This window comes from Bubalus bubalis, chromosome 2 (assembly GCF_019923935.1).
Source record: "Bubalus bubalis isolate 160015118507 breed Murrah chromosome 2, NDDB_SH_1, whole genome shotgun sequence".
Classification (NCBI taxonomy): Eukaryota; Metazoa; Chordata; class Mammalia; order Artiodactyla; family Bovidae; genus Bubalus; species Bubalus bubalis.
In genome coordinates, this window is record NC_059158.1 from 74,929,304 (window position 1) to 75,073,482 (window position 144,179).

At 40.6% G+C, this 144,179-nt stretch overlaps 1 protein-coding gene across 2 annotated transcripts; it reads left to right on the top strand.

Annotated features, from left to right (window-relative positions):
* Nucleotides 1-12,073: 12,073 nt before the first annotated feature.
* Nucleotides 12,074-70,265, top strand: SP3 (Sp3 transcription factor). 2 transcript variants are annotated; one of them, XM_025274735.3, is made up of 7 exons: nt 12,106-12,739; nt 13,367-13,506; nt 14,008-14,139; nt 21,688-23,047; nt 60,515-60,707; nt 65,946-66,142; nt 68,518-70,265. In XM_025274735.3, exons 1-7 carry the CDS (start codon nt 12,733-12,735, stop codon nt 68,832-68,834), a joined length of 2,346 nt encoding a protein of 781 aa, XP_025130520.2. In that variant the 5' UTR covers nt 12,106-12,732; the 3' UTR covers nt 68,835-70,265. The 2 variants fall into 2 exon arrangements, 1 of the variants encoding a protein (XP_025130520.2); XR_006547282.2 differs by lacking the exons at nt 21,688-23,047; nt 68,518-70,265 and having other exon boundaries at nt 12,074-12,739; nt 65,946-66,144.
* Nucleotides 70,266-144,179: the final 73,914 nt, after the last annotated feature.

The following is a 144,179-nucleotide window of genomic DNA, read 5'->3' on the forward strand; positions in this document are numbered from 1 at the left end:
TGGAAACAAGGTTAAGGCTTGAACTGAGGCTTAAAGGCTTTTTAGAATTTTCAAGAACACAGGGGAGAGGGCACGACAAGCCTGGTGATAAAGGTTCAGGCTTCCCTGATGGCTCAGATGGTAAAGAATCTGCCTGCAACGTAGGAGACCCAGGTTTGATCCCTGTGTCAGGAAGATCCCCTGGAGAATGGAATGGCTAACCACTCCAGTATTCTTGTCTGGAGAATTCCATGGACAGAGAAGCCTGGTGGGCTACAGTCCATGGAGTCACAAAGAATTGGACATGACAGCGTGACTAATATAGGAAAGGAAACAGAAGGTTGATATTCTCCATATACTCTCTCTCTTGGTCTCTTCTTCTGTCTCAGACTTGGCTTGAAGTGCTACAATGCATGAAATATCCCATGCAAACTACTCCATACAGTATTTTTGGGCTTCCCAGGTGGTGCTAGTGGTAAAGAACCTGCCTGCCAATGCAGAAGACATACGAGATGTGGGTTCAATCCCCACATTGGGAAGATCTCCTAGAGGAGGGCATTGCAATCACTCCAGTTTCTGGCCTGGAGAATCCCATGGATGGAGAAGCCTGGTGGGCAACAGTTCATGGGGTCACACAGAATTGGACACGACTGAGCAACTTAACACACAGCACAGAGTGATTACATATAGGGCAGTGAAGGGTTTTGAGAGAGACCCTTGTATATGTTAGATAATGGGAATCACTAACATTTTTGAGGCAATGTAAGGTTAATTTGGGGGCGGGAGCAGGAAAGTCTGGAATACTATCTAGAGCTACAGAAGTCCAGACAGGGAAAAAAAAGCACGCTCTGATTTCTTTCAGAAGGAGCCAACTAACACTCAGTGATTTCTGAATTTGGAAGATACTCCCCTATCAATGCATATAGCCAACTTTAGATTTTGTTATTTCTCTTCTGTTTTATCTGAATGTGTGTATGTTTATCTTTCTTCTCATAAATGGATAATCTGTGGCTTGGAGGTAGGGGCTATGCACTGTCTCACGGAATTTGTTGCTGTTCAGTCGCTATGTTGTGTCTGACTCTTCGCGACCCCATGGACTGCAGCACGCCAGGCCTCCCTCGTCATCTCCTGGAGTTCGACCAAGTTCATGTCCATTGAATTGGTTGGATTGATGCTATCCAATCATCTCATCCTCTGCCACCCTCTTCTCCTTTTGCCTTCAATCTTTCCCAGCATCAGGGTCTTTTCCAATGAGTCAGCTCCTTGCATCAGGTAGCCAAAGTATTGGAGCTTCAGCTTCAGCATCAGTCCTTCCCAGTAAATAGTCAGGATTGATTTCCAATAGGATTGGTTGGTTTGATCTCCTTGCTGTCCAAGGGACTCTCAAGAATCTTCTCCAGCACCACAGTTCGAAAGCATCAATTCTTCGGCACTCAGCCTTCTTTATGGAATAGAGCTCAATAAATTGTGTGGTTTCAGTGGGTAGCTGAAGGAGATTCTGCAGGAAAATTTGTTAGCACCTTGGAACTGGCTGCCAGGGAAAAAGAAAAGAGAGAAATGTGTCCAAGGCAATTTCATGTATGAGCATCTGAGAAAAGGATGAGGAAATTGCTGCCAGAGACAGGAATGTCACAGGGAGAAGGGATCTGGTTCTGTAGAAAGTTATGGGTTTAGCTTTGAACGTTCTGAGTTTGAGGTTAAAGGGAGACGTTCCAGAGGAATTGACAGTGCTTGATGTAATGGAACTGGAACTCAGGGGACAGGAGATGATACAGAGCTTGGGATTGAATTTAGAGATGGCTGAAGTTGCAGGAATGGTGGTGCTTCCTGGGGATGAGTTTGTAAAGAAAAGCTCAGGGAATCCAAACCCAAGTCTGGAGTAACGTTCATCACTTAGGGGCTGGAAGAAGGAAAAGAAACCCTAAATGTACACTGACCAGTATGGTAGTTAGTAGTCACATGTGGCCATCTAAATTTAAATTATGTGTGCTCCTGCTCACTTGTGTCTGACTCTTTGGAGCCTCATGGACTGCAGACCTCCAGACTCCTCTGTTCATGGAATTTTCCAGGGAAGAATACTGGAGTGGATTGCCATTTCTTACTCCAGGGGATCTTCCTAATCCAGGGATCGAACCCTCACCTCTTTTGTCTCTTGCATTGGCAGGTGGGTGCTTTACTACTAACACCACCTGAGAAGCCCATAAATTTAAATTAATTAAAAACAATAAAAAACTCATTTCTTGGGTCACCATGGCCACATTTCAAGTGCTCGCTAGTCACGTGCGATTAGTGGTTACTATAATGGATGGTGTCAACAAAATACTATCTTAAAGATTCCAATGACTTCCTTATTGCCAAATCCATGGATTGCCCCTACCCTGATTCTCATTCTTTTTCAGCATTTGACACTGTTAACATTTCCTCCTTAAATTTTCTCCTCCCTTGAAAAGTCACCTGCCCTTCGACTTTCTCTTAAATGAGTATTTATCTATATCTTTGTAATGCTGTCCAATAAAACAATCTATGATGCTCAGCCCCATCCAGGAGCCCCACTCAAAGTCCACTCATTAGAACAAAAGATACTCCTATCATCCAGGAAATTCCAAGGGATTTAGGAGCTCTGTGTCAAGATACAGGGTAAAAGACCAAATATTTGAACAAAAGATGCTCCTAGTGCCCTTATCACTCAGGGAATCACAAGATGTTAGGAGCGCTGTGCCAGGAAGGAGGGGTGGATGGGGGGACAGAGAGCAATATGTCTATTTTCTGTTATTTTATAGGCTCCCAACTCCCTGACCTGCATTTGCGTCTCTTTTTAGCTATGGGTTCAAGTCCGTAATAGGCTGTTGGATATCTCATGGATATCCTGCTAGCACCTCCAACTCAAAACATCTAAAATCAAACTCATGATTGTTCATCCCATACTCATTCAGTTTTTCATGTTCTTTATTCCAGCTCATCTTTCCAGTAACTAAAGCTGGAAAACTTAGTCATATGTGAATCATTCTCTCCCTCCTCTCTACCCCTTCAGTCAATCAGCTGCCTGGCCATGCTGATTTACTACCTCTGCCATACACTCGTGTATTAATTTATTCTTTTTTGTTTAAAATAATGATTATGAAATATTTAGGCAAACAGGGTAGTAATAAATAACACTATCATAAAATAGTATACTCAGCTTAGCTTAAGTAAAACTTGCAAATGCAAACAAAGCCCTTGGCAAATCCATTCAGATCCCATCCTCCTCTCCATGCCAAGGGGGATCACTATTTAAAATTTAGTATTCATCATTCCCATGCAAGATTTATCGTTCTTCTCCACATGTATCCACATATGGCATAGATATATAATTGTGTTTTTAAACTTTGGGTAGTTGTGGTATTCTGTTTATCCTATTATAACTTTTTTCACTTATTATTATTTTTGAGATTTATCTTTGATGAATCATCTTTTTATTAAATTGTTATTTAATGAATATACCATAATTTATTAACCACTATGAATTATAATGTATATATATGCATATATATACACACACACATTTGTATATATAATAAATATGTGTGTGTGTGTGTGTGTATAGTTGCTTTTATTTTCTTACTTTACCTCTAGAGTTGAAATGGAGTAATGACATGGTGCAGCATTTCAGCCATTTTTGGTTAATTGGAAAAATTCTATTCCTTGTGGAAGGTATTATAAAATAAAAACTTTTCAATATTTTCTAAATATTTTCAATATTTTCTAAAATTCTATCCAACTTGCTCTCTGCCATTTCATTCTTTACTTTTTCCCCTTTCTTTTATCTCCTCTAACTAGGCCTTAGGTATGGTTGCCTATTTTGAGAATAGTTGGTAGGTATGTCTGGTTTATAGGATTAAAGGATAGAAAAAGGGAATTCCTCGGCAGTCTAGTGGTTAGGACTCAGTGCTTTCACTGTCATGGCCCAGAAGATTCCACAAGCCATGAGGTGTGTGTGTGTGTGGGGGGGGATCCATTATAAGATAGAGATTTAATCATGAAATAAAGTATGTTACACTTCATGTTGAAAGTGACTGTTCATCATTGAGGGACAACTCACCTTAATGGCATCAGGTTTATTTAGTTTTAAGTAAGTTATTATTAAAGTCTATTTTTAAGTAAAGCTACCCCATAAGTTTCCTAAGTACAACCAAGAGAATTTCTAGCATTTTATATTACTCTAAGAAAGATAACTGACAAGATACTTCCCTGTACTTTATATTCTTCTAACACAGATTATTAAAAATGTTGAAATACATAATTCATCTTTTCTTAGAAAACTGCAACAACTTAGAAATATGTCAGTGGACTAAGCTTCCTGGACTGACATGAAGATGACTTTAGAAGTATTGCAAATAATTTAGAAAATTTAGAATAACCAGGGATGTCAATAGCCTGGATAAAGAGAATGGGATTTCATGAATTATAAAAATATCTGTCCTTTTGCACCACACTGATATCATTGGTATGGAGCTTGAATGAAAATGAGGGTCTAACTCAGTTGGAAAATGTGATCTTGAAAGAGGTGAGCTATCATTAGGTCAAAGAAATTTTATCATATAGTATTTATTGGTTAATTGTAATTTTTTACTTCATCATTCATTTTTCCATAATAGTCTTGACAGTTTTTTGGTTTAGTATTAATTAAACATCCACAGCATGTTCAGTATTGGTTAGAGCATTCAAAATATATGACCCCTGATGGGAATACCAGACCACCTGATCTGCCTCTTGAGAAATTTGTATGCAGGTCAGGAAGCAACAGTTAGAACTGGACATGGAACAACAGACTGGTTCCCAATAGGAAAAGGAGTTCGTCAAGGCTGTATATTGTCACCCTGTTTATTTAACTTATATGCAGAGTACATCATGAGAAACGTTCGACTGGAAGAAACACAAACTGGAATCAAGATTGCCGGGAGAAATACCAATAACCTCAGATATGCAGATGACACCACCCTTATGGCAGAAAGTGAAGAGGAACTCAAAAGCCTCTTAATGAAAGTGAAAGTGGAGAGTGAAAAAGTTGGCTTAAAGCTCAACATTCAGAAAACGAAGATCATGGCATCCGGTCCCACCACTTCATGGCAAATAGATGGGGAAACAGTGGAAACAGTGTCAGACTTTATTTTTCTGGGCTCCAAAATCACTGCAGATGGTGACTGCAGCCATGAAATTAAAAGATACTTCCTCCTTGGAAGGAAAGTTATGACCAACCTAGATAGCATATTGAAAAGCAGAGACATTACTTTGCCAACAAAGGTCTGTCTAGTCAAGGCTATGGTTTTTTCCTGTGGTCATGTATGGATGTGAGAGTTGGACTGTGAAGAAGGCTGAGCGCTGAAGAATTGATGCTTTTGAACTGTGGTGTTGGAGAAGACTCTTGAGAGTCCCTTGGACTGCAAGGAGATCCAACCAGTCCATTCTGAAGGAGATCAGCCCTGGGATTTCTTTGGAAGGAATGATGCTAAAGCTGAAACTCCAGTACTTTGGCCACCTCATGCGAAGAGTTGACTCACTGGAAAAGACTCTGCTGCTGGGAGGGATTGGGGGCAGGAGGAGAAGGGGACGACAGAGGATGAAATGGCTGGATGGCATCACTGACTCGATGGACGTGAGGCTCAGTGAACTCCAGGCGTTGGTGATGGACAGGGAGGCCTGGCGTGCTGCGATTCATGGGGTCTCGAAGAGTCGGACACGACTGAGCGACTGATCTGATCTGATCTGAATACAAGTAGTTCACATTCTAAGATTTGCTTTAAAAATGATCTCCATTATAAATATGTATTGTTTTTATCTACTTTATTTTCTTTATTTTTTCTCATCTCTTTATTTTTTACATAATGGGCAAGTCTCTTAAGCTTATCATTTAAGACTTGATATGTTGATTTGTGAGACTGACATGTGGATTAAAAGCGTGACTCCGCTATTTATTTGAAAATGACAGAGTCTCAAAACCTTGCTAGCCTCTGTTTCCTCATCTATAAAATGATGAACCCATGATACTTATGATACTCATGATTCTTAGGGTTGTGATGGTTAAGGATGCAAAGGAGTTGGCACATAGCAAAAGCTCAAAAGTGTTAGTTCCAAGGGATATGGCTTTTGAGGTGTATTTTTGAGAAAGCAGGGAAGATGTGAAATATGAAAGAGGTTAAGTACACCTAGTCAATCGCAACTAGAATACTCCTGAAATATGTTAGTGATTACCTAAGGTGAACAAGTTGAAGATTCTTGAAATCCAGTGTGCACAGGTTAAAGAGATTCAGAGGTAGGTAAAAGGTGGATCACCAGTCACATCCACAGCTGGGTATTCTTTTTCCCTTCATTCTTTCTGGAGTTATTTCTCCACTGATCTCCAGTAGCATATTGGGCACCTACTGACCTGGGGAGTTTCTCTTTCAGTATCCTATCATTTTGCCTTTTCATACTGTTCATGGGGTTCTCAAGGCAAGAATACTGAAGTGGTTTGCCATTCCCTTCTCCAATGGACCACATTCTGACTGGTGATAGAAGCAAGGTCCAATGATGTAAAGAGCAATATTGCATAGGAACCTGGAATGTCAGGTCCATGAATCAAGGCAAATTGAAAGTGGTCAAACGGGAGATGGCAAGAGTGAATGTCGACATTCTAGGAATCAGCGAATTGAAATGGACTGGAATGGGTGACTTTAACTCAGATGACCATTATATCTACTACTGCGGGCAGGAATCCCTCAGAAGAAATGGAGTAGCCATCATGGTCAACAAAAGAGTCTGAAATGCAGTACTTGGATGCAATCTCAAAAACGTCAGAATGATCTCTGTTCGTTTCCAAGGCAAACCATTCAATATCACAGTAATCCAAGTCTATGCCCCAACCAGTAACGCTGAAGAAGCTGAAGTTGAACGGTTCCATGAAGACTTACAAGATCTTTTAGAACTAACACCCAAAAAAGATGTCCTTTTCATTATAGGGGACTGGAATGCAAAAGTAGGAAGCCAAGAAACACCTGGAGTAACAGGCAAATTTGGCCTTGGAATACAGAATGAATCAGGGCAAAGACTAATAGAGTTTTGCCAAGAAAATGCACTGGTCATAACAAACACTCTCTTCCAACAACACAAGAGAAGACTCTATACATGGACATCACCAGATGGTCAACACCGAAATCAGATTGATTATATTCTTTGCAGCCAAAGATGGAGAAGCTCTATACAGTCAGCAAAAACAAGACCAGGAGCTGACTGAGGCTCAGACCATGAACTCCTTATTGCCAAATTCAGACCTAAATTGAAGAAAGTAGGGAAAACCACTAGACCATTCAGGTATGACCTAAATCAAATCCCTTATGATTATATAGTGGAAGTGAGAAATAGATTTAAGGGCCTAGATCTGATAGATAGAGTGCCTGAAGAACTATGGAATGAGGTTCGTGACATTGTACAGGAGACAGGGATCAAGACCATCCCCATGGAAAAGAAATCCAAAAAAGCAAAATGGCTGTCTGGGGAGGCCTTACAAATAGCTGTGAAAAGAAGAGAAGCGAAAAGCAAAGGAGAAAAGGAAAGATATAAACATCTGAATGCAGAGTTCCAAAGAATAGCAAGAAGAGATAAGAAAGCCTTCTTCAGCGATCAATGCAAAGAAATAGAGGAAAACAACAGAATGGGAAAGACTAGATATCTCTTCAAGAAAATCAGAGATAACAAGGGAACATTTCATGCAAAGATGGGCCCAATAAAGGACATAAATGGTATGGACCTAACAGAAGCACAAGATATTAAGAAGAGGTGGCAAGAATACACAGAAGAACTGTACAAAAAAGATCTTCATGACCCAGATAATCACGATGGTGTGATCACTGACCTAGAGCCAGACATCCTGGAATGTGAAGTCAAGTGGGCCTTAGAAAGCATCACTACGAACAAAGCTAGTGGAGGTGATAGAATTCCAGTTGAGCTCTTCCAAATCCTGGAAGATGATGCTGTGAAAGTGCTGAACTCAATATGCCAGCACATTTGGAAAACTCAGCAGTGGCCACAGGACTGGAAAAGGTCAGTTTTCATTCCAATCCCGAAGAAAGGCAATGCCAAAGAATGCTCAAACTACTGCACAATTGCACTCATCTCACATGCTAGTAAAGTAATGCTCAAAATTCTCCAAGCCAGGCTTCAGCAATGGAGAATTGAACTTGAACTTCCAGATGTTCAAGCTGGTTTTAGAAAAGGCAGAGGAACCAGAGCTCAAATTGCCAACATCTGCTGGATCATGGAAAAAGCAAGAGAGTTCCAGAAAAACATCTATTTCTGCTTTATTGACTATGCCAAAGCCTTTGACTGTATGGATCACAATAACTGTGGAAAATTCTGAAAGAGATGGGAATACCAGACCACCTGACCTGCCTCTTGAGAAATTTGTATGCAGGTCAGGAAGCAACAGTTAGAACTGGACATGGAACAACAGACTGGTTCCCAATAGGAAAAGGAGTTCGTCAAGGCTGTATACTGTCACCCTGTTTATTTAACTTATATGCAGAGTACATCATGAGAAATGCTCGACTGGAAGAAACACAAGCTGGAATCAAGATTGCCAGGAAAAATATCAATAACCTCAGATATGCAGATGACACCACCCTTATGGCAGAAAGTGAAGAGGAACTCAAAAGCCTCTTAATGAAAGTGAAAGTGGAGAGTGAAAAAGTTGGCTTAAAGCTCAACATTCAGAAAACGAAGATCATGGCATCTGGTCCCACCACTTCATGGCAAATAGATGGGGAAACAGTGGAAACAGTGTCAGACTTTATTTTTCTGGGCTCCAAAATCACTGCAGATGGTGACTGCAGCCATGAAATTAAAAGATGCTTCCTCCTTGGAAGGAACGTTATGACCAACCTAGATAGCATATTGAAAAGCAGAGACATTACTTTGCCAACAAAGGTCTGTCTAGTCAAGGCTATGGTTTTTCCTGTGGTCATGTATGGATGTGAGAGTTGGACTGTGAAGAAGGCTGAGTGCTGAAGAATTGATGCTTTTGAACTGTGGTGTTGGAGAAGACTCTTGAGAGTCCCTTGGACTGCAAGGAGATCCAACCAGTCCATTCTGAAGGAGATCAGGCCCGGGATTTCTTTGGAAGGAATGATGCTAAAGCTGAAACTCCAGTACTTTGGCCACCTCATGCGAAGAGTTGACTCACTGGAAAAGACTCTGCTGCTGGGAGGGATTGGGGGCAGGAGGAGAAGGGGACGACAGAGGATGAAATGGCTGGATGGCATCACTGACTCGATGGACGTGAGGCTCAGTGAACTCCAGGCGTTGGTGATGGACAGGGAGGCCTGGCGTGCTGCGATTCATGGGGTCACAAAGAGTTGGACATGACTGAGCGACTGAACTGAACTGAAAAGGTGGATCAGGATCATAGGAACAAAGGTTATATTAAGTAGACATGGATTTAAGTGCAACTATACAAAATTTCTGGAGAAGGCAATGCCAACCCACTCTAGTACTCTTGCCTGGAGAATCCCAACGACGGAGGAGCCTGGTAGGCTACAGTCCATGGGGTTGCTAAGAGTTGGACACGACTGAGTGACTCCACTTTCACTTTTCACTTTCATGCATTGGAGAAGGAAATGGCAACCCACTCCAGTATCTTTGCCTGCAGAATCCCAGGGACAGAGGAGCCTGTTGGGCTGCCGTCTATGGGGTCGCAGAGAGTCAGACACAACTGACATGACTTAGCAGCAGAAGCAGCAGCACACAAAATTGCCACCTTTTTAGACAACAGTGGGTGAATACTGGTAATTGTATATTTTTCACTTAATAGATGTTAAGAAGGGAAGAAAGGTAGTAGGGACTGTGAAGGAAAGGGGAATCCTTTAGGTGTGGTGCAGTTGACCAGGGCTGTCGCTGCTTTTAATACAGAATGGGTAGGCTCTTGTAGATGTGAATCAAGTATTATTTAGTGGCTTCTCTTTGGAAAGAAAAAGGGTACTGAAAATGGGTGAAAGGGTTCATGCCAGTGGGTCTTTGAGGCCCTCTGACATTCACCACAGTTTCCAAAAGATTTAACTTATAAAAACACATGTAAGATTAAAAAAAAAAATAAGTGAGGAAATTGAGAAAAAGTGACATCCAGATCTCCTGCTGTGATATAAACAGTGGCCAGCAAGGGTTTCCTCAAATCATCTTTGGAAAGAAGACAGTATAAATAATACCTAGCATAAGCAAGTGCAATTTCTGAGTTCCTATGTAATGTAACAGTGGGTGCCATTGAAAGGCTATCTTCCACAGAGAAAATACCTTTTAATTAACACAAACTGCATTTCAAGATTTGGCTACAGTACTGAAATAGCTAAGAGAACATGTTCTTTTCAGAGACTACCTTCATTTCCAGCTTTAAGATATTCCATGAGGGACTCTTTTCAGTGTGGTCTGAGCAGGTCCTCTGAATCTGATTAAGCAGTAGTGATACTTTTGGTAGTTGTGTCTCTTAAAAGCACTGCAGTTATAAAAGTAGAATAGTTAGCTCTGGTAGGTTATTACTGTTTTTTTCAATTAGATTACATGAAGTGTTTCTGCATCTTGTCAGAATGGTCTATGGACCAAAAATGTTTGAAAATAATTTTTTTTTAAATTTCCATTTGTCAATTTGTATCACTGAGGAAACGAACTGAGTTTCTGTGGCCAAGTACTTTGCTTCCTATTGGTGGCTAGACTAAGGCTTTGTGAAAGGGGCATGGAAGTCTTATGCTTAGACTCATAAACCACATCCCCATTCCTAGAAAAGCACCTGAAAATGTCTGAAAGATCTCTACTAGGCAAAGAACTATTCTCTATCCAATACATCCATGGAAGTAGAAAAAGTGACAATGTTGACTTCCCTCCCTCTCCCACTCCAGTGGTTTTCATTTGTCCTCCCTCAAGCTTTCCATCCCTTTTTCTTTTTCAATTATCAGCTTATTCTATAACACTTTTCCTTCAGAATTTAAGTGTAAAATGGTACAGGGTTTATACAATTTGCTTTTAAAAAGTCATTCTTCTACTTATATATGAGACCCAAAATTGTGTTAGATCAACTTCATTCGTGGATTCAGAACTTGTTTTGTTTTTGCCTGTTTGTGGTTTTTAAGTCATTTCCTTGGGAATTCTATCTTTTGCACAATTAAGTGCCCATTAATCATACAATGTTTCTGATTCAGTGAGCTGAAGACGGAAATAGAAGAAATGAGATGCAAACTCCGTCTTTCATATAAGGATTCTTAAATTCTTGTCAGTGCACACAAAACCTTATTGAAGTCTTTGGACTTTACAACTCCAGCCCCCAGTACAACTTTATTTACTAAACAATCACAATTGGAACACTAATTTTTGGAGCCAGAGTTCTAATAAAGTGTATTGTGGGCAGCATATCCACCTCTTTTGAGTTTAACCTCTTTCTTGGCAATTAGATCCAGTGTGTAATAGGCAGAGATGTCTCTTGGCAAAACATACACAGATAAAATTCAGGATTTCTCCTACCCAGGATGACATCAAGGTATCATGGATGCCAAAGAGCAAAGGTGTGTTAACCTAGCCAGTAAGTGAAACGAGATTTCAAATGAATGGTCCAAGAAAAAAAAGATACTTCATTGAGATTCACTATTTTTAAAATGTTGGCAATTATTGCTGGGCTTTTTCAGATATTTCACTTGCTACCAAGACGATTAAATAATGTTTGTGCAACAAAATGATTATGTGACTGAATTTTTTTTTTAAGGATTCTGTCCTTTTGAATATATACACTATATGTTAAATGAAATATACTTGTCTGTTTCAGTGCCACTGGCCAGAATGAAAGTTCTATCTGTGAGGTGAATTTCCAAGATTCCTGTTTAAAATGCCTGCTTCCAGGGTACGTGAAAGTGGAAGGCAGTTTGGAAACCAGGGGCAAAGGGCGATGAGAACGAGGTGGCTCAGACTGAATCTAAGAGCTGAATGTGTGTGAGAGAAAATCCTCCTCCAGCCTCGGAGGGGGTGTCTCCCCCAATACCAGCTCCCTCCCCCCGGGCTCGCGGGGCGGGCCTGGTTTGCTCAGTAGCAGCAGCGGCCGCAGCAGCAGCCCGGGGGCTGAGCGACAGCGGCCTCCAGGCAGCGAAGGGAAGCGGCGGCTCGGAGAGCCTGAGGCCCTGGGGAGATCCGGCTACTGCCAGGATGGAGGAAGCAGCGAGTGGAGCCCGAGCCTTCGGGGACGGGATCTCCTCCCCAGCTCAGCTCCCCCACGGCTTGCCGGGGCGTGCTCCGAGCGCCTACAAGGTGGAAGAGGCCTGCGTTTTGCCCTGGCAGCGGCAGCCGACGAACGAGGCGGGCACAGCGGGGTAACAAGCTAGCTTTGGCCGCTCTCGGGAACCTACGCTGCCACGGCCGCTCATTGTCTCTCCCCTTCCACCCGAGGGGCAAACAGGAAGCGTGCCGCCAGGCAGAGTGACGGACGGGCGTCTGGGCCAATGAGAGCTGGCGACGAAGAGCGTGATGGCAAATGAGCGCGGAGAAGAGGGGCGGAACTTCCGGGCGGGCTGTCACCCTCTTCCCCCCTTTTGGGCTGGAGGCTCCACCTTTTGTGTTTCCCGCACAGTCAATCAAAATAGGAAAAAAAAATCCCCGGACCGCTCCGGCCGTGTCCGCCGCCGCTTCCCGCATCCTCTCCCGCCGCCGCCGCCTTCGCTCCTCACCATGTGTAAGGCGGCGGGGAGCCCCGCCTGAGGTGCCCTATAACACACTATGACCGGTACGTAAAACCGAGAGAGAGCAACCCTTGCTGCTGCCGTCGCCGCCGCTGCCGCCGACAACAGCCAGCCGGGGGCTGCCGCCGCCGGCTCCCGGCTCCCTGTGTGCGACCGAGTGTCTGTGAGAGGCAGAAAGCCGCAATCCCCTCCGCCTCCCTCCCCTCCCCGCCAGCTACCGTCCACCCTTCAAGCCCCAGCAGCGCAGTGTCCCCGCCGGGCCCGGGGCGGGCGGCCCGGTCCGCCGGGAGCGCATCCCCCTGTGTCCGGGCGCGGGCGGCGGTCGGGCGGGCGTGTGAGTGACTGACGGTGCGAGAGGAGCGAGCGCGAGTGAGAGCGAGCGGCGCGAAGGGAAAGGGGAGGAGAGGAGAGGAGAGGGGGCAGGGGCAGCGCGGGGAGGAGGAGGAGGAGGGAAAGAGGAGGAGGAGGAGGGTTACAGGCAGCGGCGGGCGGGGGCAGCAGCAGGAGGGGAGGAGGGAGCCGCCGCCGCCGCCGCCGCCGGGGGGCGGGTGGGGGAGGGGAAGGGGACTCGGTCCGGGCTTTCGGAGTAATTTCGCCTCGGCCCGCGGGCCCCCTCCCTCTCCTCCACCCGCCTTCCTCCCCACCCCCCCCCCCCCGCGCTGTGCCTGCAGCTCCCGAAAAGCCCGTGAAACAAGAGGAAATGGCTGCCTTGGACGTGGACAGCGGCGGCGGCGGCGGCGGCCACGGCGAGTATCTGCAGCAGCAGCAGCAGCACGGAAACGGCGCGGTGGCGGCGGCGGCGGCGGCCCAGGTGAGGAGCGGCTTAGCCCCGGCCCGGCTCCCCCCTCGCGCCGCTTTCTCCTCCCCTCTCCTCTCCCCTCCCTCCGCGCCTCTCTCCTCCCCTCCCCCCGCCCCGGGAGCTGCCCGCCCGAGGCGCCAACGCTCCGACCCCGCCCGCGCTCCCCCGCCCGCCGCCTTTTTGTGTGAGAGAGTGAGTGTGTGTGTGTGTGTGTGTGTGTGTGCGCGCTTGTGAGAGAGTGTGCGCCCTCCCGGGGGTGGGTTCCGGGCGGAAGGTGGAGGGCCGGCGCGCAGTCCGCCGCCCGCCTTCCCGCGGACGGTGGGGCCGGTGTGCGTGCGAGCGGGCGGGCGCGAGCCGGAGTCGAGGAGGAGGAGGAGGAGGAGAGCGCGGGCTGGCGCTCGCCCGGGCGCTGCCTGCGAGGCCAGAGTCGCACTTCCTGTGCGAGCGGCGGCCCGGCCCTAACCGCCACCCCCTCCCCCTGTCTCCCTCTCTGAACCCGCCCATCGGGGGTAGGACACTCAGCCGTCACCGCTCGCTCTGCTGGCCGCTACCTGCAGCAAGATAGGGCCGCCATCGCCGGGCGACGACGAGGAGGAGGCGGCCGCCGCAGCCGGGGCCCCCGCCGCCGCCGCCGCCGCCGGAGCGGTAAGTCTCGCGCGCGCGGCCCGCCCCCGCCGAGGCCCAGCGCCCGCCATCCGGGCCCGCGGCGGCCCGCCCGCCCTCCAGGCCTCCCCGGCGCCCGCGCCTGCCGCGAGACGGGCGGCCGCGCGGCCGGGCACCTTTCCTGCTCTTTGGCGTGCTTGGTTTGGATCAGAAGCCAGCCCAGGCTTTCTCTAAATTGTCACTGCAGCACCTCCATCCACATTCACTACAAAATGAAGTCTTGAGAGGGTGGGGGTAGAGGCCTCCAAAATGGATGTTTGAGCAATTCATATCAGTGCTGAAAACTCCTTCGCCGAACGCTACAAAAATTTCAAGCACAGCCTATCGGCCATAGATAGTATCAACTGCAGAGCCAGTGTCTTTAGCTTTTAGTGTTTTTTGGACTCGGAGCTTTTTCTGCTGGGAGTTACTAGATCTTACTGACTTAAATGTTAATTTTTTTTTTTTTTTTTTAAGGAAAGTGTACTCTTTTGTATACAGGAATGAACACCTTTTGAGTCCTTTTTAAATGGCCATTCCAAATGATCGAATTTTAGTTTTTGCAGGCTACTTAAATTTGCAGTAATTGTTCTTAAATGGAGTTTAAGTGATCGTTGGAATCGGTGAAGTTATTTAGATAATATTTTGGCTTTTTAAGTTGAATAAGAAGAAACAAGTACGTGTAAGGAATTATATTTACATGAATGCTAATGCAACCACACTTGCAGTTGAATTTGGTTGGCAAAGCTATATTTTCATTTATTGTGGTTGCTAGTCTGATGGAATGTGGTGGGGTTCTTTTTGGGTTTTTAGTTCGTCTGGGGCAGGGGGAGGAGCTGGTCAGAGTTGGAGGAGGGCTTAATACAAATTAGCTAGAAACAGTTTTTTAAGATTATTGTGAAGTTTACATTCGTTTGAATTTTTGTTGTTGCATTAGTTTAACATGTAGATGTGTTCACTTATTAAAATAATTGAAACTTTACATTATTGTTTGTGTGGTTTTTTTTTAATGTGAATTATAGGAATTGGTTTGTGCTGTAATATTTTGAATTGTCACTGTAGACGAAAAAGTTTTAGTCTGCAGGAAATTCTTAGTATTCCAAGACATTAAACGTGAAGCTGTTGTTAAGCTGAATAATTATTGTTAAATATTGTATTTGTAATTTTAATGCTTGAAATTATACTGTAGAGGGATGTGAATAGATTTACTGACTTAAAAGTATGATTTTAGGTTTTGTTCTTTTGTAATCAGGTTGAAATGTAAAGGCATAAAATTGTGTAAATGAGATGCATTGTTACTTTTAAACAAATTTATGAAGTGGTAAACCTCTTTTATGAACTATGTCCCTTTAGGCCCACAGTGCCAAAAAAAAAAGTTAAAAAACACTACATGAGTAAAATTGCAAGGCAGGTTGCTTCTACTTATCTTTTTAAGTATTTCAAATAGAACAAAAAACTTTTTGTAACTGCACCTTAACCAAGTTTAGGCATCAGCTCAGTGATTGGGGGAGGAGAGAAGTGAAGGAGGAAGTTAGGAGTAGAATATATGTATATGTAAGTCTAACCGGAGGAATAGGATACTGTCTCCAGCCTTAGCCTACTGTGGCCATAGAGTTGTAGGGAAGTTGTTTCCCTGCCTCTTCAGCTCCTCCTCTGAACTACCAAATCTCTACTGACATCACATTTCCCGCCAGATGAACATGAACCACAGTCACTCTAAGCACTTTTTCTTTGTATGTTTGGTATCTGTGCATAAAATTTTTCACTGAGTAAAAATTAGTATGACTGTCTTGAGTGTGTTTGCCTTAACAAACTGGAAAATTATTTTTCCAGTTCAAAAATGAGTTTTAGATATGGACATCTCAGTAGATAAGAGAAATTTTAAGTGGTTTCATAGAAGTTTTCTGCACTTTAAAAATGTGCTTGGATATTGTGACTTCCCTCAAATTACTAGGAATTATGAGAGGTTTACAGAGAGCTTTTGTAGGTGTGCTCTCTAAAAATTTTATTTTGGGTTTATTTTGTATTTATAGAAAAGTTGCAAAGAGAACTGGAAGTTACCTTTTATCCTTCACCCAGTTTCCTCTAATAACTGATGTAACCAATCATGGAGAAGGAAATGGCAACCCACTCCAGTGTTCTTGCCTGGAGAATCCCAGGGATGGGGGAGCCTGGTGGGCTGCCGTCTATGGGGTCACACAGAGTCGGACACGACTGAAGCGACTTAGCAACAACCATGGTTCATTTGTCAAAACTAGAAAATTAACATTGGTAGTGTTATTAATTATAGACTTTTTTCTGATACCACTCCATTTTCTGTTCTAGGATCCAATTCAGGATACCACATTGCATATAGTATTATTGTGTTTAAGGTCAAGTTGAAATACACAACTTTCTACTTAAAACTTTTTTAAATGCAACTTTATACTAGTTTGATATTTTAGGATTAAAGGGGCATTGAAAAGCCAATAACTGAACTACAGACTTGCTTTACATATTTTCAGTTTAGAATTTGTTATGATTTGTGTTCATCCTGGATCCTGGCCAAGAATTTTTGGCACCCTCAGTATAGTGCTGAATAGGTCTAATCACAGAGCAGTCTCACCTGTAATGTCCCACAGCACAGACTCTCAAAATTGATTTCATGGCAAGATTTTTATGTTTTATTATTTAAAGTTGTGTAGTGAGTTTTAGTAGTTAATCAAGAAATAGAAAAGGATGAACTTTATGAGGTATTAACTCATCCAGTTTACATTTGTGTGAACCTGTGAATTACTCATTTGTATTTTAGTATTAATAAGCTGTATAAGTAAGTGTTATGAAAGACATTGCCTAAATTTTAGTTTAACTTGTAATGTTTCATTTATTACATAAATGTTCGTGAATTACAAAGTGAATAATAACTTATTATATAAAAAAGATTATTTTGACTGTTACTTCAGATAAGACTTAACACTATCATTGTAAGGAATTCATTGGGTAATCGATTTTATATTTGTAGTCTATGTTCTTCACTGTTCCCTTTGAAGATTTTAAGAAACTTCAGTACTTGCCCTGGAATGGTTCTTGTTTATTTCCACCTCAGCTTCACACTTGTTTCCAGTTACTCTTTTCTTGCCTATTTCTGGCTTCTGTAAAGCCATTTGTGGGAACTGAGGGGTTATTAATCCTTTCCAAATGAGATGTAAGAAGTTAGTATGAATTTTTTTCATTTTCCTTTACACAGTTATTACCTGAAAAGATAAATTCTTGGATTTCCCCCTTCTCCACCGTCCCCCCATTTTATGCCTGGTTGCAGTGGAGAATGCCCTTGTAATGAATTTGCTGTAGTAATGTCCCAGGGCTGCTCTTGGTTTTGGTCTTTTTTTTTTTTAACCATGTGATTATGTGTTTGTATACAGAGGGAAACTTGGACTACCTTCAATTACAACGTTTTAAATAATGCCAGTGTCCATGTTAATTGGTGTTTTGTCAGTAAGAGTATTAGAATTACTGAGAGAAACACGAGTTTTCTCTTAGTATGTAAGCTTAATGTGGAGGGTTATCTTGACCCCAAAATTCTTGCCTGGGTTATGTGTATTTTATGTCTCTCTGTCTATACTGTTTCTAGTAGTCTAACATCAAACATTCTTACAACTTTTTTTTTTTTGGTCTCAGATGTTCTAGTTTGTTTATTTTGCTGGTATACTACTGATGAAATTTCTGTTAAAGATGAATCATCTTTGTAGGCTTTGTGGTTTTGAAACATTTGGGGCATATTCTTTGTGGAGTTGATTTAAAACTGGTATAGTTTTTCATTGAAGGCACTAATATCTCAAGATGAGTTTTATTGATCCATTTTTTCCTATCATTTTCTTTGCAATTATTTTTAAGTAAAATATTTTTATTTACTTAAAAAATTTACTTATTGATCTTTCTGCTAGGCACAGTTGGATGTTTTTCAAATCTGTCCCGTAATCGTAGTCATCGTAAGGATACTTTAGGATTATATAGTGCTTTACAGTTTAAAGCTTAACACTGTCTTTAGGCTCTTATGACCCTGCAAGGTAGTATTTTTCCCATAAGGAAATTGAGTCCTGATCTAAATCACCTATAATTCTGAGTGATTATAGAATAGCTAGGGCTAGAACCCAGTTTTGAATTTTTTCTTTCCTAGTGCAATATACTCCTTTCCTCTAAGTATTTGATGTCTTAGCTTAAATCATGAAAGTCTAGTATTTTTCTGTTTCTGTGTTCATAAATATTTTTTACATATGTTTTAACCTTCAGTTCAGTTCAGTCTCTCAGTCATGTCCGACTCTTTGCCACCCCATGAATCGCAGCGTGCCAGGCCTCCCTGTCCATCACCAACTCCTGGAGTTCACTCAGACTCACGTTAGATTTACTCAAAAGTTCAAATACATCATTTTAGCCTAGGTTTGGGGACTTACCTTTAATTAATGGCCTGCATTGTTGGGAAAAGTACTGTAGTTTACTTAGCTTCTGGAGAAGGGGGTGATTTCGTAGTATGTTATCTGAATAGTTGTATTTATTTTCAAGGAATTACTTGAACTAGAAAGCTGTTCACTGATGGTTTAATACCTGTTCTTGTAAAGATTTTGTTAAAAGAAATACTGGGATGCCATAAATTTTAAAGATGAAAAGGGACAACATGTCAGCACAGTTGTCCCTCTTATTTGTGGGTTTTGAATCCTTGGAGGTCTGCCTGTTGTATCTCACTGTATGTAAGGGAATTGAGCATGGGGGAGTTTGGTATCCACAGGGTCCTGGAACCAATCCCCTGTGAATATCTAGGGTTAGCAGTATTGTAAAATTAACTTGTATGTGAGGTATCTTCTTTGATGTAAGTTGAAAAATGGTATATATAATGCGGGTCAGAAAAAATTCAAGTTCGATTCCCCAAAGAATAACCTTAAGAAAATAACAGTTGGATTTGAAACACCATACTTTAGATTTTGGTATGAATGTCTTTAGTTTAAAATGCCAAGAGACTGAAATGAAATGTAAATTGTTACTCTAATCCTGGGAAAGATGACTCAAAGCTTTTAATTTCTATACCAGGTAAAATTTGAAGAATCATACATGACTTTAATGTCCACTGCTTCTTTTTAACTATGTGACTTTAATGTCCACTGTTTCATTTCAACAATTTAAGTTTGAGAAGTTTAAATGTTTGTGTTTAAAAGATAGATAATTATTTTAGTTCAAGCCTGGACATTTGTACTTGGTCCCACAGTTTCTGTGACTTTTTTGTCTTCAGCCTTTCAGTCGCCTTCACTAGGTCTTAGTTTACGTTTATAAAACACAGATCTGATTGCACCACTCACTCTCCTTAAAACCTTTTATAGCTTTCATTCACTATCTGTAGGATAAAGTCCAAACTCCTAAGTATGGATCTATGGAGCCATTTACTACAGGACCTGATAAAAATGTCTAGTCCTGTTCCCCATTATTTTGTTCTATGAATATGAGTCTTTTCTGAATTCTCTCTTCAACTCCATACTATACATTTTTTTTTTTGAAGTTTCTTTTTGTCTGTGAGTTAATTATTTCTATACCTTAATGCCTATATCTCTGCTTCCTAACTGCCTACAGTGAAATCTTAAATTTTATTCACGATAACCTAAAAAATCTCTTCTGTGAAGTCTTGTCTTTTTTCATTTTTCTGTTTCCCCAAAGTGTTTTGATCCTATGCATAGTGTACACCACTGTTCACATAGTAGTATCATGTATGTGTATGTCTGGTTGGACAGATAGTGAATCACTTGAAGATAAAGATTGTATCTCATGGGCTTACTCATGGTTATTTCATCTTGGCAGATATGCTCAAATATTTTGAATTGAGTCATTAAACTGTGGTTCCTCCATTGAAATACACATTTCAGCTGTGTGTACACATGAAAATTAGGTAGTGAGTCTCTATAAAAAATGGAAAGTTCTTCTGGTTCTATAATATTTGTATTAAATTTTGTGGAATGGTTTATTTTGAGAGAATACTATTTGTCTTCACCTGTTTTTAATGGTCACAGACCCCCTCCGCCCCGCCAGCCCCTTTGAGAATATGAAGAAACTCTAGATACTCTCTCTCCACTCCCAGCCCCGTCCTTCCAATTGAACTTTCTCAAAAAGTTGATATGCTGTTTTAGAGGATTCAGAGATCCTTTGAACCCCAGGCATGGATTGTACATTGAGAATTCTGGTTTAGGTATGTTCATGTTCTCATTGTCTAGTGATGTGTGGAGTTACAGGAAATCACTTACAGATCTAGAAGGAAATGGGGTAGGGATGGCATTATTTTGATGGTGATTAATTCATATAGGTCTCATTCCCTGTGTGTTTACCTTTGGTCTTAGTGAGAGATAAGTATGGTATAGAATTTAAGGGCATGGATTCTGCAGTTAGACTGACTTAGTTTTAAATCCTCTTTTGGACATTTGATAGCTGTCTGATTTTGTCTCAATTTTGTCATCTGTGATATGGGGATAATCATACTACCTCATAGGATAGTTGTAAGCAATAGATTATATAATCTTACAAATCCCTATCATGGTACTTGGCGTATAAAAGAACAGCTCAAATGTTAGATGCTACTGTTACTATTCCCTTAAAAAATTTACCCTTTGACGTTGATATGTTGGGTTTTATTGCTTTGTACTTTCCTACATTGATATTTTTCTAGTCTTGTCTAATCCACAATAGAAATGATACTTCAAATTCTAGCAGATAACAGAATTGCAGAATATAATGGCTAGTATTCTACGGCAAACTTAAAGAGAAATAGTAGGCAAAGTATCAATCCTCCAGCTTTTAGATTCTAAAAAAACCTTTTAGATGGACTGACTTTCCAATGTGGTCACAAGGCAATGACCTTTCCTCATTAAAAATTTTTAAGGTCTCATATATTTTTTTTAGTAGTTCATGCAAAAGTAAAGAATTTGATGGCTCACTGAAGGAATCACCCACATCCTGTGTTTACTCTGGAGTACCTTACTACATGCCATGAAAGAGTAGCTTTAATTGTTTGATTTAAAGTTGATAGCAGTAATATACAAATCTTATTTCTGATTCTAGAAACTGATGACACGGCTCTAATAATGTTTCTTTTTTGTACACAAATATGATGCACCTGGTTTAGTGATACGTTTTTAGTGGGTTTTATACTTTTTGAACTCTCTTCCGTGTTTGAGGTATATTTGGTTTGAGCCGTTCATAATCTTTTCTACCTATTTCTACTTTTATTTTTAACTGTGTAGCATCAGAGAGATCATAGATGAGGGATTGGAAAATCAGTTTGTAGTCATAAAATAAAAAATATTCTAATTGAATTTTTTTCCTGCTCAAATAGCCTGGGTTATCTTAGCAATAACTAGCAAAATTGAAAATGATAATTATCGTAGTTTATATAGTACTTCTGTATTTGAGCTCTGTTGTGTTACTAAGAGAACTTTTCAGGTGATAAGTGTTTTTTATCAGTTTTTAAAGTTTTTTGAGAATTGGATTAAATATACCATAAATACATATCACATAACATTTTCTGTTTTCTTCATCCAGACAGGTGATTTGGCTTCTGCACAGTTAGGAGGAGCACCAAACCGATGGGAGGTTTTGTCAGCCACACCTACAACTATAAAAGATGAAGCTGGCAATCTAGTACAGATTCCAAGTGCTGCTACTTCCAGTGGGCAGTATGTCCTTCCCCTTCAGAATTTGCAGAATCAGCAAATATTTTCAGTTGCACCAGGATCAGATTCATCAAATGGTACAGTGTCCAATGTTCAATATCAAGTAATACCACAGATTCAGTCATCAGATGGTCAGCAGGTTCAGATTGGTTTCACAGGCTCTTCAGATAATGGGGGTATAAATCAAGAAAGTGGTCAAATTCAGATCATTCCTGGCTCTAATCAAACCTTGCTTGCCTCTGGAACACCTCCTGCTAATATCCAGAATCTCATACCACAGACTGGTCAAGTCCAGGTTCAGGGAGTTGCAATTGGTGGTTCATCTTTTCCTGGCCAAACCCAAGTAGTTGCTAATGTGCCTCTTGGTCTTCCAGGAAATATTACCTTTGTACCAATCAATAGTGTCGATCTAGATTCTTTGGGACTCTCGGGCAGTTCTCAGACAATGACTGCAGGCATTAATGCTGATGGACATTTGATAAACACAGGACAAGCTATGGATAGTTCAGACAATTCAGAAAGGACTGGTGAGCGGGTTTCTCCTGATATTAATGAGACTAATACTGATACAGATTTATTTGTGCCAACATCCTCTTCATCACAGTTGCCTGTTACTATAGATAGTACAGGTATATTACAACAAAATACCAATAGCTTGACTACTACTAGTGGGCAAGTCCATTCTTCAGATCTTCAGGGAAATTATATCCAGTCGCCTGTTTCTGAAGAGACACAGGCTCAGAATATTCAGGTTTCTACAGCACAGCCTGTTGTACAACATCTACAACTTCAAGAGTCTCAGCAGCCAACCAGTCAAGCCCAAATTGTGCAAGGTATTACACCACAGACAATCCATGGTGTGCAAGCCAGTGGTCAGAATATAACACAACAGGCTTTGCAAAATCTTCAGTTGCAGCTGAATCCTGGAACCTTTTTAATTCAGGCACAGACAGTGACCCCTTCTGGACAGATAACTTGGCAAACATTTCAAGTACAAGGGGTTCAGAACTTGCAGAATTTGCAAATACAGAATACTGCTGCCCAACAGATAACTTTGACGCCTGTTCAGACACTCACGCTTGGTCAAGTTGCAGCAGGTGGAGCCTTGTCTTCAACTCCAGTTAGTCTAAGCACTGGTCAGTTGCCAAATCTACAGACAGTTACAGTAAACTCTATAGATTCTACTGGTATACAGCTACACCCAGGAGAGAATGCTGACAGTCCTGCAGGTGAGTCCTCTAAGTCATGTCATGCCATAGATAAGTTCACCAATGTGTTAATATGTAGGGAAATTTTTTCCTCTTAAGTGTTTATCAGAATCTGGCTGTCTTTAAAGATGATGATACATTTCCCTGTGTCTGTATAAAAAATCAACATCAAAATGTGTTCTGAATTGTTCTTCATTGAACGATGATAGTTTCTGTAAGTCAAGGATTTATTTCTCTGTTATGCCAGTTACATGTGTTTCTTGTCACTCCGTTTTATGTATTTTCTTAACATCTGATTGGCACTCTCAAGCATCACAGAATTTTTATTTGGCAGGTAAGGTGTCTTGGTTGTCTTTGGTGTGATGTAAATTATATGTTTTATGCATTTTATTTGGTTGGGCAATCAGACTGGCATAGTGAAACTATGGTACTGGGAGTAGGTAGTGTTCATGCTGTCTCACTCACTAGCTAGCTGGGTGGTTGTGGCTAGGTTACTTTTGCTCGTACAAACTCAGTTTTCTCAGCATGTAAAATGTGCTTGTTGGACCATGTAACTATGTCTAGGGTACCTTGTAGACCTAAAATTCTTCGATTCTGTGATAATTTATTCTTACAGGTGTGAAGTAGTTCCTAAACGTAGGTGTGCTAGATATGTTATAATTGATAGTAGGGGTAGAAATTTCAGAAGTGTCCTCTTTGTTTTGTAAGAATGAAATAATACAGTTTGAAAAGATAGTATAATCATTACTTTAGTAATGTTATTTACTTTGTATTTTATTGAATGTTTTGTTGTACACTAAACTCTTACTTTCACTCTTATTTTGTTGTTTTGAGCCTTTCAAACTCAAGCTGGGAACTTGGATTTAATTTACTGAATTAATGGTATTACCCTCTTTCTTTAGAGAAATTTGTGATATGTACACAGAAAATTGGGTTTCCCAGGTGACTCAGTGGTAAAGAATCCACCTGCCAATGCAGGAGACCTGGGTTTGATCCCTGGGTTGGGAAGATCCCCTGGAGGAGGAAATGGCACCCCACTCCAGTATTCTTGCCTGGAGAATCCCACGGACAGAGGATCCTGACAGGCATAGGGTCACAAAGAGTTGGACACAACTGAGCAACTGAGCACACACATGCACACAAAAAACTGGCATTGTCCTGAAGTCTTGATGTGTTCTTAGGAAGTTTTTAATTGCATTTGAGCCTTCTGAAGCTGTGGTTTAAAGCTGCATTCTCAAAGTGTGGTCTGTGGACCACTGAGGATTCCTGAGACCCTCTCAGACGTCCTTGATGTCAAACTGCTTTTCATAATAATAGTAAAATTACTTGCCTTTTTTGTTGTGTTGACATTTTCACTGATAGTTGCTAAAACTGTTGTGTCTTAGCACAAATCAAAGCTGTGATGATAAACTGTAATAGTAGCAGTATTCTTTATGACCGTCCACTTGGAGTTAACGAAAAATGCTAGTTTCACTGAACAATAACCTTGATGAACACATCAAAAGAGTTATTTTCACTAAATCTTGACCCTTGAATGCTGCATGTCCTTTTTAAAATAATAGCTTTATTGAAATATAATTCACATATTATTAAAGTCACTGTTTAAAGTATGCAATTTAGTGGTTTCTAATACAGGGACAGACTTGCCCAACCATCACCAGTATATAATTTTAGAGCATTTTCACCACCACCCCCAAACCCCATTCCCATTAGTAGTCCCTCCACATTCCCCCATTCCCTTATCCCCCAGCAACCACTAATCTACTTTCTGTCTCTTTGGATTTGGCTGTTATATCTTACCAGTCGAATCATACAATACGTAGCTTTCTGTTTCTGATTTTCTGCATATTTTTAGGCTTCATCTGTGTTGTAGTCTTTACCAATACTTTGTTCCTTTTTGTGGTTGAATAATATTCCATTGTAGGGATATACCACATTTTGTTCACTTATCCATTGATTGACAGCATTTCCATTTTTTAGCTATCAAGAGAATGCTGCTATGAACATTTGTGTACAGTTGTTTGATGTGGACATATGTTTGTTTCTTTTGGGCATATACTTAGGAGTGGAATTGCTAGATTGTATGTTTAACATTTTGAAGAACTGCCAAAATGCTTTTCCAAAGTGACTGTATCATTTTACATTCTCACCAACAAAAGGTTCCAGTTTTTCTACATCCCCACCAACATATCATTGTCCTCCTCTTTTATTTTAGACAATGGGTGTGAAGTGGTATCTCATTGTGTTTCTGGTTTGTAGTTCCTGCTGCATGTTTTTGTAATATTCTTTGTGATAAAATGGGAACTGTACTTTAATAAAGTGCATACCAAAATAAGATGATTATATTTTAAAAAACATATATATTGTTTTTACTTGAGCAGTCATGTGAGTTGCAAGCTGAACTAGATGCTGTTTTCAGGAAACACAATACTTGAAAGACTGACAAACTGATTATTGAATGACTCATGTATTTAAGTGACAGATATTTTCTAAAAAATAAGTGAGCCTGTCCTTCAAAGGAAAAAAAAACCTATTTGCTTCCAATGATAAAATTTGGACTTTCCAGTGAAAATAAGAATTTAGGAGAACTTGAATCTACTACTATGAACTTGATAATGTATTAATAATTGCATTCTTTTCTGATGAGATGGACAGTGTTATATTAATAAATAGGATTTTTTTGAATACTGTATTGTAATGAAATATGCCAGCATTTGCAAGATCTTTATGATAGTTCAGTGAACCAGTGGTTTTCAAATGACCAACTTATGTTGCAAATCATGCATGGGTGAAAGATAGACTAAAAATAAGTATATGGAAAGTTTATCAATATGTTTTCAAATTCTGCACTGCAACTGATGTTTAAGGAGCTATCACTAGTCAGATTTGGTATAGTATCAAAGAAGAATACGCACATTTGGCTGAAAGACTGTTAGATTACTTCTTCCTTTTCCAGCCATGTATCTTGATATTCTTCATATGCTTCAGCCCAAACCACATACTGCTGCAGACTGCAGAAGAAAATATGAAACTCCAGTTGTCTTCTTTTAGCCTAGACATTAAGGAGATTTGCAAAAATATAAAACATGGCCTTTCATTAACTTCTATATATATTTTGAGAAAATAGTTGTTTTTCACAAAATAGTAATTTGTGTTAATATGTAATGGATTTATTGTTTTCAAATGAATTGAAACATTAAAATTTTCTCTTTTAATTTCTACTACAGTAAATATCAAAAAATGTATCATACATGAATAAAAGCTTTTTAGGGACCTCAGTAATATTTAAGAGTTTAGAAGGAGTCCTGAGACCAAAAAGTTTGAAAATACTGGTAGAATGACAGACTTCTGAAGACATAGTTTTTAAAACCAGTTTTTAAAGCTTCCACAAAGTTAAAATTATGGAGATCTGTACATGTTAGAAAAACATCTCTAGAGAATTTATTTGTGATTTTGTGAATTTATATTGGTCATGAAATTAGATTGATATAAAGCAATAAGTGCTCAGTAATTTATTTCCAAAATAGTATCAGAATAGCAACACTGTTTGAATTAAATGCAAAATTGAATTTTTAAGATGATGATTTAGTTTATTGAATGTTGGGCAAGGAAGAGTAAAATAAGCACTCCAGAAGGCCATTAAATTAGAATTTTCTCCCAATTTTAAAGGAATGAGAAAACAAAGAGAATGATAATGAAAGTGCTGCATAGTACCTTGTAGCATATTTAAAAATAAAAATCAAAAAATTGGAATTTGGGGATAATCTAGTAATAAAACTATTCCTTGGTATACTGTCTTTTTAATTGACAGAAAACTTATAAGACGTGTTTTCTTATGTGAATAATCAGTTAAAAAAAAAACTGTTAGAACATAGTATGGCCAGATGAACTGCTTAAATCTTTGATACCATTGGTTTGCATTTTATTTTTGTTTAGTATGGACACCATGAAACACATTTCCCAAATAAAGGAAACCACACAGTTTTTGTTTTTTTTTTTTAAAAACCAGGGTTCTGGAATTTAATCATCATCTTTTTTTTAAAGATCCCCTTTAACAGAAATGACCTCTATTCTGATTTGTTTTCAGATGTGAATCTGATTCAGGGCCCCTCCTCATGAGGGGTATGTTTAGTGCTCTTTACCCCTTAGAAACCAAACCCATTTTCCTTGCAACATAGAACTCACTGGGCCCCAAGCTGCAACCCCAGTCATTCCTTTATTTCTATTCCTTGCCCACTGGGAAGTGCATGATGTTTTTGAAATCTAATTTTTACTCCACCATTTGCTATGTATATGAAACTGAATGAGAAGAGACAAAGTATGAATTTACTTTTGGAAATTACCTTTCCAACATCTTTTCTAGTCAGAAAATGTCTCCCAAATTAAGCCAAGGCTTAATCCAGTTTCTCAGATTTGAGTCCTGTCAGGTTTTGACTTACCTTTAAGACTGAGTATTACGTACATTTAAAAATATTGTCATAACTACACTGCTTGTGCAGTTTCTTTATCTTTAATTTTTGTTATTATTTTTTTTTTTTGGTAGAGTGAACATGTCCATTAAGTATTTGTGTCAGGAATTATGTCCTATTTAATTATTTTTTGTTGTTTAGTTGCTCAGTCATGTCTGACTCTTTGTGACCCCATGAACGGCAGCACACCAGACTTCCCTGTCCTTTACCATCTCCCAGAGTTTGCTCAAACTCATGTCCATTGAGTTGGTGATGCCATCCAACCATTTTGTCCTCTCCTGCCCCCTTCTCTGACTCTCTCATCTTTCCCAGCATCAGGGTCTTTTCTAATGAGTCGGCTCTTCACGTCAGGTGGCTGAAGTATTGATGCTTCGGCATCAGTCCGTCCAATGAATCCTCAGAGTTGATTTCCTTTAGGATTAACTGGTTTGGTCTCCTTGCTGTCCACGGAACTCTCAAGAGTCTTCTCCAGCACCACAGTTCAAAGGCATCGATTTTTGGGTGCTCAGCCTTCTTTATGGTCCACGTCTCACATGTGTACATGACTACTGAGAAAACCATGGATTGACTATCTGGACATTTTTTGGCAAAGTGGTATTTCTGCTTGCTAATATGTTGTCTAGGTTTGTCATAGCTTTTATTCCAAGGATCAAGTGTCTTTGAATTTCATGGCTGCAGTCACCATCTACAGTGATTTAGGAGCCCAAGAAAATAAAATCTGTTACTGTTTCTACTTTTTCCCCATCTGTTTGCCATTAAGTGATGGGACTGGATGCCATGATCTTAGTTTTTTGAATGTTGAGTTTCAAGCCAGTTTTTTCACTCTCCTCTTTAACCCTCATCAAGAGGCTCTTTCGTTCCTCTTTACTTTCTGCCTTTAGAGTGGTATCTGCATATCTGAGGTTGTTGGTATTTTCCCCAGCAATCTTGATTCTAGCTTTTGATTCATCCAGTTGGACTTTTCACATGGTGTATTCTCCATATAAGTTAAATAAGCAGGGTGTCAGTATACAGCCTTGATGTACTACTTTGCCAATTTTGAACCAGTCCATTGTTCCATGTCTGGTTCTAACTTGCTTCTTGGCTTGCATACAGATTTCTCAGGAGACAGGTAAGGTGGTCTGGTACTCCTCTAAGAATTTTCCACAATTTGTTGTGATCCACACCATCAAAGGCTTTGGCATAGTCAGTGAAGCAGATGTAGATGTTTTTCTGGAATTCTCTTGCTTTCTCTATGGTCCAGTGAATGTTTTCAATTTGATCTCTGGTTCTTCTGCATTTTCTAAACCCACTTGTACATCTGGAAGTTTCGATTCACATACTGCTGAAGCCTAACTTGAAGGATTTTGAGCATAACCTTACTAGTATATGAAATGAGTGCAATTGTATGATAGTTTGAACATTCTTTGATGTTGACCTTCTTTGGAATTGGAATGAAAACTGACCTTTTCCAGTCCTGTGGCTGCTACTGAGTTTTCCAAATTTGCTGGCATATTGAGTGCAGCACTTTCACAGCATCATCTTTTAAGATTTGAAATAGCTCAGCTGGAATCCCATCACCTGCACCAGCTTTGTTTGTAGTGATGCTTCCTAAGGCACTTGACACTCCAGGATGTCTGACTCTAGGTGAGTGACCACACCATCGTGGTTATACGGATCATTAAGACCCTTCTTGTACAATTCTTCTGTGTATTCTTGCCACCTCTTTTTAATCTCTTCTTTTAGGTCCTTGCCGTTTCTGTCCTTTATTGTGCCCATCCTTGTGTGAAATTTCCCCTTCATATCCCCAATTTTCTTGAGATTTCTAGTCTTTCCCATTCTATTATTTTCCTCTATTTCTTTGCATTGATCACTGAGGAAGGCTTTCTTCTTGCTATTCTCTGGAATTCTGTATTCAATTGAGTATATCTTTCCCTTTCTCCTTTGTGTTTCACTTCTTTTCTTAACTACTTGTGAGGCCACCTCAGAAGATCATTTTGCTTTCTTTCATTTCTTTTTATTTGGGATAGTTTTGATCACCATCTCCTGTACAGCTACCATCCTCCATCCATAGTTCTTCAGGCACTCTGTCTACCAGATCTAATTCCTAGAATCTATTCATCACCTCTACTGTATAATCATAAGGGATTTGGTTTAGGTCATACCTGAATGGCCTAGTGGTTTTCCCAACTTTCTTCAGTTTAAGCCTGAATTTTGCAATAAAGAGCTCATGATATGAACCACAGCTCTAGGTCTTGTTTTTACTGACCGTATAAAGCTTCTTCATCTTCGGCTGCAGAAAATGGAATCAGTCTGATTTCGGTATTGACCATCTGTGTCAGTGGGATGTCCATGTGTAGAGTTGTGTCTTGTGTTGTTCCAGGAGGGATATTTGCCATTCATTTTGTACTCCAAGGACAGACTTGCCTGTTATTCCAGGTATGTCTCGACTTGTACTTTTGCATTACAGTCACCTATGATGAATAGGACATCTTTTTTTTGGTGTTAGTTTTAGAAGGTCTTGTAGGTCATCACAGAAACATTCAGTTTCAGCTTTCTTTGACATTAATGGTTGGGGCATAGACTTGGATTACTGTGATGTTGACTTGGAGAGGAACTGAGATCATTCTGTTGTTTTTGAGATTGCACCCAACCATGGATTTTGGACTCTTCACTGTGAGGGCTACTTCGTTTCTTCTATGGAATTCTTGCCTGCAGTAGTTGATACAATGGTCATCTGAATTAAATTCACCTATTCCCATCCATTTCAGTTAACTGATTCCTAAAATATTGATGTTTATTCTTGCCATCTCCTGCTTGACCATGTCCAGTTTACTTTGATTCATGGATGTAATATTGCAGGTTCCTATGCAATATTGTTCTTTACAGCTTTAGACTTTACTTTCACCACTAGACTCACATCCACTACTAAGTGTCATTCCATTTTGGCCCGGCATCTTCATTCTTTCTGGAGCCATTTCTCCACTCTTGCCCAGTAGCATATTGGATACCTGCCAACCTGGGGGGCTCATCTTCTGGTGTCATATATCATTTTGCCACCTTTTCATACTATTGAGTACAGTTAAAAAGACCCCACATGAGAAAAAGCTGAGAGTCAAATTCATTACTTAAAACCAGTGGCTGGAGTAGGCTTCCTTTTTGTAGCGGTGAGCTAAAAACAAAGTTGCAGGCTGTTACTCTAAAAGTCAAAGCAGCTCAGTCGGATCTGACCCTGTGGACTATAGCCTGCCAGCCTTCTCCGTCCATGGGATTTTCCAGGCAAGAATACTGGAGTTGGTTGCCATGCCCTCCTCCAGGAATCTTCCCAACTCAGGGACTGAACCTGCATTCCTCATGTCTCCTGGATTGCAGGTGGATTCTTTACCCGCTGAGCCATCAGGGAAGGTCTGTTAGTCTAAGGTTCAGCTTAAATGAGGCTGTACAAATTAGAGATGAGAAGAGCACATGAGAAATAGAAGGACCCTAGCATAGTCTTGTGATCGGTTTCTGAACCAATCTGAACCATCCAGCTATAAACTGGGTGTCTAGGTTTATGATATCCTATACTATCTCTGAAGCCAATAAAAGACCTAAGTCTGCACTAGAGCTAGAAGGACTTGATGGAGACACTTGGAAGAATGGAGTTCTAATGCATAGAGAAAAATTTTACTTAATATAAGTCTGAAACCAAAATTCCAAAGTAAGTGATGAAGGCAGAATCTATGACAGCCTGTAAAATCAACAATTAAGAGATGAATTCATGTCCAGCTGAAGAAAGGTAATGTAAAAATCTGAAAAGCTAAGATGTCAGTGAGAAAAAGGAAGCTGTAGCATCTTAGGAAAAAAGTTGTGAAACGGACAGGGTAGATATGGAAAAGAAAAAGCCAGTAATCCTAGAAAGGAGAAACATATTTCATTGCTTCTAAGACACATGATGTTTAACATTTTAACATTTCTGAGATCTTGAGTTTATCTTGCAGACCGTGACACGTCAGCGTTTTAATTTATAGTACTTTTTATTTTTTCCTGGTAGTAGAATGTGTTCTTTGTTGTTCAGTTGCTCAGTCATGTCTGACTCTTTGCAACCCCGTGGACTGCAGCACACTAGGCTTCCCTGTCCTTCACCATCTCCCAGAGCTTGCTCAGATTCATGTCCATTGAGTAGGTGATGCCATCCAACCATCTTGTCCTTTGTCATCCCGTTCTCCTGCCTTCAATCTTTCCCAGCATCAGGGTCTTTTCTAATGAATTGGCTCTTCACATTAGGTGGCCAAAGTATTGGAGCTTCAGCATCAGTCCTTCCAATGAATATTGAGGCTTGATTTCCTTTAGGATTGACTGGTTTGATTTCCTTGCAGTCCAAGAGACTCTCAAAGAGTCTTCTCCAACACCACAGTTCAAAGCTTCAATTCTTCAGCACGCAGCCTTCTTTTTATGGTCCAGCTCTCACTTCCATACATGATTATTGGAAAAACCATAGCTTTGACTAGATGGATCTTTGTTTGCAAAGTAATGTCTCTGCTATTTAATATGCTGTCTAGGTTGGTCATAACTTTTCTTCAAAGGAGCAAATGTCTTTTAATTTCATGGCTGTAGTCACCATCTGCAGTGATTTTGGAGCCCAAAAAATAAAGTCTGTCACTGTTTCCCTCATCTATTTGCCATGAAGTGATGGGACCGCATGCCATGATCTTAGTTTTCTGAATGTTGAGTTTTAAGCCAGCTTTTTCACTCGCCTCTTTCACTTCCATCAAGAGGCTCTTAGTTCTTCGTTTTCTGCTGTAAGGGTGGTGTCATCTGTGTATCTGAGGTTATTGATAGTTCTCCCAGCAGTCTTGATTCCAGCTTGTTCTCTGTCCAGAACAGCATTTCTCATGATGTACTCTGCACATAAGTTAAATAAGCAGGGTGATAATATACAGCCTTGATGTACTCCTTTCCCAATTTGGAACCAATCCGTTCCACGTCCAGTTCTAACTGTTGCTTCTTGGCCTACATACAGGTTTCTTAGGAGGCAGATCAGGTGGTCTGGTATTATCATCTCTTGAAGAATTTTCTGCAGATTGTTGTGATCCACAGTTAAGGTTTTAACATAGTCAACGCTTGTTAGTGTTGTCTTAATGAAATAGAAAAATTTGGGGAGACAAACAGGAGAAACATGAGGCTGGACATAGGAAAAAATGAGTGAATAGTAGTGTACTAAGACATTTACCCAGAATATAGCTTAGAGATAATGAACAGGTAGTTAAGAGAATTGAAAGATTGAGAGTCATCAACTTAAGAATTTCAGAAAAATGGAATAAAGTGAATGACAAGAGAAGCCATATTTGATAAGACAGTAGCTGAGAATCTTCTTGTGTTGGAGATAGTTTACAGATGAAAATTTTTCAAATATTAAGGAAGGTAAAAATAAGTCCACTCATGTCTTGAAATTATGGGGAGAGATAATCTTAAATTTTAACAGAAGTCAGATTGCTATCAAAGAAGTTACAGACGTACAATCTTCTCATTAGCCACACACATACCAGAAGATCGTGTAGTAATATGGTATGAGAAAAAAGAACTGGCAGCCAAGTATTCTACATGCAGTTAAAATCCTGCTCAAGAGTTAGAATATAATGATGTTTAAAATAATCAAGGACTGAGAGTTTATTATTCAAAGACCCTCATAAAACTAACTGTTGAAGGATTAAGTAGAAAAATGGATCCAGAGAAAATGAGGACATAATAGTGATTAAAGTGGGTAAAAAATTAATAATAACTAAAATACTAGTAACTTTAAAAGTTACAGAAAACTTCAAAGATGCATAAAAGCAGAGAAATGTATTATGAACCTTAATGTAACTACCTCCCAGCTTCAACACTTACCAACATTCTGCCATTCTTTCCTCTGTTGTCACTATGTAAACTTTTACTCTTGCTCGAGTAATTTAAAGTAAACTCCAGTGTATAACTTTACCCAAAATTACTAATAAAATGATTGACAGTGTGTGGTCTCGGAGTCCCCACGACCCTTTCCATAGGTATCTGTGAGGTCAAGTTATTTTATTAATAATAGCAGTATGCTATTTGCTTATTTCACTTTCATCTCACAGGTGATACACAGTGGAGTATTTCAAAGGCTGTATGATATGTGATAACACAGCAGATTCAGCACAGAAGCAGATATAAATATCTAGCTGTTTGTTTTTTTTAATTGAAGTGTAGTTGATTTACAATATTAGTTTCAGGTGTACAGCAAAGCAATTCAGTTACGTATATATAACAGTGCATACACACACATGCTGCCCACCAGGCTCCTCTGTCCATGGGATTTTCCAGGCAAGAATACTGGAGTGGGGTACCATTGCCTTCTCCGACACACACATGAATATATCTTTTTTCAGATTCTTTTCCCTTATAGGTTATTACAGGATATTAAATACAGTTTTCTGTGCTATGCAGTAGGTCCTTGTTTATTATGTATATAGTAGTGTGTATCTATTAATCCCAAACTCCTAATTTATCCCTTCCCTCTCATTTCCCATTAAGTAGTAAGCATAAATTTGTTTTCTATGTGAGTCTATTTCTGTTTTGTAAATACATTAATTTGTATCAGTGATATATATTTGTCTTTCTGTGACTTATTATACTTAGTATTATCTAGCTATTTTCTAAAAGCCAGATATTAAAGATATTTGCAAGAAAGGCAAATCAGCCTAATTTTTAAAATTATTTATTGATTTATTTTTGGCTGTTCTGGGTCTTCATTGCTGCCCGAGTGGTGAGCGAGGGCTACTCTTCATTGCGGTGCATGGGCTTCTCATTGCGGTGGCTTGTCTTGTTTCGGAGCATGTGCTCTAGCGCTTCAGGCTAGAGTGAACCACAGGCTTCAGTGGTGGTGGCTCCCAGCCTCTACAGCAGAGGCTCAGAAGTTGTAGCACACAAATTTAGTTGCTCTGGGGCATTTAGGATCTTCCTGGACAATGTCTCTTGGATTGGCAGTCGGATTCTTTACCACTGAGCCACCAGGGAAACCCTATTCTGATTTTTTTTTTTTTTTAATATATTTCCCATAAGAAGATGTTACTTATGCTAACACCAATGAATTTGTTAACTTTAAAATTAATAAAAAAATTAAAATTAATTAATAAACCTTTTAAATGTTCCTAGTTCTGATTTCTAATATGGTAAATATTGATATATAAACAAAGACCCTTTGAAATCTTCAAATTTTTAATAAATGAATCTTTCCCAATTTTATAAAGATATAATTTACATACAGTAAAATTCACTGTAAAATTTTAGTGCACAGTTACGCAGTGTCAGTAACTGTACTGCTGCTGCTGCTGCTGCTGCTAAGTCACTTCAGTCGTGTCCGACTCTGTGCGACCGCATAGACGGCAGTCCACCAGGCTCCCCTGTCCCTGGGATTCTCCAGGCAAGAACACTGGAGTGGGTTGCCATTTCCTTCTCCAATGCATGAAAGTGAAAAGTGAAAGTGAAGTCGCTCAGTTGTGTCTGACTCTTAGCTACCCCATGGACTGTAGCCCGCCAGGCTCCTCCATCCATGGGATTTTCCAGGCAAGAGTACTGGAGTGGGGTGCCATTGCCTTCTCTGCAGTAACTATACACGGTTGTATAAACACCACCATAATCAAGGTATAGTATCATTTTGTCTCTCCTCCCCGTTCCAATATGCCACTTCATAGTCAGTCATTCTCTTTCACCCTCTGGTAAATAGGTGTAACTTACATAAACTCCTTAAAGTTTTCAGTAATTTTTAAGACTTAAAGTTTGGAAACTGCTGTGCTAATGAATAAGAATTTTAAGAAACATAACCATAGTACCATTAAATACAGTACCCTAATTGATAGTAACCCTTTAAATATTTAAGTAAATAAAAAATAATATTTGGGCAATATCTTTGCAATGTTTAGTTTTCCCCAAATGATTAAAAATATCTTTCTAGAATTGATCAAATTAGGATTCAAATAAGGACTGTGTCTTTGTTTTATGTGCCTCCCAGTCTCAGCTTTTCCTCTTTGTCATTTGGATTCATTATTTCATTAAGAGTTGCAAAACAGTGATTTTTCTAATTTTCTCAGTACATTTGTGTTAAGCTATGATTCTTTTTTCTGAACACAGTCTTCTCTTGTTAGCTGTTTGGTTACCCCCAAAGCAGTTTGTATAAGAAAGGCAGGATAAGCTGTTAAATCCATTCCTTTTATTTGTCTGTTTTCAGAATGAGTTGGTGTCTTAGCAGCCATCAGAGGTTCTCTTTTTTTTTTTTTAGTATATCATTATGAACTCATTTTTTTAATCAGTTGTATTTTAATACATGGTATTCATTATTCTTGGTAGTTCATGCTTGTTTATATTGTTAAGAAATGGAGTGCTAATCCTAAAGCAAAATAGGGGTGTGGGACTGGTAGGGGTTGGTTCCTGGTGAAAGATTCTTGTCATTTTTAGGAGGATCATCTTTATAGAGAATAATTTTAGTCTTTTTACATCTATTATAATTTGGATATAAGTATCAAGAGAACAGAAATGCAATTATATATGTATATTTCTGAATTAAGACTTTGTTTTTTTAGAGTAGTTTCAGATTCATAGCCACACTGAAGAGAAGGTACAGAGACTTTCCATGTACCTTCTGATTTACACGTGCATAGCCTCCTCCATCACTGACATCTTTCACCGTAGCGGTACGTTTGTTAAAACTTACGATCCTACATTGATTCATCATAATCACACAAAGGTGACAGTTTACATAGTGGTTCACGCTTGTTGTTGTACAGCCTTGGAGTTGGACAAACGTGTAATAATATCCATCATTATGGTACTGTAAGAGTGTTTTCACTGCCTTGAAAATCCTCTGTGCTCTGTTGCAAGATGCAGTTTTTAACTTCTGTACTGGGGCAGGAGTGAGTAAATGATCAATCCAACAGAAAATAGAAAAGGAGAAGTGAATCAAAGACAAAGAGTAATAGCAGATACAGAAATTCAGGACCGTTCTGAAAAGAAAACAGGAAAAAAAATTAATCCTACAGCTAGTAAAGTTGGTAAATTACCGGCTAGTATTCTGCCATATAATCTTTGAATCTTTTCTCTGTGCATATTGTGTACTTTAAATGTCTTTATAAAATTGGGGTCATGTGCACAGCAACTTTATAATTTTTTTTTCAAATAATACATTGTATACATGTCCCCATATCATGAGTTTTCTACATGATTAGTTGATTTCATTGCTAAGTGTTTTTGTGCAAATGTTTCATGATTTAAGGGATCCTTTTATTAGGTGTTTAGGTTATTTTTCATTTTTTTCCTGTTACATAGAAATAATTTGCTCACACTTCTGATTATTTCCTTATGCAGAAGTATTTAAAGCTTTTATATATACCACAGAAGTGCTTTTTCACCAGCATTGTATGCAAGTATAGGGTTTTTGTTTTTTTGTATTGGGATATCATTTTATCAAATGGCAGAGGTGGAGTTTTGAGGTGGTATAAATAGAGTCTAATACATTCATTTATTATTGGGGAATCGGATCAGTTTTGAATGTTTATTGGCTATTTGTGTTTGGTCAGTTCCCTTTCTTTTATGTTTTTTTGCTGCTTTTTCCCCACTACTGATTTGTAAGACACTTTTAAAAAGACATCTTTATATGTTAAGGACTTTAGTCTTGTCACATACCAGAGATATTTTCTCCCATTTTTTTGCCACTGTTTGGTCAGTGGTGAGTTTTAGTACATGTAAGTTTTTCTTTTCTTTTTTTAAAAATGTACTTATCTTTTAAATGTAAGTTCTTAACTAGACTTTTTTTTTTTTTAGTAAAATAATTGAGAAACTCTGATCATAATTTTTTAGTTTAGTTTGTATTGTTTACAAGTCATCTGATGCAATTCAACAATCTGTGCAAGAAATTGGAAATTTCAAATTATAATTCCTATGCCAAGAAAAATACCTAGACTATACTATGTGACTTTTAAAGTAAGTTATTTTAATGTAAGTTTTTGGTTACCCTTATTATTTTCTTAGTATTCTATGAAAAATTAATGTTTACAGATCCATGAGTAATCCCTTGACAGTGATACTTAAGTCTCACGTCTATTTAACATTGGTAAGCATAATAGCAGTATCATTATATGGTATATATAACAGTACTATGTATCTGTATGATATAAACCATGGCATCTTAGAGAGAGCAGCTAGTTTAACTCATTAGATGCGTCTTAACAAATGGCTGCTCATGTCTGTAAATACTTTTCTCTTTACTTTCTGAAATAGTATATTTGTTTATGATTAACCAAATTTACCACATAATATAATGATAATGTAAGTTAAAGTTCTTAATGGACACAACAGAATGGAAATCACTAATAAATGTATGATTTTCATTGTATAGTTTCTTTGATGCATTGCTCTGTAGTTCAGTATTATTTTTAATTAAGAGAATAACTTTATTAAAGCTTGTCTTTAAACTCCTTGGTCATTTTAGTGGTTTGGGGGGACAAATTTTATATCTAACTTTATTTTATGTGAGGGTACATAATGTATAACACTTAATAAATTCATAAATTCTCCTTTGATGAGTAGTACCATCATCTTGCCAGCAACTTGAGAAGTCAGTACTTTGCAGCAGTGTAATAGACAAAGTCCCTACTCTCATAAATTTTGTGTTTTAGTGGGTGAAGACAAATGAGCATGCACAGTAATTTTACATAATTAGTGTTTGAAGAAAATAAAGGTAGGGTTATGGAATAGTAGGGAGTATGGAAAAACCGTGGAGAATGGTTGTTATTTTAGCTAGGATGATTAGGAAATATCTCCCTATGTGTAGGCGAAATAGAAGTTCAAGTTTTTTTGTTTTTTTTTAAATAGAAGTTCAGGTTTGAACGTTGAAAAACCTGTCTTAATGACATCTGGAAGAAAAGCAATGAGTAAATATACTGGAGTTTAGTGAATGAGAAGAGTCAAAAGATGAGATTGGAAGTAGGCAGGGGCAAGATAATAAAGACCATGGTAAGGAACTTAGATTCTTTCTTAAAATATGAAAACATTGGATGGCATTATGTTTTAAAACGATCACTGGCAGATCCTGTGGCCATTGGGGATGCTGGTTTGAGGTTGGAATGGCTACAGTAGGACAAGGCTGCTGCTGCTGCTGCTGCTGCGTCGCTTCAGTCGTGTCTGACTCTGTGCGACTGCATAGACAGCAGCCCACCACGCTCCCCATCCCTGGGATTCTCCAGGCAAGAACACTGGAGTGGGTTGCCATTTCCTTCTCCAATGCATGATAGTGAAAAGTGAAAGGGAAGTCGCTCAGTCGTGTCCGACTCTTAGCAACCCCATGGACTGTAGCCCGCCAGGCTCCTCCATCCATGGGATTCTCCAGGCAAGAGTACTGGAGTGGGGTGCCATTGCCTTCTCCTAAGGACAAGACTACTGCTGTTGCTGCTGCTGCTGCTGCTAAGTCGCTTCAGTCATGTCCGACTCAGTGCGACCCCATAGATGGCAGCCCACCAGGCTCTCCTGTCTCTGGGATTCTCCAGGCACAAGAACACTGGAGTGGGTTGCCATTTCCTTCTCCAGTGCATGAAAGTGAAAAGTGAAAGTGCAGTCGCTCAGTCATGTCCGACTCTTAGCGACCCCATGGACTGGAGCCTACCAGGCTCCTCTGCCCGTGGGATTTTCCAAGCAAGAGTACTGGAGTGGGTTGCCATTGCCTTCTCCAAAGGACAAGGCTAGTGCAGTAATATAGGCAAAAGGAGATAATGAATTTGGCTAGGCTAGTAATAAGAAAAGTCTGGAGAAGGGTGGGGTGAAGGGAGAATGAAGAGTTCTGTTGTGGCTTTGTTAAATTTGAAATACCTATCAGATTTCCAAGTGATTGGTTCAAGTAAGCAGTTGTTTTATCAGAATCTGGAGCTCAGATTGGGCCGGAGATAAGTTTGGGGAGCCATTAACGTAGATAGAAGTGACTGGATGAAAAAATTTGGGTCATAGATTTTTAACATTTGGCGGCACAGTAGACTGTCACAGGGAATTAAAAATGCAGTCAACTTGTGTTCACCCTCCTCCCAATTCTTTATTACTCTACGTTAGGTTTAGGAAAGATATATTAAAAGCCTCCAAGAGATTTGGAAGTGGGACTAGGGAAAGAATACAGGTAAAGAAGAGATTGGAAAATGGTGTCATTTTGAGCCTCAGATGATTTTCTTAACTTTTCAAATGCAGTGTCTAGCATAGAATCATAGGTAATCAGGCATGTGAGATGACATGTCATGAGTGAGAATCAGCAGAAACATCACCCAACAGAAATGAGACTTCCTGGACCTTCAGATAACAGACTAAAACAGTTGTTTTTACTGTGGTCTAGAAGGTAAATCAAGATTCCCGGGAGAAATATCAATAACCTCAGATATGCAGATGACACCACTCTTAAGGCAGAAAGTGAAGAGGAACTAAAAAGCCTCTTGATGAAAGTGAAAGAGGAGAGTGAAAAAGTTGGCTTAAAGCTCAACAGTCAGAAAACGAAGATCATGGCATCTGGTCCCATCACTTCATGGCAAATAGATGGGGAAACAGTGGAAACAGTGTCAGACTTTATTTTTTGGGGCTCCAAAATCACTACAGATGGTGATTGCAGCCATGAAATGAAAAGACGCTTACTCCTTGGAAGGAGAGTTATGAGCAACCTAGATAGCATATTGAAAAGCAGAGACATTACTTTGCCAACAAAGGTCTGTCTAGTCAAGGCTATGGTTTTCCCAGTAGTCATGTATGGATGTGAGAACTGGACTGTGGAAGAAAGCTGAGTGCCAAAGAATTGATGCTTTTGAACTGTGGTGTTGGAGAAGACTCTTGAGAGTCCCTTGGACTGCAAGGAGATCCAACTAAGTCCATTCTAAAGGAGATCAGTCCTGGGATTTCTTTGGAAGGACTGATGCTAAAGCTGAAACTCCAGTACTTTGGCCACGTCATGCGAAGAGTTGACTCACTGGAAAATACTCTGAAGCTGGGAGGGATTGAGGGCAGGAGGAGAAGGGGACGACAGAAGACGAGATGGCTGGATGGCGTCACGAACTCAATGGACATGAGTTTGGGTGAACTCCAGGAGTTGGTGATGAACAGGGAGGCCTGGCGTGCTGCGATTCATGGGGTCACAAAGAGTCGGAGACGACTGAGCAACTGAACTGAACTGAACTGAGAAGGTAAAAGCCAAGCTTAAAAAGTTTTAGCACAGATCTGGAAATTGTAATGAAAATGACATGGCAGATTTGTAAAAGAACCAAACATAAATTTAGGAACTGAAACTTGAAATGACCAAAATTGAGGGAAGTCCTTGGCTGAATCCGGGGACATTTTCAACATTTAGAGAATTAGAAGTAGAGGAGGAACCAGTAAGGCAAACAGAAGGCAGAAGGCACTTCGAGCAGAGTGCAGTATCCTGGAAGCCAAGTGAATGAACCACTTAAAGGAGCAGTTCTTAACTTTTCAGATATTGTGGAGATAAGATAAAAGAATTGGAGTCTGGTTGTTGGTAACAGGTGGTTTCAGTGGAACGTTAGGAAGAAAGGCCTAGATAGAGTGATTTAATTAAAAGGAAGTAAAGGGAAGAGGGTAATTACAAACAGTAGTTACAACAAATATTTTAAAAGTTTTTTTTTTTTTCCCCTGTAAAGATAAATGTTGAAATAGGACACAATAGTTGGAGGTAGGTTTGAGTTCAGGGTGGGTTTTTTTGGTAATGTCTCAGTAAAGAGTAAGAAATTGATGACTCAGGAAGAAGGTATAATAGAGGAAAGTTATTTAAGAAGGCAAGCAAGATAAAATACAGGACACAGGTATAGAGATTGGCCACATGTAAGATTGGGAATAATCATACGGGACAGTTGTTTGGAAGATAAGATAATTCTTGTTGGATTGCTTCTAATTTCCTTTTGAAATGAGATGAGATGGATGAGGACAGGTGTTAGAAATTTAAGAAGGAGAAAGGCATGAAATGTTCATCTGCGAGATCTGGGGAGCTAGGGGTTCCTGGGTGCTCTCTTGAGTAATTAGTACCATTGTTTTCTTTCTCCTGTTACCTTTAGCTGCTTGCATGCAGATGCAGGGTTAACTCTTTATCTGTTTCCTGGTAGAAAGTTCCATGTCCTTTTGGTTTTATCTCTGCCATGTTTTTGTGATTTTTTTTTTCTTCTGTCCGTTTTCATTTTACTATCTGGCTTTTACTGTTCTCCTGGGCTGTTAAAATAGTTCATTTGTTTTTCATTCCTCTAATCTTTCCTCTCTCTAGTGCATTCAAAATTCTTTTTGGAAAATTTATTTCTTGGATAATAAGTAATACCTGCACAAGACATACATTCAGAAAATATATTAAAGGGTGATTTCAAGATCTTTCCCTCCTTATCTTAACCCTCCGGTCTTCTCCCTAGAGATAGCCATTGTTACCAGGTTTGTTTGTTTGTTTAAGTGTATGGAATATCTCTGTTGGAAGGATACATTTACAAACACTACCATACCTATATATTCTCTGCCGTTCCCTAAAGTTGTACTCATATTTCTGCATTAAAAATTTTTATGTTGCCTCTCTTAATTTTACAAGAATAGAGCTATCTTATTCTTGGCAATTGCAGTAACAGTATTCTGCTGAACAGGTATCTTGTCATTTAATAATATCCTTACTGATGTGTCTTCATTTTCTATCTTACTTCAAATTATACTGCAGTGATTATCCTTATACACATATTTTTCCCCATTAGGGGAATAGATACATATCTGGTGATTATATGTATTTTTAATTTTGGAAGATACTGGAAATCATTTCAGCATATCCTTTACATCAGTTATCTTCCCTAAACATGGGTCATGTTGTTGCCTTCTCTAAAATCTTCACCGACTCTTCCCTTGCCTTTGTTTATTTTTTATTTCATCTGTATTTAGGTATAATTGATACGTAAATTGTATTCCATTGCCTTTAAAATGAGGCTTATTGAGCCTGTGAGTGAGTGAAAGTTGCTCAGTTGTGTCCGACTCTGCGACACCATGAACTATATACAGTCCATGCAATTCTCCAGGCCAGAAATAACTGGAGTGGGTAGCCTTTCCCTTCTCCAGGGGTCGAACCCGGGTTGAACCCAGGTCTCTCGCATTGCAGGCGGATTCTTTACCAGCTGAGCCACCAGGGAAGCCCACGAATACTGGAATGGGTAGCCTGTCCCTTCTCCAGTGGGTCTTCCTGACCCAGGAATTGACCAAGGTCCCCTGCATTGCAGGTTGATTATTTACCAGCTGAGCTGTCAGGGAAGCTCGTATTGAGTCTACCACCATGTACAGACTTCCTGCTGTGTCCATTGGTGGGCATACAAGGATGAATAAGATACTTCTTACACCAGAATTGTTCACACTCTAAAGATTAGCCTGGGTATTCTCAAATCTCCACATTATTGATATTTTAGACCTAATAATTCTTTGTTGTGGGGGTTGTCCTCTCCATTGTTTGGCAGTTTCTCACTGGACGCCAGTTGCACCCCTAACCCTTCATTTGTGATGATAAAAATGACTTCAGACATTGCCAAATGTCTTCCAAAGGACAAAATTCCCTCTTTTCTTTGAGAACCATTGGGTTAGGCAGTCAGGTAGAAGAGTCTAATGTAATGTGGTAAATGGTATACTAATGTTGAACCACATTTAGGAACAGAATAGAGGAGTAACCTTTGAGTTGACATCTTCTGAGGCTTAGCTCAGATACTACCTCATCCCATAGCCTTTCCTGACTCCTTTAAATTACTACTTTTTTTAATAGCCTGTATTTCTTTTGTTGTGTTTTGTAGTTAACATTTGTCTTCTTTTGGACTTCAATTATTTCTTATTCATCTTTCAATCTCAGTGCTTTTTTTTGGAGAATAGATTATATATAAGTAATAGGTACAGAATAAACATAGGTTTGTGTGGTAACATGATGTGAATTTTACCTGTTTCTGAAATAATTAACTTTGTTCAGTTGTGTCAAATATTTGGTACTTGTTTATTGTATGTTACTTCCAGTTGTGTAATTGTGTTAAATGTGTAGCTTTTTAAAGACTTGTGACATTGAGAATTATGTTTCAGAAATGAATCTATAAATCTCTGGGGGAAAAAAAGAAGCAAAAGGAATTTTGATTTAGTCTTGTCTGCATATGAGGAAATTTAGAAGAATTAAAGTTCAGAGGAGTCTAATATCAAAGAGGGTTTTGACAGGGAAGATTTTATGGAAAAGGGAGAACTTCAGTAGATGAATATAGATTTGTATAGGTAGAAAAATGAGGGGAAGATGTGTTTTACAGGGCAGAAAGTCATGTAAGTGAGAATAGAGGCAGCTTATCCAGAAGACAATTTAATAATCCAGCATTTTCCCCCAAAAAATGACTTGTAAAGATATTAATGGGGACTTCCCTGGTGGCTGAATGGTAAAGAATCTGCCTGCCAATGCAGGAGATGTGGGTTCAATCCCTGGGTCAGAAAGATCCCCTGGAGAGGAAAATGGCAACCCACTCCTGTATTCTTGCCTGGAAAATCCCGCGGACAGAGTAGCCTGCCAGGGCTTCAGTCTATGGGGTCACAAAAGAGTCAGACATGAACTTAGTGACTAAACAACAAAAGATACCAAATGGGTATTATTAAATAGGTTATGAAAATTCTCATTAGCATAGTGGAAAATAAACCTGTCTAAGGAAAGGAAGCAGAGCTTCCCTGGTGGCTCAGATGGTAAAGTGTCTGCCTACCATGCGGGAGACCCGGGTTCGATTCTTGGGTCGGGAAGATCCCCTGGAGAAAGAAATGGCAATCCACTCCAGCACTCTTGCCTGGAAAATCCCATGGATGGAGGAGCCTGATAGGCTGCAGTCCATGGGGTCGCAAAGAGTCAGACACGACTGAGCGACTTCACTTTCACTTTTCAAGGGAAGGAAGCAGCATCCTTTTTTGATTATACATATCTGGAGTTGAGTATTTCATTGGGTGCATTGTGAGAAGCACTTTGGGAAATGCTGTAATAGTGTCGATAGAAGGCTTCAATGGTGCTGGGGACTGGAAACTGATAGGGCTCATTCGGGTAAGAGTAGAAGCTCTGAGTACTGTTGGTGAGGATTTGAATATTTTTAACTTAAGCCCTTGAAGGTTTTAAAACAAATAACATGAATAAGTGCAACCCTTGGAAAATATACTTCAGGAATAGATTGGAATGGGAAGAAACTGGCGCTGAAGAGGATAGGAATAGTAGGAAGCTATTTCAGTTATATGAGAATAAAGAAATGTAAAAAATGCTAGACATTTCAAAAGACGAATCTACAGGATTTAATGATAAGCTAGTGGGAATAAAAGCTGAGTCTTTTATTTTAAAAATATGTCATTGGCAGAGTTGGGAAGGGAAACTGATGTGGGGGAAGAAAAGGATACCAGTTTTAATAGAATTTGTGGTGCTAGGTTGAGAAGACTGTTGGTAGTAGAGAGAGAGGATTGAGCTCGGGACAGAGGACTGGAATTCTGTAGATCAGAGGTGAAGACATGAAGTCATGAGTAGGTAAACGAAGGAGAAAGTTACAAAAGAAGATTTAGGGGAGACTTTTGGGGATGGGGACTACAAATTAATAAAGTACTCTGTTAGCATCAATAAAAAATGCAGAAAAATGTGTATAATTTGTACCATTCTAAGATATTCTTGTAGGGTAATAGTTTTAGTGCAGAAGTAGAGTTCTTTGAGTAACATGAAAGCAGATATTTCTGTCTTCTGATGGCTGGCATCAGAAAGTTTAATTTGGAATCAGTGTAGTTTTGGGTTGGTTTGGTTGGTTATGACTTGGCTTTGTCTTATTGTTTTCTCTTAAAAAATCATCTATATTGATTACCAGTTTGAGATATTATCACTTGTGCTTTATTTAAATGCTTATTTTATCCTGAATCACAATAAGAACACCCAACTTCAAAGATTTTATAGGGAGCTATTAATGGTTATATGAAACCAATCCACATACATACCAGCACACATTTATTCCCTAACCAAAATTTCCTATGTTACTTACAGTAGTCCCTCCTTGTGATGTTCTGTTGCTTACCATTTTTATCTCATTGGGATACCCTTTAGTTCCTAAAACTTCATGTAATCCAGCCAGTACATTGGGCCCTCTGATAGGCTAAAATTCTTTCTTTGGATGCTTAAGTGAAGATAAAATAGAGTGTAAGCATTTATTTTTAGAAGAAAGGGGTTTTAGCCTTAGACCTGTGAAAGTAAAGCTTTAAGCTTTGAAATAATGCCTTTGTTTTGGATGAATAAATAGGCAATTGATTGTTCTGTTATAGTGTTAAATGACAGAAGGTTAACTTCTAAAGGTGATAAGGAAGTCTTTTTGAAAAAAGTAGTAAAACTGTCTTTAGTCTTGATTAATGTTATATTCCTTTTATCCACTTTAGAGGAATAAATGTGGCATTTTCTCTTCCATTTAATTTTTCTTCAGCCTTCAATGGCAGTAGTCACTTGAAAATAATTGATAAGAGAAGTTAAAGAGGATTTGAAGTACTTTTTAACCAAAATGAAGTAAAAGAAATAGTATTTGAGCTCTAGTCATATCTTTTTGATTGCTTTAACCAAATCTCCAGAAACTCGATCGAGAAAGTTATGTTTAATGGCCAATAAACTGCATTTGTCCTAGAGCTCTATTTTAACTAGCTAGCTAGCTAGCTAGTAGTTGTAGTTTACTACTTTATTTGCTTTTTGAAGTAGGTGTCTATTGGGAAAAAAGGAAAATTTTAAAGATATAATTCCTTGATGATATAATTTGAAAGTTTTAAATAGTGACTTAAAAACTGGATATGATAGTCATTAGAGCTATATCTACCTGATATTTCTGGTTTTCTTTCTGGGCACAACCAAGTTGGGTGCAGCTATGTAGCTTGCTTTGGTCAATGAAATATGCCACACCGACTGTTCTCCCAGTCTTGATCCGTAAGTGAGGAAAGCATGCACTACACTCTTGGCTAAATTATGGTGGACATGAATAAAAAATAAGCCTTTGTGTTAAGCCACTGTTTCAGGGGCTGCTTGCTACTGCAGTTTTATTTTGCCCCGCATGGTCTAATATTGGTAGCCACCAGCTCCATGATACTGTTAAGCTCTTGAAATGTGGCTAGACTGGTTTGAGATGTGATTAAATGTAAAAATACAACTGGATTTTAAAGATTTGGTATGAAAAGGATGTAAAATATCTCAATAATTTCTATATTGTTTGCAGATTAAAATGTAATTATTTTGTATATATTGTGTTAAATGAAATACATAAAAATTAATTTCACTGTTTCATTTTGCCTTTTAAATGTGGCTACTGAAAACTTTAAAATTTTATATGTGACTTGAGAGCTATTTCTATTGAACAAAATTCATGTAACCTATCTTGACTTAAAAGCAGAGTTGATATAAGCAGTAGGGCACTCTAACAAAGCCCCTCAAATGTGGCATTGGTCAAGGACCAGGGCAGCAAGGAATCGGATACTAGAGGCTGGGAAGATGCAGCGTAGGGAAGAAGCATTTGGAAAACTTGCCTGCAATAACTTGGAAGGCTAGTAAAGTATCTAATGCATTTATAGGGTTAGGAGATGAGGTTGGAAAACAAACTGTATTTTTGCTGCTGTTAGCTCCATCTGAAAAGATATAAGAAAGAAATGAGCTGTAACATACAATTAGCTACTTTGTAAGTAGGAAGGAAGAGCGGTAAAGAGACTCCAGAAATTCGGGGAATTGTAGGATTGGAAAAAGCAATTGTTTTTCACTGTCAGTAAGAGATGAAACTGAGACATCTTTTGAGCAGATAATTAAAACTTTTATGGCAATCAAGGTTATGACCATTACTTACTGTTAAAAAGTCTGAATGAATTAAGGTGTTTCAGAGTAGAGGTCTATCTGCTTAAGGGGGTGATGCCTTTCAGTTGGGCTAGGGAAAAGAGACTTTTTAAAAAAGTATGTTTTTTCCCTACTAAAGCCAAGTAGTTCCAAGGCACCCAGAATTAAATAGAAATAGACTCCACATTCGTGTCTTATGGGACACGAAAGAAAAATGTAGAATGTCTAAAAGACATGTCTAGAGAAAAAGTTGTGGTTCTAGACATCAGCACTTGAAAATGGCTAGAATCAAACAGGTAAGGAAGCCTCTAAGTTTTTTTGGAGAGTTGTACAGCCCAAGAAACAAGAGTGGAAAGTATGAAAGAAAGTGTAATTGCACAAGCTGATTGCCGTCCACTAATCTTCTGCCAGCAGACTTAGCTAAAGATGCTCACTCCCTTTGTCCGCTTCACTTGTGGAGGAGGATAGCAGGCAAGGAAAAAAATCTCCTGGAAGGTAGAGCCGAAAGCTGAGAGAACACTGGACAGAGAAGCTTCTTCCAGTGATCAGAGAATCCTCTGCCCCAGAGCGGAGGACACTTAAACTACCTGTTCAGCAGGGTTTATGAATTGCTCCGAACTATTGACTATTTTATCTTCTGGACAAGAATACACATATATATATATATATATATATTTTTTTTTTTTTTTTAATGGTTATGCTTGCCTTTCTCTGTCATTGTATATTGTGTCTGTGAAAGCAGCTAGATAACTTGTTTTAGAAAATAGGTCTCTGTAAAGAAGGGCCATACTTGGACCCAGGAGCTTTGAGTTTGATACTGTTAACTACGTGGGATTTAACTAAAGGGACAAATGTATCCAAATGTGGGAGGGAAAGTAAATTGAATATTTGACCAGCATGGGGACTCGGGAGTCATGATTCTTCAGTAAATCTATCACTTCTTTCTAAGCACATGATAGGATTGCCGTTTCATGTCATTTTTAAAATCAGCATGGCCATCCAACTTACTGTGGCCGTAAAATGTGAGCAGGATGATTTACCACATTACCTTCTACCTTCTTGGAAGACAAGTCTTGGAAGCATGTGTCAAGTAGAGTCCTGAGGGACTGTGATAAGCAGATTTTTTTCCCCTGCCAGCCAGAGTTGGACATGTAAAATTAATGGGAACACACAAACTTTTGTTGTGTCAAGCCACTGAGATTTTTGGATTGTTTGTTAACTGTAGCACCACCTCACTAATTCTTATTGATGTGTTATGTTATAATTTTAGTCATAGTAGGTGCTCAGTAAATGGTGAATACACTAAACTTTGAGGGCATAAGAAAATGAACCAATTTTAAAACTGCCAAGATACAGCTTTTTGGCTTGTATTTCTTATAAAGCCAAGCCCACCCATGGACTCTTTCATGGGTAACATGGCAAAGAGATTATATTGTGTATTGTAGAAGACACAGGAAAAATTAAGAGAACAGTGAAACTTGTAACATTTTAACTAGAAATAATTGTTAAAACTAGAAACAATTGTTGAACTATATATGGTTTACTGGGTCTATGGTCCCCAACCTTTTTGACACCAGGGACCAGTTTTGTGGAAGACAATTTTTGCATGGACTTGGAATGAGGTGTTGGTTTCAAGATTATTCAAACGCATTACATTTATTGTGCACTGTATTTCTATTATTACATTGTGGTAATTTGGTAATGCCAGCAGTGGGGAGTGGCCATAAATGCAAATGAGGCTTTGCTCCTGCTGTGCGGCCTGGTTGCTTGCGAGCAGGCCACGGACTAGTTGCTGGTCCGTGACCCGGGGCTGGGCCCCCGATTTAAAGCACTGTTTCCTGTTTCTGGTGGCAGCAACTAAAGTTAAGATTGTTGAATCTGTAGAAAGTATAGTGAATAAACCTTAGGAAGAAAGTAATACGCATTTTAAACACAGGATTGAGGAAATCAATTGAAGGCATCTTTTTGTTTAAAGGCAATATTTTTTTTAAATGAGGTGGTAGGGAAAAAACCCCAAACAACTGTTTTTTTCTAACGCTAATGTCAGTGGCAGCAACATCAGTTTTAGTTCAGTGCTAGAGTAGAACCTTTCTTCATGAAGCCTTAGGTAGAACTCCAGTGTATAAAACTGACCTTATGGGGTTGCTCTGATTTATATAAGGGCCTGAGGCTTACACATGGTCATCTTTCTGCTGACATTTATAGTATCCTTTAAGGAACTATAATTAGAAAATCCCTATTCTGGAGCATGTATCGCTGCTGTGGCCATCTTCATTTTGGAGGGTTTGGGTTTCTTAGGAAAAGCCCTTAAGTTCTTTCCTTAGGCATAATATATTTTATATATAGTTTTAACAATTCTGAAAAATTTCCCAGTTTAAAACTAAAACTGGCTTGGAAAATACACATTAGAATGGGCAATGCATGTGTGGCCTGGGAGATAGAGGATTGGAAGAGTTGGGAAGAAGGCAAAAAACCAAACCAAAACAAAACCCACAAGTAGATAGAATAAATAATAATAGTAAAAACAGAATTCTGTATGTCTTTAATACAAAGTTAATACCATAAATTATTTTTAATAATGAATTTGAGTCATCAACTTCCTGCTAAAGAAAGTAGGTAAATGTATAATTAAGTCTGGAGAGATTTCCATTCAAAATATGGTGACCTGTAGTTTATCTGGTAAATTACCATCCTAAACAACTCATGCTCTGCACATTTTGAATTTTAGAAGTTTTCTATGTGTTTTTTGTGATAAATAATTAAAACATTGAAGTAGATCACACTCTTCCAATGTTTACTTTTTTAAAGGACTTTTTGATAATTAAAACTTAGGAGAGACCCCCCCCCAGTTGTTTAAATTTGAGAAAATGAGCATATAGTAATATGCTATATGCCATTGCCTTTGTTATTTCAACAAATTATGATAAAAATATATAGTATCTATCTTGTCAGTTATTTTTTGAAAGAATATTTTAAAAGATGACTGCAAACACTTGTGTGTGTGTGTGTGTGTGAGGTGGCCATGTTTCATGGCTTGCAGGCTCTTAGTTCCCTAGTCAGGGAGTGAACCCAGCCCCACTCCCGCTCCGGCAGTGAAAGGGCCAAGTCCTAACCACTGGACCACCAGGGAATTCTGAGTGCAAACCAATTTGGAAGAGAATTTACTTGCTGTGTGAAATTAGAATGGATTAGTGGTAGAATTAATGTAGTGCTATCTTTTACACCCTTGGTGAGGAACATAAAGAATATATATGTGATCATGGGAGAAGATATGTTTAATATTTACTGGAAGGATGATATGAAAACTGAAGAGTCTTAAGATTGTGAGAGGTGAGGTAACAAAAAATCATATGTAACTTACTGCTGTTTTTGTATATTTTCCTTCTTAGTCTTACTAAAGAAGACTTAAAAAAAAGACAAAAAAACCCCAGTGTATTTAGTCCTGAATTGCTTAGACTAAGAAGATGTTTTGCTTATTCCGGTGATTGGGAGGTAAACTACTATAGAGATCCAGTTTATATTATGATCATGGTTAGTTTTGAATGAAGAACAAAAATTACATCTTACAGTTTAAGTACTAATATTACTCATAACATGTAACTTCTGATCATCATCTTGTCTCTAAAAATTGAATCTCCTTTTAGGATGAATGTTTGGTACTATAAGGATTTGAATAGTGACAGTTGTAAGACCTCTTGTAACAGATTACTTACCGTTTTTTAGATGGCAGTCAGGGCTTTATTGGGAGCTCTCTTTTGGGTATTACTTTAACCTAGGGGAGTGGTGGAGGAAAACACCTTTTTCTTTTTTTAAGAAACTTTGGAATAGCTTTAAAGTAGTCTTTTTCATTCTGAAATTAAAGAGGAAAACTAGTCTCTTCAGCTTAATGGAGGAAGGGATAAGCCTTAGCAAAGAATACTGCCTGCAATAACATTGATGTGTGTCCTTCATAGTTAACTTGAACTTATTTGTGACATTGAAAATTTTATCTGTAAGATTCCTAAAATAGGTAATCTGTGGGACTGGGACTCAACAAGGGAAATTTCCCCAGATTTTAAAAATTGTTAGTAAAAACCACATAACATTAAATTTCTTATTTTCACTGTTTTAGGTTTACAGTTCAGTAGTGTTAACTATATTCACACTAGTGTACAGCAGGCTGTAGACCTTTCCACCTTGTGAAACTGAAGCAGTACCCATTCCCCGTCTTTCTCTCGCCTTTGCTGTTGAGTCGCTCAGTCGTATCTGACTCTTTTGCAACCACATGGACTGTAACCTGCCATGGACTGTAATTCTAGCCTTTGGCAACCACTGTTCTGTATTCTCTTTCTGAGATTTTGTATATTTCTGATACTTCATATTAGTAGACTCATACAGCATTCAATCCTTTGGTGACTGGCTTGTTTCACTTAGGATAATGTTCTCAAGATTCATCCATGTTGTAGCACATGACAAGATTTCCTTTTTTAAGGCTGCACAATATTTCTTTGTATGTATATACAACATTTTCTTTATCAATAGCCTTTTTAAAGTCACTAATTTAATTTGAACAAGCTAAATTAAAACTACATATTCAAATGTAAAGAGGCTAGACTACTGTTCCTGGACATTAGCCCTGGGAGGGAACTGATTTTTAGCGATACTTGCAGTATGTTTTCCTTAAATTTATTTTTGGCCGTGCTGCATCTTCATTGCTGTGTGTGGGTTTTCTCTAGTTGCGGCGAGTGGGGTTTCCTCTAGTGGTGCACAGCCTTTTCATTGCAATGGCTTTTCTTGTATATCACCAGCTTCAGTAGTTGTGCAAGGGTTTAGTTGCCCCTCAGTGAGTAGCATCTTCCTGGACCAGGGATCAAACTCGTGTCCCCTGCATTGGCGAGTGGATTCTTAAACACAACCACTAGGGAAGTCCCTGCAATGTGGTTTTGCATAATTCTTTGTCTTTTATCCCGGCTTCAGCTGTGTGACTTAATGGAAACTAGTAAACTCTTTGTTTTCTCATAGATAGGAGGGAAAAAGTACAGCTAAAACCTTAGGGTAGTTGGGAGTATAAAGTAAGTTAATGTGTATTAAGTATTTGTAGTAGTGTTCAACAAATAGTAAACCTTACATTTTATCACTTGGTAGAGTAGAACACTGTTTCTTTAACAGTAACATATATTTAGTTCAGTTCAGTTCAGTTCAGTTCAGTAGCTCCGTCGTGTCCGACTCTTTGGAACCCCGTGAATCGCAGCATGCCAGGCCTCCCTGTCCATCACCAACTCCCGTTCACGAAGACTCACGTCCATCGAGTCATTGATGCCATCCAGCCATCTCATCCTCTGTCGTCCCCTTCTCCTCCTGCCCCCAGTTCCTCCCAGCATCAGAGTCTTTTCCAGTGAGTCAACTCTTCACATGAGGTGGCCAAAGTACTGGAGTTTCAGCTTTAGCATCATTCCTTCCAAAGAAATCCCAGGGCTGATCTCTTTCAGGATGGACTGGTTGGATAGTACTGCAGATTATATAAATATTTCACTGTTCACAGTGTATTAATTGCAGGTCATAGGTTTTCTTCTCATTATTTGTGGTATGTCTATAACATGAGGTCTTCTATAAGGCATATTTGAAAATCAGTCATTTCTAGTTATATCTATGTGTGTGTATCTTATAAAAGCTTTTGTTTAGATTTACTAAGAAGAATAATTTATTAATGAATAATCTTTAATTGGGTAGAAAAGCTTTGAAAATAATTTGGGAAAAGACTATAAATAATAGAGGGTTGGATTTGAAAAAGATTAATAGAGATTAAAGATTAAATTTGAGGGGAAGGGAGCAGTCATAGAAGAGTAATGATCCAAAGCTAAGAATATAGGGTTTATGGGAAAGAGATTGTTCCATGTTAAAGCAGAGATTTCATATACATACATATATATATATATAGTTTATATTTAGTAAAGAAATAAAATTTGGTTTTAAAACTTTCCACTAAAGTGTTCTTTTGATCAGATTAGATCAGTTATATTTTCATGAATCCATGTCTATAGTTTAGAACTATCCCCTTGAAAGAAAAACTAGAAAAAGACATGGTAGCCCTGAAATGTTCATAGGAATTTAAATAATTATGAATGTGAAAATCTAATTAAATAATATATGAGATCTTATAGGATTATCCTGTAATTCTGTTTAGGTGATTTTTATAGCAGGTGAAACTGATTAAAGAGAAAACATAAATAAATTTTTAGAATCAAATGAAGTAATTTCATCAGTACTTTAAAAATTGAAGGCAGAGAACATGAAAGCCTTTGATAAGAACAACAAAGTCCTAATGATAGCCTATTGATAAAGGAGAATGTCTCATTTTATCAACAGTACTGTAATTCATATTTATCTAGTGTTAGTTATTTAAATTAAATATGCATGTTTCAGACTTGATAAACCAGCAAAGAACTTACTGTAAATATTCTGTTAGCTCTGTTGACAAATAATTAGCAAAGAGTCTTCAGAAGAAGCATTTAGTATTTCTTCTGGTAGTATTTTTATTAGAAATCTAGACATGCCCTGAGTTATTAATGCTTAACTAATATTGATTATACAGCCTGTATTTTTTCTTTATTTAAAAGTGTACTAATGACATGTTAAAATACATCTTCCTATAATTTTGTGTTTGTCCATTGACTATACAAGAAAATTGGTCCTTTCTTTGTAACCATACTGTGTGTATGTGTGTGTGTGTGTTTTTCATCATTTGATGTCCCTGTTTCTTTTTCTTTTCCTTCAGCTCTTTCTGAGGAGTGCAGGAAATTGGAAAAAATATTTTTGTCAATGTTTTTTATTTCTGGCTGCAGTTGGTCTTCGTTGCTGCTTGTGGGCTTTCTCTAGTTCTGTGTAGAGAGTGGGGGCTACTCTGTTTTCAGTGTTGCTGTCCGCAGCAGCTCTTCTTGCGGAGCACGGGCCCTAGAGAGTGTGGGCTTCAGTAGTTGCATCTTGTGGGCTCAGGGCGCAGGCTCAGAAGTTGGTGGCACAAGGGGTTACTTGTCCCTTGTGTGGGATCTTGCCAAACTAGAGATCGAACCAGTGTCCTTTGCATTGCAAGATGGATTCTTAACCACTGGACCACTGGGGACACCCTGGAAATTTTTTTTCATTTATATATTTCTTGTACAAACTTGTTTTATTTGGGTAGACTTTGAAAACAGCTGTATCTATGGGACAGAGCTATAGTTGAAACTATAAACTTATAGTAGTCTGTCATATATCAGGCCAGATGAAGAGGAAATTTTGAGGTAGAAAATATTAATAGGCACAGTAAAAAACCAGTGCTGTTAAGTTTATAAAGTTCTTAAATGTATACACAAATGTCCTTGAGAACTTACGATTATGTTGTTCTTGAAAAGATTTCTTCACATGGCTTTTGGTCATCAGTTTCCTCCTGTCTCACTGTTCTTTTTTTTTTTTTTTTTTTTTTTTGTTTTTAATCTCCTCTGTACACTTTAGTGCCCCAGGGTTTCTTAACTGTGTACACTGCATTCCAGGTGACTCTAAGTAACCCGCTATTTATGTTGATGATACCCAAATTTTTGTGGACCATAGTTCTGTTTGAACTCCAGGTCTGTTAGCTGCCTAATCAACATCATTTGAGTATTTCATAGGTACCCCAAAACTTTCATATCCAAAAACAGACCCCCGAGGGGCACCTCTTTGCCATAGTTTCTCTACCTCTGCTGCTGCTGTTGAGTTCCTTCAGTCTGTCTGACTCTCTGGGGCCCTGTGGACTGTAGCCCGCCAGGCTCCTCTGTTCATGGGGATTCTTTAGACAAGAATACTGGAGTGAGTGGGTTTCCATGCCCTCCTCCAGGGGAGCTTCCCAACCCAGGGGTCGAACCCACATCTTGTGTGTCTCCTGCATTGGCAGGCAGGCTCTTTACCACTGGTGCCACCTGGGAAGCCCTTTTTCTACCTCTATTCTATTTCAGTTAATGGCAACTCCATCTTTCTAGTTGCACAGGGCTAAAACCTTGGAGTTGGACTTAACTCCTTCTTCTCACACCTCACATAAAATTGTTACCAAATCTGTTCACAAATATCTTTGACTCGCCCTACGAAGTATTTCCTGACTCTGACCAATCCTTACTACTTCCTCGTTAACTAGTCTTAGGCCACTCTATCACCCCTCTTACTCAGTGGCTTTACTCACTGAATAAAATGTAAGCTTTTAGTGCCCTACAAGGTAATACACAATGTAGAACATCATATATAATGGTATCCCACATTTATCTCAGCTATCTTATCACTTACTACTCTTCCTTCGTATTCATTTCATATCTAGACACACAGGCCTCCTTGTATTTCTCTGAACACGACAAACATACATCCATCTTGCTCTTCCTTTTACCTGGAATTCTTGCCCCCACCTTCTTGCTCTTTGTCTTCCTTCAGGGTCGGGTGTTATTGTATTAGCAAAGCCTTTTCTGGCCAGTCTATTTGAAACAGGTACTTCATTCCTTTGGCTTTTTGTCTGTCCCTACTCTACTTTTTTACCATAACAATTCACCACCACACAAAGCACTGTGTATATTGGATCCTTGGACATGGGTTTGAACTGCTCAAATCCATTTATACACAGTTTTTTTCAGTAGTAAATACAACAATACTACACGATCTGCGTTCGTTGAATCCTCGGACGTGTGTAGCGGGAGAGTGAGTTACACCCGTGCGTTGTTCAGGAGTCAGCCATACTAACTTGTTTATTTGTCCTCTTGTCTCCCACTAAAAAGTAAACTTGATAGAGGCATGAGCTTAACTCTTGTTAACTTTTATCCTTGAAACCTAGAACAGTGACTGGCATATTGTAATCACTCACATATTTGTAGAGTGAATAACTTTATATTCTAAACTTCAAATTAAGGACTTAATTTTTGGAGCACAGTCATCTTAAGGTTTTTTTGTTTATAAATCCCAGTGGTAGGAGAAGGGATCATTGGTTATTTAGGAACTAGAGTTGAAACCACAACAAACATTGATTGACTGTCTTTAAGACTCCCTAAGTAATCTCCTGTAGGTTACTTTAAGTTTTTGTATTTAGAATCTTTCAAAGTATAGTATACATTCAGAAAAATGTACAAATCATATGTGTATAACTTGATGAATTTTTATAAAACAAATACATAGGAGAAATTACCACCTGGATCAAGAAATAAGATACTGCCAGCAGTTCAGCAGTCTCCCTGTGCCCAGTCATTACTCGTTGTAAAGGTAGGCAGTCACTGTGCAGTAGTGTTTCCTGTTGCTTTGAGCTTTGTGAGCTTTATTTAAATGGCATATCTGTCTATAGATACAGGCATTGTATGTAAGAGTGTGTGTGTGTGTCTTCTTCTATTTAAAATTACATGTTGGTGATGTTCCTGTTGCATGTAAGTTCATTTTCATTGTTTTAACATATTCACTGTATGAATGAATATATCATGATTTTTTTTTCCCCCTATTCCAACACTAACATGTATGAGTTACTTCCAGTTAAGGGTGAATTTCTGTACTTTTAGTGTCACGTGTATATACATTGCTGTTGGAGTAAAATTGCGCGGGTTGTAGGGTATACGTAGGTTCAGCTTTAAGAGATATGGTCAGAAGATTTCCAGAGTCGTCTTACGGATTTACACATCCACCTGCAGTGTGGGAGTTGCTGTTGCTGTACTACGTTGCTAACAGTTGGCCTGGTCTGTTTTAAAAGGTTTTAGCCATCTTGGTGGATGTGTGTTTCACTGTGATTTAAATTTTTCAGGTGTCTAATAATGATGAATACCCTTTCATACTTCTGTGGCCCATTTTGATGGGTATTACTTACCCTTCTCTTGAGCTCTATAAACAGTAGATTTCTAAGAGTAACTGGATACCATGTGGGGCTCTAATAACAGCATGGTAAAAAATATTTTCCTATTATCTATACTAGGATACTGAGGAAGATACAAACTTGACTGCCAAGTACTAAAGATTTAGTTGGAAGGTTTGTCTGTCTTAAATTGATAATGCAGGTTGGCAAAGGGGTTATTTAGAATTAGTTAAATTTATGATTAATATTCTAAAATATCCCAGTGTGTGTATGATCAAGTAAAATGAAAAAATTGGGTATAACACCTGTTAGGCAGTTTAACTTACTGTCTTTAGTGAGCACTAAGTGGTCCTGTCCATATGAAGTGACTTTTCTTTTTTTCACTAAGTGATGCTAGAAAATTAAGTATCCATTTGGGATAAAATGAACAATTTAAAATCTTATCTATATGTGTTATTTATTGGTAGAAAGAGCATAGTGAAGCCAAGGACAGTCTTTCCAGGTAGATTATTAGCTATATTGGAAATTCCTCCTTAAGGAAGGGTTTGTTTTTTTAGTCAGATTGCATTTTCTGAGCACTTGTGAGTGAAGCATTATCTAAAGGGATGTGTGAACCAGTAAATAGAATTAATTCTAACATAAGCATGTGTAAAGGAGATGGCATCTGAACTAATCTTGAAGGATAAGTAATGGTCAGTGTTAGTTGCTCAGTCGTTTTTTTTTATAGGTTCCATTAAGAGAATTAGCAATAGGAGTAGGAATGCCCTCTTAATATTGTTATCCTCTCAGTCGGGTTGTATTTCATTCTTGCCCTATCTCACCAGTTGCTTTATTTGTTCTGTGTATTTTCTTTAAATCTTTCTTCTGTCTTTCTAGACTCCTTTATCTATATTTAGCATTCTGTCCTCCTTTTTCCTTGCTATCTTGTTACAAATAATGTAAAATGAGTAGCTTTAAAACCATCTGAGAGAGAAAAGCAAATGCTGTATATTAACACACACATGTGAAATCTAGAAAGATGGTCCTGATGAACCTCTTTGCAGGGCGTGGAGGCACAGACATGGAGAACAGACTTGTGGGCACAGTGGGGGAAGGAGGGGTGGGGTGAAGTGAGAGAGCAGCACGGAGACGCATGCTACCCTATGGGTGCGACGGAACGTGTATTCCTTGAGCTGATTCATGTTGATGCATGGCAGAAACCCACACAATATTGTAAAGCAATTATCATCCAATGAAAAATATTAAAAATTCCTCATTTTATGGACTTAAAATTTATCCATCATGGGATACGTGCTATTTGTGTGCTGAGACTTTAAATTAACTTGTAAAAAAGCTAATACTATGAAGTGTTTGTGCAAGTATTTCAGTGTTTGTCATAATGGTGCAGGTGGACACCTGATTATAGAGTGATCAGTACTCATTTATGTTGTGTGTTTGGATGAATTTTATATGTATCTAATTCTTTTATCTTTTCACTAGGGAAATAGAAACCAGTTTCCCCTTAACTTCCAACCATCAAATTCTCTCTGCCTCTGAGGTCTAACACAGTTCATGGCACATAGTAGCTAATTATTTATTGAAAGAAAGAATGTGCTTATGTCTTTTCTTCTCTCATGTAATAGAAAAAGAGGTGGCTGTGCTCCCTCAGTTAAACCTGTAAGTGCTATGGATCATCATCCCCTCCTGATTTCTTAGAGACTTCATTTCTGTGTTTTCAGTCTCTCCCTCTGTAGTGGATCTTTCTCATAAACATTTACACATGTTCAAGTCTTTACTGTCTTCATAAACTGAACAAAACACTTCCCTCCCCAGACTCTCTTCTCTGGTCCCTTCAGCCTATACTGTCATGTTTCTGTCTTCCTCTCAACCCAGATGTTTTGAAAAACTTACCTATACGTGTTATTAAACACTTTTTCGCTTCTTGCCCGTGTTCTTGGTCTTGATGTCTTGATTTTTCTACAGTATCTGATGTTGACCATTTCCTCTTTCCTTTCTTGTAATACAGCACATTTTCCTGGGCAGATTCCTCCTCTTCTATCTGTTTAAATACCTGCATTCTTCACAGGCTAATTCTGTTCTCATTCTACTCATAGCCTTTGAATTTTCTAACCTACTTCTTTGGATGGACTCCATCTGTGCAGGTCCAGCTTTTTTTTTTTACTGGTTTGTCTGACAACAATTCAGACTCCATGACCAGCAACACTGAACTCATTAACTGTCCTTCTTTACCTCCACTTGAACCTTTGCTAGTGTTTACTATCGCAGTGAACAGCACACCATCTACCTGGTTGCCCAGGCCAGAGTGCTCTCTCTTCCCATTTCCCTCCTTGATTTTTAGTTGTAGTTATTCTGATAAATTTAAACTATGTGAGGCATTTTTCTTGGTTGTACATTCTAGTTTTCATTAGTATAAATTGGAGATATTAGATAAAGCATATTTTATTCTTCATGCTACTTTTGGCTCCAATTATTAATGACTAATACAGATCTAAAATAATTTTCTATTGAGATTTTTAGTTTACATAAATCAAAATGAAAATTGGCAGAAATTTATGTTTTACCAAAGATGATTCTATTCAGTATTCTAAATCATGTATTGTTTTTTAAAAGAATTTGTTTTTTTCTGAATTGAAAAAACCTCTTAGCTCACTTAGAAAATGATGTCATTTCATTATTGATATAAAGATGTTTGACTATGCTGAGAAAATGATGTAGCCTCCTGCCATATCCACTCTTCTTCACCATTGCATGCTCATTTTGTTTCTCAGTCTGGTTTATAATAAAATTCCTTGAAAATAAAAACTGTCTCATACATAGGTACCTCCTTCCACAGTGATACTGTGGTTGTGGCCATTGTGGATGTTTTTGCAAGCGTTGACTTTGAAGGTTAGGTTTATGAGTAATAATTTCATAGTACCTACAGGTAGGCATAATTGCATTCCCATAATACATACTTTTTGAATTCCCATAGTTTCTACAAATGGGTATAATTGATACAGACTGTACGAGAGAGGTTTAAGGCATTAGAATTTGTTCCAATCTGAGTTGACTGTTAGATATATTGACTATTTGAACAGTTATAATTAAGTTTCAGATTGTTTTATGACTTAGCTTGCTCAAAAAAAAAAATTGGCTTTCTTACTGAATTTTAAAAAAACAAGCTCTCATGCTCTCTTTTTGGCTTAATCTCTGATATTTAGAATAAAACAAATTGTTTTTTAAAAGAATAATCCACAACAGGGAGCAATGATTATGCTCCACCAACAGATGATTTTTTTACGTATACATAGTATTTACTCATTTTATCTTAGAGAGGCTCAGATCTCTTGCTATCTTTTTGGGCCAGTGGGCTGCTTCTCATCTGTATTTGTTTTTTTCTTTAGATATTAGGATCAAGGAAGAAGAACCTGATCCTGAAGAGTGGCAGCTCAGTGGTGATTCTACATTGAATACCAATGATCTAACACACTTGAGAGTACAGGTGGTAGATGAAGAAGGGGACCAACAGCATCAAGAAGGAAAAAGACTTCGAAGGGTAGCTTGCACCTGTCCCAACTGTAAAGAAGGTGGTGGGAGGTATGCACACGTGCAACATACGTTTTTTTTTTAGGCTGCTGATATCATCATCCTAATTTTTGAAATGCTGCATGCCCTGTCACCTAATTAAGGGAAATTATTCACTACATGATCATCTTGTGTGTTTGTCTGTATGAATGTGGCAGAAAAAGTTAGTGAACAAAATATGTGAAATCACATTTTTAGTTCTGAATGCCTTTTTTTAAAAAACTAAAATTAGTTTACTTTAAAAAGAAGTATAGTAAGATGGCATTTAACAGGCCCATATCAGATAATTTGCAAACCAGCAATGAGATTTGCCTAAATACTGATTAGAAAGTTGCTTCTTAACTTGAGAATAACTTATATAATATAAAAATAAGTTTAGAAATTGGTGATAAAGTGTATTTTCCATTTTCAACAGAAATGAATAATAAGCATTAATGGTGGAATTTTTTAAAAAGTGAAACTGTAATATTTCTGTTCTGTGTTTTTAAAAATAAACATTAAGCAAAAAATTACAAACTCAAAACCTATCAGTAACTGTATTAAATGTGGATGGATTAAGCTTAATAATTAAGAGATTGAGTCTCCGATTATCCTTAAAAAACAAACTCCAGCCTTACATTGATTATAAAGAACATCTTAAATTGGCACAGAACTATTGAAAATAAAGGAATGAAAGAGATTTATTAGGCAAATGTTAACAAAAAGGAAATATGCATAGCAGACATGGTATCATTTGATATCTATTTGATATTTTCACCTAATCAAATGGATAGATAGGGATATATTTCTTAATAACATGAAGTTTTCATCAAGAAGTTTACTAGCCATGGTACCTTTTCCCCACAACTTTGAAGTGTATAGAGAAAAAACTGATAGCACTCTAAAGACATACCAACCAAATTCTCCAGTCATGGTGAAATATCTTAATATACCTCTGTCAGAAATGAGCTATTTAAATAGACCAGGGGTGGGGGGATCTATTAATAGAGTTAATGAACTTGATCTAATAAAGCCTACCTGCCTTTGAAAAGTTGATCTGTACACTGGCCAGCCCATTCCCATTAATAATAATGACTAATTGTTAATACTGAGAGCTTACTATGTTCTAGATAGTCTTATATGTGAGGCATGGAGAGGATGAATGGTTTTTAAGAGCATGTACAACTGGGATTTGGACCCAGTTTCTTACTCTTGGACCTGTCTTAACCACTGCCTCCTGAGTAAATTTGCTTCTGTATCTGATCCTTAGGCATTTGTATTTACTAATGGTAATTATTCACTTGTTTGATTTATTCTTTGAAATGTTTTGGTCAATTTAAATAAATTAGTGTGGAATTTGGTTAGACAACAACTTTTCTGAAGTTTACTCTCATTTTTAGAAGAATTTTCAAGATAAATTGTTCATGAAAGTCAAATCTGAGGGTCATGGCTTTGCCTGTGTTTTGTTTATTCTTTTTCTTTAAATTGAACGTTTCAAATTTACGTTTATTAAACTAAAACATGCTCAAAAAATTCAGAACTATAGAAGAGTATTAAAATAATACCTAATTTCTACCCCACTTGAAGATGACTATTGTAACATATTTGTATTTATCTTTCCAGACTTTAAATATATTTTAAAGTAGAATCACCTTCTCTGTTTTACATGTCTGTTCTTATTTTGAAAATTTTTGTGATCATACTTCCAAGTCTACAAAAAGCTTGCATCAATTTTTTATGACTATAGTATTCTAGTGTGTGGATGTATAAGAATTTAAAAACTTTTTGGGAGTTTATTGTCAATTAATTCTTACACATATGTCTTTGCACATTTGTCTGATTATTTCATCAGTATAAGTTGTCAGTGGTGGAATTGTTGGATCAAAGGGAAATGTCTCCTAGAAAGTTGCATTAATTTATATTCCATCGGTGGTGTATGCGAGCGTCTTTTTGCCCACACCCTTGCCAACAATGAATTTTATCATTTTTTAAAACCTTTAAAGTCTGAGAGATGAAAAGTAATGCCTCACTATTGTTTTACTTAGTATATTTTTGTTACTTTGTGAGATTGAACATTTTTTGTTGCTATTTTACCATTTAAAAATTTTGTAAATTATTTCTGTCTTCTGTGCATCTGTTAATTTGTCTGTCATATGTGCAGATTTTTTTTTTCCAGTTTTACATTGCCTTTCCATTTTTTCAGTGGTTTGCAAAATGTGATTGTTTATACAAGTAAGGAGAATTCTCACAGTTTGCAAACTTTTCTTTTAAGCACAAATTTTTTACTTGAGATGCATTGTTACTATGCTATTACGTCTTCCTCAAACTGAAGATTATAAAAATACTCATTTTCTAGAACTTCTGTGAGTTCATTTTAAAATAATTTATTCTGAGCAATTAAAATTGAAGTTCTTAAGAAAAAACCTGTATTGTTTCTTAGTGCTCATTTGCACAAAATTCAGCTAGTATATTCATGATAGGCACAATCATAACATTGGCAGTTGCTACATCCAGTTAATAGAAGCATAACATATAGTAAATCCCATTCCGCAAAGGTGAGATGGCATTTTAAGCATTTTAGAATATTGGACTTTTTCTTTCAGCAGTATTCTTGAAAAGAATATAATAGTGTGTGTAAAGTGGCATCTTTAAAGAACTAAATTTTGTTTTATCTTTTTGAGCAAGGTGTAAAATATAATTAAATATTTAAAAATTATATTCGTTTGGGCATTTAGCGAATATTTATTAAGCAGAACCAGCCTTCAGAAACTTTGAAGAGAGGATAGTAAAATAAATTCTAAGGACATTATTGTTACATAGGCTTTGTGTGAATTAGACCTCAGCCCATTTTTTTGAAAAATAAGTTATTTTGTAAACTCTGTTACTTTCCCTGTCAGTGTTTCAGTTTGTGTTTTGTTTCTCCTGTCCCAGGCAAAAGACTCAATTTACTTTTCTTAATCCTTCCACTCAGAATTTAGCTTGCTTCATTGTATCATTCTGTCTTTGCATTATTAAAATTTTGGGAGCAAGTTTAAGAAGTAAAGAATATGAACTTACAATTGTTAGTTTTTTTAGGTCATGTAATAGGTAGAGGGGTGTAAATATATAAATCAAGAAGAAAACTTAGGGTAATCTTTTATTACTTAAAGGTTGTTAAGAAATTTACTTAAGTTCTCTTTCCTCATATCGCATGCCGTAAGTCCATATCTAGCATAGCTATATCTTGAGTAAAATTTTTCTTTGAATAGAAACTTGAACATGGGTATTGGGCTTTTCTCTTATATTGTATATTTTTTGTGTGCCCTGTCTTCATTTTTTTCTTTCTTATATGCCTGTCTCATTTTCAGACAATAAATATGTCTTGTTTCCTTATAATTCAATTGATGAACAAATATCTTTCCCTGGAATTTTGGTTCTTTGAAAACTCATTTGTTGCAATAATTTATTTTAGTCTTGTGCTTTGTTCCTGCTCTCAGGCTAAATTTTGCAAAGTTAGTACAATAATAGCACTTTTGAATTTATAAAAGACATTGATTCACCTGAGTGGCAGGCTTAGAAGAGAGGCAGGAAGTTATGAGTGTAGAATCAACTGAATTGGGTTCTCTGTGAAATTGCTATGGTGAACACAATATGTAAAATCGGTTTGTACACCAATAGCCACAGACATTGCTCCTTTTCTTTGGGCCATTCAAAAATAAATTTAAAAGAGCTAAACTAAATGGAAATACTGTTGGCTTTGGTTAAGACTTTGGCATTGCAGGTGAGCCAGCAAAACCTATTTCACTCAGCTCAGCTCTTCAAAGAGAGTTGTAGAAATTGGGGGTGGACTGGAGCTGAAACTAGAATTGTGTTAGATTATGACGTCCTTGCCCTTGAGACAACAGCATGACTCCTCCTTGTCTTTACTTATGCTATTCCTCTGCCTGGAATGCCTTCCCTCCTTTCTATCTAAATCCTACCCACCTTCTCCACGAAGCCTTCTCTAACTACTGGAGCCCACATTGATGTCTCCCTGTTCAGAACACCTATGGCACCTAACAGCCAGCACTGCACCGTTTAGCACTGTTTGTCCTATGGCAATTTCACATGCTACTGAGTGTGAGTACATTAAAATATAAATGTGGGGAAATATGCATTTTTCCAGTAAAATTTGAGAAACAATAGGTATAATATATATATACAGGAGGATTTGCAGGCTTATGGACGGTTTACAGGCTATATACCTAGACTGAGATTGTGGGAGGAGGGGAAGTTGGGTGGGGGTCTTAAATGTATCTTTTTTAATCTCAGAGAAACTGCGAAGTTTATATAATAAAATTTCCACAATTGAGTCTAAAATGTCATTTTTTAAAATATAAACTCATTTATTTGTCTTTATTCAGTAACTATCCTTTTTTGTTGTTGAGGTTGAGTAATAACATTTTCTGTAGTGTTTAATACAATTTGAATATCATTTCTGGAATCAAAAATGTTTCCTTCTTGCTTAGGCTAAGATACCTGTTCACCCATCTAAGCACATATCTTCTAAGCCTTGTTCCTGCCATCAAGTACTGAAATGTAACAGATGTAAAACTTTGCAGTCTGGAGAAACTGCATTTTATTTATGTCTCTGATGTATAATTTGGGGTATCTGCATGGTTATTAGTAAGGGAATTTTAACTGTAAGATAATTTTTATTTCATACAATTCTAGGGATCTAAGATGACAGGTTTGTCTAGATTTTTTTCCTCTGGTTTTCTGTAAGTCAGTGTATATTCAGGATGTGGCCATACAAATATGTGAATCAATAATGCATATATCATATAAATTTAAAGCCTGATTAAGGCATCTAATTAATTGTACCTGTGATGAGTTAATGCATCTGTTGTTGATTTATTTACTTTTTAAATTAGTTGACGTGACTTTGCATAGACCATTTAGTTTTCCTGTTCAACTAATTTAATTTAATAGGGTCTATGCATAGAATTTGTGAATGGTTCTGACAAGATAATAAATAGCTTTATTATACACTCTGTGTATGAAATGTCCTCTTAAATGATGTATTTCTTGAACATATTTACATTTGGACAGCATTCACATTAGTTGTGGAGTAAAAGAACATGTAAAACTTCCAAATTCTTACTTAAATTGATTTTAAATGGTTTTGGTTTCTGATTGACCGCATGGTGATAATGTCTTCTATTTGAAATTCAGCATGCTAAATATGATGAGTGGTATTGTCCATTTGAATATTTTCATATAAGTATATATTATTCTGTGTGTGTTTTTTAGAGGTACCAATCTTGGGAAAAAGAAGCAACACATTTGTCATATACCAGGATGTGGTAAAGTCTATGGGAAGACCTCACATCTGAGAGCTCATCTTCGTTGGCATTCTGGGGAGCGCCCATTTATTTGTAACTGGATGTTCTGTGGTAAAAGATTTACTCGAAGTGATGAATTACAGAGGCACAGAAGAACACATACAGGTTACTAATCTTTACTTTTAACAGACAAAAATTAATTATATGGCTGCATACTACCTTGAATTTTTTTTTAAGTGTAGCTTACTGAACTGAATCTTTTAAAATATGATTGTTTACATCACATTTCTATCTTCAGCAACATCAGTTTAAAAACACTTTATTCTAAACAAGCCATATGGCTTATCTTATAAAATAATGTTTTATCTTATGCAGACTGTGGTTAGTGTTGTTTTTTTCAGTCAGTTTTTTGTTTTGTTTTCATTTTATTCAGTGTCTTAAGTCACATTTATTCAGTGTCTTAAGTCACATTTATCTTATTGTTAATTACATCAATGTTCTAAATTAGTTGTATGCTTTTACTCTTGATCATTATTTTCTTCCTCCTTAACACTGTAATAATAATTCCTTTTCCTCTGATAATCTCATGTTTTAATATATGTGAAATAAGCAGAAAACTATTTTCTTTGAGGGGTGATAACCACAGCATCTTTGATGTCAGGATTTTCATTTAATTGTGTTTACATAGTGTTTGTATGGTTGTTACATGGAATGGACCTAGGAATGACCCCAATTGAATTCTAACTTAATATAACATACACAGATAGTTTTCTCTTACTACTATATAATGATCAAGATGATCATCAGTCTATGCTCAACATTTGAAGAATTGATAAATATATAATGTATTTACAAAGCCTAGAGAGTTTAGAAGGGAGAATTATGGTGAAACTTTGAAATCTCTTAGATCTAAATATATAAAGTAACCCATGAAATATGTAGCAGTGTATTATATGCTCTACTTGTTTTAATTTCTGTCTCATCAGGTAGGTAGACAGGTGAACTTTACCTGTTTGAAACTGCAACTGGCAATATAAGAAAGTAGATAAAGTATATCCGGAGGCAGAGATCAGTATCACTGGGCTAGTAAGGCATTGTTGGGCATTAAGACCTTAAGATGGGCCTATACTAGAATTTTCCTCAGTGGAATTTGATCAGCAGGATATGAAAAGATACAGTGTAGAAGGGAAGAAAGGTCTGTGATCAAAGTGTAGGAAACACTGTGTTAAAGGTTTGCTATGCACGCGCCTTCAAGGAGCACCTTCAGTAGTCTGATAGTGAGCACTGTGCGTCTTCAGGTAGGGGAGGTGCTGGCAGCCTCTCATGGTGCCATTTTGTCACTGAACATCTCCCAGAACTAATGTTTCAAGGGAAACTTTGGGAAATAACCTTCCCAGAAGAATAGTATGCAAATAGAAGAAGTGAGAGCTCCATTTGTCATGAGTGAAGATGAGATTCTGTTAATACATTTCTTTTATGTAGGATTGAGCCATGTTAGAGAGTCCTTGGAAGTTAAGTAGTGGAGACCTTAAAGTATTTAGTTATCTACAAATTACTCTTACATCCTGTACCACTTAGTACAATGGTAAATTTCTGTATTCTAATAAAATTTGGTATTTAAGGAAGATTTTTCTGGCATTGATTTGTTGGATTGGAGAGGGAAAGCCTAGCATGTCACTGTAATAGTTCAGGCATGAGGTCTGATGAGGACCTGCTGAGAGGAAAGTTGCTGAAATGAGATAGGTAAGACATTTTGAAGAAAATAAGAAAGTATTGGATTTGTTTATTGTATAAGTTCTCTGTGTATTCCTTTTAGTTTGGCCTTTTGCCTTACCTTCTAGTAATCCTCCCACATAGTGGGTCTTCAGCATAATAGAAGTTTTGTCTATCTTTTGTGTTTAAAAAATGTAGTTTTAAAGTACTTTAAAAATATTTTTTGTTCATGTTGAAAAATAAATTTAGGCATCAGAGTCTTGTTAACTTTAACATCATGATGTATTAAGCTTGCTTTTGATTATTCCAACTGAAATCAGATAACCATCTCCAGTTCTTGGGACTACCCAGTCTTTATTAGATTTCAAGCTTGTGTCTTGGCTTTAATTTTGAAGTACTTTGTTTAGTTACTTGAATTTGCATTTATGAGTTGGAAGGTTAAATATCAGGATCTGACATATTAATAATATCTGAAGTATAGCTTAAAACTGTCATTTTCTTTAAAGAAGTATGTTACAGGTCATCATTTTTAAGCTGGTATCTTATAACATGTTTCAAAACAAACTTAGCATAATTGAGGTATTAGATTCTTATCTGATATCAGTGTATAGTTTAATAAGTTTGAAGATTGCTTTTCATCCAAAAATAAAGATGATAAATTTATTTTGAAGAAAAAATATTGCAGGGACAGCTCATGAATCAGATACAATTCTAATTGCATTCTGCTCCCTGTCCCTAAAACTGTCAGTCTTAGCTTATTTTCTTTCTCAGAGAATGAGTCTATTAATGTTGAATTTAAAATCTAAGTAACTCAATTTCTTTAACAGGTGAGAAGAAATTTGTTTGTCCAGAATGTTCAAAACGCTTTATGAGAAGTGATCACCTTGCCAAACATATTAAAACACATCAGAATAAAAAAGGTATCCACTCTAGCAGTACAGTGCTGGCATCTGTGGAAGCTGCACGAGATGATACTTTGATTACTGCAGGAGGAACAACACTTATCCTTGCAAATATTCAACAAGGTTCTGTTTCAGGGATAGGAACTGTTAATACTTCCACCACCAGCAATCAAGATATCCTTACCAACACTGAAATACCTTTACAGCTTGTCACAGTTTCTGGAAATGAGACAATGGAGTAAATATTACACAAATACTTATTCATTGTGGTTATTTTTATACAGTAGTGAGAAGAATATTGTTCCTAAGTTCTTAGATATCTTTTTATTGATGTGCAAAAATTTTTGGATTGACAGTAACTTGGTTATACATGACACTGAAATGCCTTACTTTGTATGATATTCCATAGTATATTAAAAATGGTAAAATTGCATGGGTTTTGTAGGTACTTTTGGAATCTAGAAGAAATGAAATTTTACCAAGTTATATAAAGAGAAAATTGAATTTAACAATGCGAATGGTAGTCTAACCAAATGCACCAATCCTGTGTGGTTTAGTGTAAAAATGAGAACATGTTGGTATTTATCTATTGTAAGATAAAAAAGTTGGTGGGTGAAAGAAATCATGTTATGATAAAAAAAAATTTTTGTAATTTTCTTGATGACTGGAATTTTTATTATGCATAACTGACAAATCAAGTTTCCAAGCAAATGTTACATAGTGTAGGCTTTACTTAGCTTATCAATTTGCCATTTTGAAGCTAATTATTTTAATTAGGTTAACTATGTACAATATTTTAAGCATTACTCTTGTAAGATTTTGAAAAATACATTTTAACATGGAACTCTAGGGATAGTCACCTTTTAAATCCTGTTGAAAAGCCATGTTTAAGATTTAATTTGCCAAAATAATGTCTTGTTAATATCCTTTCAATAACGAAGTTGGGCAATATAACCAATGTTTAAAAAGGTTTAAAATGTATAGGTTGAGGCATTTGGGTGGTAAGAAAATGTTATAGTGAATTATCCCTTTTCTTGAATATTGGAGGACCAAAAAAATAAGGTTTATTGCGTCTTAGCAGTGATTTTTTTTTTTTTTTAAATCCAATCTTGTTTCCAAAAACCACATGTCTGCCAGGGCCTTAAAAGCCATCATGTAAATTACCAGTAAAGTATAACATATGCAAACATAACAAAATCACTTCCATAGTGACGATACTCCAACCATATGGATATTAGTCATAGAGAACTAGAGGTTTTATGATATTTTTTTAAGTCTTTTTTTTTTTTGGTCTAGGTAGTCAGTCTGCACTTAAATATAAACCATTTTCCTTTTTTTGCTTTTTCCCTTAAAATTTATATGTATCCAGTACATTTAATTGAGAAATGTATGTTTTTTATTATGCTGTATTTTCTTTTTATTTTTTAATTATTGTTTATATTTTCAATTATTAAAAATGTACAAAATAAAGTTTCATTGCTGGTCTTGTAAGAGCTATACAATTTTCTTAAATGTATACCTATAACTGCAGCAGTTCACCTATTTCAAAAATTTGGAATTCTGTTCATTTGTTATTCTTAAGACCACCTCAAATTTAAAGGCTACCTTATTGTACGTTTAAAGTGTATTATAACAGTGTGGTAGTTAATAAAACACTATTTTTTTTCTTTTGAGTTTGTTGTATTCCTGTGCATTTAAAATAATTGCAGTGGTATGGGGTGAGAAAATTGGTATGGTTTATTTTTCTTAGCATTTTATTTGCAGATTCTTGATTTCAGACACTGAAATTATTGTAAACATGTATATTTACTTAAAGGGAAGAGTAGAGGCTCCTGGAGATTACTTTTTTTTTTCATCTAAGAATGAGCTTATGAAATAGAACTTCTGAAAAAAATCTTTTAACTCTTAGCCTACATTGATTCATAGGAATTTTATCAATCCATTTTGCAAACCTTGTTTTTTGTTTCCCCTGTTAAAGCAATGCAGAATATTTTGATTTATCAAAAATTTGAGTTTACTTGAAGATTCTTAAGAATGATAACATAAAACAGCTTTGGTAACCATGATAAGAGTTATTTGAAAAGGTGGTTTTTAAATTTATGTATATTTAATCATAAAGGCAGGGTAAGAGGGAAGGAAAAATAAACAGGATATTAATGTGAATATTTTAGATATTTTAAAATATCCAGTTACTCTACATGTATAGAGTAGGGTTAAAGATTTCCATTGTCTGTTTTCTAGGCCCAATCTGATACTGTCAGTAATACTAATATTTCTGAGTGCTTAGGACAACACTAGATACACATAAAAACAAAGTTTTTCTAAATGTGAGACTTAAGCTTGTGATGCAGAATAAGTATTACTTGGAATAGTGAAAATTAATGAATGTACATTTATTTTGAAGTTACAGGGTTAGAATTTGAATCTTTAAACTCCTTTAAATAATTTTTAGAATTTAAAAAATTATGTTGAGTGTGTGAAGAGGATTGCGTGAGAAGGTTGCTCACTTGAGAAAAACACCCATTAAATCAGGAGGTTAAAAACCTTTTTAGAGTGATGGTATAGCTGTTGTTGTTTTTAATTGGAGGGTAGTTTACAATGTTGTGTTAGTTTCTGGGGCTGTTTTTAATACTGAAAATTTATAATAAGTTTATAGAGAGTTTTCAATCTGAGTTTCCAAGCAAATTTTATCACTTCTTAGAGCATGAATGCAGTGAAGAAAGTAAGTAGTCTTAAAAATTGTTTAAATAAATTTTTAGATTTTTTTTGAGAGCCTGCCTGGAATATACCAGTAAATTTTGGGTGTTTGCCTAACAAAAAAATGAAAGTTAGTATTCAACCTCAGCCAAGGTGACTTTAAATATTTCTGTTTTTTTAATAGAAAAAATGTTGAATACATTCTGGAAACTTAATATTTGAAGAATTACCCTAAAGTAATTTTTTTCTAGTTAAATAAAATCTCTTAGTATTATGTATGGGTGTAATGTTTTAGTGTAAACTTGCTCTTCAGTAGGTGTTTTCAGCAATTGCTTTGTTTTTGTCAAGGCTAGAGTTAGTACATACTCAGTATATTTACATACAAATAATTCCTGTTTATCAGAACATACTCATTTAGTGGACTAGATGTCTGTATACTATACCTCAATTTAAAGAAAGTATCACTTGAGAAAATTTTATTTTCTGTAGATTGATACTTAATGACTTTGAGAAGTAATTCACATAACTTAAAAAAGAACATAAAGCTTTAGAAAAGTACCTCAATTACAAAAAGCCAGGTGCCCTGTAAGTACCTTTGGGCAAAATAGTGAAGATGCTTAAATTATTTCAAAATAGTGAAAACACATTCTAAGTAGTAAAAATACATTTAAGGTGAAGGCATGTCAAACATATTTCAAATAGTTCTTAGTATTCATTAGAAAATGCTGGGAGTATTTAACAATCCACAGGCCTAACTTCATCCCTGACCTAAATCTACATATCTGGAGATGGAGCGTATATATACATGACCATTGAAAGGTGGTGGGTTTGAACTGTAGGGGTCTGCTTATACATGGCTATTTTTCAGTTGTAAATATTACAGTACAGTCTGGTTGGTCTAATCCACATGTTACACATCAGTCAGAGAGGGCCAATTATAAGTAATATGTAGATTAACCCCCATGTTGTAGGGTCAACTGTATTTTTAACAACTCCTCAAGTAGCTCTTAGCAGCAGCAGCAGCAAGTGGCTCTAATAAACACTCCTGAGTTAAAACCATAACTAGAAAAAGTGTCCCCTTGTATCTTAATTGTAGTTAGGATCATATTACTTGAAAATTTCTGTCTTACTAAAAATTTCAGTATTGTTTGAAATGTGAGATTATTACTAACATTTTGTTTTAAAATATATGTGTTGGTCATGCTACCCTACTAGTAGGCAATTTGGTTTTCAGTTTTAATTATGTTAAGTAGATGAGAATTGTTTTCAATGTAAGAACAATGTGTTTCACTAAATAGTCTTTTTAAAACTTTTTGCCATGAGTGAATAAGAAGTAAGTCTTTTATAGTCCGATAATCAGCACAAAACAAAATTGGTTGATACCTTGGAAACAAAACTTGATATTTCGTGAAGTCTCTCAGTCGTGTCCGACTCTTTGCCACCCCATGGACACCAGGCTCCTCCATTCATGGGATTTTCTAGGCAAGAGTACTGGAGTGGGGTGCCATTTCCTTCTCCAGGGAATCTTCCTGACCCAGGGATCGAACCCAGGTCTCCCACATTGCAGACAGACGCTTTACCATCTGAGCCACCAAGAAGATATTTAGTAAAATCATCTTTTTTATTTAGTGTTGGGAGACAGATAATACTTGGCCCCTTGTCTTGTTCAGGCAGATTTGTATATAATCATATACTTTGTGAATATGTTCTAGTGGCAGATACAAAGTGCTCTCAAAACTAGAGGGAGAATTCTGCATGTAGAAGTCTGAAAAATTTAGGCGGAGGAAATGGCTCAATTCGATTTGCTTTGGATGACGGGGAATTGTGAGGGATGGTGTGGGAATATATTGGAGGAGGGGCTGTCACATGGAGAAGGAGTTCATAGTTTAATCTTTACCAGTGATTCCTAGTGTTTATGGGATCGTAGGCCTTCTTAGAAAATGGCCACACTTACGGAATTGGTGGAGGAAGAGGAGTTGTCAAGGAGGCTGACATAGAAACTCAGTGTCAAGATGGTGAAAACAGAGGCAGGCCAGAGGTTCAGTCAGAAGAAAAGAAAAGATTTTGGCCCGGCGATGAGTTGTCAACTGATGTTTGTTAGTTTAGAGTAACTGGGTCAAAGATGACACAGGAAAAGAGGCTATGGAGACAGCAAGCATAGGCTGTTCATAAGTTAGTGGTGAAGAGGAGAAAGATGGGCAGATGTACGGCTCAGTCAGAATTAACAAAATACTTGAAAAAGTTCCTGATTATATAAAATGACATACTGATAAATATTAAGAAAATAAAGACTATAAAGGATTTTAGCCTCTGAGCTACTCAGAGATAACTTATTTCCTTTGAAAAATATCAAAATTGGAGTTGAAATTTAGAAAAAACTGCATGATTTGCTGATATGTAACATTTATACCATTTTATTATAAATTTAAGATACATGATATACTGAAAAAGAGGTCTCCATTTCTTTTGGCTTTCCTCTCCCCACCCCCCAGCTGTTTAACAACATTGCCTCTCCTAAGTCCATATTAAGCTGCATGTTAGATGTGATATTGGGTAGGTTTCTTGCCTTTAACACCTAATTTTCATCACCCATAAAAAGGGGATAACAATAGTAATCCTTCATAGGATTGTTGGGAGGGTTAAAATGGAAGCAGAGAATAAATGTCTCCTCCCTGCATCCCCCATACATCTCTTCTTTAACTCTGAAGACTTCACTTTTCTGTAGTGAAGGGGTATCCATCGTTTAAACATGGCTCATGCACTGATTCTCATCTTGAGAATGGGGGGACGTTTCAGTGCCAAAATCTGAAGAGAGCTATAGAATCTAAATTGATAGTGAACAATGTGTCTGAAGTGACTGCCTCATCAGAAAGAAAGGAATAAGAATGAAGCACAAATTATTTCTCCAAAAATAGGGTATAGCTTTTAGGATATCTGCCCAACTTAGGTCCCGTTTTCTGAATACTACTTTTTGCCACCTTCAGGGGCTAGCTGTTTAGATGATTGTACAAGGAGTGGATATCTGGTCAAATTTGATCCAACTAGATGTTTTCTCCCAAGAATTTGAAATGGAAAACGAATGTCTTGGGAAGTTGCATTTGGAACCTACATGTGAAGCAGAAGGAATAAGACGAGAGACTACAATTCCAGAAGAAAAAGATGAAGAGAACAGCTGCCTTGATTCCTGATACTTTGTGCTTTTATTCCAATTTTTTACGCCTGTTCATTTCCTGCTCCTGGGTTCTCATGAGGTAATCTCAAAACCTTCCAGAGACCCACTTTTACCTTAGGTATTTCTTAAATTTGAGAGGCTGGTTTCCAAATAGTGCCAACTAAAACATCTTGAGATACAATTTCTACTTAAATACACTGCTTGAAATAGTTGATGAGTTAGTGCTGTAGAAAATACCAACAAAAAGTCATGGTTAGTGCCAGACCAGATTTAGACAAGAACTGTCTAGAGCCTGAAAGAGTCAGGAAGGGTGAGTCTTGAAGAGCTAATAAGATGTGCCCAGGAGAACGGATGAAAAGGCCCAGAAGTCCATCTGCAATCTGAGGACTCTTATCAAAGGGCTGTATCTTTATTTGTGTCTGTTTTTGGTCTTAAGGATCACTGCCTTCTTGCCAGCATTAGCACTCTGGTTAGCATCTCTCACCGCATGGTCTTTATATTTTCATTATGTCTTTGGACTCAGGTGCAGTTTAATTTGCTTTTAATTGTGTTTACTCAGTTGCTTAGCTTCCTCACATGCAGATCCTTTAAAAATTCTTCGTTATTTGCGTCTTTCCCGTTTTTACTGTTGATAACTTTGTGTAGCTTTTTCATCTTAAATCATTTAGTAAAGGTGAAAACTTCCACAGAATAATAGAGTGCGCAGATTTTGGACTCGGGCACACGTGGGTTTATGTCCTGGCTCTGCTGATCACTAGCTGTGTGACCAGGCACTCTATCCACCCTTGGCCTCAGTTTTTTAGAATGTAAAGTGGGGGTAATAGTAGCATCATCTTCATAAGGATAATGGAGGACATTAAATAAGTTAATGCATGAAAACCACTTCCCACAGTGCCTGGCACATAGGTAAGTATTAGTAAATGTTAGCCTTAGAGAAATCAATAATCTTCCTACCCTTGGAAATAATTATCCCCATCTTGTATATTAATTTGTTCATTCACTTAGTTCCACTTAGTTGTCAGCAAACATTAACAAAATTGCTAGTATTGTGCCTTTTTGGTGAAACAGTTCAAATATATAGAAAAAATATAGAAAAGCATATAACAAATAGCCTGTGTATCCAGTATCCAGCTTTTACAGTCTTAATCATTTTACACACAGTTTCTTGTTGCTTTTAAAGAAATGATTGTAGCTATAGTTGAAATCTATATAGTCCGATATCATTCCGTCTCTCTCTTTTCACCCACAGGGGTAACTGCTGCTCTGAATTTGATGTTCACCAGAATGATAGCATGAATGATTTTAAATGCTTACTGTATGTGTGCATATATAGGGTGGTTTTTATGTTTTTGAAACTTTATATGAAATGGTATCTTACTGTACGTAATCTTTGGGGACTTGTTTTTTTTCACTCATGTTTTTGAGATGTATTTGTGTTACATGTTTCTCTAAATTACTCATTTTCAATGCTATATAGTTCATTGAGTATATTACAGTTTATCCATTTTCTTGTTGATGCACATTTCAGTTATTTCCAGTATTTGTCTATTATAAACAATGCTGCAATGAAATACTTGATATGTTTCCTTGTGCATGTGTGTGAGTGTTTCTCTTAGATACGTATCTACAAGTTCAGTCACTGGCCAGTAAGATATTCTTATCTTCAAATTTGCCAGGTACTGCCAAATTGATCTCCACTGTATGTGCCAAATTCCATTCCTAGCGGCAGTGCTTAGGAGTTCACATTTCCCCACACTCTTCCCAAGTCCTTGGCCTCGGCAGATATTTCTTTCCAATTGAAAAAAAAAAACGCAATTTTATTTTGCAGTCTGACAGAGTGCTTTAAAATCCATCTGGGAGTAAAACAAGCAGGTGTAAGAAGTTAAAAAGGAATCAGGAAAACAGTCCTGTATTTATAAAGATACCAGTACTGATAGGCATTACCAAACATAATATTAACTATAGCAGAAACAATGCATGTTTTTCTTACTGGTTCCAGCTTTTAGCTCTCATTCAACCCCTGCCTTGGTATGGCACTCCCCACGGCCTCTCACTGTAGGCTTCTCTTCGCACAGTATACAACCCTCAGATTGAATATTGGAAAGAGGGCTCAGGCCCAGCTGGGTGTTTGCTTCACCCAGAAGGAGGCTGGGAGTATAGTCGGCTGCACTGCGGCTTCTTTGCCCTGTTTTCTCCAGTTCTTTATCCTCCTCTTCCACTCCTGTTCAAACTCAAGTAGTTAGATCAGCCTACCAGCTACAGAAGCCTGCTTCAAACTGGGGTAATCCTTTCTTGCAGAGACCCTAGTGTTGCCACTTAAATGTATAATATATCCATATGTATATCTCCATCCCTATATGAATGACAAATAAATCATGACTTTGATTCTGATTTCTCTGTATTCTGGTGAGGTTGAGCAAGCATATTTTTTTTATTAACCCATGTTTCTTCTGAAGGAAATGATCTGTTTGACTTTTTCCCCATTTGCTTTTTTGGTGATTTTTATTTTGCATTGATTTTTAAGCATTCTTAACAATAATAATATTCCAGATACATATTATTTTAGATATATATGGGAAAATAATACCTTTTCCCAGTCTGCATCTTATCTTCTAACTTTGTTTATGGTATCTTTTATGTGTGGTAGTGTTCTACCAAAGTTTTATTGAAGCTCTAGTTGTAGCTTTTCTGTCTTTCCCAATAAATTCTCTGTCTAGTGTCATAAAAATATTTTTTCTCTAAAAACTTTATTATTTTTGCCTTTCAACTTGACTCATGAGTCCACTTTGAAATTATTTTTGTTTCTCGTGTGCAATTCCTAATATTGTCCATGTGAATTACCAGTTGTCTTAGCACAGTTTATTGAATGACCCAGCATTTCCCCACTAATCGTAACGCTGTGCTGTGCTTGCTTTGCCCAGCACAATTGTAATGTTACCTCTCATTTATCAAGTTTTCATTTGTGTATGGGTCTATTCCTTGATTTCTTTCTGCATGTTCTGTGCTGAGACCATACCATCAATACCATGGCCTTCACATCTTGATGTCTTATAGGGCTTGTCCTTGCCCACCCCTTATGTGTCCTTCAAAGTTGTTCTGACTGTTCCTATCCATGGACATTCTTTATCTCCAGTTATTCAAGTCTACTTTAATGTCCTTTTTATAAGTGACTGTTTTCTCTTTGAAAGGTCTTAACACATCTTTTCTTACATTTATTCCTATGTAATTTTTTTTTCCCTGGGGAATAGGCTTTTTCAAAGTTATTGTTTAAATTGATCAGTGTTGATCTATACAAATGCTACTGATCTTTATAAATTGATTTTGTCTGATTATTCCACATAATTCCTTTGCTAGTTCTAATAGTTTACCTATAGATGCCCTAAGATGTTTTTTATGGAGACAGTCACATTGGCCTCAAATAATAAAAGATTTGTCTCTTCAATTCCAATTCTGATACCTCTTTTTTTTTTCTTCTTCTTCTTTTTAAGTAACTTATTGCATTAGCAGCTTAATACTAGCTAGAATTGGTGGTAAGATACATTTCTGTTCTAATACTTTTCTTTCCCACACATAACCCTGTTGATTCTTCTGTTCTCTGCTTGGTACTTGGGATAAAAAATGATCAATTCATAGTTCCTGTCCTGAAGGATATAGTTAGGCTGATGACATTCTGACTACAATTACCTTTCTGACTTAAAAAAAATTCTATCTGGTTTCTCTGTTTTCATGTACATTTTCCTGTATAGCAATATAGTCCCTTTATTTCAAAGTTAGGGGAAGATTGAATTTTTTTTTTTTTTTTTTTTTAAACACATGATCCTCTAAAAGCTACAGCATAACCCTGCTAACTGTCCACAGATGTGACATCTGGAACATCACACACCAAGCATGCCAGAGCCTGATGTGGGCCCTCTGTCTGCTTGGCACAGGGCTGTATACATGAGGGCACCTAGGAAAGCTTTTATGACATTCAAAGAAAGAGCATAGCAGCTGACTTACTCAGGCTCTACTGTTAAGCTCAAGGCTTACTTGATAGGCCAGATTCAGGGTAGGGGAAGAGCAAAGTAAGAGTGGCTTATGGGGGTCTTTTTGGCCAGAGTCTTTTCAAATTTATTCCACTACTGGAGACAGTGAGTCACCCCTGAAGTGGAAATTAGAGACTACAAGACAGCAGTAAATGCACACAACCAACTTTCTCTTCACAGTGGATGAAGAGGGAAAAATTAATAATCCTGCTCAGTAAAATCATTACTCGGGTGTCACAAGGCGGAAGGGGCAGGAGGTGTCAACGCCACCCAAAGCCAGGGGGCTTGTAATGTCTGGCTCCTCTTGGTTGGTCTGCTTTCTTCTTCAACTGCCAAAAGATAAAGGGACAGCTTTGAGATACTGTTTGTGTCCTAGAATTTAAGATTGGGACAAAGGAGAGGCTTGGAGAAAGGAAGTGAGCAGCAGGAGAATTGTAGGAAGGGACTTGGCCTTCGGCCTTGGTGCTGGGCATGCTCTGACCCATCTACACAGAAAGAAACTGAATTTTCACAGGAGTCAACTTCCTGATGCTGGTCTAGAGTTTTACCAGTACTTGAAGGTGGCTTTTGGGACTCTCCCCTGGAGTCTTTGTTCTTTTTTTTTTTTTTCCCTTTAATTTTTATGTGTTTATTTATTTTTGGCTGTGCTGGATCTTCATTGCTGTGCAGAGCAGAGTACATCATGAGAAAGGCTGGGCTGGAGGAAGCACAAGCTGGAATCAAGATTGCCGGGAGAAATATCAATAACCTCAGATATGCAGATGACACCACCCTTATGGCAGAAAGTGAAGAGGAACTAAAAAGCATCTTGATGAAAGTGAAAGTGGAGAGTGAAAAAGTTAGCTTAAAGCTCAACATTCAGAGAACGAAGATCATGGCATCTGGTCCCATCACTTCATGGCAAATAGATGGGGAAACAGTGGAAACAGTGTCAGACTTTATTTTTCTGGGCTCCAAAATCACTGCAGATGGTGATTGCAGTCATGAAATTAAAAAGACGCTTACTCTTTGGAAGGTAAGTTATGACCAACCTAGATAGCATATTGAAAAGCAGAGACATGACTTGGCCAACAAAGGTCCGTCTAGTCAAGGCTATGGTTTTTCCTGTGGTCATGTATGGATGTGAGAGTTGGACTGTGAAGAAAGCTGAGTGCTGAAGAATTGATACTTTTGAACTGTGGTGTTGGAGAAGACTCTTGAGAGTCCCTTGGACTGCTAGGAGATCCAACCAGTCCATTCTAAAGGAGATCAGTCCTGGGATTTCTTTGGAAGGACTGATGCTAAAACTGAAACGCCAGCACTTTGGCTACCTCATGTGAAGAGTTGACTCATTGGAAAAGACTCTGATGCTGGGAGGGATTGGGGGCAGGAGGAGAAGGAGGAGAAGGGGACGACAGAGGATGAGATGGCTGGATGGCATCACTGACTCGATGGACGTGAGTCTGAGTGAACTCCGGGAGTTGATGAACAAGGAGGCCTGGCGTGCTGCAATTCATGGGGTCTCAAAGAATCGGACACGACTGAGCGACTGAACTGAAGTGATAACTACTCTTCTTGAACCCTTACTAATCTACTCTCCACATAGCAGCCCAGAATGATTTAAAAATATATATTTCTCTCTCCTTAAAACTCTTTATTGGCACTTCAATGGCTGCTGCTGCTGCCAAGTCGCTTCAGTCATGTCCGACTCTGTGCGACCCCATGGACTGCAGCCTACCAGGCTTCTCCGTCCATGGGATTCTCCAGGCAAGAACACTGGAGTGGGTTGCCATTTCCTTCTCCAACTTCAATGGCAGCCTGAGTCTTTGCATTGGGCTGGTTGGGCCTCCTCAGAAGTGTCTGTCCCTCTCTCGCTGGGTGTTTTAGCCACAACCGTTCTTTCACTTCCTCAGACACCTTACCTTCCTTCCAGCTTGCCTCTGGGCTCATGCCTTCTGTCAGGATGCATTATGACATTTGCAGGCTCTAGGCACTTTTGCCTTTATAGGCTCCTTCATAAATAGTAAAAAACAAACAAAAAAAACATGTATTTGATGACGACATTGGTACGAAGATGAATATAATCCAGGTTGGATTTTTCTCTTTTTCTGTTTTCTATCAAGATGAAATTCACATAACACAACCATTTAAACATGTCCAATCCAGTGGCATGTAATACAGTCCCCGTGTTGCACAGCCACTCCCTCTGTCTAGTTCCAAAACATTGCCACAAAGAGAGACCCTGTACCCATTAAGCAGTTACTTTCCTCCTAGTCTCTGAGAACCGCTCTTCAGCTTCCTGTCTCCATGGATGCACCTATTCTGGATATTTCATGTAAGTGGAATCATACATATGTGGCCTTTTGTGTCTGGTTTCTTTTCCATGGATATTGTCTGGGAGGTTCAACTATATTGTAGCATATATCAGTAATTGATTCTTTTTCACAGCGGAATATTCCATTGTATGGATTTTTATTGTTGTTATTCAGTCGCTAAGTTGTATCTGACTCTTGCAACCCTGTGGACTGTAGCCTGCTAGACTCCTCTGTCCATGAGATTTCCCAGGCAAGAATACTGGAAGGGGTTGTGATTTCCTTCTCCAGGGGATCTTCTCAACCCCAGGATGGAACCCTGAGTCTCTTATGTCTCCTGCACTGGCATGTGGATCCTTCACCACAATTTACCAGATTTTATTTTTCCTTTCATCCACTGATGGGCATTTGAGTTGTTAACCTTTCTAGTATTGCGAATAGTGCTCCTATGAACATTTGTGTGCAAGTATTTATTTGAATGCCCATATCAATTTGGGGGGTGGGTATATGCCATAATTGCTAGATTTGTTGTTCTCCTGATTTTAAAAGAAATTGAAAACATTTTCATGGACCCCTAAACATATTGTGAGCCTAGGCACTGCCCCTGCTGTGCCTGACCTGAAGTGGATGCTGAATTCTATTCCTTCTGTCTGAGATGCTTCTATTGCCTCTTTATTGCACCAGGAGAGGAGCAGCCCCAGCTTGTGAAATGTCATTGAGAAGATCTCCTATGCCTTGTAGAGCAGATGGGGCCCACTGAGTAGGACAGAGAGTGGATTTATTCTCAGCTTCCATCCCAGGGCGAAATATGAGTTGATGGCAATGGTCAGTCTGAGCTCAAAGCGAAGAGCATCTCTGCATATCTGTGTCATCGCTTACCGTCCGGCTCCCTCAGCCGGCGCCTGTCCCCTAGCCCCCCAGCTGCTGGCACTAGGCTCCTCTTGGGTCTCATGCTCTCACCCTGTTTCACTGTCGCACCTTGAGGAACCTGATCTCAACAAGAGAAACATGGCCAGTCTCTCTAGTTCTGAGGATGGCACTAGTGGCATTAGACCATAAAACACAACCACGATATGCTGCCCTTAATATGTTTTCAAGACCTTGTGCTTATTGGAAAATCTCAAGTAAAATTGGAACTTTATGAAGAAAGAAATTCCAAGTAGAATAACGTATAATAAGGATCATGGTGCTTTCCCTAGCACTGTGTCATATATCTCTTCTGGCTCTTTTGCAGCGACTTGTTGATAGCAGAAGAGGGAGGGGATAGCCATGTTTTATCGAAACATGTCTTTTCTTTTTATGTTAACCTCAAGTTTCGTTATTTTCCTTCTCTTGACTTCTTTCTTCTCTTCCATGTTAGTTCAGTAAAAGACCGAAAGGAGGCTGGTACAGGGTTTTTATCAAGGGGATGAAGTATCTGAATTTACCAGCCTTACCATTTAGAGTTATGTCTGTCTTTCTCACTGTTTGTCTGCATACCAGGTGGTTAAGAGGGAGAGTTTGCACAGGTCTGCCATCGTTTCATCTTCTTTGCATCCATACTTCCTTATGTTGACATTTGTAACAAGAGAAGATTATAGTCAGGATAAGTCCCTACCCACTTTTAAAAAGTCAAACCCACAATATTTTCCATTCCCCCTTTTAATTACATTTGCTCTGTGGTTTGGAAAAGCAGACCACATTGCTTGCACCTAAATTATTTTCTAACTACTAAATTGCTCCGTCCCTGAACACATGCCCAAATCATCTCCTCCATGTTTTCAGGCAAGCTGTCTTGTAGGACATTGAATTATATCTTGTATTATGATATGTAATTACAATATCGGTGTCTGTACACCTTTTGTACAAATATATGCTAATGATCTTCCTGTTTCAAAAATCTTAAAGCAGTTCTTAAGCATTGTAAGATATTGTCAACAGAGAAATATTGAACAGAAGATTGTTGGAGGGGTGAATCCAGAGAAATCATAGTTTCTGTAGATTAGCTTAATAACGTTACTCTTGCCATGATACCTCTTAATATATTTTGACAGTTATTAATTCGTGTGTTTTAATTAGTGCATTTCCCTTCCTCCCTTTGAATTATTTTGTGAAATCAAATGGGTCACATTATTGTGGCTAAGATTACTCTGTAGTCTTATTTTATAATAGTCAAAATTGGCTCCTCTTGGATATGTACAAATAGTATTTGTCAGAACTTAGCAAATGTGTCACCATGATGGAAAAGTGCCTCTACTTTTATCAAAAGCTCAAGATGATAATAGACACCATGGTCATAGAGAATGGCTAATGGGTCTGGGAAATCTGAGGACACAGGCCAAGGTTATTATGGATTTAAAAGAAAAATGCAAAAGAGGAGAACGAGTTAAAAGGGCTTCCTGAGTCTAGAACTCAGTGGATTTCCCCAAGACTCCATACTCCATGAGAGAAACTAGACATAAAAGAACTTTTCTTACCTTGTTTGATAATTTTTCTCCCTTCTACTTTTGTTTCACATCTTTCACTATGATTTATAGGTCTGGTTTTTAATTTCAATATTTGAACACGGGATCTGGGTCCTTAACAGTCTTAATTCTCCATAACAGGATCCATTTACTGAAAGCATTCTACCTGGTGACCCAGAAATGTGAGGAACACAAAACAAGGTACATTGTGAAACTCACAAATGAAACCTGGGCTGCACGTCTGGTGGCAGGAAGAGCTCTAGTCCCATTACCCATCAGTATTGGAACCTGGGGGCTTCCCAGGTGACGCTAGTTGTACAGAACCCGCCTGCCAATGCAGGAGACATTAAGAGATGCGGGTTCAATCCCTGGGTCAGGAAGATCCCCTGGAGAAGGGGCAACCCACTCCAGTATTCTTGCCTGGAGAATCCCGTGAACAGAGGAGCCTGGCGGGCTACAGGCCTAGGGTTGGAAAGAGTCGGACACGACTGAGTCAACTTAGCACACACACACACCGGAACCCAGGCTGGAGGCAGTGTTGATGGAGCAGTGTTCAGATGCATCTGATTAAGACAGTAAAGCCGAGCTTTGCATGGCTTTGCCGGAGTTGATTAGCACTTCCCATTGTCTGGTGTTTCATTACCTCCTAAAGTTTCTTACAGAAAGTCTTACAAGAGGTGTTTTATGAACACACTGTAACTATTTTTATGGGTTTTAGTGATGTAAATCAGATTCATGACCCACAACCGCTTTTGCCTTTTTGAGCCATGTAGATTTTATTTTTTCCATATTTTGTGCAATGAATATCAATTTTTCCCTCCCTTGAGTAGCACTTAAGAATGATGCTTCTAGAGTGGTTTTATCTGGTCCTTTACAACCGAAGTGAAAATGAAAGATTTTGAGATGTACGATCACCTTTGCCCCCATTTGAAATCCTCGGAACTCAGAGTTCCCTTCTGGTGCCATAGGCAGATATGCAGACTGATACGGGAGAGTAGCAGAGGCTCATTTAAACCAGAGTTGGGGCTCACAGAAGGCTTCCTGGAGCAGTAACAAAAGCTGAAGATGAAAAAGCTGGATAGGCGAGACTGGCAGATTAGGTGGGCAACTCCATGGTCCATGTGGTTAGCACTGTCTCCCCAGGGCTTAGCATATGACCAGATCGGGCAGAATAGGTCATCAGCAAATACCTGCTACATGATTGTAACAAGGGTCTGTTAATGTACTGTCCCTCCAAAGCGGCAAGCTTGCATTTAACAGGACCATTGAGACACACGATGCCTTGCTGCTGCTGCTGCTGCTAAGTCGCTTCAGTCGTGTCCGACTCTGTGCGACCCCATAGATGGCAGCCCACCAGGCCCCGCCGTCCCTGGGATTCTCCAGGCAAGAACACTGGAGTGGGTTGCCATTTCCTTCTCCAATGCATGAAAGAGACGACGCCTTAACCCTGTGCAAACATTTTGGGTAGTGCAGACAGTTGGGAGGAAAGAACTTAAGAGCAGTTGGTGCCTCTGATTAAAATCTCCTAGGTGGCTGCTTCCTCTATAGTCGGCGTCTGCATTATGTCATTAATTGGAATATTGAAAGAAAAACCAAGGAAGTAAATGCAATGGCAATCGCCTAAGCTTCTTTCATGACTGGAATTGGTCTCCCATCTGGGCTCACCAAGGATGCCCACAGCTCTGCGGAGGTGACAGCAATCCTGGGGGACCCCAGATGACCACAGGTCCAAAGTGAGCCTCAGCTACAGAAAAGTGTGTGGGCAAAACACAAATGAGCATTTCCTGGTTATCTTCATTGGGTAAGATACTCTAAGGCCAGGAGGATTTTCTCTTGAGCCTCTTAGTGCTCCTCTGAAGAAATAATGAGCTAATAGGCTACTTCTTCCTTGTCAAAATACGATAGAAACAACCCTGCAAATTAATGTCCTGAAAGCACTGGGAGAAACAGGGATCTCCCTAACATTGATCCTGGATTTGGAGGGCGGAGGGGAGGGGGGAGGTTGCAGTAAATAATATAGCAGAAAAGAGAGCAGATAAAAATGTTTCACTTTCACTTTTCACTGAGTAGGCGTCTAGTAAAATGGAAGCTTCCTCCACTGTCCTTCTCTGACCACCCTGACAATAGATCAGTGTCCATGATGTCTCCAGTACATACTTGGCTCCAGTAACTCTGTCATTGACAGTCATTGATAACTGCTGCGGTGTTCTTTCCTGGGCCACAGCCTCCCGTCCGCTGCCTTCTGCCACCTCCCAGGTAAGCCTGAGTGTCAGGAGAGCAACTGGGGGATGGTGGTCGGGGTGCACTCTTGCCATGGAAGGCCATGAGGTCCTTGTCACACTCCCCAGGTGGGAGGAGATTGTGCTGCCAGAAGTATCAACACGCTCTCATCCCTCCATGGGTGAAAAGCTTGAAAATTATTGATGATGATGTGATATTGTGATATTGATAGTGATGCAGGCCTGGCCCTGCAAAGTATTTGCACCAACTAGAGAAGGTTGTCGGAGAAGGCAATGGCACCCCACTCCAGTACTCTTGCCTGGAAAATCCATGGACGGAGGAGCCTGGTAGGCTGCAGTCCATGGGGTCACTAAGAGTCGGACACGACTGAGCGACTTCACTTTCACTTTTCACTTTCACTTTTCACTTTCATGCACTGGAGAAGGAAATGGCAACCCACTCCAGTGTTCTTGCCTGGAGAATCCCAGGGACAGGGGAGCCTGGTGGGCTGCTGTCTATGGGGTTGCACAGAGTTGGACACGACTGAAGTGACTTAGCAGCAGCAGCATAGAAGGTTGTGACTCCTGGGAGATGCCATCCCTCCAGGGCTCAGGGCTTGGCCAGGGGACTTGCCTGGATTTCAGTCCCTACTGAAAGGCCCTACAGTCCCAGGTCTTGTCCTGCACAGCTGTGTGTGGTGGCCTGAATCAATCTGCTTCTTAAACAAGGCTGATGTGATTAATGCAAATGGTGGCTGCAGACAAGAATCTTGTTCTCAGCACTGTGGCATTCTTTTTTCTCTATTCCTTTTTGTCTCTGCTCTTTGCTCCTCTCACCACCTGGTACTTTTTAACTGGACCCCCGAAGTCAGCACACAATTCAGGTCTCTCCCCTTAGACTTAAAATCCTGCCTTCCTCCTAGCCATACTTACATTCTGTCCCATTTCTCCAAGACCCCTCCCAGGGGACAGATATTAATCTGGTAAATAAATTGGTGCCAAGTTACTAATGGTTAATAATATATCACTCTTCTAGATAGAACTTGGATGAACATTTATAGATTGGGCCACAGCATTTACATTTTAATAGAGACCTACCAGGTCTCACACCAAAAGGAGAAACTCTATGAAGTGGCCTCTAGACTCTGTTTATTTCCAACAAGTCACCCAAGATTTGGACAGCTGCCACTTGTGGCCAGGACTGCCCCATGGGGTTGGAGAGGCCACTAGGCCTTCTTGAGTTGCTGCCCTCAGATTTCGAGATCATTTTTTTATGTCACTGATCAAATGTCTATAGCTTTAAACTTCTATACAATAAAAAAAATTTAAATTCAATCTGTTTTTGTAAGACTGTAAAGCCACAGAAAACTAAGTAAGATATAGAGTTTTGGAGTTTCTTTTACAGGATGTAGAGTTAACCATTGCTGTTTAGTCTTGGGGGGCTTCCCTTGTGACTCAGCTGGTAAAGAATCCGCCTACAACGTGGGAGACCTGGGTTCAATCCCTGGATTGCGGAGAACCCCTGGAAAAGGGAAAGGCTATTTACTCCAGTATTCTGGCTTGGAGAATTCCTTGGACTGTATAGTCCATGGGGTCACAAAGGCTGTGAATTTATTCTAAATCTTTCCTTCAGGCCAGACTTCTTTTGAGGTTTTACTTGCTCCAGTTTTCAGTCCTAAAAAAAAAAAACCAGCCCCTGTCCTCAGTTTGAGAGATAGACTTCCGGGGACAGATGTGGGTCTCTGTTAGCCTCCTATCCAGGCAGGGGTAATGTTTTTCCTGAGATACTTGGTAACCTTGCTGCTATCACGTTTTAGTAAGACTTTGTATCCCTCAAACTCTTTTAAAAGTTACTAGTATCTCTTCTCCCCTTTTCTGAGTTGCTAGAGTGTATCTACCACAGAATACAAGTTTTTCTGCAGCTACTCAGTGTTTTAATCACAATGCAAAAACAGCATTGCTAATCTGAACAATCTACATGGATGACAATTTGCTGAAATAACTATCAATTAACAACATAATTGTCACTTATATGTTGCCAACATTAAAGTAGGCAATTGTTACTTCTATGAGGCTTTTGTGCTTTCTTTTTTTCTTCTCTTCTCAGGATGTGGATATAGGGCAGGGGCCTCGGTTGAAAAGTTTAAACTGATGACCAAGTTAATTGTTGTTTTAATCACTGGATCATCATTCTTATAGGTCATTGCGAAGTGCAAACAGTGGTACTAGTCATAAAATTTCACTCTCGGCTTGGCAGGTGAAACTTGCTTTGGTTCTGAAATCTCTACAGCTATCAAATGCATTGCCAGGTCTATAGTCTCTTTAATCAGGGGGCTATTGTAGACAGAGCATGACATGTGCTATTTTGTTCGATCAAGACCACGGTGCTATTTTGTTCGATCAAGATCACGGTGAAGAAAACCCATCCTCTGTGTGAAAGCACAGTCCACTTTCCCTAAAGCAGCTGGGAAGAATTTAGCCAGTGTAGTCAGGGTAATGGCCCTGGTGTCTTCCTCACTAACCTATGTCAACAAGAGTACCCAGCTGCCCCAGCCTCTGTGAGAGAGTGGACACCGATAACAGAAGGAAAAGAATCAGGAGGAAGAGCACTGAAGAGATGGTAAGTGCAGTGCCAGGCCCTCCTTGGGTGCTGCATAGCTCTCATTTGGCCAAAGATGGTCATCACGGTGGAGCCAGATTCCTAGTGCTACAGGAACACCTTCAGGAGGCGCTGCTTCAAGGTAAGACCTCAGCCTGTGCTTGGGTACTAATCACTCTGTGGTGCAAAATCATGTCCCACTAGCCAAGACCTGGAGCAAGCTAAAATGGGAATTAGGACATAAAGAAGCTGGTTGTTTTGTATTGGGTCAATTCATCTGCACACCAACAGGTGGTACTTCTCTGTGAACACAAAAGTTGGACTCAGAACTTGCAAGAAGTCGCCACTCCCTTCTTGGTGGCATGGCAGTGGTGTGGAGAGAGAGCAGCCTTCCAACTGGACCCTGGGGTTTGGAATAGCAGTGCTTTGAGTTCCTGTCAGTGTGGCCAGGCTCCTTTCTTTGCTCTTTAATTTAATACCTCTGAAATGATGAGAACCATTTCACTTTCTAGGATTGTTTAGTGGATTAAGTAAGGTGACACATGTAAAGCGTCAAAGGTTATGTATTGTTGGTGCTTACAAGTGGCTTGTGTTAATCTCTCAATTGTGTCTGACTCTTTTGCAACCCTGTGGACTGTAGCCTGCCAGGCTCCTCTGTCCATGGAATTCTCTAGGCAAGAATACTGGAGTGAGTAGCCATTTCCTTCTCCGGTGGCTTGGTCACTAATAATTTAAAGAAATAGCAACAAAGGCACTTTTACTGACCTGAAAGTATTTCAGTTAATGAAGTAACTTTGCTTCTTTGATCTTAATGAAGGGGATAAATTCTTAAAAAAAAATTTTTTTAAGTCATCAATTGGTGTTTGCTTTTTTAATTCACTTTTAAAATCCAATGAGCTATTGCTGTTTTCACTATGCATGACACCTTCACTGATCATCAGCTTCTGAATTAGCTCTTCCGTGCAGCTGAGTAGGTGCTATTTGTAAGTGAGCCAGTTTTGCAAATAGACTGTGACAGGTACAGGTGGCACTTAATAATAGTATAACACGTATTCTTTGTTTTCCCCTCATGGTTACATCATTCAAATGCTTATAGTATAGTCAGCGTTCCAAAGAGAGAACTATTATCCAACTTAACTATCATTTCCTACTTGGAGAAGATGCGATTCTGCTTTTTATGCCCATTGGCTTAGGGTTGGGGGGAGACGTATTTTAGGTGCCCCCAAACCAAGGTTTCTGATTACTTAATATTTTGCATATTTTCCCTCTGTAAATGCTTCACTTAAGCCAGCCCATCTTTCTTGTCACTGAGTACTTTGGTGATTCCAGACGTGGGTAGGCTTCTCCAGGTGAGTGGAGATGCACTTCACCTTGGGGCTCCGCCCTTTGAAGGTTATGTTTGTTGCACAGCAGAACGGTTGCCTCTCCCGATAGGGAACATCTCATTGCACCCCTTTTCCACACCATCTGGCTGACCTGGACCCATTCCAGACACTACAGCTTTGTTGGCAGAATGGTCTTCCTGCTACAGAAGTTTTGTAATCTGCTAATTGACAGGGTAAGGAAAATTTATATTTGGGTTACAGCTGAAAAGTTGGATGTTTCTTTGATGGGGCTTTAAATACTGACATATGCTGCACTGGTTTTTGATTTTAGGCATCCTCGTTTGTGCCTGAGCATGCACTCTCCCCCGTGTTCTCTGGCTCATTGAGAATATGGCATCCTTTGGAGAAGGGCACAGTACGGATCTAGTAGGGAATTATCCTCCACTTAGTTTACTCATTAAGCAATGGTTTTATTATTATTATCTCTTTGTACTAGCAGACAGATGGCAAGGAAGGAGTTTGCTTTACTGCACAAGATGTAGTGTTGGGCGTGGCAGATCTCCCTGAATGGTTAATATCTGCAGCAGTCATTCTAATAAGCATCTCAGCTTTTGCACAGGGTCTGGCTCTAGCCTCAGTTCTTCATTTAAATGCAAAGTTTTTCTCAGTCCTTTTGCCCTACACAAGGCAGAGGGCAGAAGAATCCTAGAGATGGAAGTATCAGTAAAATTGTGTTGTTCCAGTTAACATTTGTGGTCATCCTACCCTGAAATTGTGCATTAGAACTCAATGTGAGCAAGGCCCACGTCGGTGACCATGGTTGTGCTTATAGAGCCAGATCCATGTCCCCAAAGCACAGAAGCACATGCATGCTTTGAGGGGCACTACATGAGTGTGGGGTGACATTGTGTCTCTGAACCCTGGGGCCCTTCTCTCTGGCAGCCCCTCAACCTGCCCTGAACAGCACCCGGCACAAAGAAAGCTGAGGATGAAAGAGGATTTCTTCCCTACCTTTGAAAACTTCAAAGAGAGCGTTCCCAATCTGGTTCTGATGATCCATGTCTCAGGCAGAGCATGCACAAAGGTTGGAAATCTGCACACTGATCGGAAATAGTTTTTGGAAAGGAGGGTTTAATCCCACGAGCCAAATGATCACTACCAACAGCGATCAGGGAAAAACCAAAGTCCACAGCAAATTTTAATTTGGCAAGTGCATAAAATGTTCAAAAGAGCAGAGGTCTCATTTACATTCCTCCCTCTTATATGGGATTTTCTTCTGTATTAGTAATTAAAGGGTGCAGCATATAGAGCGCAACTATATCCCATAATAGCCATCGGGGACACACTAACAACTTCCTTGAAGTAACGCACACTAGGGTGTTTATGGTTCAGTGTCACATAGTCTCTCTTTGATCTAAATTAGGATTCATTGGCAAACTCGCAATAGGCTCCACATGTACCCCTCTCAACCTCTTTCTTTTAATCATGGAAATTAGAGATGGAAAATACCCATTAAGTCACTTAGTCCACTTCCCCGCCAGGGTGAAATTGTTGCCTGTGATACAGGGGTAGTGCTTGGTCCAGCTGAAATTTAAATGTCTCGGGGGATAGGCAGCCTTCTGATTTTACAATTTTTTCTCTTTCACTTAAAATTCAGAGAGGAAAAAAATTGCAAAGCAGAGGAGGAGATTTCCTCCCACTCCCCCTTATGGGTAGGAGGTAACGTTAGCGGGTGGGTCACAGTGGCAGGTTTTTGGAAGCCACACCTCTTGTGATAGCCTTTTTATTACTGGTGAGAGACCACTTATGGGCTGGTCTGAAAGCTTCCCTGATAGTCTGTTGGTAAAGACTCTGCCTGCAATGCAGGAGACCCTGGTTTGATCCCTGGATTGGGAAGATCCCCTGGAGGAGGGATAGACTACCCACTCCAGTATTTTGGCCCAGAGAATTCCATGGACTATACAGACCATGGAGTCACAAAAAGTTGAACACAGCTGAGTGACTTTCACTTTGAGAAGGAACCAGTTAAATTCAACCCTTGTCCAGCATGTTTATTTAGTCTTCAGTTCAGTGGAATTCTCCAGACTCCTGGACTTTCCCTGTAAAGTCAAGCGGGCAAGCACTCCAGGTTTGGAGTTCTCCAGGCAAAACTGCCCTCCTGGTTAGAGTGTGATGTCACCCATGAGCTGTGAGCTCATGAAGGCAACACCACCTATCTTATTCCATTCAGTGACTGGTCAATGTATTTTTCTACTTGGAACATTTGGCATCTGAGAGATGAGAGATGTATGAGGTTCATGAGGACTCCTCTCCCAACTCATGTTCAGCAAAAGAAGCGAGACCACCACTCATCATCTTCCCACATCTCCTGAGCTGACAGGTCGACAGAGAAGTAGCAAAACCCACCAAGCATCTCCCCAGTGGGGCCTCTACTGGAGAACACCTGGCAGTGGCTGAGATGAGACTTAGGAAGGGAAACGAGGACCCCTGATGAGATTCACATTTGAGGTTTGTTTCAAAGGCTCCTTTTTAGTTTGCTGACAGGATCATGAGATGGCATTAATTTAGGAAAATCTGATAAGTGACCATTTCAAATTTTGATACAGATGCATTAGAGTGTGATTATTCATATTATAAGATGGATGTCTCTCCCACCCCCAAATCCCTGCCTCAGATTCACTGTGGATGCCACAAAGTAGCTAACATTCCTAATGCATTTGAAGGAGGGTCAGGTTTGCAAAGGAGAAGGCAGTGGCACCCCACTCCAGTACTCTTGCCTGGAAAATCCCGTGGACAGAGGAGCCTGGTGGGCTGCAGTTCATGGGGTCGCTAGGAGTCGGACACGACTGAGCGACTTCACTCTCACTTTTCACTTTCCTGCATTGGAGAAGGAAATGGCAACCCACTCCAGCGTTCTTGCCTGAAGAATCCCAGGGACGGGGGAGCCTGGTGGGCTGCCGTCTATGGGGTCGCACAGAGTTGGACACGACTGAAGTGACTTAGCAGCAGCAGCAGGTTTGCAAAACTTGATGCAAAACAGTATCTTTGGAAGGTGCTCATTGTGGTTTCTATTAGACAGAAAAAGTTGGTCTTTTGATATGTTTGTATCAACCAACCATGCAGTTACAGAGACATATTTCAGGGCTTCTACAATATATAATGTTTTCCTGGGATAATTCTTTTTTTTTTTTTTTAATTTTTATTGGAGGGTAGTTGCTTTACAATGTTGTGTTAGTGTCTGTGGTCCAGTGAAGTGGCTCAGCCATATGTATACATATATCCCCTCTTCGTCACCACAGAGCATTGAATAGAGTTCCCTGTGCAATATAGTTGGTTCTCATTAGTTATCTATTTTATGTACAGTAGTTTATATGTGTCAATCCCAATCTCTTGGTTCGTCCTACCTGCTTTTTTCCCCTTGGTGTCCATATGTTTGTTCTCCACATATGTGTTTCTATTTCTGCTTTGCAAATAAGTTCATCTATATCATTTTTCTAGATTCCACATATATACATCAATATATAGTATTTGTTTTTCACTTTCTGACTTGCTTCACTCTCCTAGGATGATTCTTGTTTTGAATTACCCTGATGGCAATGGATAATGGGTCTTCAAATAGAAAAAAAAAAAATGAAGATTGCAATCAGTTATAAGTTGATGGCCTAGAATTAGAATTCTGCTGGATGCAATTCTAGTATTGGATCCTGTGTTTTGCTAATGAAAAGCTTAAGTTTTCAAGCAGATGTGGCCGAGACTGCTGTTCTCCCCAATCCGTTCTCCGTGATTTTAGTGCCTCCATTTCCCACCCACCTGCCATCTCACTATGTTGTGGCTGAGAAGACGTGAGGGACATGGCATGGAGCCCCCTGCGGTGTCATCTCAGGGGCACACGCCCTTCCCCTCCTCCTCGTGCCTTCAGCCTGGAAAGCGGGCCAGGCGGCTGGAGCTCCAGCTACCGGCTTAGATCTCAGGGGTGGAGGCCACACTGTGCAGGGGATGGGAAGTGGCTGGGCCCCACCTCCCATGATTCTGTGCAGTTGCCAGACTAACCCTAGAGAACCCTCCTCTGGACTTCTTTTACATGAAGAATAAAACCTAGTGAGTTAAAGTCACTGTTTTCTCAGGATTTCTGTCACCAAACCTAAAGCTGAGTAGGTAGATACTATTGAACATTTCCGGTTCAGTTGATAATCAACGCCAGATCACATGTATTCCTCCAAACTTGGCCTTGACATGTTTGGAGACATGGGTGTATGGAATAAGCCCAGACTTTACAGATCCCCAAATATATGACCAGCTAAAATAGCAATAAGGACATCGAGGGAAAGTGTTCTCATGCAGTTTCTCATATCTGTTCTCTTCACAGCATGGCGGAAGGTACACACACTCTCATTCCATAAAGGATTTAAGGAGAACCCAGGCCACAGGAGCAAGTAGTGCAAATAAAAACAGAGGGAGGGTGAGGAAAAGCATGCATAGGGGGTCAGGACCAGGAAAATGTAAAAGCAGACAGGTCCAGGTTGGTGCCAGAGACATGTTCTTACATGAGAACAATTGTGATTTGGGAAGAAAACACAGTAGAATGTTTAGTTGGAGACATTGTTTAAATCCAGAATGAGAGGCGTGAAGATTTAGTGCCATTTAACACGTGTTTGTCACGCGCGTCCCTCAGGGGCCCCTGACACTTCTGGAAGGTGTCGAGGAGCAGGGGGCTGACACCCCACAGCCAGGGAGCCCCCAACGCTTGCTGCAGGCTGGGGCATCTTGCAGTACACGTGTGTCCAGTTAAGTGGCTTTCTGGTTTGTATTACCTGTGTTTAAGTAGATCCTCACAAAAGGAGGAGAGTAGCTTAAAAATATTTCTGCAGAAAAACTGCCGGTTTTGTCCTGCTAGTATTATCTCCAGGCAGAGAAGGTACTTGTGCTGCCTGGCATGCCCTTTGTTGGCCTCATTAGAAGTAAATATAATCTAGTCGGGGCTGAGAGAAGAGGCTAAAACAATTCTGAAAGTATTAGAAGTCCCTTTGAAATATGGATTTATATCTTCTTTCATTAACAATGAATTTCAGCCTCTGTGTATATTATGATTTAAAGTATCAGGAAATAATATATAATCAGATGAAAGTATTGAAAGTCACTAAGTCCTGTCTGACTCTTTGTGACCCCATGGACTGTAGCCTGCCAAGCTCCTCTGTCCATGGAATTCTCCAGGCAAGAATACTGGAGTCGGTTGCCATTTCCTTCTCCGGAGGATCTGTCCGACTCAGGGACGGAACTTGGGTCTCCTGCATTGCAGGTGGACTCTACCATCTGAGCCGCCAGGGACGCTCAGCTACGTGCATATAATTTGTAAGTAAAGGAATAAACATACACCTTCTAGGCAGTGGTTTCAGGATGATTCAAGCGCATTACATTCACTGTGCACTTTATCATTATTATATCAGCTCTGTCTCAGATCGTCAGGCTTTATTAAACCCCGGGGGTTGGGGTCCCCTGGTCTAGACTATAGTCAGGACAGGTGCTTGCATGAGGTAAGCTCTCCACGGCTGCTCTTTGTTATGATTGTAAGTGCTGTGTCAATAATTGGGATCTTTGAAGCACTGACATTAACTTTTAGGTGAATTTTACACCCAGAATGTTCAATGTTCACCGTCACCCTGTAACCATTGACAGATGGTTTAACACCTGGCTTAAAATTCAAACCAGGGTCACTGGAATTGGATGCTCCCTTTTCTAGGGTCTTATATTCTTAAATCTGTGTAAAATGATTGCCAGAGCATTACAGAAACAATACATTCCAGTCCACATTTTCCTTTAGGAACCTCTGTGCCATAATTTGGCTAGCAACTTTGAAGCAGCAAACTCATGATCTGTTTTCACTGTAATCCCCAGATCCTCTATCCTCCCCATGGGTCTCATCCCCACCCCTCCCTTCCAGCTGGAGGACAGAAGTTACCAAAGCTGTGATACTTTGCCTAGCAGACAGGAAACTTGCAACACAGCAATAAGCTTCTCCTGTTGGTTATGTTTTGGGTGTGTTTCTCCGGCTCAAATGTGAAAGTTGAGATCAGTTTGGGTCAGGAATCTCTCCCCTTCTCTCCCTAACACTGGACGTACCAAGTCATCCTGAGTGATGACTTTGCCTCAGGTTCCAATCAGAGCCCCCAGACGGCTTTCACCTGGAGGGACAGGAGCTGTGTCCTCTTGGATGCAGTCAGATGTGCTCATGCTCGTGGCCCAACTGAGACATCTGGGACCTCGTTAAAGATGGGTTAAGGAGGATGCCCGAGGGCTTTTACAAAATTTAAATCTTTTAAACCACAAAAAATCCTTATGCTCTGTGTCTGCACCGGATTAAATCAGGACTCATCCTTTGCTGGTCCACACTCATGTGTGTACTGGTTGCTCGAATGTGGAAATTTGTGCCCATTGGTAGATGCCCCTGTCCCAGGCCCTTGTGCCATGCCCCCTCCCTCACCCTGGCTGCTCCAGACACCGTTGGAAGCCTCCCTTCACTCCCCCATGATCCAGAATGTGACATCCAGGCAGCCAGATGGTGAGGTTAATTCATAAAGTGTCACCATGTCACAGATCTGACCCCAGCGAGCCTCAAGTATCCTTTGTCTGCCCTTTCTGAGTCTCTTTCCTGTCCTTTGGTTTCCTTGATCCTTCAGCCACCTCTGCTACTTGACTCGTGAGTATTTCTGCCACTCACAGGTGTGCCCAGGGACAACTGCCTATCCTGCCCTGGCTTCATATCGCCCTCTGCAAAAGGGAGGTAAGAAGATGACTGGGGCCCAGAGCTTGACACATGGGAACCTCTCAAGAACATTAGCACTCCTCCTCCTCCTGCCTTTTTCCTTCCTTCCCCCTCCTCTTCTTCCTCATCATCACCGTTATTCTGTACCCAGGGCCCCAGTTGCTCAGTAGCTATTTACCAAGCCCAGCTAGGGAGTCAGATTTTTTTTAAAAATTAATTTGTTTTTTAACTGAAGGATAATTGCTTTATAGAATTTTGTTGTTTTCTGTCAAACATCAACATGAATCAGTTATAGGTATATATGCTCATAGTACTTAAGTGTGTTCACGAAAGGGTCAAAGGGGAGGGGTGGGGAGCTTCATCCTTCTTGTTCTGATCTACCCATTCCTTGCTGACTCTGGAAGAACATTCAAGAAGGTGAGAGTGTGTTCCCAATTCTCCAGTAACTCCTGGGAAGCATCTTCTAGTCATTCTATTCCATAAAGGATAGTCTCCCTGCTGGGATAAAATAAAAGCCCTATTTTATCCAGCCTCTTGTCTGCATTTTATCTTTCTGGAAAGTCTGATCCCAGAGGCTTTGTTCAGGGCTTCTCCAGTGGTTCTTAAACTTCTCTGCACACTAGCATCATCTGAGTACCTGAAACCAATCCTGGTGCTTGGTTCCCTCTCCAGTGTTCTGTTTTAATCAAAATGGGGAGCCACATGGGCAGCTGCTGCTGCTGCTGCTAAGTCGCTTCAGTCGTGTCCAACTCTGTGCGACCCCATAGACGGTAGTCCAACAGGCTCCCCCGTCCCTGGGATTCTGCAGGCAAGAACACTGGAGTGGGTTGCCATTTCCTTCTTCAGGAGCTCTCAAATCTTCCCTGGAGATAGTAACATACTGCAAAGTCTGGAAACTGTTGTCACCGCAACCTCATGCCCCGTCGGACACAGGGCTACGCGGTGAGTTGTTGTTAGGCCCTTGAGTGCAGGTGGAGCGTGGATCCATGGGTGACATCTAGTTGTGATAAACTTTCATCATTTCCTGTTTGTCCCTTCCTGAAGGCAGCTGTTCTCAGACTTTAATGTGCATCAGAATCATCTGGAGAGCTTGGTCAAATCCACATCACTGGCGCCATGCCCACAGCTTCTGAATCAGCAGGTTCGGGGGTTGGGGGGGTGTTGGGTGGGCGAGAGTGGTGGAGAATTTGCATCTGTCGCAAGTTCCCAAGTAACAGTGATGCTGCCGGTCCAGCGACCACACTTTGAGAAGCGCTGCCATAAAGCAGCGCCTCCCTTCCTTCCCTGGGCACCTGTTAAGGAACAGATTCTTGGGTCCACACCTAACCTGATGAGCCTGACTGTCCAGGGAGGGGCCTGGGCTTAGTTTTGTTACACGTATCTAATGGTTCTTATCTTTGGGGAGATATGGAAATGTGACCTTAAAACAACAGGAATTGAAGAAGGAGACCCACAGTCCTATGTTAGAAAAATAAATATTTGAGGTTGGAGTTTTGGAGTTGCTGGTGGTCGTCTGATAACTTTTTTTGGGTTGTGCTGTATAGCATGCAGGATCCTAGTTCTCTGACCAGGGATCAAATTCGTGTGCCCTGCAGTGGAATTGCAGAGTCCTAACTGTTGGACCACCAGGGAAGTCCTGATGTGTATGTGTGTGTGTGTGTGTGTGTGTGTGTGTGTGTGTGTGTGTGTATATATATATATATATATATAGTGTTGAAATATATTTATAAAGAAATGCTAAAAGTGTTTTAGGACTTCCCCCTCTTTTCATCCCAGTCTCAGCCTTGGGCCTTAGTACTGGATCTCCTAATGGGTGTTGTGGAATGACTTAGCTAAAGCAGCAGTTCTGTAGGGGAACATGGGTCAGCATCATAGGGTTTTCCTTTATAGAACATAATTTACCTCGTCTTATTTCTGAACCCCATCCCACAGATGATTCAGGGGCTGGGGAATGTTCTTAAACTAAAAACAAAATCGATTCCTCTATTTTCTGGTTTAAAACAGTTAACTCAGCCTCTTACTGGTAAATGCTCAAAAGTTGGACATTTCTCCCCCTTTTTCCTCCTCTAGCCAATCTGGTTTCTGTAGGGGGATGCTCAGGCTCTGGTGTGTCAAGAGAGAGAGGGAATGATTGGTCCTTAATTCTGCAGATCACCTGTCGGTGGCTTTGATGTCCCACCCACATTGTCATGATAATCCCGGCAGCCCTCAGGCCTGCATGTGATTTTCTCCTGGGGTAACAAAGGTCCGTCGAGTCAAGGCTATGGCTTTTCCAGTAGTCATGTATGAATGTGAGAGTTGGACTATAAAGAAAGCTGAGCGCCGAAGAATTGATGCTTTTGAACTGTGGTGTTGGAGAAGACTCTTGAGAGTCCCTTGGACTGCAAGGAGATCCAACCTGTCCATCCTAAAGGAGATCAGTCCTGGATGTTCATTGAAAGAACTGATATTGAAGCTGAGACTCCAATACTTTGGCCACCTGATGCGAAGAGTTGACTCATTGGAAAAGACCCTGATGCTGGGAAAGATTGAGGGCAGGAGGAGAAGGGGATGACACAGGATGAGATGATTGGATGGCATCACCGACTCAACGGACATGAGTTTGAGTAAACTTCTGGAGTTGGTGATGGACAGGGAGGCCTGGCATGCTGCGGTCATGGGGTCACAAAGAGTCGGACACGACTGAGCAACCAAACTGAACTGAACTGAACTGAGCAAGTCTTTTGCTGGGTTGACAGTGGGTCCAAGATTAGGCTTTCAAATGGATGCTGGAATTTTTTCCACTAATGGAGAGGGGGAATTTGTATACACATTGGTAGATGTCTATGAATTTTCTTGGGCTTTCCCTAGTGGCTCAGTGATAAAGAATCTGCCTGCAATGCAGGAGACATGAGTTTGATCCCTGGGTTGGGAAGATTCCCTGGAGAAAGAATTGGCAACCCACTCCAGTATTTTTGGCTGGAAAATCCCATGAACAGAGGAGCCTGGTGGGCTATAGTCCACGGGGTCACAAAACAGTCAGATACAACTTGGTTACTAAAGAAAAACAAAAACAATGAATTTTCTTGGGCTTTGGAAGATTCAGTGTCTTGCTGTAGATCACAGAACCTGCTTTTCAGTGATTGACCAGGGGCAGAACACAGGTCACATGGTTCCTGGACCCGAATCTGGGATATTTGCACACCCCGCATCCCCATCCTCACATCTGTGCCTGGCCATAGCTCATCCCTCATAGCCTGCTGTTTCATCCCGTCTCCATATGCTGACCTTGGCTCTTCCAGATCCATGAGACAATTTGTTTTAAGAGAAATTGACAGCATTGAGCCAAAACCTGCTGTCTTTAGATCTAAATCTGACGTACACCCCAATTCCCAAAGGCTTAAATGCCAAGCGGTGTAGAACAGCATTCTATTCACTCACTCACTCATGCACGCTTGCATTTATGGAGTCTCTACCCTGTATTGGCCTTGTGCTGGGTGCCAGGGAACAAAAACACAGCAAGGACCCAGACACAGCACATAAAGATGGACGTGCAATAACCCTGCAGCATTTGATTAAGATCAAAGTACTGATTCTGTAGGTGAGAGTTTGGAGGAGAACCTGCCTGTGTGCTGGAACAGTAAGGAATGCTTTGCTGAGGGGCTGGGTCTTAGGGCCAGGCTCTGCGCCGAGTCAAAGCTCAAGGGGGTGGGATGAACCTGAGAGGTGTTGAGGTTAAACTGTGCAGGATGCCACACACCATGAGTGTGTTCTGGGGCTGGTAAATTCTAGTGAGTTGTCAGACATCATGGTCATTTACAAACTGGAGGAGGAGATGATGTGGGGACTATGGAAGAAGGGGATGAAGAGCCAGGAGACAGGGTAGAATTTGAATCTGTGCCCCCAGGAAGACATTAAATTTCAAATTATTTTATCCAGAGCAGATGTTGGTGTGAGTTGTGTGCATACTCAGTCATGTCTGACACTTTGTAACCCCATGGACTGTAGCCCACCAGGCTCTTTTGTCCAGGGATTTTCCAGGCAAGAATGCTAGAGTGGGTTGTCATTTCTTACTCCAGGGGTTGGTGTGAGTTAAATTGATTCAAATGCAAAACTCATCAATTCTTAGGTGTAATAAACTCTCTAAGCTTTGGGAAAACTGGAGGTTTTTACAATCTATTGATTTCAGCACTTCATTGGTGTAGTAATCTTACCTAAGAAATGTGTAATATGAAGGCTATTTTTCCTCTCATAAAACTAGAGGATGAAATGGATGAGGGAAGACAACACAGGGAATATTTTTGTAGAACTAGTAGTAAATTCAAGTTATCCCACAGCTGGGTCTGTTCATTGGCCAGACTCCAAAAAGTTATAAAGGGAATGTGAGCAAAGGCAGCTTCTGCTCCTCAGAGTTCATCAAAATCCAAATCTTTTACAATTCCTTTATGTTGGCCCTAAAATGTTACTTTACTGGAATAATCTTCCCCTGGATAGCAGATATTCTCTGCTGGATAGCACAGAATGTCTCACAAACTACAGATTGATTGATCCACTTGACATTCCTGCTTCCCAAAAGCTAATGTTGGCCCCCCTTTTTTCTAAAATGCAGATCTGGTGTGTGATTTATGGGTAGGAGTGATTTAAGGCTCAATTACCCTCTTTTTAACAACTCCTGTAGTGCCTGTTACTCTGAATTGTCTGGCATTTCCCATTTGGTTCCCTGTGCTCCAGATAATTCTCCTCTCCATCTTCACGTACTGATTTCTTCCTCGACTTTAAGACTCACCTTGGAAGAAAATGAACATTTATTGATGCTTCATATATACCAGACTCTGCACCAGCCCTTGACATTGGTTATCTATGTAAAATGTTCAACAGCTCTTTGAAGAAGAGATTATTTTTGACCCCCCCACCCCAAACTCATTTTTTATTTTACAATGAAGAAAGCAAGCCTCAGAGAAACTAAGGAAATTGCTCGCTGCCCCATATGGTACGTGGTGGTGGAGGAGTGAGTCTGGGTGACTTCAGGGTGCTCCGTGGTTTCACCTCCTCTGAGAAAAACCCTCAATACCCAGGCTTGGAGGATTCATTCCTTGGGGGGTTTTGCAGCTGGAACTGGGGACAGGGAGCTAATCTCTTCCCTGGTGGTTATACTGGGGATGAGGAAGAGCTCATGGTTCCACTCTAAGAACAGAGCCAGCCTGGGAGAAATAATGCTGACTCATCATGGGAGGGAGAGGAGAGCACTGGGGCCTTTGAGTCCCTGGGTCCCGCCCCGTCTGACACCCATTGGCCTCCCTGCCCCTCCCAGCCTTCCAACTGTTGTTCAGTTGCTTACTCGTGTCCAACTCTTTGCAGCTCCATGGACTGCAGCACAACAGGCTTCCCTGTCCTTCACTATCTCCCGGAGCTTGCTCAAACTCATGTCCATTGAGTCCATGATGCCATCCAACCATCTCATCCTCTGTGGTCCCCTTCTCCTCCTGCCTTCAATCTTTCCCAGAATCAGGGTCTTTTCCAATGAGTTGGCTCTTCACATCAGGTGGCCAAAGTATTAGGGCTTCAGCTTCAGCATAAGTTTGCCTTTTTTGCTCAAGCTAGTTTGGGTTTCTATCGTTTTCAATCAAGAGTCCTAATTTTCCTGGTGAGCAGCACAGGGATTCCAGAACACATGCCTTTTCCATTGGCTGTAGGACAGGAACGAAGGTGGTCCTCCCCAGGCCTTCCCTGGCTCAGTCTCACCAATACCCTGTAAGTGATGTCATCTGGTCACACCCACCTCAAGGTCTTCTTTTTACATTTTGGGAAACAAGGAAGAAAGGTAGAAGTCTGATGATAGCAACCTGCACTCCATGCTATGACCACAGCAAGTACTGTGCTTGTTCCATGTGAGTTACCTGAGGGCACAGACCAGGCCTTTTATTTGTTTAAATTAAAAAAAAAATATTTAGCTATTTTTGGCTGTGCTGCCTTCATTGCTGTGCAGAATACACTCTAGTTATGGTGCGTGGGCTTCTCCTTCAGTGACTTCTCTTGTTGAGAAGCACCAGCCCTAGGGCACAGGGGCTTCAGGAGTTGCAACACGTGGGCTCAGTACTTGTGGCTCTTGGGTTGTAGAGCACAGGCTCAGTAGTTATAGGGGCTTAGTTGCTCCAGGCATAGTTCCCAGATCAGGGATTGAACCCATGTCTCCTGCATTGGCAAGAGGATTCTTTACCACTGAACCACCAGGGAAGCCCTGCTCTTTTTTATGGGAGGATCATTGCTTCCTAATGTTGTGTTAGTTTCTGCTGTACTGCAAAGTGAATCAGCCTTGTGTATACATATATCCCCACTTCCTTCAATTTCTTTCCCATTCAGGTTACTACAGAGCATTGAGTTCCCTGTGCTACACAGTAGATTCTCATTAGTTATCTATTTTATACATAGTACTGTATATATGTCAATCCCAAGCTCCCAGTCCATCACACCCTCTCCTTTCCCCCTTGGTACCCATACCTTTGTTTTCTATGTTTGTGTCTCTATTACAGATCAGGACTTCTGAATTATTGTATCTGATAATGTGTATGTGCCTACTTCAGTCATGTCAGACTGTTCGTGACCCTATGGACCATAGCCCACCAGGCTCCTCTGTCCACTGGGGCTTCTTCAGGCAAGAATACTGGAGTGGGTTGCCATGCCCTCCTCCAGGGGATCTTCCCAATCAAGGGATCAAACCCATATCTCTTAGATCTCCTGCATTGGCAGGTGGGTTCTTTACCACTAGAACCACCTGGGAAGCCCATATCCGATAACAGCACATCTTAACTGTAAGCACATTTAATAATGTGACTTTGAAACTGAATCTAAATGAAGTCTTGTAAGAAAATCTGGAATTAAACTACCTTTGAGTTAATAAACAGGCAAGCAAACAAATATCCAGGCTCATGGTGTATGCACAAGGCTACATTTAGTTGACAGAGAAAGAAAATACCATCATTGGAAAGGAGGGGAATAACAAGGACGCAAGGGAGAAGGAGCCAGCCCAGTGCTCTGCCCTGAACCGTTGCCTGCCTGGCCAGGGTTCTAAAGCCTGAGAAACACAGCATACAAGTCAGGGGTTCCTCTCTGGAAGGAGCTTTTGCTCTATTTTTATTTTTAGCAGCAGAGAAACATGCATTCAATAAACAGGCTCAGTGTTTGGACAGTGAGACTGGAGAAACCTCAAAAGGCTGGACGTTCTCGGTCACTGCCCTTGACCACCCTTGGCTCTGGGCTCGTCCCTGGTAACGTGAAGATAGTCACAGATGCTCCCTGATAGCTCTGTACTGTGCTGTGCTGTGCTAAGTCACTTCAGTCGTGTCTGACTCTGTGACCCCATGGACTATAACCTGCCAGGCTTCTCTGTCCATGGGATTCTCCAGGCAAGAATACTGGAGTGGGCTGCCAGCAGCTCTGAGGTGCAGTCATTCAGCGGGCAGGAAGGGGGAAGAACAGCACAGGCTGCTTCTTAATGGAATCTCAGTAGACATCAGCTTAGACAATGTGTATCTTCTAGAAAAGGCAGAGGAGACTGGGTCGGCATTGCTGCTTTTCTGCTCAGTGGTGGCTGATGGAGGAAATGCAGGCATGGGAGCCAGAGACAGTGTGACTCCTATTATTTTCTGTGACTGATTTTTCTTTGTCATCTGCTTCTAATTAAAAAGAAAAAAAAAAGTTCTCCGCATCCCCACCCCTGGCCCTTTATAAGGAGTAAAAATCAAATCTAAAAATAACAGGAGGGGGCAGGCTTAAACTGGCAGACAACGAAACCCTGGAAAATCAGAAGTGGCGTATGGAGGAGTTTGAGCTGGTACCAAGTGCCGGGAATTGCCTGTGTTGGAACAGATGATACGGTAAGTGAGGTCATCCCTGTGACCTCCCTAGTGAAGAGCAGCTGATTCCTTCTTTGGAAGAGGATAGAGGAATGCAGATGGAGAAGGCAATGGCATCCCACTCCAGTACTCTTGCCTGGAAAATCCCAGGGTCAGAGGAGCCTGGTAGGCTGCAGTCCATGGGGTCGCTGAGGGTCAGACACGACTGAGCGACTTCATTTTCACTTTTCACTTTCATGCATTGGAGAAGGAAATGGCAACCCACTCCAGTGTTCTTGCCTGGAGAATCCCAGGGACGGGGGAGCCTGGTGGGCTGCCATCTATGGGATCGCACAGAGTTGGACACGACTGAAATGACTTAGCAGTAGCAGCAGAGTGCAGAATTACAGATGCTCGCTTCTGAACTGAAGGAGAACTAGCCTCTCTCCTCTGTACACCGAGGCAAGTCTTCATCTGCTTTGTAGAGAAGTGGGCTGTGAATTGAATTCAGTGAGGAGCGTGGAGATCAGCTGAGCACTGGATCGTTTCCCCCAGGGAGATGGTGTCTGGGCATGAGCTACCCAGGAGGAGGGTCCTGCCAGAGACTTCTAGTTGCATAGGGATTCCCAGCAATTATCTTTCCAGGCTCTCCATAAACGTGTTTAATACAAAATATTTGTGAAGAGCAGCAGAGGTGTGCTGAGGCGGACTGGAGGAAGGTGATGTTTCTCCAGGTAGAAGTTACCTCCTGGAGGTGTCCGTGCAACTAAATGTATGTCTTTCCCCGGGGTGGGGAACTAGAGCTTCCTGGAGAAGGTGCAGAATGCTTATCGGGGCAATACCTGGGGCAGGTGGCTGAGAATCAGCACCAGCTAAAGTCATTGGATTCATCGGGATGCTGTAGAAATGAACAAGCTGAAGCTTAGCAGTCTAACACTGCAACCTGTTGCGTGTTCCCCTCCATCGGCAGGAGGCACTGCAGACACAGCTGCTTAGAAGCTCGTGGGAATGGAGCTGCCGCCATCTTGTATTAATTTAATTAATATGTAAAAGCCTCTTGATGAAAGTGAAAGTGGAGAGTGAAAAAGTTGGCTTAAAGCTCAACATTCAGAAAACGAAGATCCTCTCTCTCTCCCTCTCTCTCCCTCTCCCTCCTCCTCCCTCCCTCCCGTGCGCGATCTCTCTCTCCCTCCCTCTCTCTCTCTCTCTCTCTCTCTCTTTCTCTCTTTCTCCCTCCCCATGCACTCCTCCACTCTCTTCTCTTCGAGTCTTGGATTCTCCTGCTATCTTATAAATAAAATGGAGCTGTAACACTGATTTGCCTAAGAGCTGTAACACGGTTTGTCCAAGACCCGAGAGCTGTGATGCGCCAAGGGCTTTAATGTCCGTTGCTCCAAATCTTTGTTGTGACGAGACAAAGAACCGAGGAACATACACTCACATGACATCTATGGTGCTGTGACTCAGGTATAACCTGGCTGAAACAACCTCTGCGTGGAAGAGGCCAAGCACAACAGGAGCCCAACTCAGCGAAGCTCCCACGCTAGAAGCGGAAGGTGAAGAAACCCAGCGCAGGGGAAGGCCCATCGTGCTGGAAACTGGGACAACGAAAACCGAACTCAGCAGAAAGCTCACGCGGCCCAGTCTCAGATTCCAGAAGACCTCCAGTTAAGGTCAACCAGCTACAACATGCAGTGCCAGTTCAACAAAGATATAAAACTACAGCTGACCACGGAAAATATCACACACCCTTGGACACCTCTATAAGGACTCTGAGGATTGAGACTAGCAAGATGGGGAGGCCCAATACCCCTCGCTGTCCCAGTTCAGCAGGAAGTAGCCAGAAAGACCTTGACGCCCCTATTCCCAAAGAATTGGGCCTCCCATCTCTTGAGGGGGGAATGTTAGGTAGGTAGAATAGGGAAAAGGAGTCCAAAATGGCGGTGGCTAAAAGACAAGGAAGGTCGGAGGACCAGAGTGAAGACTTCAGGCAGAACAAACAGCACTCCTGGCTAAGCCCAATTTACATAGGGCAGGCCCAGGTGGAAGAAAAAACATATAAAAGGAGGAGCCAAAGCACGCTCTTTCTCTCTCTCTCTCCCTCCCTCCCTCCCATGCATGCGCGCACTCTCTCTCTCTTTCTCCCTCCCCACGCACTCCTCCACTCTCTTCTCTTTGAGTCTTGGATTCTCCTGCTATCTTATAAATAAAATGGAGCTGTAACACTGAAAAAAAAAAAAGAGAACGAAGATCATGGCATCCGGTCCCATCACTTCGTGGCAAATAGATGGGGAAACAGTGGAAACAGTGTCAGACTTTATTTTTCTGGGCTCCAAAATCTCCGCAGATGGTGATTGCAGCCATGAAATTAAAAGATGCTTACTCCTTGGAAGGAAAGTTATGGCCAACCTAGACAGCATATTCAAAAGCAGAGACATTACTTTGCCAACAAAGGTCCGTCTAGTCAAGGCTATGGTTTTTCCTGTGGTCATGTATGGATGTGAGAGTTGGACTGTGAAGAAGGCTGAGCGCTGAAGAATTGATGCTTTTGAACTGTGGTGTTGGAGAAGACTCTTGAGAGTCCCTTGGACTGCAAGGAGATCCAACCAGTCCATTCTGAAGGAGATCAGCCCTGGGATTTCTTTGAAAGGAATGATGCTAAAGCTGAAACTCCAGTACTTTGGCCACCTCATGAGAAGAGCTGACTCATTGGAAAAGACTCTGATGCTGGGAGGGATTGGGGGCAGGAGGAGAAGGGGATGAGAGAGGATGAGACGGCTGGATGGCATCACTGACTCAATGGACGTGAGTCTGAGTGAACTCCAGGAGTTGGTGATGGACAGGGAGGCCTGGCATGCTGCGATTCATGGGGTCGCAGAGTTGGACACGACTGAGCGACTGAACTGAACTGAACTGAGCCGCACTTTTGGAGTAAGCCGTCCCTTATCACTCTGGAGGATCTCATGGGGTTTTCTGTGCTTTCTCTCAGAAAGGGTACTCCCTCCCAGCTTCAGCCCAGTGGTCAGGTATAATCACAAGGTCATGCCCAGCTATGAGGGGTGCACCTTGGGAAGTCATCCGTGTGCTCCAGTCAAGGAACAGTAAGGCTCCACAGGGAGGAAACACTGATCACTGGGTGTTTCGAATGGTGACGGATTCAAGGACTGTTTAGCATGATTCTCGACACTACAGAGAGATAGAAGATGGGTAAGGATTAGAATGTGTACTTACAAACACAATACAGTATTTCAGAAGTTCCCTGATGGATGTCAAACTGGTCATTTGGCAGGTGCGATGAATTGGTTGTGTTTGTGTGGTAAAGGGGCAGGAATTTGGGCTGGAATAATTCCTATGGTACTGTTTTGGTGAATACTGGAAACTCACGTAGTTAATTTGAGGAGATAAGTGTTTTTTTCTTTTTTGACATATATTAATATATGTTTATTTGTTGAAATATGTTGATTTATAATATAGAGTGCTTCTTTGTGTGTATGTATGAATGCTTATTCAGAATATGAAGGGTAACAAAGACTTAGTTTTATGAAGAACATATTTTAATTATTTGGGGTTAATATTAATTATATGAGGCTTCCCTGGTGGCTCAGATGGCAAAGAATCTGCCTGCAATGCGGAGACCCGGGTTCCATCCCTGGTTCGGGAAGATGCCCTGGAGAAGGGAATGGCTGCCCACTCCAGTATTCTTGCCTGGAGAATCCCATGGACAGAAGCTACAGTCTATGATGTTGGATAGACTTGGACATGACTGAGCTGGACACTTCACTACTCATGTTGATTGTATATCCATATGACATGACATGCTGTGGGCTTCTGGTTCCCTCCTTCCCCAAAAAAGAAGCAAAGGGGACTTTCCTGCTAGTTCAGTGGTTAAGACTCTACTCTTCCAATGTAGGAGGCTCTGGTTCAATCCCTGGTTGGGCAACTAAGATCTCACATGCTGTGCAGTGCAGCCAAAAAAAAAAAAAAAAAAAGAAGACGCAAAGGAGGACTTATTAAATATAAGAACAGAGATGAAAGCTTCAACTAAATAACTCTCCAAAGAAATCAAGTGTTCTGTGTGCAGTTGAGATCGTGTGAGTGTGCACAGTAGAACCAAGTATGTGAGCTCGTCTAATTCACAGTTGTGTATGTCTAGCTAGAAGACTTGGCCAGTATTCCAAATATTACAGTAATTTCAATGTAGCTTACATTATCCTTGGATAAAAAATAAAGTGGTGATTGAGACATTCTACCATTTGGTTATTTGGGTTTTTTTTTTTTTTTTTTTTTTTTGCAGGTTATAAAGCTAATCTTCTATATATCACATCACACCATTCTGGTGATAATGCACTGATAACACCTGCTGAATTTAGACTCAATTTTTTCTAAAAAGTTAACCTTTTAGCAAGTATTTGCCATTTTATTTTACTGAATGAACCCATTTACTTTTTTTTTTTTTTTTACAACTTAGAAAAGTCCTCTGGAACACTCAGTTAAAGCTGATAATGAGCATGATCACTTATTTTATCATATGACTTTATATTTTAACTGCAATTTGCTTTCAACACACATTTGTTGAGCAGATCCTTCATGCCAGCCTTACACACAGCTTATGTCTAAGGTTAAAAAAAAAGGATCTAGAAGACTTTAAAAAATGAACTTAGAATGAAGAAGGAAAGACTTCAAGAAAAATGCAAGTATTTCAGAGCTTCAGAACAACTTTTACCACAAGGAAACCAATTCCAGTCTAAAGGAGGTTCGGTTGCCATCTTTCTTATGGCACCCAAGTGTTTCCTGACATGGTCCCACCGCTGTGACTGATGTCTGAGAGTTACGTCCTCTTTCCTCCCATCGTTGGCCATACTGAGCATCTTTCCTTTGCCCTTGAGTAGAGACTGGTCTGAGATGACTCTCAGCCCAGCTTTCTAAGAAGTAAGAAAGACTGTCAAGGAGTTGATGGTCTGGAAAGGAGGGGCCACCAACGTTGGTATATATTAAGGTTAGTATTAAAAAATAAAATATAAAAAAACAGAAAAGTTCTCGACCCTTTTCACATCATGGCAAAACCCACGGTGTTTGAGCCACACAATGGCGGGGGGCGGGTGGGGGGTGCTGTGAAGTGCGGCCGCACTGAACAGTGCTCTGGAGGAGACACTACCCTGAAGTCTCACAGGGCAAAATGATCATTAGGAATTTAGGATGTTTCCAGGGGGAGGGGTACAGAAACCCTGTTCAGTTATAGTCTCAACTGTATAAATAAGAAAACAGGTTCAAAGTGTTCTAAGAGCTGGTGGACAGGCTCCGAAGGTTCTGCTGTGATGGGGGTCAGGATGGTGGAATCTCTGTTTCAGCTCTGCCCCTAACTAGCTGTGTAACTTTGGCTATAGACTGTTTTGCATCATCTGTGAAATTATCAGGTTGAGATTTTACAGGATCCTAGTGCTGAAACTGCACAATATTAGCTAAATGTGCTCCACAGGGCTGTGTATAAATGTGAATTTTTAAAGGGGGACAACAGATTTGACATGTCAAGTGGCCTTGGCATGTTCCTTGTTGATTTTCATAAAGGCTCAATCAAGAGGTCTCCAACTGCCAAGAATACTCAACAGAGAAGGGATAGTGTCATCAATTTTCCTAATGGTGTTGGAAAAACTGGACAGTCACTTGGAGAAGAATTAAATTGAATCCCAGATTACACCACTCACAAAAATTAACTCCATAATGGATTAAGGATTTAGATGTAAGAACTGAAACTGTAAAACTCCTAGAAGAAAATGTAAAGGAAAAGCTCCCTGACATCAGTCTTGGCAAGGAGGTTTTTGGATATGATCCCAAGAACACAGGCAACAAAAGCACAAATCAACAAATGGGACTACATCAAACTAAAAAGCTTCTGCACAGGGAAAGAAACAATCTAACAGCTGAAAAGGCAACCTATGGAATGGGGAAAAGGACTGATGCTGAAACTGAAGCTCCAATACTCTGGCCACCTGATGCGAAGAACTGACTCACTGGAAAAGCACTGATGCTGGGAAAGATTGAAGTCAGGAGGAAAAGGGGACCACAGAGGATGAGATGGCTGGATGGCATCACCGACTTGATGGACATGAGTTTGAGCAAGCTCATGGTGTTGGTGAATGACAGGGAAGCCTGGCATGCTGTAGTCCATGGGGTCACAAAGAGTCAGACACAACTGAGCAACTGAATTGAACTGATATATCTGACAAAGGCTTAATATCCAAAATATATAAGAAACTCATACAACTGAATAGCAAAACAAACAGAACCCAACAACACACAAACAATCTGATGGGCAGAGAGGACTTGAACAGACATTTTTAATATATTTTTCTAAATAAGACATACAAATGGCTAACAAGTACATGAAAATGTGCTCAATATCACTAATCATCGGGGAAATGCAAATCAAAAACACACTATCACCTCACACTTGTCATGATGGCTATCATCAAAAGTCTACAAATAACGAATCTTGGCAACAACGTGGAGAAGAGAACCCTGAGAGACTGTTGGCTGGAATGTAAACTGGTGCAGCCACTATGAAAACTAGTAGGGAGTTTCCTCAAAAAATTAAAAATTGAATTACCCTATGATCCAGCAGTTTTACCTCTGGGAATTTATCTGATCTGAAGGAGATGAAATCACTATCTTGAAGAGATATTTGCACTCCTGTGTTCTTTGCAGCACTTTCTACAATACCCAAGGCATGAAGACAACATAAGTTTCCATTGACAGATGAAAGGATAAACAAAATGTGATATAATATACATATATATATATATACATATACCACATTACAAAAAAACCTAGTTATGGTTCCTATTTAATTTCTTGTAAAGAATTCAGGAAGCACCTGGGATCTTGAAGAATCTAAGTAACAATCATTAGACTACTATCTAAAAAGAGGCATCATTAATAGAGATTCTATGTTAATGAAAGTGATAAGAGGGTCTGATAACGAGGCTTTCACTGTGGATGGCAACTAAAACATTCTGGTTTATAAAGAGGTGTTCTCAGCGAGAACAACCTTCACAGATCTGCTTGAAATGAACCAACTATTGTGGTGGAATGTATTATGTGCACACAATTCTTTCTTCCCTCCCTGTTTGCCACGTGGACTTCCCCCACAGACCAGAGTCTGCTGACTCTGGAGTGGGCCATCTGTTTAGATGTGGACTCTAACTCCTTGAAGGCTGACTCTGTGTCTGTCCGATACACCTTCCTCATGTCTGTCAATGGGCAAACTCTCAGAATGTCCATATACATATAAACTGAAAGTGATCGTCACTCAGTCATGTCCCACTCTTTACTACCCCATGGACTGTAGCCCTCCAGGCTCCTCTGTCCATAGGATTTCCCAGGCAAGAATACTGGAGTGTGTTGCCATTTCCTTCTCCAGGGGATCTTCCTGACCCTGGGATTGAGCCCGAGACTTCAGTGTCTCCTCCTTTGGTAGGGGAATTCTATACCAATGCACCACCTGAGAAGCCCCACGCTAATACTATACTGTAGGTTTGAAAGTTGCTGTGAGAGTAGTGGTTTAAGGTTCTCACCATAACAACAAAAGCAAGATGGTGATTAGATGGGGTGAAGGGTGTATTAACTAACTTTCTTGCAGTAAGCACTTCACACTATATACACGTATCAAATCATCACATTGTATTTAAGACTGAACCCAGGTCTCCCGCATTGCAGGTGGATTCTTTACCAGCTGAGCCACAAGGGAAGCCCAGGAATACTGGAGTGGGTAGCCTATCCCTTCTCCAGTGGATCTTCCAGACCTAGGAATCAAACAAGGTTGTCCTGCATTGCAGGCAAATTCTTAATCAACTGAGCTACCAGGGAAGCCCACCTTAAACTTACACAACATGATACATCAAATTATTTCTCAATCAAGTTGGGGTAGAAAAGAGGTCTCCAGCTGCCGATCAAGCCTGGCCACGTTGTCCCCTGCAGAGGTCCTCTCCTGGCCCCACTGGTGGCCCTCGAGGCAGAGGAAGGCTCTTTTCAGCTGTGACTGAAAAGGTCAAATACCAAGCACCATTAACTAAAGATTCATTCTGAGAGAATGAGGCTGGGCCCCAGGCGGTGCCAGGCAGTATGCCCTGGTGCTGACCTGGTTTCCCGATTCAATCCAGCCCTCCATGTCTATCTCAATGTGCTGGATCTTCACTGTTTGTGCTCAGAGCGATGTATTAGCTCACATCATTTGGTGCCAGCCAATTGTTGACGTTTGGCGAGGACTTAGTAATCTGATAGTTTAGTTCATCCTTTTAAGTGGGGGAGTGGGAAACACCTAACTACCTTTTCCAACTAAAACTAAAAACCACTTGCTCCCTGAACGTCTGAAATGAAAGCATGCCGTGTTTTCCCTTGAGCACTCACACCAGGCTCTGCGACTCCAGATTCTTTAGTTTGGCTCACTTGCTCTGCCTGCAATCATCCCTATTTCAGAGATGCCAACTTTATCTTCCAGTTACTCAGGCCAAAAGCCCTGGAGTCATCTCACATCCAACTGGCCAGGGAATCCTTCTGGCTCCACATTCACTCAATATCCAGAATCCAGCCTCTTACCACCACCACCACCACCCAGTTCCAAGTCCCCAGCATCTCTTGTCTGCACCCTTTCAGGAATCTCTCAGCCATCCTCCCTGCTTCTGCTCCACCTTCACACAGCAGCCAGAGTGATCCTGTTACAACCCAGGAAAGACCTCATCACGCCTCTGCTCAAGCCCTTTGACCTGCCATCTCACTCCTGGTAAAAGCGAAAAGTCTAACTGTGCTCTAGGAGGCCCAACAGGACTAGCTCTGTGCTGAGTCTCTAGCCAACTCTCCTCTGCTCTTGTTCGTCCTCTCCAGCCATACAAGGCTCCTTGTTCCCTAAGTGAGCCAGCCACATGCCTGCCCCAGGGCCCTGGCACTGGCTGCTTATCGTGTCTGCAAGGCTGTTCCCACCATAACTGTCTAGCTTGCTCCCTCACCTTCTTTGGGGCTTGACTTAACTGTCATCTTCTCAAGGAGGTGCACCTGGCTTAAGCTATCTAAAACTGCAACCACCCACTGATATTGTCTGTACCCCTTCCCATTTTACGTTTCTGTACTGATACTGTGTAGCAAACTATATTTTTACTTATTTGCTTTATTTTCTTTCTACATGAGAATGGAAGCTTCTTGGAGGCAGGCATTTTTGCCTGTTTTGTTTGCTGTGGTTTCCCCAGCAGCTAGGAGAGTGCCCGACACTTGGAGGTGCTCAGTTATGACCGCGTGATGCTGGGAACACTGCCCAAAGCCACTGGATAGGAGACAGGAATGATCTTCTGCCCAAGGCTGCTCCTTCAGACCAGCTTTTTTCTTTCTCCTTGCAAAGAACATTTATGAAGTCATCCGTGTTCTCTTTCATCTGAACATTGACTTTGTATAGCATCACTGATGTAGGCTTGCACACTGCTGGTTCTCTAGAGGTTTGTCTTGAGAAACACGATAATGAGACTATTGACCCCAAGTGACTTTGAGGCTTGAACAGCTGCTTTGGGGCTGGAGAAGCAATGCTTCTCACCTGCTAATGCACACACGAATCAAGCTGGGAAACTTGTTAAAAATGCAGATTCTGATTCAGTACGTTTGAATGGAGGCCAGAGTCCACTTTTCTAACAAACTTCCAGTGCTGCTGCTGAATTGGGGCAGCATCAAAAACAGCCAGTTTTTTAAATGTCCATCCATAGAGGAATGGATAAAGAAGATGTGATACATATATGCAATGGAATATTACTTAGCCATTAAAAAGAGTGAAATAATGTCATTTGCAGCAACATGGATGGACCTAGAAATCGTCATGCTGAGTGAAGTCAGACAGAGAAGGAGAAAAATCATGCATGCTCAGTTGCTTCAGTCATGTCTGACTCTCTGAGACCCCATGAACTGTAGCCCACGAAGCTCCTCTATCCATGGGGATTCTCCAGGCAAGAATACTGGAGTGGACTGCCATGCCCTCCTCCAGGGGATCTTCCCAACCCAGGGGTGGAACTTGCATCTCCTGCACTGCAGGTGAATGCTTTACCACTGAGCCTCCGGGGAAGCCCAGAAGTATCGTATGACATTCCTTTATGTGGAATCTAAAAAGAAATGATACAAATGAACTTCTTACAAAACAGAAAGAAACTCATAGACTTAGAGAATGGATTTATGGTTGCCTGGTAGAAGGATGGGGGGGAAAGGATAGTTAAGAAGTTTGGGATGGACATGTACATACGGCTATATTTCAAATGGATAACCAACAAGGACCTACTGTATAGCACATGGAACTATGCTTAATGTTAAATGGCAGCCTGGATGGGTGGGGAATTGGGGGAGAATGGATACATGTATATGTATGGCAAAGTCCCTTCGCTGTTCACCTGAAACTCCCACAACACTGTTAATTGGGCTATACCCCAATACAAAATAAAAAGCTTAACACAAAACAGCGAGGTCTAGACCATTCTCTCCATGGGCATGGGGGCTTACGTCAGAGGGTGGGCCCCCACATGTACTGTCTGTGTTGGACTTCTGGGTCAGCATTTTAAAAGGCCAGTGCTCTGGGGCTTGGTTTTCTTAAAGGCCCCCAGGGCTTCCTGACTTTGGAAGCTGCATTTGATCTGGGAAAGCCCACTCTTGCTTGGGTTAGAACCCAGAGGCAGCCCTTCTCCCAGCCTTGCAGGGCCCTGGGCCCCTTCCAGGAAACCCTTAGAACATGTTTCCCCACCATCACCCTCTGCCAACTCTTTCACACAAACCAAACTAGGCATTTCAGAGAAAATATAGGCTGTTAAGTGTCACCAACAGCAGCTTCCTTCCTGTCCCCCAAACTCCAAATTATTCAACCATCCCCACTTTCTCTTCCACCTCAAGGGAAGAGGCATCCATTATCCAGGCTGGGCTTCCATCTCTGCCTCCTGGCCCTCTACCCAAGTCTCGCCCTGGCACGAGGCAGTACAGCAGACGGGGTGGGGGCCCCTGGCCTCAGACAGCTGGAATTGTACAGGCTAGACGACCTCGCCCAGGATACTCAGTAGCTCTAAGCCTCACCTGACTCACCTGTAAAATGGGGATGAGGACGGTGTCTACTTGATGGGGTTGCAGAGATGAAAGGGTTAATGTAGGAACCCATCTAGAACAAGGTCTGGCAGATCAGCTCTCACTTTGTGCAACCATCTCTTCCCACGTGTCTCCAGTCTTAGAGGGGAAAAACAATGAGAATGACTGAATGCTGCCGCTGTTACCTTGAAACGGGTGAGATTCTTTACAACGAGAGGCTCTTGGGTCTTTTCTTGGGAGGTGTCCTCAGGGTCACCGGTAGGTGTTGGTCCATGGTGTCTGAGCCAGCCCATCCTGTCTTTTAAACCAAGTTGACCCACAGGGCCATCCTTATCCTGGGCTCTTCAGCCCTGTCCACATAGCAGTTGTTCTGAACTTTTTTCTTTACAAACCTTGCTCTAGGCTTATTACTCCGTCCCCGCATCTGCCCGACCTTCTTGCCTTTGTTTTACATTTTGGCCTCCATGCTAGCCCCTTAACCTTGATGTTAGTTTGGCTTTTCTAGCTTTGACCCAGGGATACCGAAACAACACTTATTCCCTGGTTTTCTGGCTCTTTGACTCCTAGTCATTCTGGGTTCCCTCGCCCACTGAGTCCCAGTCTACACCGACCTTATGCCAATGTCAAGCGGAATGGTCATCTTCTCTTGGCTCTGTCTCCTTAGGGAAGATTGGATAGTTCATGATAATAGAAATGACGTTGATATATTTGTTGAATGCTTACTATTGTCTTGAGTGGTTTAAGTGGATTGTGCCATTTTAAGTGCAATCTGAAAAGTTTTATCTTCATTTTGGAGGTGAGGCTCAGTGATTTTAAACTCAAAACCACACATGCAGAGCAACAGAATATGCCACCTCTGAGTATACCAGTTTGGCATAAGGGCACTCTTGAGCTGAAGGCAATCAGAATCAAAAGATACAGGAAGAGTTCCTGCCCTTCTTTTATCTGCCTAAAAGGAGGGCATAGATTTTCCTTTGTGAAGGTACCTGCCCCACCACTAGGAGGGGAAGAGCAAGATGGGGAGTTGACACCCAGATAAACTTGCAGAAATAAAACTAAAAGTAAAATAAAATAAAAATAAAATAACTTATCTTCCATTAGTTTCCCTATATATCCTAGCCACTTCCCCATGATTAATCCTCCCCTGAAGTTCAACCCCCTTTCCCATGTTAAAATGGTACATAAACCTTTAAGTCTGATTGCTTTTTTTGAGTTTCACTTCTTTTCTGTGGACTCCTATGCATGTTGACATTAACAAAAGTTCTGTGCTCTTTCTCTTGTTAATCTGTCTTGCTTCAGTTTAATTCACAGGCCCCTAGTTCATGAACCTAAGAGAGTACAAGAAAAAGTTTTCCTCCTCAACATGATAAATGTAATTCAGTTCTTGGGCCCTGGGAAAAACTTCTTTTTCTTCAGTAGCACCTGTCTTCTCTCTCCTTTGCCCCTGTCTTAACCCAGACCCTCACCAGCTCATTCAGCTATTAATGCAGGAGCTTCCCACAGGGTGAGTGTCCCTGTGCTCAGCCCCATCTTCCTCGATCCACACTGCACACTGCTGCCAGGAAGCTTCCTATAAGGCAGGCCCCAGCGTGCCTAACTCCTGTGTGCAGCCCTTTAGCGGCTCTTCCTGCCAACAGGAGAAAGTCCTCATATCTACCCACTCTTACCAAGACTTCCTTTCTTGGAACATCCTGGGCTCCTTTGGCATATACTTTCTGCCCCATCCAGCCAGATGTTTTTTCCCCTCAAACTTGGCCTTCTGCATAGATGGCCTACTGAACTTGCCTTTTCAGGCTCATTGTAGACAGCGCCTCCTCTGTTCGGCATCTCGCAGGGTGAGTTATTCACTTCCTCCCCTCTGCCCATCTGCTCTCCTCCCAGCACCCTTGCCACGTGGCCTGTTAATGATCTGTTTACACACCTGTCTCCCCTCCGCAGCCCCAGCCTGTGTGCTCCCTGAGGACAGACACTGCCCTGTACTCATTCTGTGTCCCAGACGCCCAGCCCGGAGGGCAGCGACGAGAGGCTGACGACTAGCTTTCCTCTCAATGCTAAAGCAACTGGCTCTTTCATGTGTTCCAGTTACGCTGCGTTCTTTTCCATTAGAATTATATTTTAGAACTGGAAAGCACCTTAGAGTTTCTCTACCCCGAGGCTGTCATTCTAAAAGCCAAAGAGGGCCCCTGCCTGCTGTAATGACCCCCAGCTCTCTGGTTCAGAGTCCTGCATGTCAGCAGTTATGGTGTCCCAACACTATGCAGAGAAGACACCTTTATATCGGCTCCTAGTATTGCCTGCTTATGTCTGCGTGCTGGAGGACACAGCACTTTCCACTAATAAAAGGTGTTCACGGTGTTTTCATTTAGTGTCTTGGGCACTGCTGACATAGCTGAATTAGAACAATTCTAGAGCATTTATTTTAATGTGGAAAGATTATTAATGATACTCTAAAAACATTAATGTAGCCTAGTGTAAATGAGACAATGCCTCGGTGTTTTATTTCCAGAAAGACCTACTTGAGTAAAAGGTCCTCAAGAGAATGCTAGAAATGGAAAAAAAAAAAAAAAGTCTAGCTTATGTCATTATAGAATTATTCCTTTAATTGAAGAAATGCTAAAAATGAACTATATCAATTTATTTCTTCAGATTTAAGTATAACTTACAAATAAAAACTGTATATATTTAAGATGTACAACATGATGTTTTTATACATATATACACATTGTGAAATGATTACCACAATCAAGCTAATGAACATATCCATCAACTCACATAGTTACCATCTTTGTGTGTGTGATGAGAGTATTTAAGATCTAATCTCTCAGCACATTTCAAGAACAGTATTATTAGTTAGTCATCATGCTGCACATTATATCTCCAGCACCTATGCATAATTGAAATTATGTAATTGAAACTTTGTGCACTTTGACCCCCCATTTCTCTGCCCTAGAGAATTACTCTTTTTTCATGTTATGTCATTATTAATGATTCACTCAATTATAATTGTATTTTGGGTAAGCAAATCCTCTGATATGAAATAGCTTATAATAATTTAATCTCTGGCATCTTAAATGTCAAACCAGGGCAAAATCTTACTTTACAAAGACTGTAGTGTCATGCTGCTGCTGCTGCTGCTAAGTCACTTCAGTCATGTCCGACTCTGTGCGATCCCACAGACGGCAGCCACCAGGCTCCCCGTCCCTGGGATTCTCCAGGCAAGAACACTGGAGTGGGTTGCCATTTCCTTCTCCAATGCATGAAAGTGAAAAGTGAAAGGGAAGTCGCTCAGTCGTGTCCAACTCTTAGCGACCCCATGGACTGCAGCCTACCAGGCTCCTCCATCCATGGGATTTTCCAGGCAAAGTACTGGAGTGGGGTGCCATAGCCACATAAATGGGGCAAGCATTTGTTATTTTGTTTGCTTAGTACTCCCCCTTCCTTCTGAAACTGTATTTCAGGAAGCTAGAGTTGCACTTTTTAAATTTGACCTCAACTCTCTGGCACCGTGCTTGCCACTAGGCAAGAAATTGGTCCTCAGCTAGACCAATCAGCATCTTTCCTTGGCTTCTACGGAAACAGAAGCGCGTAGGAGAGAGAAAGTGGTTCTTTACTCTCTTGCCTAGATGCTGGGAAGATGAAACTGGGTGAACTGTAGGTGGCTCTGGTCTTAGCCAACAGGTAAGGGTGATCAGCAGGAGTGAGGGCAGGTAGCAGAGAGGTACAGAGAGGAGGAGAAGTGGGTAGAGAGAGATCTTTGCCTGTGGGAGTCTGGTTCTCTCACTCAGGAGGCACCCCTCTTTCTGTGGTCTTTTATCAGCTAGCGGGATCTATTTCTTTCTTTTAAGTTTGTGTTTTGAAGCTTTGCAGCCAACCAACGCTTTGTTAGAACCAAACAATTCCAACATGCAGATTTTGTTTTGCTTTGTTAGATAAACAAGTTAAGCAAATATGCCTTCTTTACCCTCGAATGTAGATGACAGTCTGCAGATATGTACAAGCACACTACATTTTTTCCCCCTCTAAGTTCTCTCCTACTTCGACATTTCTTCTATATCATTTACGTAATAAGAAATTAGAAAAATAAAGCTTGAGAAATGTGTCTAGCCACCTGGCTAAGCTCATGCAACTGCCAAGCAGTCGAGTCTGCCAGACAGACATTAATCTGGAAATTTTCTTTTAAAACTAATCAGTTTGATTCAAACGTTTTTTGTTGAAATGTGTTATAGGTCAAAGAAGAACTGGCTGTCTCAGAAAGCAGCCTGTTCATAACAGATAACACCTCTAGGGGAAAAAAGTGTTTTTATCTTGAGCACCGGATCAAAAGTAATAAGAGAACACTGAATAGGTACACTAATGAAATAAAATGTTACCTTTTGTATTAAGTTCTGGAACTTTGGAGGCAGGACAACTGAAATGGATTCTGCACAGCATAGTGTCAATCACAGAGTTCTTGTTAGGGGAGGAGACTTCAAAAAAAAGAAAATCTACCTGGCTTTGGTTTCTTTGAGATTTTTCTGCAGGAGAGAGTAGGGGCCTGGTGAGTGGACAAAAGATCAACAGAAAAAAAATTATTGCAGGAGGTCTAATTCTGGCACAATGTGAATGGACACCTGGGCATGGTAAGGGTAAGGGAGACCACTTTTTCTCAAATACCATCTACCAGTTTTTGAACTTATTCTTGCCCGAAGTGTTCTTTCCACATGCAAAAGGAAAAACCAGCAGAAAATGTGAAAATTTCTCTCGAGTTCTGCAGAGCTAATGGCCAAACCAGTATTTGCATTCCCTGACTCTCACGTTTAAAACTTTATTCTGAATGCAGAAGTATTTAGAAGGTTTATGCAAATTTGAAGGTAGATGGGAATGGAGACATACACTGAATTTAAACTGCAAAAAACTGTTTGCAGCCCTTCCCTTGCCTGGAATTCAGCAGATGCCTGATGGGCTAGCTGACAGGAGGCTTGGGTGAAGTCACCAAGGGAACTGTTTGGCTTGTGGCTCATGATTTAAGTCTGTTTAATTGTTTTGGCACGGTCAATATGTTGTTCATGGATGGAAATAGAAGTAATGAGGATATTTAGGTTGATGCTGTTTCTGATTTTCCTGAAGGAGCCGCAGTAGGATTTTTTGATCTTTAACATCCAGAATGGAGATTTAGACCCTCCTCCCCCCCCGCCCCGCCCCCAGGAAAGAAGATGTTGAGTGATGACATCCACTCCTTAACTTCAATGAAAACTGGATTCCTCCAGGGAAAGAAATCCAATCCCCTGGAAAGCAGTCTTGGAGAGAAAGTGGCAGAGTTTGTGATAACTGATTCATTTGTGAAAATTAAAAACACTCTGTAACTGGACATGGTGAATAGAAGCTTGTACTTTTCTTGATGAGGTTTCCTATTATATATGTGTGTCTTTTCATGGTGACACCTTACTTACTAATACTCAGTTATCTGAGATTTTGCCATGATCCCAAAAGTGAGATAAAATTGGTTGAACTGGATGCCCCTGAGTCCATTAACTAAAGCCCTTGCACTGCATCTGTAGATGTGCTTGTGATTTTCTTCCAGTGTATTCTCACTTGAGTAGAACACCAGTGCATACTGTCTCTCCACTTGCATGACCCAGACCTCTAATAATCATCCCAAGGCTCTTGCCTTCATCCTGGCACACCCATCCAGGCCATGCTGCACTGACCTGAGTAGCTCTCAAATGGTCTTCTCCCTTTCACCCATAGGAGTTCGTTTATTTTGTGCAACAGAGACCTTTGGCAGCCTGGTGAAGCCCATGAGCCTCTTTTCAGAATAAGACTTAAATTCATGAAATAAAGCACATACGATTACAAAGGAAGCCAATTATGTTAAAATGCAGATATCAAAATATTAAAAATGGAATTATAATCAAATACGTGCTTCTTTATTAATGGATTGTATGATAACATGATATAGTGGCAGGCCTGACAGCTGTAGTAATTTCCAAGCAATATTGAGTGTAAATGATATCTTGATGTATCCGCAGCAGCTGTAATGTGACCTGAACACACCTGTGACTCCTCTTGGTTGCAAGGTCACAGGTGGTGCTGATACGACTGTGGATTATTATCTATTACACAGTCCTCATGGAAGGAGATTAAATTTCAGTCAGAAGTTGGTGAAAATAAAGAAGTGCTCGTTTTCCCATCTAAGTTCACAGATTCTGTGGAGCCCAGACTGAGAACTCTGGCCTTAGTCTAAGCCACCGGATGTTCTTCCACGCTCTCCTATTAGACATACATATGCATCCAAGCCATCCTGCACTCTGTGGCTAAGGCGGTGTTTCCAAACGCAAAATTTGTCGTCACCGGTCTCTCACACACTTATGCCTCAGCCGCCCCCGTTGCTCTTAGACTAGAGACTGAAAGGCCTGGGTCTCAGCCTTGGGGCTTCTGTGTCGTGGGCTCTCTTGGTCCTTTTAGACCATAGGGGTTTTGCACACGTGTTTCCTGCTGCTGGGAATGTTCTCCTTGCTTTTCTTCACCAGTTAATGCTTCCAGATTTCAGCTCAAACACCACTTGCTCAAAGAAGCCTCCTCTGGTCTCCCTGATTAGTTCTGGGTTCCCTGCTGCACCCGAGTCTCTCATTCCTCAGAAAGGCTGTTGAATTTATTTGTGCGGTTCTCTGGCTAATCTCTGTCTGCACCCGTTGGCTCTGGGTTCCATGAGAATGGGATCTACTCTGTCCCCAGGATGGTGCCTGGCACATAGAAGAGGCTCATTCAGTACTAGCAGGATGAAGAAATGAGTGAATGAAGAGTTCCAACAAGCATTTAGTGTCTAAAATCCAGTGGTGTTGTAGGGAGTGAGATCGAGGAGGAAAGAAGAGCACAGAGGTAGTCTCGTGACAGCAGAGAGAAGTAATGATTATCTCTTGTTCTCTCAGTTGAGGAAACAGAAATCCTCAACAGCAAAGAAGTAAATAAAACAGACACCTTCTCCCCTGAGACTGAAGCCTTTCAGTATAACCCAAGAAAGAGAAAGGTTTATGTACATGGACAGGAACCTGTAATACAGTACCAGTGTTTTACAGGAGAGAATATTAACTTTCATTCTAAGGTCAACTCTAAATATTAAGAAAAGGTTAAGTTCCATTATTATATTCACATATTAAAAAGAAAGGTTACAAAAATGATAATCAAGACTTGCTTTTGAAAAGCAATAATTATTTGGAAAATAAACTAATATTGATCTATGTGGTCAGATGATTACAGCATGTGTGTTTATGCATATACGTACATATTTATTTACTTCCTAGAATTGTATTCTTTAATCTCAATATTTAGATATTTAATTTCCTATTGACATATGTACATATATATATATATATATATTCCTTCAACGAATTAACTGAGAAGTAGAATAATCAGTGGGTACCAATGGAGATTATTAATGAGGCCAATTTATGGGTAATTTTCTTACAGACTAGGTGATGGCATTGTAAGATTTCAATCCCACCTCCAGCTGGACATGGTACAAATGCAGGCCTAGGGGATTTGATAGAAGTACATGGATGGATGGTATATATCTAACCTCCTTAATTACAAGATGCCTCAGGTTGACTTCTATAACATAATTTTCAGTATAGAAGAAAACAATAGAATGGGAAAGACTAGAGAGCTCTTCAGGAAAATTGGAAATACCAAGGAAACATTTCATGCAAAGATGGGCTCGATAAAGGACAGAAATGGTATGGACCTAACAGAAGCAGAAGATATTAAGAAGAGGTGGCAAGAATACACAGAAGAGCTGTACAAAAAAGATTTTTATGACCCAGATAATCACAGTGGTGTGATCATTCACACTCACCTAGAGCCAGACATCTTGGAATGTGAAGTCAAGTGGGCCTTAGAAAGCATCACTACAAACAAAGCTAGTGCAGGTGATGGAATTCCAGTTGAGCTATTTCAAATCCTGAAAGATGGTGCTGTGAAAGTGCTGCACTCAATATGTCAGCAAATTTGGAAGACTCAGCAGTGGCCACAGGACTGGAAAAGGTCAGTTTTCATTCCAATCCTAAAGAAAGGCAATGCCAAAGAATGCTCAAACTACTGCACAATTGCACTCATCTCACACGCTAGTAAAGTAATGCTCAAAATTCTCCAAGCCAGGCTTCAGCAGTACGTGAACCGTGAACTTCCAGATGTTCAAGCTGGTTTTAGAAAAGGCAGAGGAACCAGAGCTCAAATTGCCAACATCTGCTGGATCATGGAGAAAGCAAGAGAGTTCCAGAAAAACATCTATTTCTGCTTTATTGACTATACCAAAGCCTTTGACTGTGTGGATCACAATAAACTGTGGAAAATTCTGAAGGAGTTGGGAATACCAGACCACCTGACCTGCCTCTTAAGAAATCTGTATGCAGGTCAAGAAGCAACAGTTAGAACTGGACATGGAAAAACAGACTGGTTCCAAATAGGAAAAGGAGTACATCAAGGCTGTATATTGTCACCCTGCTTATCTAACTTCTATGCAGAGTACATCTTGCCTGGAAAGTCCCATGAATGGAGGAGCCTGGTGGGCTGCAGTCCATGGGGTTGCTAAGAGTCAGATATGACTAAGTGACTTCACTTTCACTTTCATGCATTGGAGAGGGAAATGGCAACCCACTCCAGTGTTCTTGCCTGGAGAATCCCAGGGACGGGGGAGCCTGGTAGGCTGCCGTCTATGGGGTCGCACAGAGTCGGACACGACTGAAGCGACTTAGCAGCAGCAGCAGCAGAGTACATCATGAGAAATGCTGGGCTGGAAGAAGCACAAACTGGAATCAAGATTGCCAGGAGAAATATCAATAACCTCAGATATGCAGATGATACCACCCTTATGGCAGAAAGTGAAGAGGAACTAAAGAGCCTCTTGATGAAAGTGAAAGAGGAGAATGAAAAAGTTGGCTTAAAGCTCAACATTCAGAAAACGAAGATCATGGCATCCGGTCCCATCACTTTATGGCAAATAGATGGGGAAACAGTGGAAAGAGTGGCTGACTTTATTTTTCTGGGCTCCAAAATCACTGCAGATGGTGATTGCAGCCATGAAATGAAAAGACACCTACTTCTTGGAAGGAAAGTTATGACCAACCTAGATAGCATATTAAAAAACAGAGACAGTACTTTGTCAACAAAGGTCTGTCTAGTCAAGGCTATGGTTTTTCCAGTGGTCATGTATGGATGTGAGAGTTGGACTGTGAAGAAAGCTGAGTGCTGAAGAATTGATGCCTTTGAACTGTGGTATTGGAGAAGACTCTTGAGAGCCCCTTGGACTGCAAGGAGATCCAACCAGTCCATCCTAAAGGAGATCAGTCCTGGGTGTTCATTAGAAGGACTGATGTTGAAGCTGAAACTCCAATACTTTGGCCATCTGATGCAGAGAGCTGACTCATTTGCAAAGACCCTGATGCTGGGAAAGATTGAGGGCAGGAGGACAAGGGGATGACAGAGGAACAGATAGTTGGATGGCATCACTGACTCAGTGGACATGAGTTTGGGTAAACTCTGGCAGTTGATGATGGACTGCGAGGCCTGGCATGCTGCGGTTCATGGGGTCGCAAAGAGTCAGACATGACTGAGTGACTGAACTGAACTGAACTGAACTGAACCATGGTCAGGGCTTGGTAGCAGGTACTGAGATGTGTGGAAATCCCATAACAGCATTGGGTCTGTTTTCTTATATGATTGGATGCATTCTTACTGAGCTTGGATTGCTGTATGGGGTCTCCTTTACAGGAAAAAGGTGTGAATAGTAGTCCTTGGCTGGCAAAAGGCAGGACATTTTTAATCTGATGGCCCACAGTGGAAGATAAATCATCCGGTACTTACCCTGCACACCCTCTGCATGTGAGGCAAAGCTTGGAGCAGCAACTCTGGAGGGGTTGTTCTCTCCAAGATGTTCCAGGAAGGACAGGAACCACTCTGCATCTCTCAAACACTGTTCAAGATTTGGATGCAAACAAAAAGTTAACTGATAGGCTCGTCTGTTGCTCATCTCTTACTTAAAGTAAAACTATATAAAACCCTCTTTCCTTGAGGAGGAGGCGAGTGCAAGCCGGGAAAGTGATTGACTGTGTGGACTGGAGCCGAGAGCCTGGGCTCCAGCCATTAGTGATTGCTTGGGCCTATCTTCATTCCATTTTTTTTTGTGCTGAGTTTGGACTCAGCAGCCTGAAACAATGCCAGTGAAGCTGTCACACGCTGTTTTGTCAAAGGGACTCAAGCATCTTTGGGCTGGGACCCCTGAAATGATGGAGTGTTATGGTTTTCCTTCTTAATGCTCATTTAATGCCTATTCAGGGAGCACTTTATTTACACATCATTTACATGCAATTTTGGGTGAAAATTCAGTATGCTCTTGCATGGGAGCCATATTTTTATTTAAATAAGATGAGCTGTTTATACTCTCTGTGCAGGGCCTGTGTGTATATTTCTAAACTATTTGCAGTGAGAATTTATCATAGAATTACATTACAATTTTTAATAAAAATAATGCTCAGGTTTCAAAGGAAGAAAAATAGGTTGAAACAAGAAAAGATTTATATAATTCTTAAGAATAATTCAGAAGAATTACAGTCTTATGTAAGTAAGCTTTAGCCTAGAGGTTAATTACCTTATCTATGTCTTAGGTTGATAGATAGTAGAAATACAAATGCCAATATAAAACAAACCTTGGAGAAGTCAAATCATTATGTATTATATTTACTGGACAATTTCAGAGATTATTTATATTGTTTCTGATTCCTGGTTCATAGAGTTAAAAAGCATGGAATGAGGCTTTATGCATATACAAGAATAATCCAAATATAAAATTAAATATCATAGAAAAGAATAGTAATGGTTCATGGAGATCCCATCATACCCAGATATTGAAACAGAAGAACATTCGTTTTCAAGTCAGAGTTTTATTATCTTGAAGCAATGACTGGCAAACCAATGAGGTGTCTTAGTAGTTAAACAAATAGAGACCCGTATTTCACTTACTTATGATGCTTATAAGTGACCAGGGCGAGAATTTTAAAGCTATTATCACAAGGATAGTATCAATCACTCCTAGTCCATTTCTGTTTTTTAATGGGTACGTAAAGCAACAGAACATGTAATTCATAGACAGTTCTTTTAATTAAAGTTGGAGATAAAAGAGTTATTTGGGAGCTGTTTCTCTGAATGAAGCTTATTGATATTTTTAATTGAATTCTGAATTGAATTTCCAATAAACTGGAATGCAGGGATTTCTCTCCAACTACATGGAATATTTTAGAGATTAATGACCAATCATTTTAAGAGTCAAACGGACTTGAACCAGCTTTTGATGTGAGAGAAGGAACCACTGTATTTCCATTTTAAGTGTTTATTCAGCTGTGGTTTGAGACACATTAAGAATAAATTGATTTCAAAGTTAAAGCTGTTGATATTATTAATTTGTAGTGTAGTTGGCAATTATTTAACCTGTGTAATAGTTCCTCTGTCCTATGCCAGCTTCATTTCCACACCTATGGCTTAGAGATGCCATTTCCCCTTAGTAATTATGAAGCTGGAAAGGACTCTTTGCACCTGGTTTTTGGTGCTTTTTGCCACTCACAGTGTTCGATGAATATAAAACCCTGGCATTTGGTTGATCTGGGGGAATGTTCATTTCTGGTCCACACATCTTGTGATAGCACGTGGAAATGGGCCTGCATTTTATAGACGACTGAAGACTGCGAGGGGATTTGTAGTCCCTGCATAAAAGGTATTATAAAGTGGCAGAAGAAAAAAATGGAAAATACAAAAATGCGAAGAAAATTCCCCCAACAGCGCAACAAAAAGATTCTCTATAGCCACGGATAGCCCTTCTGCACCCAAATCCCACCTGAATGGAGGTGTTTATTCACACGCCTCATGGACAGCCCAGTGCAGAGCTGCTCTGGAGGAAACAGTGACGCGGGCCTCTGGCTTGTCTTTGGCTTGTTTAACCTCCCAGGTCAGCACTCTTCTCGCCCCTTCCCCATTAGGAGCCTCACTTCCACTCTTCTTCCATGTCAGGCTCTCAGTGTCCCTTTCTCTGTTTTAATCTTTGTTTAGGTAGCAAAGCCTGTTCGCCAGGACCCAGGGGCACAGATCCCAGAGGAGCTGTTATTCAGCCCAGAGACATAGCAGACTGTAAGAATTCCGACAGATACTGTAAGGTCACTTAATCAATTGTGTGCTTTGCTCATTTAGGCTATAATTTCACACACAACCTTTCAGCTCACGTAAAGCAAGAGAAATGATGACTGGAGGCACAAGATGTAGGAACTGAGGCCCTGAAGAAGGAAGCTGAAATGAAACTTTGTGTATTTTCGTTTGTTCATCTTTGTTAAAAATTGAGTTCACAAAGAGTTTCTTATTTTAATCTTATAGAGCCAATACTTGGCCTCTTTGATCATCTCTCTATTTTGTGTTTGTTTTCATTTCATTCACTTCTGGGCACTTATATTTTTAACAACTTCTTGTTTTTTTTCTCTCCTGTTTTAAATTGGATACTCAACTCATTAATTTTTGGTTTTTAAATTATCTAACCATAAGCATTTAAAGATATATTATACATTTTTCTCTATGTACTATTTTTGCTACATCCACAGGGTTTGATGTGTAGTATTTTCATTAATATTAATTTCTGAGTATGTCTAAATATCCATGACTTTTATTTTGAGTTATTAGAAGTTTGATCCTTAAAGTTTCAAGTATGTAGTCCCCACCCCCTCCCCACCTCACCCCAATTGCAATCTTTTTGCAATTGACTTCTGATTCTTCTGTATTGAATTGTTTTGTGGTCAGAGGGCAGGTTCTATTTGACATAGATTTCTTGAAATTTGCTGAGACTTGTTTGGCCTAAAATTGTGGTCAGTTTTTATTAATGTCCCATGTGTATACTTAGGAAAAATACATACATTGTCAGATCCAGGGTTCTATTTGCACCTAATGAACTAAACTTGAAAATGATGTTGTTCAGGAACTTCCCTGGTGGTTCAGTGGCTTGGACTCTGCGTTCCCAATGCAGGGGGCCTGGGTTCAATCCCTGGTTGGGGAACTAGATCCCACACACTGCAACTAAGAAAATGAAATGAAAAGGATGTTGTTCAGATCAGCTCTGTCTGTGCTGGCTCTTCTCTCTTTGCCCCTCCAGATGCCCTTTCTAAGCTTTCTCACCCTAATTTGTGCCGCAGGAGGCTGACCTGTGTGAACTATACCAAGGACTCCCCACCCCTGGCTCCCTTGGCTCAGCAAATGGGGATGTCGGTAGGAGATCAGAAAGAGATGGAAAGAAAGGTCAGAACAGTAACTCATCCAGCTCTCTCCTTCTGGGCCGTTTTGGCAAAGACTGCAATCCTGCAATCCTCTGAAGAATTCCACTGAGATTGTCAGGCCATGGTGTTGGTGACCAAGTGCTTTAGGCCTAGGCAGGATAAGCAACCTTGCTGCTAGCCCTGGCTGTTCTCCATCCATCCCTGCTTGGGGTCCCTTAACCTCGCCACACTTTGTGAATATTTAAACTCTCTCTTCACCTCATGTGAGTGTGGCATCACTTTTCTGCTAAGATCTGACTGATAGCATCCTGGGTACATTTTGCCTGTGTGACTTAACAATAATTGAGAGAGATGGAATGAGATCTTCCATTATGACAGTGAGCTTGCTAAGTTCTATGCTTTCTGTATTTGGAAGCACTTCTTTAAAAGTGCATGTAAGTTTAGATTTGTCCTATCTTCCTAGTGAAGTGAATCTTTTATCATACTTTTTGGATTCTTTAACATTCTTAATCTCAGGGTTAATCTCAGGATTCTTTGACATTCTTAAGAATTATTGAGAACCTCAGAGAGTTATGCTTAAATGGGTTATATTTAACCATATTTACCATGTTAGAAACTAAAACTGAGAAAAGATTATTAATTCATTAGAAAATGACAATAAACATTACATGTAACACAACATTTAAAAAATTTTAAAGTTCTATTTTCTGAAACAAAAATTAGTGGAAAAAGTGGCATTGCTTTATATTTTTGTGAATCTCTTTAAATTCTGGCTTATTTAAAGATAACTAAATTCTCATTACTGCTTCTGCATCTAATCTGTTTGAATGTGTTGTTTTGGTTGTGGGTAAAGTATATGAAAAAAATCCAGCTTCACACGGATATGTGGTTGGAAAAGGCAACAGCATTACCACAGCCTTTTAAGACAGCCATGGACATTCATGTTTGTTACCACTCTGAAACTCAACAAGGGCTTCCCAGGTGGCGTGGTGGTAAAGAATCCACCTGCCAATGCAGGAGACACAAGAGACACAAGTTTGATCCCTGGGTTGGGACGATCCCCTAGAGAAGGAATGGCAACCTGCTCCAGTATTCTTGCTTGGGAAATCCCATGGACAGAGGAGTCTGGTGGGCTACAGTCTGCGAGGCCCCAAAAAGTCAGACACGATTGAGTGACAAAGCACAGCACAGCAAAACTCAACAAAGGGTGGTTCCTTAAAGGTTAGTTACAATGTGAAATCTGAAAACAGATCAATGAACTTTTCATATTCATTAAAATTCATTGATCTGTCTTACACTTTGAATGGATCTCTTGCCCCTCCATGATTTTATGTTGTTATTCATTGTTGTTTGGGAAATATTGGTTCACTGAGCCGTGCACATCTTCTAAATGTTGACACATTTTGTTATATGATATAAAACCCTCCATATTTGTGTTGTGCATTGAACATAAAGAACCAGTTCTAGCTTCCACTCTGCTTCCAATTTACTGTCCTTAGACAGTTAGTTTTCCCATGTGTAAAATGAAAGTGATGCATATGCTTTTCTCTCAGTGTGTCTTGGAGTAAGAAATGATGCCATGGCATGAGGGCATTTTGTGAGTGCTCAGATGCAACTGAAACAGCTTTAAAGATGGAAAGTTTAGAAAATTGTGTTCTTGTTGTCTTTTCTCAAATATGTTTAGATGTTAGCATGTTAATAAACACAATGATTATATTACATTAATATTCTTCTATTCAAAAGTAATTGGTATAATATTCACTTTTTGCCATGGAGAATCAGCAAAGTATTGATAATTTGCATTTTGAGTGAATAAAAGAACACATTTGGCTCATTGATGTATTTGTTTTTCTTAAAATGAGCTCTCTTTTTTTGGCTGCTTTTAATTTCAGCAAAGACTGACTTTAAATTTATTTTTATATATTTATTTGTTTATTTTTGAATGTACTGTGCAGCATGTAGGATCCTAGTCCCTGGATCAGGGATGGAATCGGTTCCCTCTGTAGAGGAAGCTCAGATTCTTAACCACTGGACCCCCAGGGAAGTCCCTTGAATTAGCCCTTTCTGAGAGAGGCTGCTTTCACTAATCAGTGTTGACCTTTTCATTGTATGGATAAGGTAGATGAGAATCTAAGAAGGTCGGTGACTTCCCCAGGGACCTACATCACGTGAAAGGCAGACTTAGGTCAAAGTCTTCATTTTCTGACTGTTTGCCTCAATATACCATTTCTCAAAGTTCTATTGGTAACATTTTGAGTATCTGCAGAGGGAAGAAGAGAATGTATATGTATTTTTTTAGTTTTTAGGTTTCTGAAATCCTATCATCTGTTCTACTGATTCTTTCCAATTCATGGCAACCTTTTGAATACTTGAATTTTCTGGTAGCACCCATGAAGGTTAAAAAAAAAAAAAAAAAATTGAAAAAAATTTTAAACAGTCATCACATTATTTGCCTACCCTTTTAGCACCAAATCCTGTTTGCATAGACTTGTTAGCTGGCTGGTCTATACAGTTTTTTAAATTTATAGGTGGAAAGGCCTAGTTTTGCATTGAACATGGGATCTCTTCCAGGCTGGCTTGACGTTACCCTATACCTGTTTCCTTCTACTGACAGGAACTTGTACCAGCCCCCAGGCTGCCTACTGTGACCCATTCAGCTCAAGATTTCACCTGGCAGACATTGCTAGTATGTGTTCTCAATTACAGCAAAAGTACAGTTTACACACTGATCAAACTTTGATGGCACCCTTGGCAGGGTTCAGGGTTCACCAAGGTACCATGAACACAGAAGAGAATGAGTGGGCTGCAAGCGGTTGCCATAGTGAAAGCCCTAAGGATGTCAGGCCCTGTCTCACTGCCTCTGCGTCACCCAGCTCCTTTCTGAGGGATCAATGTGAATTCCTGTATAATCTGTCCTGCCCTGTCTCCTGAATAGCCAAGAAACAGTAAAAATTCAACATTATCTCTCCATCACTCCTTTGCTTAGTCAGTGGGGTTTAGGATAGATTTTCTCTCTGCCTGTCCCAACAGACACAATCAGATAGTCTCATTTGTTCTTAAGGCACATTAACATCCATCAACTCTGGCCCAAAGAGAGGACACTCAAGTGTCCGAGTTGCTTGTGGACTATCTTCTCCACACCTCAGGCTGCCTCCTCATCCCCAACCCCTTTTCCATGACTCAGCAGGCCTCTTCCAAACCCCCATGTGGTCTTCAGGGCCCAGTTTCTGCCCTAATTTTGCTTGTGCTCCTCTCCAAGGTTGGAGTCTTAACCTTGAGAGTAGGCTGGGACAAGGGGGTGGGGCTGGGTTGGGTAGGGGGAGTGGGACTGAGAATTTTTCCTCAAGTTTTGGTTTATTTATAGAGAAAATATTGAAATTCATATTCTAGCCCTAGTGAAATATTTTATGGACTCATTACCAGGAAACCCACCCCTCCACCCCCCCCCCCACACACACACGTTGAGTTTGGCCTAAGGGGCAAACTCTTTATGAAGCATATGCATGTGTGTGCTAGGTTGCTTTAGTTGTGTCCAACTCTTTGTAGCCCTATGAACTGTAGCCCACCAGGCTCCTGTGTCCACAGGGATTCTCCAGGCAAGTATACTGGAGTGGGTTGCCATGCCCTCCTCCAGGGGATATTCCCAACCCAGGGATCGAACCAGCATCTCTTTCACTGCAGGTGGATTCTTTACCACTGAGCCACCAGGGAAGCCCATAAAGGATATAACTTGGGGCAAAAGGACACATTCTAAACTTTAGCCCCTAGACTGGACCCAAATAAACATCCTTCCCCCCTAAAATCAGAGGACGAGATGGTTGGATGGCATCACCGACTTGATGGACATGGGTTTGGGTGGATTCCAGGAGTTGGTGATGGACAGGGAGGCCTGGCATGCTGCAGTTCATGGGGTCGCAAAGAGTCGGACACGACTGAGCAACTGAACTGACTGACCCCCTAAAATGAAAGTGAAAGTCACTCAGTGGTGTCCAACTCTTTGTGACCCCACAGAGTGTAGCCTGCCAGGCTTCTCTGTCCATGGAACTCTCTACAGAAAAATACTGGAATGGGTAGCTGTTTCCTTCTCCAGGTGACCTTCCCAACCCAGGGATCAAACTCAGGTCTCCCACATTGCATATAGATTCTTTACCACCTGAACCACCAGGGAAGCCTTTTCCCCCTAAAAGACTGAACAAACAAAAGCCCCTCCAAACAACAAATTGCAAAGCAGTCTGACAAACAACTGGCAGGTTCACAGACTCATTTTTGGTTATTATACAAATAACCAAATCCGACTGAGTCTTGAGCCATTCATTTGGATGCAGAAAATCCTCTACGGTGTCAGAGAGACCGAAGGTAAAATCACTACCAAATTACTTGAAGAGAAAATGAGTCAAACACCCAACCAACCAAACAAACAAAAAATATGGAAAAGAAATAGCTGAATACACTGAGTTATGTAAGAGTCTGAGAAAGAATTCATAGGGTTTCTGGAAACACAATTTCATCAAGAGCTGAAGGAAAATGAAAAGGAAGACAGCGGGCGTAATTGCTGTGAGCAATCGTTTCCTGCTGAGACAGAAGAGTTTTACCATCAGCTCCGTGAGAATACATCCAGGCAAATACAGAAAACATGGAAATAAATACTTCTCATAAAATCAGGATGGGAGGACAAAAGGGCACCCAGAGACAGGCCACGTGTAGCAGAAAAGAGAGTGGGCAAAGGCCAGATAAGGTGATAATAGAAAAAGGGAAGTGAGAAAATTACATCTCTGTGGGCATCATTAGGGTGAGGGAAAGCAGGCAAATGGAAGACGCTTAAAATGTAACAGAGCAAAGCATCCAGAACACCGCAGGTCAAATCCTGTTAGAGCAAATGGTGTCACAAAGAAAATCTCTTTATAACAAAAGAAGGAGGAGTGTAAGCGCCGAAGGGAAGGTGGCAGCTGGAAGTCAGGAGAATTGGGTTGGGTTTCTGCTGCTTTCACTGCCTGGCTCCGTTTCGGGTCTGCTTGCTAACTTTTTTTGGTCTGTAACATTGAGGACTTAGCCTTGAGGAGTAAGTAAGCTTTTGGCACCTGGCCCCTTTAAGAATACAGTAAAATTTATTATCTTCTCCTGGGACAAGTTTACATGAGCTTATACTAGATATTTCATATTTCCAGAGAGTCATGTATATTCAGAAAGGGGATACTGGACTTTAGTATCGCAGTATTGACTGGTCTCTTATAGTTTTTCCAGTTTGGATAACCAGTGGTTCTATGATTTCCAGAGTGTTGAGTGTCTATTATTTGGAGTAATATTTAATTCAGCATAACTCCAGCAGAAGACAGGTTGTTGGAGCTTGCATAAAGAGTCCTACGATTCAGTGGTGAAACTCACACAAGGAAGGCAGTGCAGGGATTAGTAAGTGGTTTGCCATACTTCAGCCTTTCTCACTTAGGAGTACTGGATTTAACCCACTCTCTATTTCAGTGAAACGTAACCTCCTGGCAGGACTTGTCTTGGCTCAATCTTCTGTTTTTTTAATCTCCTGCTCTTTGCCTTGCCCCATCATCTCACTTTCCTTTTCTCTGAATTTCTCACCCTCTTTTCTCTGACTTTTGCATGAAGGGATGAAGTGATTAGAGGTACTGCCTTGAAGGTAGACTCGAGAAAAAACTTTCCATGTGCCAGAACTAGTGCCAAGGCAGGGAGAACTATAAAGAAGTGAGACAGAACCTCCACTGCCAGGGAATTTTCATTGTAGTTGGGAACACATGAAAAGTGAGACAGTCATAAAGCATGAGATTTTAAGAGAGGCGATGACAGGAGAAGTGTCTTCAAAGAGTATATCTGTCATGTGGAGGAACCTCGAGGGGCTGCTGCTGCTGCTGCTAAGTTGCTTCAGTCGTGTCCGACTCTGTGTGACCCCATAGACGGCAGCCCACCAGATTCTCCAGGCAAGAGGGAGGTGCTGGCAAATACAGTGTCTGGTGAGAGCCAGCTTGCTGGAGCAGAGCCATTGTCTCCTCACTGTGCCCTCATGTGGCGGAAGGTCCGAGGGAGCTCTCTGGGGTCCTTTGGTAACCACAGGGGATTGGTTCCAGGAGCCTTCTTTAACCTGAAAATCTGCAGATGCTCAAGTCCCTTACATAAAAATAGCTCAGGAGAATAAGCCCTCTGGCTTCTTATTCCTGAGAGCTCCATCCACCTTCTGACCTAATCACCTCTCAAAGGCCCCATCTCCACATATCAACCTGTTGGGGATTAGGTTTCAATATCCAGGTGGTGCTGCCTGCCAATGCAAGAGACATGAAACTCGAATTCAGTCCCTGGATCAGGAAGATCCCCTGGAGGAGGGCCTAGCAACTCACTCCAGTATTCTTGCCTGGAGAATCTCAAGAACAGAGGAGCCTGCAGGGCGGCAGTCCTTGGGATCACACAGAGTTGATTGTGACTGAAGCAACTAAGCATGCACATAATACGAATTTTGAAGGGACAGAGACATTTAGAATAGCATTCTTATTCAAATTCATCTTGGTTCTCTCTTTTCCAGGACTCTGGCTGGAAGCACTGCCTCCCAGTGTGTAAGTCAAATTACAATTTAGAAGACAACAAACTTGGTAGGCTACATAAAATGGAGCCAACTTTTGGGGTAAGGAAAAGAGCACTTTTTTTTTTACATCTACTAGGAAAAGAAAGAAAAGCTGGGGTGGCTACTTTTTTAAAAAGTGTTTTAAAGTTTATGATCATTATTATTTGCTGTGCCGGGTCGTCGTTGCTGCGCAGGTTTTTCTCCAGTTGCGGCAAGCGGGGGCTGCTCTCTAGCTGTGTGTGCAGGCTTCTCGTTGCAGGGCTTCTCTTGTGGAGCACAAGCTCTAGGGCACTCGGGCTTCAGGAGTTGCACCTCCCGGGCTCTGGAACACAGGCTCAGTAGTTGCGGTGCACAGGCTTCGTTGTCCCGAGGCATGTGGGATCTTCCTGGAACAGGGATTGAACTCATGTCTCTTGCATTAGCAGACAGATTCTCGACCACTGAGCCACCAGGGAAGCCCTGGAGTGCCTAATTTTTTTTTTTAAATTCATTCATTCAGTATTCATTGACAACTAATATCAGTCAGGTGCTGTGCTCCACTGTGGGGGACACAGCAGTAAACAGGACAGGCAGCTTGACCCCTTGAAGCTTAGAGAAGGAAAGCCAGACACCAGCCTACGTTCTGCATGCAGAAGATGGCTGACTGCCACACTGTTGCCGTCCCTGATTTCAGGTCGATTTAGAGGCTTGATACAACCTACCTTTATTCTATCAAGAGCTGTTCTATTATTCAGTTGGTGGTTGGTTAGTGAGGGCCACCGTGAGCAGCACTGATCCAGGGGCAGAAGCTCTGATTCTGGAAAATGACAAACACACCGAGAGAACATATAAATCAAAGCAGTAAGTGGGATTTCAGCATTCGGTTCCAGATTAATGAAGCCAGAAGTGCAGCAAGAATACAACATGGGGATCTTCCCAAGGGTTGGGAGAGGTACGTTATAGCGATTGGTGGTTTTAACCAAGAATACAAATAGCAGGTAGGAACAAGAAGGGCTTTTGAAAAGATGCCCAAAACTAGGCAGCACAACAAGAGATAAATAAAATACACAGTAAAGAAGCAAAATAATAAAATACTGTAATTTGGCCTCCCAGCATGAAAGAGGGAAGCTGAGAGTAGAAGAATGGATTAGAATTCATGAGTCATTTGTTTGGTTTTGAACTGATGGAGCTCTGGCTGGTTGGAAAGGCTGGAGCAAGCTGATTGTTCTTCCTTCCAACCTTGGGATCCCTGCAGAATGTACCTGCTCTCTTGGACTTTCTCCTACGAGGCTAACCATTTTTAAAGCAACAATTTTGGGCCCAGCACTGTGCTTAGGTGTTCATGTGTATTACCCCTCATCTTCACAAAGTCTCACAAGGAATAGATGAGGATTCCAGTGCTCAGAGATATCTCAAAGGTAACTCAGCTAGTGTGGAGGCCACAGCTAATTGCTGTCTTTTCAACTCTGTTGTTGGCTCCTCTCATGTCCCAAATGGCAACCCACTCCAGTATTCTTGCCTAGAGAATCCTGTGGACAGGGGAGCCTGGTGGGCTGCCGTCTATGGGGTTGCACAGAGTCGGACACGACTGAAGCGACTTAGCATGCATGCATGCGTGCATGTCCCATGGCTTCTTGTGTCTTTTGGCATTTGACAAATGACCTCTGGTTGAGATGCAAAGCAAAAGCCTCATAAAAGTGAGCTCCAGGGAGCCTCACTGTCTTCAAATATCCTTTCTCATGGATAAAAGTTAGGGACATCCTTTTAATTACCTACTTCTGCTGCTGCTGCTGCTAAGTCGCTTCAGTTGTGTCCGACTCTGTGCTACCCCATAGATGGAAGCCCACCAGGCTCCCCCGTCCCTGGAATTCCCCAGGCAAGAGGACTGGAGTGGGTTGCCATTTCCTTCTCCAATGCATGAAAGCGAAAAGTGAAAGTGAAGTCGCTCAGTCGTGTCCGACTCCTAGCGACCCCATGGACTGCAGCCCACCAGGCTCCGCCGTCCACGGGATTTTCCAGGCAAGAGTACTGGAGTGGGGTGCCATACCTACTTCTGGGGCCACCTTAAATCATGGTCTGTTGAGGATGTGATTTGAGAAGCAAGTTGCTTCTTGTAGTGCCAGAGAGGAGAAAAGTGCTTAAAGCCAAAAACAACCAAGCCCCACATTGACTGGGGGTGTGTCAGACGGAGCCTGGAGCCCACTGAAAGAGCTTCCATGACAAAAACTGAAAGTGTTTGAGTGACAAAATAAAGTAGTGTTGGATTATAATCCGAAGCATAAAATTAGTATCCAACAGTCCAGACTGATATAAATAAAGGATTGGGTAGATAAACAAATCGAGGGAAAGACACAAGTGTCCTATGCAGAATAATTCCAAATAATCTATGTAGGTTCCTCAACCTCAAGGATGTGGCTTTAGCTCCTCCGTCCTTAATTCTGGGCTGTGTGCAGTGACTGCTTTCCAAAGAGCACAGGGTGGGAAGGGGTCAGAGAGAGTAACTTCACAGTGGAAAATCTGACATACCACCTCTGCCAGATGATCAAGGTCAACATCAACAGTGTAAGTCATGTGGTTTGTACACACTCTTGGAATTGTGGTCTTTCTCCCAAACCCACATAATCTCGATAGAAGAGCATTCTACAAAATAACTTCCCAGAACTCCTTGAAACTGTGGAAGTCCTCAAAAACAAAGAAAGTCTGAAAAACCATCAGAGCCAAGAGGAGCCTAAGGAGACCCCACATTAAATGTGATGGTGGGCTGCCGTCTATGGGGTTGCACATGTGGGGTCCTGGGTGGAATCCTGCAACAGAAAAAGGACGTTTGGTTAAAACTCAGGAACTCAGAATAAAAATATGGACTTTAGTTAAAAATGATATACCAATACTGGTTCATAAATTGTTGTGAATGTACCATGTTAGTGTACAATGTTAATAATAGGAAAAACCTATTATAGGGTATATAACTCTATAACTCCATAACTCTATAACTCTTTTACTTTTCTATAAATCTGAAACTGTTCTCAAAAGTAAAGTCAAGTCTATTTTAAAACCAGGCGATTACATTCTGTTATCAAGATATTTTGAGTACGAATTTACAGTGCCTCATGTGGACAGGGAATATTGTCTCTGTGATGTTGTTTATTGCATCTCCAGTCTTGTTCCTGACCTTGAGTGCAAGCCAAGGTTTGGTGAAGGGAGCTGCGTCCTAGGAAGTAAGTGGGCCCAGGAAACTAAGCCTCATTCCTTCTTCTTTTTTAAAAAAAATTATTTATTTTTGGCTATGCTGGGTTTTTGTTGCTGCGTGCAGCCTTTCTCTAGTTGTGGAGAGCGGGGGCTACTCTCTAGCTGTAGGACACAGGCTTTTCACTGCAGTGGCTTCTCTTGTTGCAGGGCACGGGCTCTAGGCGCACAGGCTCAGTAGTTGTGTCTGTCAGGCTTAGTTGCTCCATGGCATGTGGGATCTTCCTGGACCAGGGATTCCACCTGTGTCCCCTTCATTGGCAGGTGGATTCTTTACCACTGGACCACCAGGGAAGTCCCCTCATTCCTTCTTTATCTCTAAGACTCTTGCAACTGAGTAGCATGTGCTGTCTGGAGAGGAGATCAGGTTGAGGTCTTGAAGCTGCATTGTCTGGGGGTAGGGCTGGGCTGGACAGGATAGTGAAAGCAGCCTCAGAAGCCAGGCGGGTTTCCTGCCTTTCTCCCCACCACACTCATGGGCTCACTTTTATGCCTGCGTGGCCCCTTCCCAGAAGGCCCTTGTGCAATTGTGTAAACCCTAAACCTATCTTTTATTCTTCCTTCTATTTATTTAAACACGTCTTCATTGCGCACTAATAGTGTGCCTTGCATTGTGCTAGGTGTGGGTCTAGAACACCTTATATCTGTAAGAAAGACAGATGATTAAGGCAAACGGATGATTACAAGTTATAAGCTCCTTGAAGGAAACAGAGCACTTAAATAGACCATAAGGGAAGGGGTTCCAATTGAGATGGGATAGTTAGCAGAGGCCTTACTGAAAGGAGGACACTTCAGCTGGGCCCTGAAGGATGATGGAGAGAAGTCACGCACAGCTCTTACAGAGGGAACCGCATGTGAGAGGCCTCAGAGGCAAGAAGGGATTTTGCGTGTTGGAGGAACTGAAAGATTTCCAGAGAGGATGAATGTGGGGACGGAAGGCGAAGGGCACGGAGGGGGCTGTAGAAATGAATCCAGCCATTACTTGATGGCCAAACAGACACCTCACACATAACCCACCTACACAGACCTGCTAGTTCTTTCCCCCAGACATGGCCCATCTTGCTAAGTGGCACTGCCCTCCACAAATCAAGGGGTTATCTTTGCTTCTTCACTTTCTCTGGTCTCCACATCTACTCCTGTGGTGGTTCCTGTCAGCTCCACTCCAGAGTGCGTCTTTCTCGCTATGTCCACTGCCGCAGTCATCCATGGCCCAAGCTGCCATCTCAGAGGGCCTTCTCTCCTGCCTTCTCCTGTTGGCTCCAAGTCTCCTCTGGCCTCAAAGGTGCTGAGCTGGTTTCCGTGTCAGGCGTTTGCAGTTCTTTTTCCCCTGATGGTTCCATGGCTGACTCCCTCATCACTCAGGTCTCACCTCAGTTCTTGCTTCTTCTGAGAGATTTCTTCCTCTCAGCTCCAATCCCAGTTATTAATATTTTCTGCTGCATTAGCTTATTTACCCCTTAGATAAGTGTCAGAAATGGATATCATCTGACTTCTTTACCAGTTTATTTTCTGTCTTTCACATGATATTTGCTTGAGGGCAGACACTGGCTTGGCCCCCATGGGTGCCGTCACGTCTCTCTCAGATCCCAACAAACACCCAGCCTGGGTGGGCTGTGGCTCCGAGGAGAGCCAGCTCCTACCAGTTACTGACGGGCCTGAGGCTGAAGACCCGATGACCATGATGGTCTCTGTAAAACGACGAGTTTGAACTTGATGACTTCCAAGTGCAAAGAGTCTATGATTGATTATTACATGTGAACATCAGCTCCAAAAAAGATTTGGTAGAGGAGCTTTTTAAACTACTAAAGAAACCTCACCTGAATTGGGTTGCTTTTTGTTTGTTTATGCCTGTGGCTGGTGTGAGAAAAAAAGTATCGAGGAGTATTTACTTCTCTAGGCTAAATAAAGGCTTTCCCATTGAGTCCATCCCTCTGGGAAACTCCAAGACTGGAAGGCTCTGAATTGAATTCTTGCTCAGTTAAAGACCTGCCTGTAGATTATATGCAAGTCTTCTAAAATCAGGTTTATCTTAAATTTAGAAAATTTAAGGAATTTAGCCTCTGAGTAAATGCACAGGCTTGACAACAGTTTTTTCCTCACTTAGGGTGATTGAGTGGCTAGCTGGCTTTTTCTTGGGAGCCCCTCAAATGTCAGATTAGAGAACAAATTTTCACATTTTATATTTGCCCCCAATATTTCCAGTTGTCTTAATGGTAAATGATATTAATACTTCTATTCTATTCTACCAGTGCCCAGATTAATGGAAATATAAACTATAGTTTATATTTTAAGCAGCACCTCGAATTGGAATCTCACTGTCTTTGGCTCTTTAACTCCTCCAGGAGAGAAAAGAATGGTGTATATGTTCATATGGTATTTGTCTTTCTCTTTATGACTTACCTCACTTGATATGATAATCTCTGGGTCCATCTGTGTTGCTATAAATGGCACTGTTTCCTTCTTTTTTGTGCCTGGGTAGTATCCCATTCTACCTATGTACCACGGCTTCTTTATCCATTCATCTCCATTGGTTTGTTCTGTTCCCTGTTTCTGCTGGAGGCTGCACATCCCTGGAGGCTCTCTGGTGATCCCTGGTTTTCCATTTATAGTTGAAGGTGAGGCACTAACAAGCTGATCAGAACCTCTGAGTAAATGCATACGCTCGACAGCCGTTTTTTCCCTTTTTCTCACTGTAGAGTCACTGAGTGGCTTAGCTGGGTTTTTTTGTTGGGGGACCCCCAAATGTAGGATTACTCTTTGAAGCTGTCCACTTTCTCTAAAAAGGAGTCCTTCAGTCTTTTGGTGGATTGGGGTTGGATGGAGGATGGTGGAAATATGTGGCTGGCCACCAGCGTCTGGAAGCAGGACAGGGGCATTAGCCAGGGGTCTCCCCGTTCAGCAGGCAGAAACTCATGGAATTCCCATTTCTGGTTCTAGAGCTTGCTCCACCCTCCTTTATGCCTCTCTGCCTTCCTTTTCCCAGGGAGTACACAGCTTTGATCTGGAAAATGGTAGGTGATTGCTGCGTGGGGTCAGCGGGGAGTCTGGGGATCTACCCTACTGTGCTGCAGCCTTCCGCTCAGTTCCGTGTCCCCCGCTCATGTCTCACCCACACCATCCCAGGCCCTGGGGCTCAGCCTCTGTGTCTTCCTGGGGCTTTATGGGAGCATCTCAGTTTGCTCCTCATTGTCTGTCATCCCTCTCTGAAGGAACTCTGCTGAGTCAGGTAAAATTCCTCCATCCACTTTCTATCTCCTGAATTTTGTTGACATTTTTTGGATACATTACTATCTCCTTGCTCATACTCCTTGTCCTCATGAGTTTTTATTTTATTTCTTTTATAAGGGAACTGAGATAAATACATGTGTTCAAGCTGATTATCTCTTGAGGATCCCTAAGCATTAGCTCCAAGAATCTCTCTTATTTCTCATAGCGATATTACTAGGTAGACCCCATTTCAGGAGGGGTATCTAAGGAGGAAGAGGAACAAGTCTAAGGTCTGACATCTAAGAGGGAACTAGGGTCTAGGCAGGGTTTTCTGACTCCAAAGTCTAGGTCCTTGAATTTTGTGCTGGATCGCCTTCTATTAAAATGGAGTCCAGTTTGCTTTCAGCTTAGCTGGATATCTTATGTTCTTACATAGAAAACAGTATTCTTTTCCCAGGCAGATTAATGGTGATGAACTTTGCTGGTGACTGGGGACAGAAAGAGAGTCAACCTCAAACGTTATTTTCTGTAGGACACACAAAGGTGTTTATTTATTTGTTTTTTCTATTTGAACCACACTATTAATATGGAAACTTATGTAAAAATACATTTGCCATTGAAGAAATTTTCTGGATAGAGTCAGCACAGAACTGTTATCCTTTTTCCCCAAGAGGGCGTTTACTGCCCAGGTGATGCTTTTCCTTGGTCCAGAGTCAGCAGTCAATGTTGGTTGATTTGTTGTTTTGCTTTGTGTGAACCTGAGTCTCATAGCTCTCATACTAAGTTTTATAGATAGACCTTTGGTTGGTTCAGGGAAGGCTTATTCAACTCTCATTGAAATCTGCATTTCTTCTGATGTGTCAGTATTTCATAGGGTATTGGTCTCAAGCACATCACTGTTAATACAGAGTAGCAGGCAATGTTTTCTAAATGTTTCTGTTGCACTAGAGCATTTTGGAAATGTGAAGTGACTTAAAGTCATCTATAAAACAGTTTTAGGACTGGTATTTCTTACATAAAAACGATCATTTTATGTGCTAAACAAGTCACACCATATTTTATGTTTTACTTCATGTGGTCCTTTTCCTTATACCTCATTCCAGAAATTGGAATGTGTAGCTTTGGCATAATTGTCATTCTTTGTAAAGCATTGCTTTTTTTTTTTTTTTTTTGACCACACCACATAGCTTACAGGATCTTGTTCCCCAGACTAGAGATTGATCCCAGGCCCACAGCAATGAAAGAGCTGAGTCCAACTACTGAACTGCCAGGGAACTCCCTATAACACATTGTTTTTGATCTTGGCTAAATAAGTGGAAGACTAATGGCTGACTTCTATGCCTGGTTTAGGTGCAGCAAAATGTGTTTCTTTTCTCTTTCTTCCTTTCTGTTGTTTGGGATCTTGCTCATCCGGTGGGAGCAGAGACTTCACAATGAGCACTGCTGCCAGGCTGGGAGAGGTGACTGATACAGCAAGACGATTTGCCTGGTTGCTCCCTCCACTCTGACAGTCATGACTGTTCAGGCCTGCATCCGCCGAGGACTGCAGGATAGCCAGGTGGGGCTCTAACCATAACCTTCAAGGTCTGAAACTGGGTTGCTCCATCCAACCCAGTGGGGACATCCAATCTTCCCAGCTTTTCCTTAGCCTACAGATTCCTTGGGGTGTTCACCAGGGAGGTTGGCCATGTGACGTAGGCCGATGGGTCTGCACAAAGCCTTGAGCACCAAGTCCTCCTGATAAAGGATCGGAAGGTGGTGGGTTGTCTGCTGATCAGGTACATGTTCTCCATGCATTGAAGGAGAACTTGCTGGCAGGGGCGCTGGATGCCAGCGAGGAGGCTCTTGCCCTGCCTGGAGGTGGTCAGTGTGACCCGCTGTCTGCAGGCTCCCTTCATGCATAGCCCTTCCAGGGTCAGCGTCTAGAGTCCCAGACCACCCCCTCATTTTTACCAGGCCCCAGTTCTGACCTCCTCTTAGTCTTGAGGAGACCCAGAGGTTCTTCTTTCCTTCACATCTCCTTCACACGATAGAGGTGGAGAGAGGATGGAGGCTTATCAGAGGGTGACACTGTGGAAAACAAGGTGACTTGGTGGCGGAAGCAGAGTGTAGACCCTGCCTGGGCTCCCGGGTGCTTTCGGTCAGCCGGAAGTGCTCCACGACTGTCTCCTCTCTGACTCTAAGCTTTATCTGCAGACCCTTCAGGGCTTTGTAGATGTCACCTAGGGGTTAGACCGTGAGCCCGAGAACACAAGCCCTCCTCCTAGCCACCCCATGTCCACCTCAGCAACCTCGGTGGCTGCCACATGTTTCATTCTTTTATCTGATGAACGCTTGGGATTTGGTCCACTTGTCTCTCATTTCTGAATTCTTGCTCCCCTGGACCTGTCTTCACAGAAAGCTGCATCTTTTCCATCAGCCCTCTTTCCTTGCTCTCATTGAAATACAATCACAATATCTTTCATTTTTAAGGGCTTTTTTACTGTTAGTCTCTCCAGGGAGCTGATACAAGTAACACATATTTGGATAGAAATGTAGGTTGTGAAGTAGCAGTCATGCATTGTTCTGGGTTTTACCCCGAGTTGTAAATGGTCTGGGCTTCTTCCTGTCCCCTTCTCTGCACCCTCCTTCTGGGCGTCATTGTGATATTGTCTGTAGTGACTGTTCTGTCCAGCCTTCTCTGGGTTGGATGCTGAGCTGAACTTCTTAGAGTTTAGGTGCTTTTAGGTTGGTGTCATTTCCAGGATCAACAGCCACATTTCCTGGAAGGCCTTTCTTTTTATTTTATTTTACTTCTTTTTACTTTTTTTGGCTGTACTGCATGGCGTGTGGGATCTTAGTTCCCCAACCAGGGATCGAACCTGTATTAC

Bases quoted from the DNA above. Each gene is read 5' to 3' on its own strand.
- SP3 (XM_025274735.3), top strand. The intron at 14,140-21,687 runs GTAAGTCTCGCG...TTCTTCATCCAG, and splicing joins CCGCCGCCGCCGCCGGAGCG to ACAGGTGATTTGGCTTCTGC. The intron at 60,708-65,945 runs GTATGCACACGT...TGTGTTTTTTAG, and splicing joins TGTAAAGAAGGTGGTGGGAG to AGGTACCAATCTTGGGAAAA.